The 111,018-nt window shown below is 38.6% G+C and overlaps 3 protein-coding genes across 3 annotated transcripts; 2 read left to right on the top strand and 1 right to left on the bottom strand.

Annotated features, from left to right (window-relative positions):
* Positions 1–5,206: 5,206 nt before the first annotated feature.
* LOC139715914 (T-complex protein 11-like protein 1) lies at positions 5,207–18,002 on the bottom strand. The gene is made up of 10 exons (XM_071627467.1): positions 17,889–18,002; positions 16,176–16,524; positions 15,397–15,529; positions 13,291–13,411; positions 12,262–12,482; positions 11,330–11,466; positions 9,686–9,933; positions 7,107–7,282; positions 6,185–6,351; positions 5,207–5,421 (listed from the first exon to the last, which is right to left on the bottom strand). The coding sequence occupies exons 2-10, from the start codon at positions 16,375–16,377 to the stop codon at positions 5,207–5,209; spliced, it is 1,620 nt and encodes a 539-aa protein (XP_071483568.1). The 5' UTR covers positions 16,378–16,524; positions 17,889–18,002.
* A 7,162-nt stretch (positions 18,003–25,164) lies between these two features.
* On the top strand, positions 25,165–42,579 carry LOC139715913 (tuftelin-interacting protein 11-like). The gene is made up of 16 exons (XM_071627466.1): positions 25,165–25,208; positions 27,582–27,703; positions 28,635–28,774; positions 29,546–29,698; positions 30,857–31,072; positions 31,396–31,700; positions 32,825–32,947; positions 34,250–34,397; positions 35,713–35,935; positions 36,673–36,834; positions 38,098–38,316; positions 39,465–39,671; positions 40,135–40,292; positions 41,335–41,400; positions 41,861–42,022; positions 42,499–42,579. Exons 2-16 carry the CDS (start codon positions 27,592–27,594, stop codon positions 42,577–42,579), a joined length of 2,475 nt encoding a protein of 824 aa, XP_071483567.1. The 5' UTR covers positions 25,165–25,208; positions 27,582–27,591.
* Positions 42,580–51,809: 9,230 nt separating this feature from the next.
* LOC139715912 (protein kinase C-binding protein NELL2-like) lies at positions 51,810–106,262 on the top strand. The gene is made up of 17 exons (XM_071627465.1): positions 51,810–52,084; positions 70,907–71,041; positions 72,433–72,586; positions 85,350–85,617; positions 86,404–86,559; positions 92,558–92,686; positions 96,764–96,857; positions 98,688–98,788; positions 99,175–99,289; positions 100,137–100,391; positions 100,608–100,730; positions 101,176–101,271; positions 101,776–101,916; positions 102,718–102,905; positions 103,871–104,044; positions 104,421–104,657; positions 106,218–106,262. Exons 1-17 carry the CDS (start codon positions 52,027–52,029, stop codon positions 106,260–106,262), a joined length of 2,469 nt encoding a protein of 822 aa, XP_071483566.1. The 5' UTR covers positions 51,810–52,026.
* The last annotated feature ends 4,756 nt before the right edge of the window (positions 106,263–111,018 follow it).

Raw genomic sequence — 111,018 nt, 5'->3', positions numbered from 1 at the left:
TGTATTTTTTTCGCGTCGGGAAAATCCGCAGTGAGCGCATCCTCTGCGAGCTGTGCATAGATCTAAATTCTCATTGATAAACCACGCGTGTGTATGCTACTTAATAATCTGCGTGTTTTTTCTATGCATTTCCACTCGCATTGTTCTGCTTGGGTACTCTCCAGCGGGAGCCGCTTTCATTTTGTCCCTCAAAGTGGGTCAAGCTTTCGTTCATCGGTCAAGTCTTTCATCCTTTTGTCTTGATGAACTTCACTAATCATCCCCATGCTAGGATATACGAAGGAAGAACACACTTTTGTTCTTGTCTATGCACATGTATAGTGGACGGAAAGTAGACCTGTAAACAAAGGCCTGCCGATTTCAATAGAGTGCACCCGCCCGCAGTCCGCATAGACAAAAGAAGGATTAGTCGGTGCTTCCTTCTCAAGTGGACAAAAGACACTATTCCAGGACCCGGGATTTACTTTAGTTTCAAATACAAGATCTGGGACTAAAGGACTCAGATTGGGGAATGAATTACCGAGGCAAAAAAAGAAATTGAAAAGACAAATTGAACTGCCAATATCTTTGTAATCATACAACTCTAGAAGACAATTTTGTTATCATTCAAAAGAGGAGATGTAGCTCTAAAACTTTCTCACAGAGTCAAGGGAGCGTTCTATTGAAGGAAAACCATGAATGACTCTTTCTTTCCATACTACACAAAACTTTCTAACAATTTTTTGATGATATCAATTATTTCTGCAATATTTCAGGTTGAGATAGATATTACACCAAACTGACCGCATGGCACGAAAGACCAATTGTTTCTTGATATATGTTGTGTAGACCTCAATTCAAAACAGTCATTAGTTTCAAAGATATGGCAGTTTGAAATTACATTGCCACTAAAGTTTGCGAACTTTCTGGCGTTGGGTAAAAACGTCTGGCACGTTAGGGGTTTTGGGTCTGGCACATTAAGAGTTAAAGATAAAGGTCATTCAGGCATGCTGCGCAGAGGTATTGATGAAATTGTTTTATTTTACAGTGACAGCTTTGCCTGTCAAAAAAAAAAACAAACAAACAAACAAATATGGTCCAGGAAAACTGCTAGTATCTCAATTTTGGTCTTGTTTTAAGCCATCAAATTTTGAAAGTAGATGAAGAAAATATTACTCTGCCAGGTAGGACAAACTCAAAAAATTTGAGTCAGTCAACCCAAATAAAATTTTTCGATTCATTACAGAGAATCCTAAACTGTAACTTGTTGTGGGTTTTGAGCTGGGTGGTCACATATTAATTATGATATCCTACAAAGTGTATTGGTGGGCTGAGGGGATGAAAGATGCCATCAACTTCCTCTTTTGAGACAACAACATGCAATCCTTTGGCAACGTAAACAAATATTGTGTAAAGAAACCCAAAGCAATATTATACATGTACTGCAACGCTGGACTCAAATATGACACCAAGGCAATCTCTCAAATTTACAAACAAAACAAAGTAACTCTAGTGGCATCAAATGATGTTCCATAAGACTGCTGGACTTGGCTTGTTTGTTTTGGTTTTTTTTTCTGTGTGCAATTCAAAATATATATATAGTTTCTATGCTTCTATTACAATGAACTTTTTTGATATTCTTATTTGACAAATACCAATGACACAGAGAAAAAGCCTTTCTTCATAAAGACAGTAATTCATATGATAGTGCATATAATTCACAATAATTCAACATACTGTCAGCTACAAACCAAAAGGGTGTCTGTAACACACAAAGCCCTTTCAGTTTTGATGCACAAACTGCAAAAAGGGATTATTTGGGTGACGGAGTCAATGCCCCCTTTGCACACACTGCTGACCAGGAACACACACATGAATGAGTCTGAATCTTTGTCTTGTATATTTTAACGAATAAAAAAGAAAAAGAAAAAGACAGAAACATCTATAAACTAAACAGACAGTCTTAGCAGATGGCTGAGATATACATTACTTAACCCACTTGAACCTGAAATAGCCAAATCCAAGATATGGGGGGAAATTGTCCTTCCTTACTACGCTCCTTGTTGCAGACAATGCATCAATCGCATCGTATCACATTCATATGAAGTTTGTCTTTTTGTCGTCAAATGTATCACATTCCACGACCTCCCTCACCCTAAAATAACCAGTGCAAGGGTACATACAGCAGTTATCAGCAAGCACATCCATCTCAAGTGCCAGGAATACTACCAGTATGTCTCATCGCTTTTATATCTTCATAAAACAAAATCTGACTTGCCAGAAGAGCCTACCAGCCACAGCATATAATCCGGCAACATTGATGATCAAAAGCCTTACAGTCTTACCATGGACCCTACAATTAGGGTCCATGGTCTTACCTAATTATACAATATCAGAGATGAAGGCCAACAACATGTTTCCATGCTCGAATTTCAAAGTTTGTATGTTACCCTGATTTTAGATTCCTGAATTTCAGCAGATTTGCCACGGCAAAGATAGTCTCGAACTCTCCATTAATTTTCACACAGATTTCTCACAAATATCTATTGATTTCACATCACTGCTTTCATATGAAATACAGTGTCATACATGTATGAGATATTCCCAATTTGATAGCAATAAGTGCTGTCAGATGTATGTGATATCTTACATCGTACCTATTTCTGTGATGGCCCTCTGCTTTTCAACATGTTTATAAATTTCCATATGATAAAACCAAAATAAATACTAAAATGTACATGCTAAAAAATTAATGCACTCACTCTCTTCAAATTAAAATTCATCACAGTTCGTCGCTTGCCCGGAAGAAGGGAACGAGCGCGCGAATACGCGTAAAAATAGATTTCGAGAAAAGACCTGCATGAGGTAAGATCATAAGCAATATCATAAAATTTGTAGATTATTCATTATAGCCACTTTAGCTAGTACCAAATTGGAATATTATCTGTTCACTTGTGAATTTTCAGCAGTATTGATATTCAAATATCAAAGATATAGTCAATTGAAACTTTAAATTGCGATTTTCTCGAAATCTATTTTTACGCGTATTCGCGCGCTCGTTCCCTTCTTCCGGGCAAGCGACGAGTTATATTTTCTTTTATTGTCTCAACTTGAAGTCCAGTATACAATAATCAAACCTGAGCAAATGTTGCATTATATCCTAAAATCAGACAAAAACAATTTCAAAGTTTAGTAATAGGCTTAAGAAACATGCATTCTTTGAGTAATAGTTCAAGGGAACAGAGACTAAACCAAACATATTAACCATCATGCAAATACATTACGATATTCAATTCAGTCAAATGGTGAATTGTTTAGAGAGGTCAACTGAACTTGCCTCAAAGAATGGTATCATCAAATCTGCAAACAAAATTTTATTCACATTGGACATATCTGCTGGTAATGCTGATTCAAAACATAAAAGAATATTTGCTACAACTCTTGATGCATTTCAACTGCCTTTAGTTAATCAAAATAAATAAATTGCTCAGAATTAATCATTCTATTAGCCCTGCAGTAGAGCATTACAGTTTGCGAATTCATTACATCTAAGTTTTCTGTTCTAGATTTAAAACTCAAAACAAGCAGCCTGGAACTATTTTCAGTTACCAGCATCAAGCCTATGAGAAGGAAAGGGTACACTCAAAAGTTCATGCAAATATTTGTATATCACAACTAACCACAAACACACACACACTTACACACAACATATACATTGATGGCAATGACTTCACACTAATAATATTTATATCTTCTCATTTATACACAGATATCACAAGACAATATCGTACACCAAAGCAATACACAACAGGCAGGAAGCAGCAAATTGCTTTGGTTTAGCAGGATTAGTGTAAAAATATTTGTTTTTTTCTCTCTTTGAAGTTTGTCACACTAATTAAGCATCTTCCACATCTGATAAAACAATTTTCACAGACAACACAGATTAGCACTTTGAAAGAAATTTCATCGATGATCATCTAATAAATACACTATGAAGTTGATATGAGGTATGAGGTATGGGGGTGCTCTGGACAGTCATGAAGCGATGGGCTGCTGTCAAGAGCAGTAACTTATCAAATAGACTGATGGGGCCTGTTTTAAATATCTGCCATGTTAAATAACAATGTCAAATATACCTTCATCTGCCTGATAAGCACCATGGCAAAGCTTCTGTGGTCACATTTCAACAGAACTTAAAATATTGCATAATCTTAAATGCTTTAAAAATAAAATGGTCAGGAATGTGAAGAGATTGTCCATAGAAAAGCACTAAAATAGATCACACATTGCAATCATACATCAAATTACATACACTTACAGTGTAGCCTTTTTCAGCTTCTATGGCAACTTCATTTCAAAGATGTGTATATTTCATTTCTAATAAGCATAGAACTTACTCTATCCAATGGGATGCTGCTTGGTGATCACTTGCCAGAAAACAATTCTGTCTAACAAATAATCTCTTCAACAGTTCATCACAGGATAATCAAAACTAGGTAAAAAGAGTATCTGGCAAATTCATCACATAAACATGCAACACATCTTACTATAATACATAAAGACAACATATGAATAATAATGATGGTAAGATTTACTGCACTGAAATTATACTATGTTATTCTGGTTTCAAAATTACAGCCAGCCATTTGACCTAAAATTTGCAATAATTGAATGTAACGCTTTTCAAGCAAAATTAACATTTAATTTTCTGCATTCTACTGAATACATAAAATGACTTCACATCAAATGTATTCACAGATTAAGTCATTCATTCATCCCTCTGAAATTTTCAAACTCAATATGGTTGACTTCTATATCAAAATCTTATTACAGGTCTACATTCAAACAAGAGCTCCTGATTTTCTTTCTTTTCTGCTACAAAATACTATCATATAAGAGGACAATATAATCTATAAATCTTCTGCCCATTTAGTATTGTGAAACACCAGTAAATCTATGACATATCCACTCACATAAACTGAGGCGATACACATCAACACAAGGTGAATACTGTCCAAAATGCAACCTTGCATAAAACTAAGTATCATCTAGATCCACAGCATACGGAGTACATACGCACAATTTGGAAACCACAACGACACGTTTTGAAAAAGCATTTATGTAAATACAAAATATAAAACACACACACACACTCTCTCTCTCTCTCTAACTATCCTTCTCTCTATCTCTCTCTCTCTCTTTCTTTCTCTGTCATTCCCCTCTCAAACTATGAAGAGAGCTGTGGTTGCACCATCTTTGACAATATTTCAGCGTAGAACGGTCCAAAGACTGACCGATTGTGGACGACCAGGCGGATGAAAGCCTTGGCAATGTCCACCAGCTGGCTCTGCATAGTGGTCAGCCCCGGTGGAATGTTGGCTGCTGGGTCGAAGCGTGAGGGAGCAGTGATGGCCGATACCAGATACCCTTGAAGTCTGGAGTCTGGAGGATTAGGGAAAAATGAAGTAATGTAAGGTTGCTCGTGTTCTTTTCTGAATTGACCCATTTAAAGGTAGCCCTCTTTTCAGCTTCCCTTCTCACTTCTATTTCAACTATATCTGCAAGTGACAAGTGGTAACGGAGAGGCACTGTTTCAATTCTTTGGCAAAACTCCATTTTGCGAAAGGCTGTGAGAGATGAAGGCATTGCTATACTGTAAAAGTGGAAATTTTTGCGGTGTTGAAATTTTTGCGCATTTCGCGCAACCAGAAACTAGCGCGAAAATAAAAGCACGCGAATATTTTTGCTTGCCATATGTTCCCGTACTTACTGTCTTGATCCGCGGGAATAAAAACACACGAAACTCTTCTTACCGGACCGAGCACGAAAAATTAGTCGCGCGAAAATATCCACTTTTACAGTAATATATCTTTCAATTTTCTTTAAACACTTCTAGCATTTTCTAATCAGATAAGTGGTCACAAATATGCAACCCCCTCCCCCCTCTGTTCAAGTTTCTTCACAACCAAGAATACAAGTTATAATCGTATCTCTGTTGCATTCGGTTTTGAGGTGTCAAACAACACACAATGTAAAGTCAGTCTTTCAAACAATATAACAATTCAGGTTGCTCATTCAGAAGATATTTCAGCATGTTATTTGTAGTATGTTCTCACAACTACTTCCACAGGAGAAGCTCACACACACACAGAGGCAGGCTTCTGGTCGAAGCTTCTCCCGCTTCTCCATGGATCATGACACTCACCTAGAATGCTGTAGATGTGATTTTCTTTGTTGGCAAGAGCGCAGATCTGACTCTTCATCGCTTCCATCCTGAGGGGCTCAAACTCGGCAAAGCCATGCTCCTTGAGGCATTCATTCACTTCCTTGCAAGCCTGCTCAGCGACATTATTGATGGCAGCAGCAAAATCTCTGGAAAAGCATAGATGGGAGTAATGAAAAATTAACAAAAGAAATGTGCAGCAGTCTGCTTAACAAGACTATTAAAAAAACCAAAAAAACTTAAAAATCTGAAAATCTTCACCACATGATGCTTTCGGTGTTGAAGACATATCCCAGTTTACACTTTGTTTACATACGACAGGCGAGTGTTCATATTTGCACAATATGGATTTCATGGCTGTTAATGAACTCTCCTGAGGCACTGCACTAACACACAGCTCACAGCTGCCACTAAAACAAGCCCAGAATAGACTCAAATATCTCAATATGCTGCCTTGAGGCATACTTCTTCTAGTTCAAGCACTGCAATATGCCTACTTTCTAAATATACATTGGCATCTGTACTACACAACATAAGTTGATCTGTTGTTGCTTTTTTTTTGTTACATCCATTCATACTCATTTTTGTTCTTGCCCTCACTAACAGTATCACTAACTCACCTTGCAGTGAGTTTGTTCTACGACATAGCCATCCTGGGGCCCTTTGAACACATTTCACGATAAATGCAACTTGCAATGGCAGAAGCACCCATAGTGATGAGTGACAATAATCAACTGCAAATATTAAGTCGTTCCATGTCAACAGCAGCATGATAAAAGTACTCTCCAGAGTGACAGGCAGGCAGGTGCCAATAACATATATACATGCATTATCATCGCTGCCATGACAACAACATGAGAATTCTGGTCTCAGTTAGAAGGGGACACCATGTCCTGGCACTGACCTGACCCCATCGAGGAGCACAAATAGATTGTGTTTGAGCTGGCTTGGGAAGCCCTGTATGCCGGCCAGCAGACTGCCGGTGTTGGTGTACGTCACCAGGAGCACCGAGCCCACTAGCACCAACTTGCGTGCCTGGGATCCCATCTCATGAAACCTGCCCTGGTCCATCAGCACTGTCTGTGTGGATAGAGATTTGATGGGAAAGGTGGGTAACCAGTCTGCCGAAATACAGTGTACATGACAAGGTCATTCCTGAATAGCTCAATGTTGGTTAGCAAAAGCAAAATGCATGAAATATCACTTCCAGAATGTAAATTTTATGCCATTACATTTTATTTTGTGCATGACAATGAAGTTGAATCTGAATCTCAATACTGTTATGCCTTTGAAATACTTAAAATTGTACGCTAATGATTATAATTACCAAACAGAAAATTGAAATTACTCCTCAACAGCTGTTCAAGGCTTTATAACAGTCAAACCTGTACAGAGAAGCCCCTCAGTGGTCCTTACAAAGATGACCTTTCTGTTAAAGATTCATAACACCAGTATACACCAGTATACTATTATGCAGATGTTATAGACTACACTGTGTATGAACATATGAGTACGAACACAATATGAACATGTGAGCACTAGTATTGTGTGTACACCTGTACATGTGTGAATTCAAGCAAACACATATCTTATTGTCTACGAAATTGCAGTGTTCACTCATTTCTTCCGTACCTATCAATAAAGCCACAATCTGACCCCTTTGCACATTTTGTCGGCCTGTTTATTCATAGTGTATCGGTATCTTCTTGTTTACCTTGTGCCTATAGTTGTGAAAACATACTGGCATTGTGCACAATCAGAAACTGATCAATGAAATACGATCAGATGGCTGCTGGCTACACTACACAGATGACCATTAGGTATGACCACTTTTGCATGGGTTTTTGCAGTGAGGGGAATTTGTATGGCTTTTATATGACAGTGGAAACTCCATACTGTTGGTCACTACGACAGTTTTGACCACTTTTACAGAATAGTTTTCACTCTTTATTGAATTCAAGATGTGATATTTGGCATGAAATACATTGCCCTTCGCAAAATGTCTGCTGTTTGAAGTAGCTTTCTGTGTAACTGGACCATATGGTATTAAAGTCTTGCTCATTCCTGGTGCTAGTTAATCACAGAGTTTCATACAATACCATTTCAGACTACAAAAATTACATCAATTTAAAGATCTGCAAACTTAAATGAATGGGAGGAGTTAAAAAGGCAAGTGCCAAATTGTGTCGCGCCCATTCGCATACAAGGAATTAATATTTTATATAACTCCCAGAAATTAATTGACCTGCTTATGACCTTTGACCTTGTGGTGACCTTCAACACCCCAAGGGACATTTACCATCCAAGTTTGGTCACAAACGGACAAAGGGATCAAAAGTAATGAGCCATAATCGAAATGCACCATAAAAACTTAACATTGGGCCCTAAAATTTTGTTGACCCCTTTCTGTGACCTTTGACCTTGTGATGACCTTTAACTCCCCAAGGGACATCTACCGTCCAAGTTTGATCACAAACGGACATAGGGATCAAAAGTTATGAGCCACAATCAAAACGCGCCCTAAAAACATAACATTGGGCCCTAAAAGTTTGTTGACCCCTGTCTGTGACCTTTGACCTTGTGACGACCTTCACCTCCCCAAGGGACATCTTCCATCCAAGTTTGGGCACAAACGGACAAAGGGATCAAAAGTTATGAGCCATAAACGAATTGTGCCCTAAAAACTTAACATTGGGCCCTAAAAGTTCTTTGATCCCTGTCTGTGACCTTTGACCTTGTGGTAACCTTCAACTTCCCAAGAGACATCTACCATCACCCAAGTTTGATTGCCATTGTAGCAACATGTGCTGAGTTACGTGTGATAAGAGTCTTGCAAGTAAACTTTAACGTATGACCTCAAATGACCTTTGACCTTATCATGTGACCTCTTACGGCACCATAACATGAAGGTACCCTCAGTGCATCCAACAACTAAGTTTGATTGCCATTGTAGCAACATGTGTCGAATTACGTGTGATAAGAGAGTCTTGCAAGTAAACTTTAACGTACGACCTCAAATGACCTTTGACCTTATCCTGTGACCTCCAACGGCATCATAACATGAAGGTACCCCCAGTGCATCTATAACCCAAGTTAGGTTGCAATCCAAGCAACTTATGTGAAGTTATTCGTCAAAAGAGCATCTTGCAGGTAAACTTTAATATAGAAAAGTGAGTCTTGCACATACTCTTTAATATATGACCTCAAATGACCTTTGACATCATCACATGACCTCTGACAACACCATAACATGAAGACACCCCTAGTGCTTCTATCACTCAAGTGTGGCTGCCATTGCTGTAACAGTTGCCAAGTTATGCATCATAAGAGAGTCTTGCAGGTAAACTTTAACATTTGTGACGGACGACGGACATGGACAACGGACGGACGGACGACGGACGCCATTTGGATCCCTTAGTCTTGCCTTCACCTCCAGTGGGTGAGACAAAAATCATGCAAATTGCTTGTGGAAGACCATCCCACCTCTGGATAGGACAATGCATCGTCTGGATTTCTGTAGAGGAGGCTGACATAGGCATGGTTCAGGATGGTTCCAGGAGAGATCATGGGCCCACTGCCTGGACTGCTGCTGGTGGCGCCCTCTGGAGATGAAGTCGAGGCAGTCTGCCACTCCTGATTCTGCCGCCTTCGCAGCTCTTGCTGCTCGTTCACTCTGGCCTGCAAGCTCTCCGCGGTCTGTTCCAGCCACTGGCGGGTGTACAGCAATCCATCTGCCAATGAAGAATTCAAGTAGACGACATACATGTAAAAGGTTGCCTCAACATTAGCCATTGACATGGAGCCATCTATACCTTAAAAGACCGCCCTTGAAAGAGAAATGCGGATGAGATTACAACAGTATTTGACAACACAAACATGTGATGCATCATCAAAAAAGCCATATAATGTCGGAAAAATTATTGTTTGGTTTTTGACTGACATAGATTTGTCAGCTGCTAAGCTTTAAACTGATATATTATTTGCCCTACTTCATTACCAGATAAATAATTTTAAAAAAGAATACAAAGCTAGAAAACTGCAAAGGTTACATTGTCAAAGTCGGCTTTACGTGCATTTTTCGTCCTTTTATGATCTCTGACTTTATATGGGTAACATCATGACGCACCACTTAAACAGGGATGCCAAGTTCAAAAAAAATTTATGAGTGAGATTTTCATGACTTGGCATCTCGGCATGCTAATGTGAGCACACGGTAGGGAGCTTTTTCCATTCTTAGCTCTTAATGGTGTGATCAGGTGCATACTTAAGTGACTATTTTTTACTTATTTTGAAAGACAAAAGAGAAATATACCTTCATTTGCAACTATCACTTTAATCTTTTGAGCTAAGCTCATTATCATAGGCCCAAGTTGCAGATTTCGCCCGATGCGTGAGTAAAATGGGTGCCATGCGTGAGATCGTGAGATGGCCCCTAAATACTTGAGTTTCACGCAAAATGCGTGAGACTTGGTAGCTCTGCTTAAAAGGCATCGTAGTCAATGCACTGATTGAAGATTTAGCATCTACAGGAAAAAACATTATTCTCAATAAAGTGCATAATACACAAACATAGGATATGAAGCAAAATTTCTACTACTAAACGTCACCTGTTTCTGGCTTTACGTTTCTCATGACAAACAAAATGTAATAATATTCATAACACTGCCTTGCTAAGGTTACACTTCAATACACAAGACCTAAATACATGTAATTACAGCTTAGATGATACACATAAACATAAAATGGCTTCAGTGTGATCTAATTTCTCATCAAGCAAGAACATATCCCAACTGCATATGAGATGGAACAAACATAGTACAAACTGGAAAAACCACTACATACTCTTTATAAACTACATGCACTGATATGAGAATGTGGAACGACATTTTGTGCATGAGGTTTGCTTTTGAAAACCTCCAGCTCAGCTGACTTGTTTTTAAACATCTTGGTCTCTCATAATCTTTATAATAAAATCATTACCTTCAAAATATTGATAAAACATTGTCCTCTCTTTACACTTGCGAAAAGAAAGGAAAATTCATTTGGCAATCTACCAGATTTGCAGTAGATTTGTGGTCGGATTAGCTCAGTTTGATTCAGTATTGCTCATCAGAGTCGATATTTAACCTTGCTGAGTTTGCAGAAACTCCTGGAACTTCTTCCTCTCATACTCCACAGACTGCTGCTGGAGGTGTGGCCGAAGACTCTGGAGAGTAAAGTTTGCCATGTCCACCTTCATTAGGTCCAGGACTCGAAAGATCTCTCTGAATGGAGAGAGCGTCAGGATGATAAAAAATCATGATAATAATTCAACTCTAGAACACTTTCTAGCAAAGAGGCCTTACATACAGGTGTGTACAAAATTGTATATGTTTAGTTGTACTCTCCCCATTCCTCCACCCCTTCCCCACACTTCAATACATACAATGTGTAAACCTCTCTTCTGTTACCCATATAAGTGGTATGTCATCATAAATTACCTGCGGAGTTTTCAATCGAGTTTTGTATGACAGATTTTCTTCGACAGATGAAATGAAAGTGCAAGTCAGCCACAACCATAATCTAGGTATGAATGATGCCTACGCAAGTGTTTGAGGGGAAGCTTTGAGTAAATGATAATCTCTGCACTATAATTTTGCGATGAACATTGTTTATGATTGTTAAAACACAGATAACTTACAATGACAGCAGACAACAAAAATGAAACAATGATATTTCATGTGTTGCAGTTGCAAGTGTTTCGTGCAATATAGATGCAGGTGCAGCTAATGAATACAGTCTTAGTGCAGCATTCACAGTGCTACATTCAAATCATTGGTTGCCTAGCTGCATATCTTCATGGTTCCTTGGCACACAAATACTAACATAAACATACACACAAACTGGCAGTTCACATCTTTTTCCTGAACATCGATATTTACAGACTTTAGGAAAAATAGACCTATAATTAATTCTTTTTCTAAGTACAAAAGAGAGAGGAATTATCTGACTTTGAATCCGCAACCCCTCTTCTCACAGCTGGGCATCCACACCCAACACATCACATCATTTCTACACACCTGAAGAGTTCAACAGGCTCAGTCAGCGTTCCCAGCTTTGCAATCTCCTCGTCCCTGACCGGAGCACAGAGCTTGGACATGACGGACACGACAAAGGAGGCCAGCCTGCTGACATCCAAGGCAGAATGCTCCGCCTCCTGTCTGATCAGAGCTAGGTCCATGGCCTCCAGAATCGTTGTCTTCAGCTTGTCGTGGTGGGGGAGTAGTAGTGACAGCAGAATCTATTAAGAGGAAGGAAAGAAATGTTCTACCGGTATATATCTGCGCTAACAGAATACCTTTGTGATTGCAAACAAGCCGACGACACATGATGACACTTTGGGGATGTCAATTTATTAATGAAATAACGAGTGAGAGCGTATCAGGACAATTACCTCAAAGGACAATTGTCCCCCCACCCCCTCCAAATACCAGTTAGTGATAGGGTTACAGTATAGATTAGGGCAAGGGTTAGGGTTAAGGTCAGGATTAGAGTCAGGATTAGGTTCAGGATTAGGATTAGGGTTTGGGTCAGGGGAAGGATGTGGGGTTAATTGACCAGGGGCTAAATGTCCTAGAACCCAGTGAAAGATAACATCACTAGGGGAAAATCAAAAGGATGACTTAATGTGGGATACAGGTTGTTAACTGATGACATGACAGTCTTAAAAGATGGCACCTAGCAGGCACAACATGGCTGCATTATAAATGCTGCTGTGAAAACTTTGACAAAGAGCTTCAAATGGACCGCCCTGACCCTATACCCGATTCTTCATGGTCTATGAGGTTAAGATACATCAATTAATTTGAGTTTGATAATGACAGTGCTATGTGTCATGATGCCAATGCTGATATGCATCAAGACAAATGGACCTGTGCCAGCAGATTAAATATGAACCCTAATTACAGCACAAAGGGAAGGAGAGGGCCACAGAAAGAGAGATAAAAAATTAGAAATAGATCCCTGCAGAAACCGCATATCAGTAAACTTTACATGCGTTACACCCCAAATATGTGGTTTTGACAGGATGCATTAATAGGAAATAATACCTCTCTGATTTCTCCAATTAGTGTCACTGCATGGCCATATGATGGTGGGTCATCAGCCAGTTGAGCACTTAGGCTATCCCAGAATGCTTTGTGCATGACATCATGCACTTGTTTCACAATCCTATATGTAGGAGATGAACAGGCAATAAGCAAAAAAATAATGATAGTAATAATAAATGAAATTAAAAAAAAATAATAATGATAAATAAAATAGAATAAAAAGTCAATGTCACTTTAACCATATTTAACCATAGTATGAGAAAAAAGCTATCAACCCAATAGTCTGCCAGACTTCATCCATTTACACTTTTGATAGAACTGCAGAAAATTGTAGATCTCATAATATAAGGTATTTGAAATCCATCAGCAATGCCACATAAGACATAGTTTGTGACCTGTGGTCGGCTCTCTTGCCTTTTCATTGATTTCTTTGCTATGCTGCCATTAGAAACATTGAACAATGTCCTGTAGTGGAGGCATGAAATTCCAACTGAAGTATCTGTGCAGAAAACAGAATTGTCTTTACATTTACACATAAGATTGATAATTCATTACTGCACTAAAGATGTTCCCCTGTTTCACAAATCAAGTGCCATTCTTAACAATGAAGCAATCCAAACCCAATTTCAAAACACAGTAGGTTGGTGGTACAAGAGCTACTAGCAACTTGTGAATGGTGTTACATAGTTAATGGAGCTTGCTTCATTAATGGAATTATCCTACCAGTATGGCAGTACAACTTCAGTTCTGCTCAAAAGTGTAAATATCCCTTTCAAGAGGTGACCCGAACTAGCATCTCTCTTTCAATGTGGATACATTTCTTCATGACATAAATGCTGGTCACAAATGGCTTAAAATACAGGGATTTTCTATGTGCTCTATCAACCAATACTACTGAATAGTTCACATAAAGGGATACAGGAAAATGAAATAAATCAAATTTATTCCCTGGTATCCAATGTTCATTGGATACCAGGAAACATTCTGGTCATTTATCAAGTCTTTGATCTTGCTAATACTCTCTGCCAGCCAGTATATCATGAATGACACAGTGATTTCCCTATAAGCTTTGTTTACACCATTGTCACCACTGCCTGGGGAACACTCAAAGACTTCCTGTCTTGTCTTGCCCTTGCCTTCTTCGCACTGCAAGAAGCTGCCCATTAATCTGTGGGCTTTGCAGGGTTCATGAAACAGATCTCTATTGTTTGTGTTTGATGGGTGAGTACAGGGTATTTTCTTCTTTGTTATCTGCTTTTCCAGGCTATCCTGTAAATGCCTTGCAGCAACACTGCAGTACACCCGACTATTATTATACCAGAATTAAGACATTAACTTCCGACACATTGTAAATCCTCACAGAATATTAGTGCACTAGATTCTCTTTCCTGCTTCTGATAACAGCTCTTGCAGTTCTTGATTGGCCAGACTTAATTAATCCTACCAACAACAGCAACAAAAACAACAAACCTGAAACTTCCCACAAAAGAAAATGATGGGTGTATCATAACATTTCCATTAAGAGGGAATGAAACCAAAATAAAAATGTGGATTGAGTGAATGCAGCAATATCGGTACAACACATCAGCAGCAAAGGGGTAAATCGAACAATCTGATCAAAAGATATGAATTTTTACAATTTTGGTGCAGCCACCTTTGGATGAGAAGACTGGGATATAAAATGTGATGTCACATAAATTATGGCAAATGACATAAAGAAAATAAAAAGCAAATTCTAAAAAAAACAAAAACAGGTGTCCTCAACTTGTAACTGACACATATTGAGGGCAATATCATCCTCCCTGCTTTCTGAATGATATAAGTCTACTACTCTTTCATTCAGCTAGAAAAGTGAATATATGCTGAATTTTCTTAAGATTTTCTTTATATTGTTGTCCATAAACAACATTACTAAATGTTGTAGTCTTTTCATCCAGCGACTGGCGACATCAAAACTTCAAAAATTCAATAAAATTTGAACAGATAGTCCAATTTTCCTCAAACTTTGCCAATGTGTTCTAATAATATTGCTCTATTCCCTTAATTTGCATATTTGGATTTCATTTTCCTTTAAAGGAGACTGTGGTGTAACTTCTGAATACTTACGTATTTTCAGGAAGTTCTCTCGGAGATAGTTTAAAGTTTCCATCAACAACAATCTCATGTGCAAGGGCCATGTTTTTGACCAAACCAGCAGTTGTTATGAGCTCTTCAAAGGTCTTGTGCCTATGGGGTGATGCTGAAAGATAAATAAGCAATACATTATGATTTGAATATCTTCTCTACATGCTCTTTTAGTCAGAATGAAACGTGAGAATCTCCTTATGATGACACATTAGAATATTCAAGTAGGAAAAAAAAATAGTTTAGAAAGCAGGTTTTGTAATGTCTGATATCAATTTACATGTAAGCACAATTATTTGTAGGAGCCCTCCCTTTTAAAACCACATCAAAAATATTTTCAGAGGCAAAATTCCAGTCACAACCATCTTACGGTTTGGCAATGATAAGTGATAATTGTCTTGGAGTTCTCTAGTACTTTCTTAGATTGAAGGCTCAAACGCACATTGCGATGCAGTACTCTGACTGAACAAAGAAAAGAGCATAGCACTAAAATAAAATAGTGAATGTTGTAAAACTTTTAACCTATATGGTGACATTTATGCTGAAATACATGTAAGGTTAAATCTTCTAGAATATTCTGATTGGTGGAATACAATTGCAAATTACTATAATTCACAATATGCCCATGAAAATAAACCCAAGGATATGCCAAACATCTTTATGTCACCATAATTTTCAATCAATAGTGCTGTGATACCAAAATTAAATAAACATGAACACCCAAAATGTCTAATTTTCTGCATGATTCAGGCTACACTCACCTTGTAAACCCGACAAGCCACCATGGAACACAGGGCTTGGTGAGGGAGAGTGCTGTCTCTGTCTCTTCCTCAGAACTTCCCCCTCCCCGGAAGAGTCCAGTGGGTCATTGCCTGACTGAGATGCCCCCTCTGGGCTTCCGTCATCATTAGCTGCCTGCTCTGACGGTGGCTGGCTCTCCTTTGGATCATCCTCCAGGGGCATTGTAGATTACAGTGTCTCCTGGGGTCGATACCACCAAATTATTCTTCCTACGATGAGCTGTTTGTAGTTGTGTTGTTCCTGACTCCCGTGAACACAGTTCTTTCCAGTTTTCTGCCTTTTCTGCCTGATCACAGATCACAGCTCAACCTGTAGATTAGAGTATAGAGGGCGATTGAAAACATTTGTGTTGCTTGATCTCCAAAATTTTGGTGACATTTGCATCATTGTTAGCATTGTTGCTGCTGCCCTCTCAATTGCGTTGTGGTGTATACCACAAACAAGGTGAAGCTTTACTAGAACCAGTCAGTCTAGATTTATCATACGACATATTTTTAATGCAGGCATGCCGGTCCATCTCTTAAAGTATTTAGGCTCCATAGTCTAGTGCAGTTCGGGAAACCCACTCACAAGGGGGGCCCCTCCTTATAAGTAACCTGTCCCCCTTATAAGTAACCCCGTCCCCCTTATAAGTAACCCCCGGGGCACCCCTTATAAGGAGTCTCTACGCTTTTTTGCAATGCAACGCGAAAATGAAAGGACTGCGGCAATTCGCTTGATTATGTCCATAAAGCTTCACAAGTTTCCTAGTTACTCACGAAATTTGAGCAAAATCGGTTTGAGGCATCATATCTAAAATCATGGATTTAAATGCGATGTCAAACGACCCATGCGAATGCTGAAATGCGAGCGATTACTGGCGTGAGTGTCGCCAGGCGCGGCGGCGCGGCAATGCTTGAGTGCAGACGAGCCACCTGAATGAACGAAAGTCTCCGTACTCAGTCGCCACGTCTGCACTCAAGCATTGCCGCGCCGCTGCGCCTGGCGACACTCATGCCAGTAATCGCTCGCATTTCAGCATTCGCATGGGTCGTTTGACATCGCATTTAAATCCATGATTTTAGATATGATGCCTCAAACCGATTTTGCTCAAATTTCGTGAGTAACTAGGAAACTTGTGAAGCTTTATGGACATAATCAAGCGAATTGCTGCAGTCCTTTCATTTTCGCGTTGCATTGCAAAAAAGCGTGGAGACTCCTTATAAGGGGTGCCCCGGGGGTTACTTATAAGGGGGACGGGGTTACTTATAAGGGGGACGGGTTACTTATAAGGAGGGGCCCCCCTTGTCATGCTTGTGAGTGGGTTTCCCGAACTGAGTGTAGAGGCAGTCAATGAACACATGGAAGCATAAACAGACATATCCAGTTTCCTTGTAGAGTTGGTCTACCATCTATGCCTCTAATTTCTAGTGAAATCTGTGATGTATTTGGGCACCTTCACCAACTGACTTTGGTCATCATCATGTGACCCAGGAGGGCAGTGTGTGAGGGTGTGTGCACTAACCGCATCAATTCAATCACTCTACATGAATTCAAAGCTATGGGACTACACACTTGTGGCGAAGAGACAATACGCCACTACAAAAACACAACAATAAGTCGAATTCTACGGTTCTGATCAAATTAAGAAACAGTAATCTACTCTCAGATAATAAGTGGGTAAGGCAACTTACCATCTAGTGTGAAATAACTTCATAAAACACGAGGTGATGTCATTATTTTTACGGTACAAAATAGCGTAAAAAGTATGCCGTTAGTCTGCTTCGGTATGTCTTTTGTTGTTCTAGAAGCTACGCTTTTATTCTTTATGGTTTATCCATCGCGATCGTGTATAATGTTTGTGAATCACCGGCGCCTGTGATGTGTGGCACAAAGACAGATACAGTAGTGGAACCGATACCGGTAACTCCACCCGATGATATGCTCCGTGTATGATGTTCTACTCATTTCCGGCCTACCTGCGTCATTGAACATTCGCCGGCCAACCAGCTGTTCTTGTCTTCCCAATCGGCTTTGTTTACCGTTTTAACCTGTAATGACCACGTACATATACTATAGGACCTACTTCACTTAGAATTTGTATGTCTGCGTTAGTGGGTCGGAGATCAAAAAAGTCTGAAAGTTCGAAAGTTTTATTACACGTATACTCAACAACCCATTACGTGATTCGGAGTTCAATATAGATTTTTTTAGGCAATCCAATAATACACATGGAGTTCGAATTGCTGTACACAGTGTACAGAATAAGCATATAAAACATAAGAAAACATACCATGAGTGAAATATGATTGACAAACAGAGGACAAAATCGCAAAATGGACTAAGTTCATTATTCCGAAACGCACAAATTTCCCATACTTGTACAGGTTTGTTAATCCGAAAATGAAATGAGGTTCGTTAATCCGAAGTGAATAAGAATCAAAAGTGTCTTTTTCTTTTCCTTTTGAGTCACCTCTTATGGTTATTTCTACCGTCAAGCAACGGCGTAGCCAGGATTTCATCTTAGGGGGGGCGGTTAGTCTGCGAGGGAGCGAAGCGACCGAGCCCGAGCGAGCGGAGCGAGCGAGGGGGGGGGGAGGGTGTGGGAGGGGGGTGTCCCCCCTCCCACGGTAAGAACTTTTTGCATTTTGATGTTGTAAATGGTGCAATTTGATGCATGTTTTTGCGCGTTTTATCGACGTGAAACAGTCCCACTTGTTTATGGTAGCAGTTTATTTTGATGTAGATTATTATTGAACAATTTGCCTATAAAATGGTATAATTTAGATACACTTCTTGTATCGATTCTTTTCACTGAATATCATGAACGCGACTGAACCCGAGCGAGCGGAGCGAGCGAGAGGGTAGGAGAGGGTGTGGGAGGGGGGTGTCCCCCCTCCCACAGTAAGAACTTTTTGCATTTTGATGTTGTAAATGGTGCAATTTGATGCATGTTTTTGCGCGTTTTATCGACGTGAAACAGTCCCACTTGTTTATGGTAGCTGTTTATTTTGATGTAGATTATTATTGAACAATTTGCCTATAAAATGGTATAATTTAGATACACTTCTTGTATTGATTCTTTTCACTGAATATCATGAACGCGACTGAACCCGAGCGAGCGGAGCGAGCGAGGGGGTAGGGGAGGGTGTGGGAGGGGGGTCCCCCCTCCCACAGTAAGAACTTTTTGCATTTTGATGTTGTAAATGGTGCAATTTGATGCATGTTTTTGCGCGTTTTATCGACGTGAAACAGTCCCACTTGTTTATGGTAGCTGTTTATTTTGATGTAGATTATTATTGAACAATTGCCTATAAAATGGTATGATTTAGGTACACTTCTTGTATTAATTCTTTTCACTGAATATCATGAACGCGACTGCACCCTAGCGAGCGGAGCGAGCGAGGGGGTAGGGGAGGGTGTGGGAAGGGGGTGTCCCCCCTCCCACAGTAAGAACTTTTTGCATTTTGATGTTGCAAATGGTGCAATTTGATGCATGTTTTTGCGCGTTTTATCGACGTGAAACAGTCCCACTTGTTTAAGGTAGCAGTATATTTCAGTGTAGATTATTATTGAACAATTTGCCTATAAAATGGTATAATTTAGATACACTTGTTGTATTAATTCTCTTCACTGAATATCATGAACGCGACTGAACCCGAGCGAGCGGAGCGAGCGAGGGGGGAGGGGAGGGTGTGGGAGGGGGGTGTCCCCTCTCCCACGGTAAGAACTTTTTGCATTTTGATGTTGCAAATGGTGCAATTTGATGCATGTTTTTGGCGCGTTTTATCGACGTGAAATATTCCCACTTGTTTAAGGTAGCAGTATATTTTAGTGTAGATTATTATTGAAGAATTTGCCTATAAAATGGTATAATTTAGATACACTTCTTGTATTAATTCTTTTCACTGAATATCATGAACGCGACTGAACCCGAGCGAGCGGAGCGAGCGAGGGGGGAAGGGAGGGTGTGGGAGGGGGGTGTCCCCCCTCCCACAGTAAGAACTTTTTGCATTTTGATGTTGCAAATGGTGCAATTTGATGCATGTTTTTGCGCGTTTTATCGACGTGAAACAGTCCCACTTGTTTAAGGTAGCAGTATATTTTAGTGTAGATTATTATTGAACAATTTGCCTATAAAATGGTATAATTTAGATACACTTGTTGTATTAATTCTTTTCACTGAATATCATGAACGCGACTGAACCCGAGCGAGCGGAGCGAGCGAGGGGGGAGGGGAGGGTGTGGGAGGGGGGTGTTCCCCCTCCCACAGTAAGAACTTTTTGCATTTTGATGTTGTAAATGGTGCAATTTGATGCATGTTTTTGCGCGTTTTATCGACGTGAAACAGTCCCACTTGTTTAAGGTAGCAGTATATTTTAGTGTAGATTATCATTGAACAATTTGCCTATAAAATGGTATAATTCAAATACACTTCTTGTATTAATTCTTTTCACTGAATATTATGAACGCGACTGAACCCGAGCGAGCGGAGCGAGCGAGGGGGGTGTCCCCCCTCCCACGGCGAGAACTTTTTGCATTTTGATGTTGCAAATGGTGCAATTTGATGCATGTTTTTGCGTGTTTCATCGACGTGAAACAGTCCCACTTGTTTAAGGTAGCAGTATATTTTAGTGTAGATTATTATTGAACAATTTGCCTATAAAATGGTATAATTTAAATACACTAGTCTTCTTGTATTAATTCTTACACTGAATATCATGAACGCTGTCTGTTCAGCAATCAAACAGAAAAAGCATGCACACGAGGGTGTAGATATAGGGGCATATCCCCTCCCACACGAAGGTGATTTTGCGTTTTCAGACCTGAAATTCAGCGATCTGGTGCAAATTTTTGGTGAAATACTTTTTCATCGAAGTGTTAAAATCACGGAATTTAGCTCTTATTCCGAATGTGCACCATCTGTGCGTATGTATAAAGTCTAGTGAGGTATAGAGCTTAGGGGAAGGGGGATTCCCCTTCCCGCTCGCGGAGCTTTTGCGTTTTTAGAATTGAAATAAAGCGATCTGGGTATAGCCACAGTCTACTTCTTTGCATGGCGGGGGGGGGGGGGGGGGGGGGGCGAGCAGGGAGAAGGCGTGGGCGAGTGTTATCTCCACCCTTCCCTTCCGATGGAGCTTTTATCTTTTTAAGGTTGAGATTGAGATATCTTTTATACGCATAATTATTTGATGGAATCAACATTTGATAAATCACCAAAAAAAAAAAAAAAAACCTGATTTTTTTTTTTTTTTTTTTTGGGGGGGGGGGGGGCTGAGGGAGGAAAGGGTCGATTAAAAGGGGAAATTCCCCTTAAGATACATGAGGGAACCTTCAGTTTTCGGAATATAAGTGATAAGTCTTGTGCACTCAGAATTATTCAGAATTTTTTAAAAATCTAAAAAGTGTACTTGGCTAGGGAAAGAGGCACAGAGGGGAAGGGTTTGGGAGGGGGATACCCCCTCCCAAGCACGAGAGATTTTGCATATTTTGAATTGAAATTCAACGATCTGGTGCACACTTTGAGTGAAATATTTAAAAAAAATATCTTATTTGATGAAAGGTTGCAAAGGAGACCCGCTTCATGTGCATGCATACAGTATACACGCATTTTTTTTTTCCGCCTCCCAAATCCCCGGTCCAAATCTTAGGGGGGGGGGCGACCGCCCCCATCGCCCCCCCCCCCCCCTGGCTACGCCAGTGCCGTCAAGCATGGCTCATCCTAATGATGATGACGAGGAGGGGTGCCATACGATGGAGAGAGGGGGGAAATGCTTATATTTCATCAAAAACAATCACGGACTACGACGGTACGGTATTCCAAGTCGTCGGTACACTATGTGCATCATGTGTGTTTCTTGTGAGTTTTATACATGTCAGTGTGTGTGTGTGTGTGTGTGTGTGTGTGTGTGTGTGTGTGTGTGTGTGTGTGTGTGTGTGTGTGTGAGAAAAGATGCAAAAGATTATTGTTGAATTAATAAATGAGGAAAAAAATCCTTGCGACCAAGGCTGGGAAGCTACATGTACATTTACAAAAATGGGAATATTTTGAGACTTCGTTGAATAAACCAGTCTGAAGCTACGTGCAACGTCTGTGACTTTTATGAAAATAGTAATGTTTCCATAGTATTCCACTCTTTCTTTTCTTCATTTTTTTCCTTTCCTTCATTCCTCCTCCTCTTCTTCTTCTTCTTCTTCTTTTTTTTCTCTTGTGTTGTTTTGTATTTTCTCCCCCTCCTTTCCCATGCGTTCCTGTCAGCCTGTTGGCGGGCTGATTATATAACTATATTTACTATATTGTGATGTGTAGGCATGAGCAGTTAACCAAATTAGGTGCATGTGTATGTGTGTGTGTGTATGGGTGTGTTTGTGTGTGTTTGTGTGTTGCATGTGTACAGATAGGGGTGGGGAGGAAACAGGAAGGGAGGGAACTGGTGGGGGTGGTCATAGGGACTCAGGAAGGGATATGAGTTAGTAGATGGGCGGGTGTTGGTTGATAAATAATATGGTTCCATTATTTATTACTGTATAATTTTGCTGCATAATTCATTTGGATGATTATTAAGATTAATGCTAGAAGAATTGAATTATCACTGCTAAATTTAAGAAATTTTTGTTTTTGAGAGCATAGGGGAAGTGACTGTATGTAAATTGATAATTGTTCATGAAAATGTAATTTTTGTTATGTCATTATGTACAGCAATAGCAAATTTGCTATTATGATCACAAATGTATATTTTCGTCATTTCAATTGTAGCAAATGAAAATTGTTATTTTTTTTATTACTTTGAATGGAACAGAATGAACATCGTTGAAAAACAAAAAAAAAGTGTGTGTGTGTGTGTGTGTGTGTGTCTGTATGTGTGTGTCTGTGTGTGTGTGTGTCTGTGTGTGTCTGTGTGTGTGTGTATGGGTGTGTGTCATGCTTGTCTTCACTGCCGTAATATGCTCCCATTTTTTTGTAACAAAAACACCGTGTTTTGTCACCAAATGAGGTTTATTTCCGTTTCGGATTAACTATCGAACCTTATTTTCATTTCAGATTAATGAACCTTCGGAATAATGAATCTTATTTCATTTTCCTTCGGAATAACGAACCTTATTTTATTCTCGGATTAACGAATCTTTGGAATAACGAACTTTCGGAATAACAAACTGTATAGGCGAGATTCATAACCTCAAGATGAATGCACAGAATGATGTTAATGGAAAGGCTGGAGTCTGCGGCCGCTGTCACCATGGTTACGGACCTAACTGAAGTATTGCAAAGTCGCAATAGGACATATTATTTTCACTGTAGGCCGGCATGTGTATTATTTCATGAAAATGATAATTCCCATTGAAATGATATACTGATCATCATTCCCAATGCTCTGCCCCCCCCCCCCCGCCCTAAGTATATCTGAAAATAATGTTTTTATTATGTGTAGCTCCCGCGGGGGCTTCATTCAACATGATTCTGGTGCACGGTGTAATGTTGTTTTTCATTTCATGTCATGTCATATCATATCATTCAATTTCTTGAATAAAGTTTTCCATGAATAACATTTGGTACAGATCAAACAAGAGCCATGATACTATTTGGAATATCCCTTGCGTACAGAATGAACATTACACAATAACTGAGGTTACAGAATGCACTATAATCAGTCTAGATATATCTGAATTAAAAAAAAAAAAAAGTGTGAGGGAAAACCCACAGAGAGAATGCTTGAGGGGATAGGTCCCTGGTTTATAGAAAAGTAACTATTTAAGCTATAGAGAAGACACTTTCATCAATTTCTCTTGAAGTAAGCTTACTAAGATTTATCTATCACATTTTAATCATTATTGACATAAATGTCAATTTCTTTAGTCTTTCGCTTTTGATATTTCATATAATGTGATTGTACTAGCCATAACAAAATATCACATCCAAGTGTCAGTATTTTGTAAGTGATAACCAACCACAAATTACTAAAACAGGGAAAGCGCAGTGTAATGGTAAATGCAAATTTTACATTATTAATTCAATTCAATATTATTCATACACCTGGTAATCCATTCCGTATTGTCTGCAAAATTCGTGAAGAGGGCTTTGAGTTGGGCATTTATAAAGAGAGGCATTTGGCATAGATGTGTATAAGTGTAGTAATGTAACCTCAGGCATTTTGCACCGAATTCTTTTATTGCTATGAGAATGCAAACCCGTTTTACTTCAATATTCTCTAAGAGAGATGCGCATTGTGTTTTTTTCTTGTTAGAAGTATTTCTTATTACATTTGTGTTTATTTGTATTACTATCTATTCCCCCCCCCCCCCCCCACCCCCGATGGTTACAAAGCTTCAACTCAGGCTACCGGTAAAGTAGTTGCTTATCAGCTGCGTACAGAAAAAAATAAAATGATAAAAGAAACAAAAAGAAGCAAAGAAAAAAGAAACAAAGAAAAATAAGAAAGAAAAGAAAGAAAAGAAAAGAAAAGAAAAGAAAAGAAAAGGAAAGGAAAGGAAAGGAAAGGAAAGGAAAGGAAAGGAAAGGAAAGGAAAGGAAAGGAAAGGAAAGGAAAGGAAAGGAAAGGAAAGGAAAAGAAAAGAAAAGAAAAGAAAAGAAAAGAAAAGAAAAGAAAAGAAAAGAAAAGAAAAGAAAAGAAAAGAAAAGAAAAGAAAAGAAAAGAAAAGAAAAGAAAAGAAAAGAAAAGAAAAGAAAAGAAAAGAAAAGAAAAGAAAAGAAAAGAAAAGAAAAGAAAAGAAAAGAAAAGAAAAGAAAAGAAAAGAAAAGAAAAGAAAAGAAAAAAAGAAAAGAAAAGAAAAGAAAAGAAAAAAAAAGAAAAGAAAAGAAAAGAAAAGAAAAGGAAAACCGCCACCAGCGGTGTCTGTCAGTAAAGTCGACTTGCTGCGCTCGCGCTATCTTCGCAAGCTGACTGCGCTGCATGGATATGTGCATGCATGCCTGCCTCTGGCGGCGCGGCGCTAGTGCTGCAAGCAAATCGTGTCCCCGACGTGCACTCTAGACTCTAACGTTTACTACGCAAATGGTAAGTCCCTTAATTGGTTTCCAGTTACCAGACCAGATGCGAAGTGCTTTTGGAAAAAGCTGATCGGTACTCCTTGTATTTCTATGTGTCTGAATTGTGCTTTTTAACTAGAATATCTGATGGACAGCGGTTGTTCTGCCGAGGTTGCGTAGCGAATATTTTTCTTGCTCATTCACTCAGTCCTACACAATCTTTTCTCTGTGTGTGCTTGTACGAATGCTTTACCAGACTCACTCTTCTTGCTTGGATCTTGCTGCAACCCCACTATCTCCCTCTCTGACTGGAGAAACCCCTCTCTGTTTCATAACCTATCTCTGAGCTTTCTTTTTGACATACATACCAAACGTACAGCTGTATAAGTATCATTGTTATCCTGTGACCTTGTCTACTATTCATTCATAAACCTCATCATGAGTCATGTTTTACAACTCTGCAACTATGACACTGACTGACATGACAGTTCTCCTGACTGACTGGAGGAATTCAAGCAAAGCAGAAGAAGATAAAGGCTGCCCAACCAGCCCATTCCATGATTGGCATTGCACATTGTATTGACTATAGACAGATAAATCTGTGTGTGCGGTGGACTTTTAAAAAAAATTCAAAGGCCAAAGGAGGAGATTCCATGAACATGGTGAAGCCAGACGTAGTCTCCACGGAACATATCCCCGACGACTAGTGGTAGACCAATCTTTGATGTTTTGGTCAAGCGCTGGCATTGTTGTTGATTCAAAGATTGGCAGGCATTGCACCCAGCTCCACTCCGTGATCTGCTAATCATCATGTTTTTGTGACTTGTGCAGTGCAATAATGGAATTATTTAAGTCAAAATAGACTTTGAGCATGTTGAGGAATAGATCTTTCGGCATTGTAAATTCAAGTTCTCTCTTCCACCAGGGTCTGAGACTGGTATAAAAGCCCAAACGGGGTCTAAAACCCTAAAAGTAAATTCAATGAGGTCAATCCATTTAACTTTACAAAGGCCTTTCTTTACCACATCACTAACTACAAATTTGGGCGCAATCGCACTTATCGTACATTTACTTTCAGACCCACATAATTTTACCTATGTGTACTGATATAAATTAATCAATGTAATTATGTTAGATATCTTGAATTCTACAGAACCAAAGTGATCAAAGTGCACCAAATTACAGAATAGGGTCTAGTATAATAGCTTATTTCCAATCATTCACTAAAAATCTTAATTTAGACCAAATAATCAGCCATTGCGAAGCATCGATATCAACTTGCATGCCATCACTCTTTGCGAGCGATCATGGCGAATACTGCACTGGCTGCACAATCTGAAACTGAAGTTCGCTGTCTACTACTATTATGCGACGACTCTTTCTTGCAACCAGGACTCCAGGAGGGGAAAAAAATCAATATCCAAAATGATTTATGGCAACTTGAATGAAGTCAGACAAGAAATACAATATAGATCGCACAAGATCACAGACTGACAGACAGACATACACACACAATAAGCAACTTCCTTCAAATTGCCACAATAATTGCGCCTTGATTTTTAGCTCCTACGTTGAGTCTGTACACATGATATTAGATGGCTAACTTCAGTTCTAGCTTGTGCAGGCAGCATTACACCCCAGTTTCTTGCAAAGAATGAGTTTGTTTTGAGTGCTGACTTGAATGTCAACATCAATATTGATGCTTTCTGACAGTAAATCGAATTCATATATGAGTGGTTGGAAATTGAGTAGTATATCCTGTGATTTTGGTGCAGTTTGGTTCAATAGAATTCGAGATATCTACATGGATATGAAAGTACAGTGGACTCGCGTCAATGAAGTCCCCGGGACCAACAGTTTCCTTTCGTTATATCAAAATTTCATTATAACCGAACAAATAAACAACTAAAAAAACCATAGAACTGATAATTTTGCAAAATGGATTTTTATTTTGTTGTAAATGGAATTTCGTTATAATTGTGTTCGTTATAACGGGAGTGCACTGTGTATTAGTGTCCAAATGGGCTTATATATGTTAACACTATGATGACTAGACCGGCCTACAACTAAAATTTTGAATTTAGGAGATACTCTAATTTGGTTATCATATCTACGATAATTTGAAGAGCAGTTTTAGTAGTAGTACTAGAGGTAGTAGTCATAGCACCACTACAATTACCACCAGTTTATAAAATAGGATGACAACTCTCAAATTTATTCTTATAAAGTACATGTAATGTGCTGATGAATAATAATGGCAACTTCATGATGATTTTTAATGAAAAACATACAGGACATTGAACATAACGACAGTCTTATGCCCACTAGTCCAGCTCCTTTCGTAACACAGTGATATACTTCCTAACTCTGTAATATCTGATATCTGTTCGTATTTTGTCAGGTAATTCAAAATGGACAGTGATGATGAAAAAGAAGCCTTTGAGGTCACAGACTATGAGCTTGATAATGAATTCAATCCTAATCGGCCCCAAAGAAGACAGACCAAGAACCAGAGCATCTATGGTAAGTATGACCCCAGAATTTGGAAATACTTTCCCTTATTTCCCCGCTCTGAATCATCATATCTGTCTGCATTACATACATTTGATCCTTGATCAGTAACTCTCACTGGAACAAGTTAGAATGCAATCGTAACAAATAAGATTTACAAGTACAATGTAGGTGTACCATAGTCAAGTGATTTCATGTATTTTGGACGTGTTGCATCCACTTTCGAGTGTATAATCTGCAGACGTTGAGTATCTCTTCTGAAAATACCTAATGTAGCTAAATAGGTATGTGTGCAATACTGTCAAACATGATATATTCGCGGCATGAAATTTTCGCGAACTGCAACTGGCATTCAATGCATATAATGTAGACAAGAACTTTTGTGTGCATTTTAATTTCGCGAATCTTGACGCTCGCAAAATTAAAATGCACGCGAACGTTCCTCATTTTACAGTAGATGATCATTCAGTGATGGATAATGCTGAATATTGGAGAATATGAAAGTCAAGTCGGGCCTCTTGGTTGAGTGCTGCACATGCTGACATGCTTTGATGCATATAAACTCAGACTCGGACTGATCATATCAATGAAGAAGGTAGTGAGTAAAACAGGAATTCAATCACAAGTACTGGGTATATCACTGATTGCTCTATGGAAACTCCCTTATTTTGATATTTGAATGTTGGCAGTCCTGTGCTTTTCAAAGGATTATGCCATCTACCAATGTTAGTTTTCAGCTTATTTGATGTGAAAAAAAAAAAAAGGAGAGAGATTATTTACCAGTTATCTATATCATGACATATTCAGTTGACATTCAATAAAATTACGAAAAAATATGATGTTAACTGATGGGAGCTCACACCTTCTTGCTGACTTGTTAAGTGTCTCTTAAGTTGATGAATGGTAATAATCAGGACCATTTCTTATGCCACTTTGTCTCTAGGTGTGTGGGCCCGTGACAGCGATGATGAGGAGGAACAAAGGATGGGGCTAGGCGGAGGGTCCAGGAGGGGTGGATTTGACCCTCTTGGAGACATGGGCTTCATAAGTCATGGGTTCAAGGGAGATAAGGATGATGAAGAGGTAAGTGGAACAGAAGATTCTTAGAGGTGTTCAAAACGTCAAAAGGTGACAAATTTATTTAAAAGCCCCTTGCTAACATTTGCAGGTGGAGAAAACAAAAAGTAAAAAACCCTCTGACATTAGTGCTTCAAAACAGTTCTTAAATGTGAGTTAGGGATAAAAATAACCAACATTAAAATATCAATCAGTATAATCATTGTTAGTATTGTTAAATGTACAAAATGTAAACAATAGGTTTATTAAAAACTGTTCCTCGAATAAACCATCACTGACGGTTTATTGAGAAATTTAGTGATATCTCCATATAATTGCGGCTTTATTGCATTTTTTTTTCAAGACTTTACAGGAAGTGGACATTTATAGGATGCATGTAATGTCTTGAGTTGTGAAAGTTTCTAATGTGCTAACATAGTTTCTTTTTTTTTCCCATAAATACAAAAAGATCAGTATGGAAGGTTGTCTTAGCGATGATAACATCCTTCATCTAACTTGACTGCATCCCAAGCATCTTGAGAGAAACTGTTTTTTGTTTTTCAAGAGCAGTTTCCTTTTAAAGGAGTAATTTCACCTTTTATATCCTTAGTTGGGAGGGAAGAATTGATCATATGCAGAGGAGACCTCTACAGATTCACTTCAAACTTGATGGAAAGATGTATTCTGGAGTGCAGGAGTGGTAAGAGATCTTATCCAAAATCTGTAGTTATCCTGTCCATTGTGATGCATACAGTTATGCTTCATAAATATCATGGGTCTGTATTTATCCTTCTCCAGGGAAATGACACTGCCAATGATCCAGGCCCGTCGACCAGTAAGAGTGCCATGACGACCGCCGAGAAGCGTCATGCGAAGCTAATGAAAGCCGACAAAAATTTTGCATCATGGCAAAAACACACCAAGGGATTCGGAGAGAAGCTTCTACTTCAGGTATAGCCTCATATCAGACTTTACGACTTTAAAGTTTTTCTAGCGTCTTTTGGTAATCCACATGCATATAGTAAGAGTACAATTACGATGTTATGAATTCATATGAACATCATTCCCCTATCGATGAAAGGCAGCTGAATGAAAAACTCTATACAATGATATGTATGTATATTTAACATTTATCTCTCAAAATATTCTGCACTTTCATGTGATACAGGTAATATCAAAATATTATTGTGAATGTTTTGTGACTTGTATGTCATCATTGCTTGTTGACATAACCATGTCCCTGTGCAGATTATCTTTCCAATGAATTTCAAAAGAGATTATCCAAATATAAAAGCTTTTGTTCTTGAAATCACATATTCATTGTCATACCATGAAATGACATATTCATACTTCAAAACACATATGTCAGTAGGCATTTGGTCAGACATACAATGTTGCCAAGCCACATCAACATTTATACAGTGCACTCCCGTTATAACGAAATGCTCGGGACCGGCAGTTTTCTTTCGTTATAACGAAATTTCGTTATAACCGAACAAATACAATATATAAAGAAAACAAGGAAACCACATATATACACTGTATATATCATATTCTGTTTGCTGAATACTCATCATACACTGGAAAGCTATGTGAAATGTGATGGGATAACTGTATCACAATAAGAAACGCAAGTTCCCCTCAGAAACTGTGGAACGAACACACAGTGGTGTGAAGCGTTCACCCATGTAGAGACGCTATGCTTGTTCCGCTACGTATTTTCGAAAGCAATTCGCATTTCGTTATAATGGAGCATATTTCTTTTGTTTTTCTTTGTCTGTGGCGCTCGGAAAAGACTTCGTTATAACGGAAATTTCGCTATAACCGTGTTTGTTATAAGCGAATTTTTTACCATAGACTTTAATGGTGATAATTTTGGGACCAGAAGATTTACTTCGTTATAACGAAATTTCGTTATAACCGTGTTCGTTATAACGGGAGTGCACTGTACTATATTTTTGTGTCTATTCATATTTCAATTTCAAAGGAGCTATTTTACAGAAATTTGCAGAGTATTCTACACATTTATGTTATGTTCTTATGTTACATTGACTTACATGTATTACCTGCAAGCATACCAATGAACTTGGTTCATTCTACTTCTTTCAGATGGGGTACATTCCAGGCAAAGGGTTGGGCAAGGCCAACCAGGGTATCGTGAGACCGGTGGAGGCAACCAAGCACAAGGGCAAAGGGGCCATCGGGCACGGCACGCCCCTCAGTCGAGTGATTGTCTCAGATGATGAGGCTGACGAAGAGGAGATTGCCAAGAAGCTGGGACAACCTGTCCAAAAGAAGTCTGGGTCAAAGTGGAAGAAGAACGACGTAAGTCCAGCAAGGGGAAATTTGGCACCTTCTTTCAGATATATCTGTACACTACATTGAGCAAATTATTATGATTTTCACACTAATTCTGCCTAGGTTATGTAACACTGACTCTCAAATAGTTCCCTGGATTTTAGTAGTATAAATCAAAACATGCAAAAATAATATATGCCTAGTCTATATTGTCAAAGTTAAAGAACTTTTGCTTGTGCATTAGATCTGATATAACAATAACTGAATATATTTTATGCATTACAGTGCGTGAATCCATGGTCATATGATACAACCCTGATGATCTTTTTCTTCTTCACCCCTATCTGCAGAATAAAAACCAGAAAAAGTATGTCTACAAGACAGTGGATGAGGTCAAGAAGGGTACGGTGGTGTCCAAGAAGCCCAAGACGCTTCCAAACAAGCACATATCCAACGTGAAGGTCATTGACATGACGGGGCCGGAGCAGCGAGTCCTGTCGGGGTACGAGGAGATTGCCAGGGGTCACGACAAGCCCGAGGACACATTTGAGTCGATCGAGGCTGGCAAGAAGGCCTTCGAGATGCCGGAGCTGATGCACAATCTGGATCTCCTAGTTGAGATGGCTGAGCAGAGGATCATCAAGCACGATAGACAGTAAGTGTTTTGAGCCCACGTAACATCAAATGGTAGAAGTCTTAATATGTGCAACACCAGTGAGTGTTGTCCAGGATGCCCTTCTTCTCAGCTTCAAGCTAAAAATTGTGACATCCAAACATATTACATGATCTGATTCTCAGGTCATACTGTAACAGTTATAAGATAAGTCTTTTGGTAGGCCATTCAGGATGCCTTGCTCACCTATGGAAAATATGAAAAAATGTGCACTTTTTTGTTATTTCTTATCATTTAAAATGTCACAGTGATATGATTCACAAGTTTTTTTTTACTCCTTCTTGTACTGATACTGTCTTCTTGTACAATTTATCGGAAATATGGAAATCTTGCCAAAGATAGTTAATAAACTTGAGCAAAGGGAATTACTCTTGTGACACTGCATTCTGTTACTCTTTGATAAGTTCATGAAGAAAGCAAAAATCACCTGCCAATGTTAGTAGTAACCAGTTGATACTACATCTATAAATCCTGAAATTGTAACATTATTTGAATCACACCTTTTCTGTGCTGTACTGGATTTGTAGATCGTGAGAGCTGTAGGATTGCTTTCAGCCACATGCTATGCAATATCTTTGTATATTTTTTGGCACATTGCAAAAATGTAATGGCTTCTGTTAAAAAAAAAAAAACTTTGATGGAGGAGATTCTTGTATTAACAAAGGTTCTGAAGTTCTGGATACACCCAACATATGCACACACATAAACCATGCAATTGCATGGTAGCACTTTTTTTTAGTCACTGTCAGAGGGATAACATGTCTATGACGCAACAAGAACAACATGAACACAAAATAAGCATAGGCAAAATAGCCAAGAAAATATGATGCCTTGCTTCTCAGATGGCCCACTCATACTCATTGCACACACAATTCTACCGCTTTTCTGGTGCAATTGCTGCTGCGACACTTTGGGCATTGTTGCCGGTCTGACTGGATACGTCGGTGCTTGTTTCACTCTTATAAAAATGTTATAGCTTGGGTTGAAACCAGGTGCAAGCCTGGTTAGCAACGACAAAGGTGAGGTTATTCAGAACCGGTTTCCATGGCGATGAATAGTAGTGGCATCACATTTTGGAACTTGATCCCTCTCTCTCATTCCTCTAGACTTCACCATGAGGACGACATGATTGTCAACCTGCAGCATGAGCGGGAGAAGACGGGGAAGGTGTTGGAGCAAGAGGAGGCCGTCATCAAGAGATTATCCACTGTGCTAGAGGTGGTGGAGAGGTGAGAGGGTTGTTTCAGGGATTAGATAATCCAGGAGACCTAGTGAGGGATAGGTTGGATTAAAGACCCGGTAGCGTTTGGATACCATGCAATGAGAATGCTGGCCCGATTCAGATATGGTCATGAATTGGTAATCCCCATAAAATACTGTATACGCAGTATATTTAGCGAGTCTAATTTTTGGCGACTTCTGGGCAATTTCGCAAGTGATTAAATTTGCGATCGTGCAGTACAGCAATGGATAGAGAAATTGATATCAGTCACATGGCACTCGTATGGGATCGAAGTTGATATCTTTGCTTGTTGCTAAATTCACAAATAGCACCCGACTTGCAAAATTTGCAAAAATGAAATGCCCATGAAATATATGGCATATAAACAGTAAGAAATCATGTACAGCTTTATCGCTAATCTCTATGTAAGTACACACACTGCCAAAGAATCTTGACTGGAGTTGAACGTTACAGATTAGCATACGCCTAGATGCATATTCGCTGAAGGGGCAATTCTATTTTAGCAGGCTTGAGCTGGTCGTGGTTTACAAATGTACCCCAGTGAAGCTGTGAATGAAGATCAATTCAGTCAGACCATGCTGGTCTCCCCATGCTGCCGGGTCTTTAAATACTCATTGCTCCTGGTTGTAGATTCATCCAGAATGTACGTCTTGTGTACACAGTCCAGTATTGTATGTGTCAACGCACGGTGATGTGCACACTTGTTCAGAATCTGTAGAAATCATGCTCCCACATATTGTAGAACCATTAGGTTTTTGTTTATTTAATTTTTATAAAGAGAAAATCAATGTACCATAGGTTGTTAAAGGCATATGGAATAATGATGATAATGATGATGAAAATACGCAAGATTTATATAGCACCAATATCCATTTTGATCAAGTTCTCAAGGTGCTTCATCGTATAACCTGAGAAAAAAAGGTGGAAACAAAAATAACAACGGAATTGTAATTGCAGTTTTCTTAGGGGGAAAAAAAAAACAGTTAATGTGCAGAAATGAAACTGACCAATATATCATTGAAAGCGAAGAAAGCTAATGTTCGTTTGGGTTTACTTTCAGCGTAGGAGTTAAAACTGAACATGTATTCCCATTTGACGTTTTCTGCATATTATTGATTACTAGGACCTTTTCTGTTTCCTTGTGTAGCTGGGCAGAGCAAGACGGAGTGTACACGATATTAGGAGCTAAGACTGAACATGTCTTTCTCTCTGGTGCTTTGCTACATGTCGTAGATTACTGGTAGTACATGATTTGACAACGTAGGAACTTTGCTCTTTCCTTGCGTAGCTTGGCGGAGCGTTCGCAACCGGGTCACGAGAATCCAGCAACCCTGAACGACTTTGAGGAAACTCTGCGACAGCTTCGAGAAGAGATGACAGAGGAGTGGAAGGCGTTCCAGTTGGTGGATCTGACAGTGGCACTGGTCTTTCCCCTTGTATGTTGTATTCAGATTATCATCAAATACAACCTTTGCCTGCATATTGTATGTCAATGTCTTAAGCAAACGCCAGATCAGAGACTATGGTAAAAGTGCATAGAACTGCTGTATCAATTCTGGACATCATCTCCCCCTCCCCAAGCACAGATAAATGTGGAGTATATAGCAGTGTTGAATTTTGTTGAACTGAACCAGCAAAAGAGTTAAAGAACACACAAAATGTTTTGGGAGAATATAGAAATACCGGTATGTGAAGAAATGCCCTCACCCACCAAATTCACTGAAATTGCTTTCATAGTGTGCAAAATAACGATGGCTTTAAAGTTTCCACATAGACAATAGGATACCCTTGTCTAAGTGATGCTATTTGCAAATGGATGCTAGTCATTCAGGGTGAACCACAAGGGAGTGGTAGCACACACAACAATTATAGCATGTATGTTTGGCTTACAAGTTCACCTCAGTTTATCCCATATGCCATCTGTAAAAAGTAAATTTTGATCTCTCCAGTGCATGGATTAGACCCCTCATATGGATACCCATTTCAGTCTCCTATTTAAAGCTAAAACATATGACTCAGCAGGACCTTAACAATCATCTTTCACCATTTAGAATTTGCTTGCTGTATATCAGAAAGGTCTGTCAAGAAACTTGTCTGACTGGTGCAACTTGCCAGGATATTGAGTTGTTTTGTAGTATTTTGATATCACAGAGTGTGAAATAATACAAGTCGGCATACCAGCTTTTATTCCAGAAGAGCCATCCCCTGTTCAGTAGTGGGTGTGTAGAACACTACTAGTATGTTGTGATCAAGGTGTATCCTAGCAGTGGTATTGCATCGCGCTCAGATCAAACTGCATGCAATTCACTCTCGCCAGCAATGGATATTGCTATGGCCAGATATATTGTAATCGATGTTGTTGAATGTAAGCATTCCATAGCAACCATGATCAAGTAAGCTCTGAAACTGTAGTACTTCTGGTGAGCCTTTTTGGTTAATATTTCACATTGTCGTCATTACCCAATGGTAATCGTGTTATCATTGCGTTCTTTCACACATTTCTTAGGCGTAAGTGTACAGATTAGAGCAAAAATCGATAGTTCTGCTGCACACACTACAACTCTGTTTGGGCTTTAAAGGACAGTATTTTTCTTTTTTTCAATGTGAAATACAATGTGAAAAGAAGGTTTGTAGAAGTCATTACAGCAATTTTTTAGGATTGATGTACAAATATGATGAACTTGTAATAGGGTTACTCAGCCTGATGTTTTCCTCTGCAATGTATATGTATAATATCTGTTTGACCCAAAGATACGAAGAGAGATCCAGAACTGGGATCCAATCAGTGACAGCAAGAAGCATGTGGAGCTCTTCCAGACGTGGAAGGACATCATCGATGCCCCGGACTGTCTGATGACCACGGCGGACTGCCCGTCCATCACGGCGTACGAGAGGCTCGTATGGGAGGAGTTGATGCCTTTTGTCAGACGGAGTATGGCAGCGTGGAACGTACACGACTGTGACCCACCCATAGGTATCATTGTGGTGAACTAGTTATGATTGTGGTGAACTAGTATACCTTATGTAAATGTCACTGTTTCATTTTTTTAAAACCTTTTGAATGGTCTGTGCAGAGCTTAGATTATAACATTATGAACACTAGAAGGCCGACTACAAGAAATTTCCATTTTGTGATGTAAGGCTTGGATGCTATTACAAAACAAGTCTAACTCGCGAGCAGATGACAAGGTATCTGCGTGCTAAACATATGGGAGCTCCAGTGAGTAAAAAAAAAAAATGCATGCATGGGACTACGTATCACCTGAAGAATTGTATGTTCCATGAAGAATACTGCAATTAACTTTAAAACTTAAATAGTAGTTCTCTTTCATTCAATATCATCATACTTAAACTCGAAAGAAATTATCTTTCCCATGCTGTCATAAGTGCTAGGTCTGAGTGAAAACTATCCTTCATTTTGTACAAAAATTCTCTACCAAATGCAGGAGCTCCCATAGGTTTAGCACACAAATTTTTTTTTTTTTTTTATTTGATGGCCCCAAGCCCCCCATGCCTGCATAGAGCAACAACATGCACATCCATTGTACGTCATCAGTCTAGTTGTTACAATACACGTCTATGGTACAGAGAATTTCATAGGACTCATGCTACACTACACATAATTGTATAGTCTTTACCATTATTCTTTGAACCGTTATGTTCCTGTATTGCAGTTGAATATTGCATTTGTGATATGTCGTTGTCACTCAGAGTTTTTGGAGAACTGGTTACCACTAGTTCCACGTTGGATACTGAACAATATCCTGGACCAGCTGATCCTTCCCAAACTCCAGAGGGCGGTAGAGCAGTGGAATCCACTAACTGACATTGTTCCCATACACTCTTGGCTCCATCCATGGCTGCCGTTACTGGGTAAATATTGTGATGACAACAACTCATCAAACTTCATTATCTGTGTCAGAGTTTATGTGTGTATGCAGGGATGCCAGTTGTCCGGCAATAGCCGGAATTCCGGCTTTTTCATATTTTGGTGTCCAATTTCCGGCTTCGTGATAGCATTTCCATCTGTGTGGGAAAGCCGGAAAACACGAGAAAGAAACAAAGAAAGAAAGAAAGAAAAACGAAAAAATATGATCATCTAAACTTACGGGACATTCACTTTCACAATTTCCGTAGTATGTTTCGCATATATATACTTGGGCATGAGAATATCACAAAACGACTGTCATGCAAAACTAGCGCGATGTTGCTGCTGCTAGCTGGGACATGCAACACGTGCGATGATAGCGATGATAGCGATCGAACAGTGTGGTGTTTCTATGCGATGTACATGTACTATGTGCGGTCGCGGTGCATGAATCATACTGCGCTCTCGCTATAGCTACAGCGCTGAGACGGTGTGGTGAGTCGATTGAGTCAGCTGAACGAAGCAAAACTACGGATTTTACGGCACTAGGACTTCTTTATTTTTGCTACAAATTCCTTTTTTTTTTCTAGAATACGACCACATTATTGTCTGGAAAGCGTTATACCAGCACGTGCGATCGCGATCGAACAACGTGTGGTGTTTCTAGGCGATGTACTATATGTGCGGTGGATGGATCATGCTGCGCTCTCGCTATAGCTACAGCGCTGAGAGAGTATGGTGAGTCGATCGAGTCAGCTGAACGAAGCAAAACTACGGAGTTTACGGCACTAGGACTTCTTTATTTTTGCTACAAATTCATTTCTCTGGATTAGATTTGAGGGAAGAAGAGCCCTCAGAAATGCTCAGATTGCACCAGAGAGCATCTAAGAACCCCAGAGCTTCCAGGGCCCTTGAGTGGGCCCTGGACCCCGGCCGAAGGGACTTCGCACATCAATTTCGTTCACAAAAAAAATTTGCGGCCCAAGAGCAATTTGCCACTGGCATCCCTGGTGTAGGTATCAGAGTGTAGTATGGGATATTGTATGTCTAATCTTTTGTGTGTATGTATCAGAGTGTAGTACGGGGTATTGTATGTCTATTCTTATGTGTGAATCCTATGTAAGTCAATTTGTGTAAACTTTTGTTTGATGATACAATACACATACCCGCTGATCATGAATAAGAGAATGTGCAAAGTTGTAGAAATTATACCTTTTTGGAGTTGTAAAAATTTTGGTATGTCTTCATCCTTGTAATCTCTCTGTAAGGTGAGAAATTGGCTCCGCTCTACATTCCCATCCGCCAAAAGTTTGGCTCTGCCCTCAGGGACTGGCACCCAAGCGACAGCTCGGCCAAGACGATCCTGTTGCCGTGGAAACAGGTGTTTTCCAAGGGTACCATGGATGTCTTCGTCATGCGGCACATCTCTCCGAAGCTCGCCATGTGCCTCCAACAGTTCGTCATCAACCCATACCAGCAGCATTTAGGTAATTGACATGGATTGGCAGAATTATGTGGTGGTGGGGGGATTCCCCCTCTTTGCAACTTCACTTCAACTTACTTTGAATGTGTAAATGTTTGTTTTGCTCCCTTTCCTGTGGTACACACAACGTACACACAGTACTTTATGTGACCCAGTATCACCAAGTCACCAGACAGGGAATTTTAGTTTAGAGCAGAATCTGAAAGAGCAGACTTCAAGCTTTAAAATGATGTATAACTCAATTGAAATGGACTCTCCTAACCTATCTAAATATTGGGAAGGAAGCACCACACTGTGGAAAAATGTGTACTGAGAAGAGAGGCTCCGAAGTGCAGGGTCTGTTCAAGCATTTAATCCTACCAAGCCAGGCAAGCTGTGTGATGAATGGGACAATAAACAGGATGTAAAACACCATAATGACAACAATGAAGGGGTTATCAGATTAAGCTGAAACTGAACATGATCTATTAACACATTCTATCCATTGCTAATACTAACTTTCAAAGAAGTAACATCACCTTTTTTAAAGTTACTAGAGTTAAAAGTGAAGATTGTGTAAAGAATTTTTCAGAGAGGAAAAGGCAAACCTAATTGCAGTATTCTACAAAATAGTGTTCCAGAAAGACTTCTACAAATGCAATTTCCCATTTGTTTTCATGATCCCAAATTTAAAGAGTATTGTAGAAGAAGACCTGCTCTTTCAGAAAATATGAAAAAGTTAAGATTGACACAATCGACCCATTTCACCTATTTTGAGTCCTCACATAAAATAAGGGCGTGTGACTTTTTTAATGTTGTTTTTATGCACGGTCACATAATTATGTATACAGTTACTAAGTGGAAAAATGAGCAAAGAAAATGGGATTCCTTCAAGATTCGAACCCAAAACCTCTGGATTGCTAGCCCAGTGCTCTACCGACTGAGCTATAGAAAGCCCTAGTTCAGTGTTCGTCCCAGAAATCCTAAATTCTCAATGCTCGGATGGTCAGAAACTATTGCAGTGTGTTTGTGTGTATGACACACACGCACACACTTAAACCTGGCATAAACCCGAAGAATAATTCAACTTGGAGATAAATGCAAGGGATCACCGAAGTGATGCAGCTTTTAGCTTTTTTTAAGTAGTAAGTGCCGTGTTGTTTCTGATTTCAGAGCCCTTTGAGTGGGTGATGGCCTGGGAGGACTTCATGCCCCGCCCGACGTTTGTCAAACTCTTCGAGACCAACTTCTTCCCCAAGTGGCTGCAGGTCCTCTGCTCCTGGCTGAACAACAACCCAAACTACCAGGAGGTGGGGCGCTGGTACACCGGCTGGAAGAAGATGTTCCCCGACTACATGCACTCGGAGCCTGCCGTCAAATGTACGTATGCTCCATGTTTAGAGCCTGTGTATGGAGTTTGGAAACATTCAAGGAAAAAGAGAATGTTTGAAGCAGGCAGTTTGAACATTGACACAAATGCAAAAACCAAACAAAAACAAATACAAGTAAATAGACAGAGGCTGTTTGTTGGGTTTGTTAAGTTAATTATGGCAGTCACGTATGACATTGCATGGAACAAGCAAGCATGCAAAAATCTGGCAGTAGCATCAATATAGAATCTAAATTTTTATTGTAACCACTTGAGTGATTTCATTGGTCTATAGTACATGTCATTACTGTACAGTCTCAAGTATCCATATTCAATTTGATGGATACTTTTTTTTTCTTTTCTTCTTTTGCTGCTTTTGTCATAGATACATGTATTAGTCTAGCTTTGAATGTTGTGAATGCTGGTATGCTGAATCTGTTTCTCCATGTGTGTTCTTCTGGGTCAAATTTTCAGCCTACTTCAACCAGGCGCTTGAAGTGATGAACCGAGCAGTGAGTGGATCAGGTCCAATCCAGACACCCCTCATCACACCTAGTACCGCACCACCTCCTCCACCACCCATGGGAGCCCCACCCTTACCCACGCAGTCCTCTTCAGCATGGGCCAGCGAGGTATTTAATTAAAGAGATCAGGAGCATGATTAACTACCACATAGTCTTTCATAATCTGCTCTTTTTTGCTTTATATAGAAGCCATAATACTTCCAGCCAGTTTGCTTTATTTGTGTGATGAGTATGATGTTGGGGTGTGAATTTTCTTCAATATTGTCTCTCTCTACAAATTAAATTTGTCTCTCTCTACAAATTAAATTAGTAAGATCGCAACTGGTGATCTGTAATTTCACAGAAATGTCTGAAAAAAGGAACCATGATATGTTTTTTCAATTACAGATCAGCAGTTGCTATCTTTCAAATTTCATTCGCAGAGGGAGACAAAATTGAAGAAAATTCATACCTCCACCTACAGCCCCTCTGATTAATATTCTCTTTCTTTGAGTATGATATTTATAAAAATGAGGTTGTTTTATATCTGGTTTAAAATGCCTAGCACGAATGATATAATTGGCATGAAATGATTCATGCATTTATGTATTTTGCTGTGCATATTCTTTTCTAATGAATAGTCAAACATTCATCACAATGTAGTCAGATGCAATGCCATGTGTGTCTCTGGCAAACTTTGCTTCATTGTGGTGAAAGATTCATGCATTTTGTAGTAGAATGATATACAGTCTACAAATATTGAAATAGTAGAGTATTTTCTCTTATATTTTTTTTTTGCTTGCAATTTCTCTGTTTCTTCAGCACACTACATTACAAGAGAAGCATCTCCACAAAATACTTCATACTTTTTGACTTTGTACTCTTTGATAATTATGATAAATAGTGATGGTGAGACTTGTGTTGCTTTTCCACCATATAGTGATACTCGAAGCATTTTACAAGGCATAATTTGGCATTGTTGTCCATTCAAACACAATAGATGAATACACTCTGCATATCCAGATTTGCTTGATATTATGTACCATGGTATTTTTTTGTTTTTTCCAGTCAAAGTAAGGGAGGATGCAGCTCTTCTGTTCTCTGTTTCTGTCACTTTATGCATGACTGAAGGTACCTTTTTTTTTTGCAAATGTTCCTTTTGTCCTTACAGGTGCAAATGGCAAGAAGTGCTACTACCAGTATTCCAACCACATTTAAGGACCTTGTTGAAAGAAAGGTAAAGTGTGAATACAGGCACCATGAAATTTGCATTATTATCTCATACTTTCCCTGCTGTGTGTTGTTGTTGTTGTTTTTTCAGCTTTACCTTGTACAGTCACACCTGTCTATAGCGACCACCTGTTTATAGTGGCCACCTGCCGTATATGACAATTCCCTCTGCGAAAAGTGAAAAAAAATGAAAAAATTTTGTGCTGTCTTGAAAATTAATGATTTTGAGATGTGAGGTCTTGTCACCCCAGGGATGATATGACTCTAGCAAAAATTGATAATTCATCATGAAATTTGTTACAAAAATCTGCTCACATTAGAAACTAGTTTCTGGTGTGGGATAAATTTTTGTATAACGTAAGATATTCCTGCACAAAATGCCAAAACAGAATCCCACATGTATTATTGTAGTTGATAGGTTGAATCTGTGGTGGTCTCACATCTCCTGCCTCAATTTTCTCCACCAGGCTGCTGAGAATGGTATCCTGTTTGTGCCAACGCAGCGGAGACACGAGGGCAAAACCATCTACTCATTCGGCCATCTCGCCATGTTCATCGACAGAGGGGTGCCGTTCGTGCAGCAGGGTGCTAAGTGGACGCCCATGTCGATATACGAGATGATCAAGCAGGTGCAAGGGCTTTGATACAGAGGAGAGAAAGAGAAAGCGGGCATTAGATGGAGAACAAACTCGAAAAGATGATATCGGTCGCATCGATTCACATGTCTGCTGTGTAAGCTTGCGTTAGAATACAAACATGTGTGGTGGTCTTCCAAAGTGAAGCGCTTTACTCAGTATCTACGCAGTGCGGTTTTCGTGGAGGACGTAGGTTCAAACCTGAAGTGACACCTCACAAAGTTGGAACGACATTATTTATGTGCAGAGTATTGTTGATGATGAAGAGCAATGTGGACTGTATTACATCTGAAAAGAGTGGAGTTCTGCTTCCCAACGAAGCAATTTTCAGTGGTTGACCCTGATGCACTGACTGAAAATATTCAGTCTGAAATATCTCTCTCTGAAGAATGGCCTTTTGAAACACTGATGAAATATTGATTAAAAATCAACTAAGATCCATCCTCCTCGTGTTTCACTTGTTCTATCAGGAGCTGGAGGGTGTGGTTCATCAGGGAGAGTCCCCTCTGAAAAGCAAGGTTGACTGTACCTCTTACTCCAGTGAAGACTAGTCCCGATCACTCATGGGCATGTGTCTTAGGGATATATTTGTAACAGTAAAATCAGCCCATGGTCACCGGGTTAAACCGGTTCTATCCAACTTCATCTCCTTTTGGTTTGAAAGTCAGAGGGAGACATCCTTGAGTGATTGTGAGCAGAATTCTTTCAGGTGAAAAGCCAAGTACTCCAAGAAGTACTCAGTAGGGAGTTTCAGTATGAAAGGGGTATTAGTCTCATGATATCAGCTGGAAGAAAAGTGAGATATATGAAATGTGTCGAGTGACTCTACATATACCTCCTATTTACTTTGATCGTGATTTTTATAGAAGAAGCATTTTTTCCAGTTCATATGACTTCTCTGTTAATGTTCATTTGTGGGATCAATGACCAAAGCAGTATGAATATGTGATCATGGCAATGTAGTGTAATGAAGGTTCCACATGTTTCATAACTAAAAGTTAAGAAGCAGTATTGGCCATCTTGTACAGGTTCTTATACTGCGAGTGAATTTTTCTGACAATGAATTCTGGTGTCTGCCTTGATAAGATCTGCGATCAATGTAAGTTACAACAAATACCATTACCATAGCAACAAAGTTATTGGTTTCGTGTTGTAGAGCTCAATCTCTCCTTCATTATGATATCAATTTTAAATTATTTTCATCTGCATAAAGTGTTCAAAGTTAAAACCACAAAGATGCTGTTTTACCCTATATTTGGAACAATAAATGTGCCCTCTTTTGATGAAATAAACTTTTTATTTCATTTGAATTGATTGTTTCATTTTTATCTGCACTCAAATCTTAGAACACAATAGCGCCCTTCTGGTTCTCAGCTGATGATGTCATGATAATTTAACCACATAGCTGATCCTCTTAAACTGCAGTAAGCCGATTACTTTTTCAAGACTACCCTATGGTGATATGCAAATAAGGAAAACTTCCTGTCACAGGCAGAATGCATGTTAGGATTTTATCGTTGTCTCCCTTATCATCAGCCACTTGATAAAAGTCCTGTATATCCCATCGACAAAGCTTACACTTCCTGTGCATTTTAGCTCCTGTTCATGGGTGCATTTAGCAGACTTGATATAGCCCAGCAGACTTCAGAGCGCAATATGTAGGTGTTCTGCAATTTATCATACAAGCCTCCCTAATATGGGCATTGTTGCTACCTTGAGATGCAAGTACCATACCACATAAGTATTCCCTAACACCTCTCTTAACCCTTTCTATGCCAGGGAATTTAGACAGTGTGTACAATGATATGGAGTTTTCTGTGTCAGTCAGCACTCAAATCACGCAAAGGGTTAATCTCCCTTGTTTGAATATGTGAATGTAGGCAACCTTCAGTCATGACGACAGTGCATTATTGGAAAGATGAAAGAAGATAGCATTGTCTTATCTGGCAAGAAATGATCATAAAGAATATGCAGCAAGAAAGAGTCTTACTTTTAAAATTAACTTATCCCTGAAGAAATCGTGTGACAATAAGGATTGTGTTTCTTTTCTTCTTCTTTTTTTTTTTTTTGTAAAGGAGAGAAGGGTTGCAAGCAAAATCATCAAGTGCTTTTCATATCTTCCGTCCTTGGTAAACCCAGACTGAGAGCGAGAGAATTACCTGACCTCATGCTGAGGAAAACAAGTTTGTTTGTGATAACACTCTATGGCATGTATGAAGATCAACCTCTGGCTTGTTGATGAGCAGCAAAGATAAAACACAAATGTCACATTTTGCTGTACATGTTTGTCATGCCTTTGATGGTTATATTTTCATAACCTTGCATTGATGAAAACATCACTCTGCAAACCATCCTCAAGAGATTGAGCAAACTCAAATAGTAAGCACTTGTTGTGTGTTTCGACTTCTATCTGTCGATTCAGTTCACAAGGGATGAATACTTTGATAGAGGCGGCTGGTGGCACTGTTTGTTTGGAGACCATTGTTCGTGTATGTTTTTGTAAAGAGATGAACAGTTTTATCTCAAATGAAAATAAACCAAGAAATAAAATTGTTTTTTTAAAAAAACTGTTTTGAAAATGAATCTTTCATTTTATCTAGAATGTTGTGCAGTGGAAAAAAAGAATGGTATTGAGTTTGTGTATAGCATGATGGTTGTATGATTGAATGTTTGAAGGAAACTTATTTCTGTTCTAGATGATGAAGGGTATGGCACAGATGTTGTTAGAGAACAGGAACAGATTTTACCAATATCCACACTGAGGAGTTGCTCTTCCCACAGCTACATGTGTATCTCAGATCTCAGTTTTTCCTTTTCCCCTTCTTTACTTCTTCCTTATCATTTCTATTTCCATTATAATTCTATCATGTTAATGTATTAATGATGATGATATTGATAATAATGATAATAATAATAGTAATGATAATAACAATAATAATAGTAGTAATAATAATAATGATAATTATTATTATTATTATTATTATTGTTATTATTTTTATCATTGTTATTATTATCATTGTTATTATTACTACTACTACTGCTGCTGCTGCTACATAAACTACAGAGATGTGAGAGTTGAGAATTAATCTGAATTCAGATTTCTTTATTGTGCCAAAAACCCACTTTTCAGACTTTTTTTCTGAAAGTACTCTCACACTCTTTACATTTTTATTATTACCATTATTATTATCATCATCATCACCGTCGCCCCCATTATCATCCACAGCTATTTCGTAGCAGGTTATTATTGGATTAGTCTTATTTGTTCGGAGATTCGTGTCAAGGCAAGGTTCTTTGGGAAATTTGTGGCAATCTGTAAATCTCCTTACCACCCACATAATCAATCCCATATCCATATTTCTGCCTCGGGATGCATTTTGCCTAATCCACCTATGCAGACACTACCCACCAGCTTACCTACGCTCAACAGGATATCTCATAAGCCTTGTAAAGCTCTAGTATTGTCGTTCGTGAAAAATGTCTTGATTTTGAGAGCTCTGATATGACTTTCACAGAATAAGTGGTCTAAAACCTGCAGCTGATGTAAGCGCGTTCGTTCCAAGTGTATTAGTTGTCATTTGCCTTTAAAGGACACTTAAACCCAAATATGAAATGTACACTGCGTGAAAGCAGCAATATTAGTAGAACAAAGCGAAATTGGAGGAGAATCGGACGAGCCATTCAAAAGTTATTGATTTTTTAAAATTCAGTGCCGTCGTCTGTAGGTAAGAAGACTACTACAGTTCATGACGTCATGTAAGGACAAAAATATAGAGGAATTATAAAGAAAATTTAACATACATAAAAACATTTCTGTCACCACCCGCCACTCCACCATCCCCCTCCCCCCCCCCCCCAAAAAAAAAAAACAATCAGTGCTTTGTTTTATACCTTTCTCCCTCTCTAAGACGGAGAAAAGCACGATGTAACGTTGCGTTATTAACCACCTTTAAAGCACGAAGCAACTTATTTATCATTGGTTAACCTTGTATGTGTTGAATTAAATTCTCACTACAAGATCTGGCCAAGCATTATGTAAAAGCGAGTAATAACAATTTGCGAATTTCATGGATGATGTCCTATTAAATCATCTGAAAATGTGTCTAATCGTAATGATATCTAAATCATGAGCACAAAGCTCATAAATTCTTAATGCTTCCGGTAAGTTGCATGCTTTAGGTTGATTAGTCGGAAGTTAGTTGCCCACTATTGCCACAAAGCGCTTGGAGTCGCCGTGGGTTTTTTCTAAGAAAAAGATGTCGATCTGTAATGGGAATACCAAAACTTGTTTGGTGATAACGTGCAGAGAAGAGCGGTTGTCATGGTAGCAAGATACATGTATCTGCGCTTTGCATTAGAATTATAACATTGATATTTTAGCCAGTCATGCTTGACCTTATAGTTCTTCGTCAAAATGATATCACCTTTGTATCCTTAAGAAAAAGAAAATAAAATGTGCTCCTGGTAAGCCAGCAGGAACGCATAAAATTGTTTGAGAATAGGATCCACCGAAATAACAGCGGAAATTCCTGTGTGGTGCAAAGTAGAGGCGAACTTCGCACGCTATTATTATGCGAACTCGCACGAATTCTACAAATCACAGAAGTTATGATGTAATAGAGCAAACACTTTTGGAGGGAAATACCATCGTGAATTCATCAAATTGACGAGGAAGAAAGAAAGAAAGATAGGAAGGGAAGTAAGTGAAAAGGAAGAGAAAATTGTGTGCAGTATATAAGGTTCTTCTTGCACATAAATGTTATGTTGGAGCAAAGCGCACGCGAAGAAAGAAAAATATAATAATTATGTATGTGTATAGGGCTCGACAGTATAGCGGTGGATGGCCCGGCGGCCCGGGGCCACGAAAGATAGATGTCGGGTCACCAAATTTCCATAAAGGCTACCTTTTTGGTGGCCCGATCGGGTAGATGAAATAAAAAGAAATGGAATTTTCCCTTTCTCTCCCCTTTTCTCCCATCTCTCTCTTTCTACAAATCTCTCCTTCTCTCTTCCTCTTCTTCATATTATTGTTCTTTATTTTCTACCGGCATTCATTTTCCTCTTTTGTTTATACTGACCTAGTATTCAGTGAGTGATCGTGTAGGGTCGTGGTTAAGATAACATTGACTGTTCCCACACTAAAGTGATGGTAGATCCTGTATTTATGCAGCACATGTTGGACTTTCACTTTTACAATATACAAAACTATAGTATATAGGAGCATTCGTCGTTTTGAAATAACTTCTATAATGAAGTTTTGTCTCTATCACAATTGAACACCCGTAGACTAGTAGTCACTATGCCATGTATGCATGATAATTTTATTTGCATAATATACAGTAAAATTTCACAATTATTATCACAAGGTTTCATTGTATGTCAATCTAGTATACCACGAGAACGGGGAAAGGTCATTTACAAGAAGTCACGTCTCCGCCTACTGTCAGATTATCAAACTGATAATAATTGAGGTCAGAGAGGTGGACAGGAGAAGAATCAGTCGAGAGAAAGATCAAGGATAAGAGAGAGGATAAAGGCGAAGAATTAAATAGAAGAAGAAGAAGAAGAAGAAGATGATGATGATGATGATGATGAAGACTTTTTTTGACTTTTCAAAATGGTACTTTATTTACATCACTCTTGCACACTATTCACACAGTGAATATAATGTTTACATACGATGATGATGATGATGATGAAGAAGAAGAAGAAGAAGAAGAAGAAGAAGAAGAAGAAGAAGAAAAAGATGAAGAAAAATATATGGAAAACAAAGTTTCAGTTGTCAAAGGTTGTGTATATATGTGTTTGTTTGTACTTTCAATGTGTTCACGTATACCTATGTTTTCCCGGTAAACTCTTGCACAGTTTGTTAGTAATGGCATGCAGATAGAGTACACTATCTTTGTAGTAATTGTTTTTGTTGTTGGGATGGAGGAAGTCACGTCCAATTCTATTTATCCAATTCTATTTATGTACACAGCGTATGTATATGATACGATTTTATTTTCTTCAGAATGAGCGATATATGCGTAAAATAGATTGCTTGAAAGAATGGAAACAGAGGTGATCCATAGGCCTAAATAAATTATTCACAACGCTAAGACAGAGCTCCCACGACTGTCAACCTATACAGAAGTGGGATGACAAACAAACTTGTAAGTGTAATAATGGAGAGATTACTGTCAAGCAGTTTGTCTTTTTTATTTCATTTTATCTGTCTTCTTGAACCATGCACTCTTGAAATCAACGATAGTGTTTAATATGATGAATAATACTTGATCTGCACGTTTATTATAGGCGTATATACGCAAACCTTCAATCATTGTGAAATAATTAGAAACAGATAGCTTATATACTATCGCGAAATTATTGTCTTCCCAGTGAAGTGCATTGACCCTATCCTGGATTTTTACTATTGTGAGCGCATGATTGCATGCATTATACAAAACCATAGGAAGAAACAAAAGATAAGACAAAATTAAAGTGGCGAAGACGGCGACTGTAATGTTGTTTGGGGTAATGGGCGTGATTTTATGTGGGAAATTTATATTCCATGGCAGAAGAAGGAAATCAGTAATAGAATACTTGCTTTGCGATCTGCTTTGGCGACTTGGGCGAAGAAACAATTACCGCTGAAAAGGAAGTGGAGTTGGTTATATATGATTTGTTCATTTTTTTCATGGATGAAAATGTGTGTTTCTGGACATTTTATCAAGTCTGATGGTGACAGCATGACTGATTGTTAGTATGTTTTTAGGCCTACGTTGCACTGTGCATACACAACTCCCACGCAGTTACCATTCACAATGACCACGATTATAGACAGGCACCAACATAGGCTATTTCATGTTTAGTAATGATAGTTTAATGAGCATATCTTAACGTTCCGGGTCTGCCTGTTACCGTGGTCGAGCAACCACAATAACCAATGTATAGCATCAATCATAAAACCAAAGAACCAAAGAAATTTAATCCTCGCGGTGGTTTTAACCGCAGACAATTTTGTATACCATGATCCTGCTGCTTGAATATTTCGGCTAAAGAGAAGTACATTGTATAATAGAACTTTATAATGTTTTCTTGCATTTAGTGGTCATCTGTTGGTACTGATGAGACTGGCTATTTGAGGAAAATGAAGGAATATTCACATGCATAGTGAACAATTGGGAAGCCAGTGTAATTAATTGGTTGTGCCGGGTACAGGCGGATCTCATTACCAACGGAAAGACGTGCATGTTAATAGATAACAGAGTCGTTGTCAAAGCAATGTGTGCATGGATAGTACCCCGTTCAGTTGGTTGAGACAATTACTGTCACCACCCTATATATCTAGGGATTTTCCACAATGAACATTCAAAGAAAATTATTTCTATTCAATATGTATAACTTTGTCTAATCTCAAATATACGGTAATCGGTCCTGGTCCCCTTGATAAGCCTGTGTATTTTAAGTTGTATAAGTATTACGCAAATATTACGTACTGTAGTATCAGAGCCTTGAAAAAAATATTTTGTCACAATATTTTAGGAGATAATATCATTCTGATACGTCTCAATAGATAAAGCTCAAGCATTTATGCAATTCTTTCGGAAGATAAATCGTGAAGCCTGCCTGACAAAGAACAACAAAATATCTATGTAATTCAAGCGTTCCTTTGCAGCGAGGTTGAATAATCCCGAGTTCAATATTGTTGATACGTAAACAAACGGTCACAATAGCTCTTATCGAATCGCGCACAGTGCCGAATTTGGCGGAAACGCAAATTAGTAGTGTGTGCAATTTTGATACGATTGGTAGCTACTTCCGGCGACTTCAATGTATAATAATACGTCATTGATTGCGATTACTCAAACGCAGGAAATTACTTCCGGTTGTCCCCCCCCCCCCCCCCCCCCCCTTTACTGTCCTAACCATTATGTAGTTATCTGTCTGGATATCTGAATACACCGACGCAGGCACACACACTGTTTTATTTTTACTTCATAACCCCTTTGTCTCCATTTTGCACAAAATAATATTGGGAAATAGATTTTCTGTCACTGTTCTTCTATATACCCTATGAGGGGAGGACACAATATCATTATATAATTTTTATGTGATAATGTCCTACCTCAGAGTTGAACCAGGGAGGTGGGAAGAGCTCCCGGGTTGAATTTTAACTTACTGTATCGCTTTGAGTAGGGTCCATTGTGGTAAAGGTCCATGCTCTGAGCAATGTGTCAGAATTAGATACCCTATATTATGCGTACATCTATCTCCAAACCATGATGGAAAATGAATAGGATAAGGGAGTACAGTGGAGGATGATGGATGAAGAGGGCGACCCCTTTCGTTGAGTTTCATTCCATGTTGATGATACCAGTAGAGTCTTTGACCAGCAGGGAGGTGGGTGAGAGACATCGCTTCACAAAAACAAGGAATTTCGTCCGGATTTAGTTTTCAATTACGCAAGGAAAATTGACACATTGATACAAAACTATCATAGGAGGAGAAGAAAGACTTAAGGAGAAGAAGAAAAAGAAGGAGGAGAAAGGAGAAGGAGAAGAAGAAGAAGAAGAAGAAGAAGAAGAAGAAGAAGAAGAAGAAGAAGAAGAGGAAGAAGTAGAAGTAGAAGAGGAGGAAAAAGAAGAAGATGATATAGATGATGAAGAAAACGCACATTGAGATCACAATTTTTGACCTAGGCCTATAGGCCTACTGTACGTAGGCCCTAATGGCTAAAGTAAACTTTGACTAACAACTTCGATGAGATATTTGACAACTATTCAGTAATTTTCAGAAACAATCATGCTTCCTCATAATACACCCAAAATAAAAAAAAAATAAAAAAAAAAAGAAACGAGAGAAACCAAAACGTTGCATGTCTTCATAAGTGTTCTCTATCAAAATATGCCGTTCATGTCAGATTTAACAATCTATTCAGAGCCGGCGCCACGTTTTTTTATAATGGTGGGGAGGGCAGTTTACATTTCTGGTGCCACTTCCGGGTTTCATCAGCTCACAATTAAGAATGATAATGATAATAAAAAAAAAATGATAATGATAATCTCTTCTTTTCAAAGATGTTCATAATATCAAATGAGCAATGATTTACCATAATCTCTCATATAACATGTAATTATGACATAAACCGAAAACAAAATACAGTCAAACCTGTCTACAGCGACTACCGTATAGCGGCCAACTGTCGTATCATGCCACCACTAAACACAATTCCTCCAAGAAAAAAGCCATGATAACATCCCTGCCTGTAGCGGCCACTTTTTCGCTTCCTTTGGTGGGTGGCCGCTATAGACAGGTAGTATTTGTTCTAAATAGAAACAACACCAACGACAGAAGCTCTTTTCACTGGTTTCCTTGTGGTGAGCGTGTACGTGTCGCCCGCACAAATCCCCTACGGACCGTCGATCGATCGAAGCTGCCATCGCCACCGCCGACACAGCATAACTGTACAGCAGATCGTTTGCGGGTACAGTAGTACGGGTACATAAAGGAGAGATGCACGCTTGCAGTTAGTTGCGTGCGCTAGCCCCCTGTTGCTGGATAGAAAATAAATGAGAGAAGGACAAACGTAATGTACAGTTGCTCAACTAGCTAAGGAGCGGAGACGTACTGGTGGAGCTGCATCGTTACGAATAAAGTTGTTTCTTCTCTATGTGAACTCGAACATGAATTTTGATCCCCATAATTAACTTGTTTCAAAAAGTGGATCTTCCGCTACTCTGAATTTTGTTTTATTCATCTACAACTCCATCTTGAAGAAATTGCACCATACCGGAGCGGCAGCGAAGCAGCAGGTCTAATTCATCGCCGGTACGCTTACCTCTCCCGGCCCGGGCCGCTGCCTACGACGAGGCGCTAGGCTGTGACTGTCTGTTGGTCCTCCAGCCAGCTAGCAGCTGAGTGTTCCGTTCGCGATTTGTTGTGGATTAGTTTCGTGAAGTTGAAGGAATCATATTTACCACTTCTACGTTCTAGCTTGGATTTGCAGGTAAACGATGGCCAGCAGAGGAACGTTCGGAATTTTAGTCGGACTTTTTTGCTTCGCAATGAAAGGTAGGAGTGATTTGCCCCTTTTTTATTGTTTCATCTTTGCCTTGACTTCAATTAAACTATTGCTATAAAGGTGTGATGTGGAATGTCAGTGGTGTTTGAACAGTTGATCTATTGACTAATGTGTTCGCTCTTGTGCGTACCACGGCCTTTCTTCCTGGAAAGAAAGAAAAAAGAAATGGTTTGATCTCACCATCAATGAGCCTGCTTACTGTGGATGATCATCATTAGGCCCCTACATCAGATTTGTGTTTTGTTGTGTTCCTTTAAACCTCCATTCAAAGTTGCTGGACTATTAATATCCTGGTAAGCTGATACAGTGGTGCAGTTACAGAAATTCATTGTTGATATTTGATGGGCTAGTTTCTCCAGCTTCTTCTTTTTCTTTTATTGACTTCCTCCAGTCCTGGAGAACTGTGTTTGATTAGCAGAAAGAAATTTAAGCGATACACTAATCGTCATGTATTAGTGGTCAGGAGTTAAGCCAGAGCAACAGAGCTAATTAAAACATACAAAAATCAGCACAGTAAACAAAAGCAAAGAGCAGAACAGATGAGGAAAACGTGAGTTTGACAAATTGTGTCCACTTTTAAGGCATTTCTGATATCAGTGTGAGGATGTTGATACTGTCCTATTAGTTTTCCTGTGTGATGGATTTGTACAGTATAAAAATTTAATTTATGTAACTCCATTGTAAGCTCAGGCTTTGAGTCTGAAGTTAAGAGCAAAGAAGTTCTGTGTTCAACAAAACAAACAGGATCAGTAGAAGTTTTGTGCCCTAAATTGTTATCTGGATGTTGACTGTATTACCATCAAACTAACATAGATGTAAAAATATATGCTTTTGTAGTCCTGAGCATCACACAAGCAATGTCACAATGAGCTTCAAGATTGTCCTCAAGACACTATACTGGACTAACTGGCTTTGAGAATGGTTGTACTGTTTAATTTAGTCGTGCAACCTTTTGGTAAGCTGCTGATGGTACCAGTTGTTCTCTGTCAAAATTACTTTAATAATGATAATATTCAAATTAGGCTAAATTTTCTCTAAGTGTGAGTGACTTTATTGGGCAATGGAGAAATTCTATAGGCCTACACTGTACTTCGTACTTGTTGGCATGTCAATCATCTTTTTTTTTTCTCTTGAAAAATGTTGTACTTACAGGATGTTCAAAGGTAGTTGACTCCCCTCAACATATTTGTGGTTTGGTATTTTGAATTGGGATGTTTGCTATTGGGCATGAATGAAAAGCATACAAGGATAAAGCCCTACGCTCATCTTGATGTTTGTCGTAGGTATGCAAGATCAGTGCTTCAGTCATTGATCAGTCTACCTGCACAGAGACTCATTGCTCTGATGCTTGACAATTTAAAGTATGTTAAACATTGAATCAGCTGAAAGATCATTTTTGGAAGATATGGCGAAAACAAAACAAAGCTAGTGAATATTCCTCAACATAATTTCTAATGATAAGATGATATTGAATAGGCATCATTTGGACAATGTGGCCTCTCCAATCCAGACTGACCAGTGCCTGGGTGCATTAATACATGCAGGTCACAAATTAATTACCCGCATCCACTTGCTAGGTTGTATTGATTAGTAGCTGGAAATGCATGAAAACCTGACAGTGCCGGCAATACGTAACTCCCTGGCATTCAGTGTTGACTATTGAAATAAGAGCTCTGTGTCAGTGGAGTCATATAGACTGGTAACTGATCTCATTAGGGATCACAGTTCTTGTGTAGTATCTCATACAGTAGCTACAGTTGTACATAGGGCAGGAGGAGGAGGAGATGGAGGAGGAGCTGGGAGGAGTGAGTGCAGGTCTACCAGACTCATATCACAGCAGTGTACACATTCTACACAAGTCAATCACGATAGGAGGCAATATTATTTCATCTCGGCATCTGATCTCCTGGCATTTGTTCCATTTGATCAAGTACCCGGGCACCCTTCTGCACTCTACCCACGATCTCTGCCTCTGACAGGCATAAAAAAAATTCATAGTTGTACTTCACTGTATATGCTATCAAATTTGTGCTGGCAGACATGCTAACATAATTTGCGAAGGAGGCCGGAACTTGAGGATGTAGACTTGCGTCAGCTGTGTCAAAAAAAAGGGGAACAAAATCACTGAATGGATGAAATAAAGTACATTGTGCCTTTTAGGCTCCAGCACAGATGTGGGATAGGAAGTAAATTGACATGTATGCATTGTTATTCAAGACAGCAATAATTAATTTGTTGCTGACATTTTATCAATGGAGACTGTTGCCATTGATTAATCTTGAAATAAAAGAAAAGAAATTAATCTTGTCCTTTCCTAATTATCTTCCACTATACATCCCTTCTTTTCATAAGTTTTCAGTATTATTCTTTTATGAATCTATATTGTTTTGATACAAATTTCAGTAATATAAAATTCTTTTTCTCCTGTCCACTTTTAATTTTTGTGCACAATGAATTTTGTACAACGAAGTGCTGTGTATTTTTTTTTTTTTTTTTTTTGGGGGGGGGGTTATTCAGTACTGCACAAATTCATTTGAAAGTCATTACTTTGTAGCCATAGGTGGGATCTAGGCCTACTATGGGGAAATATATTTTATAAACAAAACTCTAATTAATCCAGACTGTCTTTTTAATGCGATGGTGTGTACTCGAAGTACTATGACTGTTTGATTCATGCTCCTTTGATTTATAGTTCATGACATCCCCCGTCAGTTTGCTCCTTCCTCAAGGCCCCTTCGCCTCCCGGCAGTGATCCATCCAGTAACGTCTGATTACTCACCTTTCTCTGAAATTACAGCGGGCCACTCCATGATGGCAAGAGCCACAATTATCTCTGCTGGCTGAGGTGATTGCCGCCATTGCATGTGTGTGGGTCTCCAAGATTCCCCCCTCCCCGCAGTTTTACGCAAAGAAATTGCGCCTCGTCAGTGATGTGTTTGTTTGATGATGCAACCATTGACAACGCATCACTATGAAGTTTGAAGTGATTTTGTTTTGTTTTTGTTTGTTTTTTTGCGGGATGGGGGTGGGGGATGTGTTGGGGTGATATTCCTCAAGTAAAGAGTGCATGATACACAGTGATGAATGTTTTGTCACGTTGATGGATGTTGCCATTACATCATCATGTTACATTATACTGAGAGAGAGAGCTAGGGTAAACTTTCCCTTACAAAGACTCATACAAGTGAGTCAGGTACGTGAGTCACACTCTCTGTTGGAAGAGCGCTTTCCTTCAAGTGTAATCGTCAACCTCAATGTTATCCTGTAGGTACAAGCATTGTTTGCATTTTAAAGCTCACAGATAGCCTTACTGATGAATGAATCTTAAATTATCAAATGTATGGGGAGGGGGCAGGGTTAAAAGGAGAAGAGCTAGGGTGTCCAAATTGAAGGGATGGGTATTTTCTGCTATTGTTGAAAATTGAGGGAACTTACAAGAATGAGAATCTTATGACGTAAAAAGAATTTACTTAAATGTTCATACAAAGTTTATCGCAAAACAGAATTCCAGATTTTATGAAATGTACAATGTAGTTTGTTAAAATTGAAATTCACCTTCCTGTCGCTTTTGCCCAGGCATGGAAACTCAGGTCTGAAGCGAAAATGTTTAAAATTGTGTCACAAACTGTTCAGGTGCCGAATAAGTCTCCCCACCAACAGCAAATTGTAAATGACGTCCTATACAGCAGCTGTGTCTGAGACGCCATGACCTGTCAATCAAATATGTATTCCCTATACTGTAGCTTTCCAGTACACTTACAGTGTCCTTGATAGTGTACCCTTCATGCATACACTATACACTGTACGAATTGTATATCATGGTCACAAAAGCAAATGTCCAGGAAGTTAAACAAAGCTTTGCCCCATACTTTGTAGTAGGTCTAACCTCTTGAACTACAAAAATACACAACCAGATTTAGGTAGTGGTCTGGAATTGACAAAAAAAAAAATCCATAGTTGTAGTTTGCTGTCAGACACATAGTGTACTAAACTCCATTAGCTTAGAACATGCTTCTTTAATAACATGCTTATCAACAAGTGTGAGAATACTGAGCTGTAGATGTACCATGAAAAACATGAATACATTGTGTGGGCAAGTGGGAAAGGTAGAATTATTATATACCAAATGGAAAGATCAGGAGTGATCTATCAGACTTGAAATATTTGTGCTTCCATGAGACGTGAATTTTGTTCTGTTTTCATTTCTTTCAGTTTGGGTAATACAGGAAGGAATAAGAGATATCTATGACTTCCTGTTCATAGTCTCAGCTTACTTCTTGGGTCAATTGTCTTGTTTTGCTGCTCAGTCTGAGGCAGAACTGCAAAATCATCTATTCTGGGGGTCTCACAGCTCACTTTTGTTTTCTTTATAGTTAGGTACACGTGAATGTGTGGTTGCCTTTTTGAACTGGAGTTAAATATTGACTTGCCAAATGAATGATGAACTGTGGACTCTTTCTCATCTGTACATTAGCAAGAGATATTATGAAGTAGATTACTTGTGTTGTGTCTTTCACTTAAAAGAGATGATTAAAAAAAATGATTTGGATGAAATGATACCTCACTTTGTGATTTACATTTCAGTAACAAGTAACAAATGCGTTTTTTTATACTGAATGGTTGGAAGATTAGCAATGTGATAGTGAAATACCAAATAAGGTTGGAGATGTTAGAAGAAGTGTGTGCATGATAAAGATATCCTGTTCCTCGGTGCGGCTTAAAAGCTGGGTGCAGCCGTGCTCTTGAATTGACAGGTTCAATAACTAGCCGACTGATAATCAAAATGGAGGCTGTGTGAGATGGAGGGAGGGGTGACCCCATCAATGTCGCTCCGCAAAGTTAATACTGATTCTTGAGCTCCCGCTCTGTGGCACACGTACAGCGAGCATTCTCAGCATTGTTTCCTTGTCTCACTTGAGAGTCTTGGGGCATCCGTGAAGTTCTGCAGGGATGAGATATTTCCAGTTCTGATAGGATTCAGGAAATCTGATCCTGGATGAGAGGAGTTTCACACTTTCTGGGAATCTTGTTTGTAAACCATTTTGTAAACATACTTTATTGTATTGTAAACATGTTTAGAAGCATATTTCATCGTATTTGAAGATGAGAGGAGTTTCACACTTACTGGGGATCTTGTTTGTAAACAAATTTTTAGAAACATTTATTGTGTTGTAAACATGTTTAGAAGCGCATTTCATCCATAATTGAGTACAGGGGAACTTTGTACTAACAAGCCACTTGGAAGCACTGAAATTTCCTCATTATATCAGGGATCTTGTTGTATCAAGGATAAAAAGTAAAGAATATAAAAAAGAGTGGGACATGCCAAATCATCTTGTTATATCAGGTACGTGTATCTGGCTTTTCGTGCGACCTCATCATAACAAGGTTTCACTGTAATTACTGTAAGTCTGAAGGCAAAGCTTCAATCACATTTCTCCCAAACAAGTGTTTTTTCAAATCAAATTTTGCCAGTTGTGGTTAAAAGGGTCTGTGATGTTTTGTTGTGAGTCTGGGTGCATGTTTATAATCTTTACAAAGTCACTTGCAGCAATGCATGCATGTTTAAAATCTTCACAAAGTCACCTGCAGTGAATGGTAACCAAGGAGACTCTTTTCTATATCTAAACACTTTGCAAGTCCAAAAATGCTTTCTAAATAACAAAGGTTTTAGAAACGTGATTGGACGGACAAATTCATCCGCCAGTCAGAAACCCTTCTGAGTCTAATCCACACGGAGGGAGAGATTTTATCGTCTTGGAAATGTCACTCAGGGCAGGTTTATATCACTGGCTTTGATTTGGAGCCAGCTCTCCACAAACCCTCCAGAGAATCAAAGGGGTGGGACTAGGGAAGTTCTATCAGGAATTTTGTCTGGCATTATCATCTTGAAGGATGAATGACCCGTTTTTAGATCTTTATGTACTTGCTCTAAAGATTTTGATTTACACTGTATTTGTAGCTTTGCATGATAGGTACAAAGGATGCGATAACTGAGGTGCAGGTACCCAAAATAGTTATTCAGGGGAAAACTGCAGGGGATGAGACTGGTTCAGAAAAGTGTCAACTTCCATCAGCTAACGAGAGATGGAAATATGTGGCAGTGAAAAAAGAAAGAAAGAAAGAATAATCTTTTTTTTTTAAAATTAAATCCTGGCCAGTCACTTCGTTCAAAAAGTTCCATTCGATTTGAGAAATGACAGTGGCAGCAGCTGAATGGTGAAATCAACATGTAAAGATGTGTCCCTGTTGTCTAGATGTTTTGATTAATTTTTTAGAGTTGTGCCAAATAATATCTTTATGTGTCTGACTTTGAAGGATAAGGGCAAATTTAAAGCCAACATTCACCAGTGTTGAAGTGAATCCAATTGCAAATTTCCACTCTGTAATCATGTGAAATATGAGGCGATGACACTGCTATCACATGTCATAAAATGTGTATAATGCCATTGCGCTGTTACCAAAATCATGGTATTGTTAAAGTGTGAGACTTTAAAGTTCAGCAACTTTCTTCTTTCTTGCCAGGTTTTAATGAAACTTTAATTCCCCTTTTTTGGAGAAATACTCCTTAGAATTGTACTTCTAAACAAGTGTTGGCATTTCACCATAAATGCAGGTGCCATCACCTTTACAATTTGAAAATGATGTTCGGGGCTGTACTGTGCAAAACCTCCCCTGCATGGTATCTTGAGAAACTGTATCTGAAACTCTCTTTGCTTTTTTCATCATATTAATCTATTGCATAATTCACGATCCGCCCTCTTACATTATGGGAGTTTTGACATTTGGCTCGTATGGCTGGGGCCCTCCCAATCTCATCTCAAATCCTCTGGAGAATTATCTTTCTAATGCCCATAAGTCTTCTGTCTATTAAAGACAAATCTGTCTGCCTTCCCACTAATTCCCTTCAGCCAATTACATCTGAGACTGAATACCAGTGATGCGGCTCCCCATCAATTTGGGGGTAGCGAGAGTGTCTGAAGTGCATTCGTTGGTCTGGTTTATCGGTGCCCTTCCGTGCGAATCCTCTCTGCCCCTCAAAGTTTTGAAAGAGAATGTACGTGTGCCTTGAGAAAGTGGAGGCTCATGAACAATGAATTGATTAATATGAATAAAGTATCAGACATACATATAATATGCAGGATGATGATGGTATTTAATTGTTTGATTATCAGCAATGCATTACCGGATTAATACATTTTATAAATTTCATGATTGCTCAGTTTACATGTATGTGACATACATGCAGAATGTAAGGCAAGACTATAAATTTGTACATCAGTTCTTTTTCCATTGATCATGTAAATTTGACAACCATGGTCTGAAAGAATATTCAGATTTCCTTGGAATGTGATATCATTTGTGGAGTTTGGTCCTTTGGCCCATTCAACACAATTGAATTTCTCCACCATTAGAATTAAAATAGAACTTGACTTGCTATTTTCATTATACTGTTCTAGCTGTGTTACAGCTGCTAGAGTGTATAGGAATTACTTCATCAAGACTCAAGACTTCAGGAAACAGGGGGAGTAATAATTGGCCTTATGTTAGTACTTAGCAAGTTGTAGGAATGTGCACTTTTCATACAAAGATTATCTTTTTTAAAAATCTCTTTCATTTTCATTAATATTCATTAATAAGCTGTTTTCATTGAATCCACAGGGGAAATGCTTACCAATTGGTATAGATGCTGCACTGTAAACATTTGTATATATTGCTGATATGATTCAGGTTACATCCATATTTGTGCCTCGGACCTTAGAACCTAAAGTAGATGATTACATAATATACACTATATCACAACACATTAGGGCTCATCCACAGATAGGTTGAGAGCTCTACAGCAGCACGATAGCTTGCAAAAGGAATACCACATGATGTGTATAACATTTACACTGTCAGTACAGGAGGATATTCATTGCAAATCTAATAAATACTTTAACATATGAACAGGCCGTTGTTCACACTGTATTCATGGCTATAAATGTTTCTTTCTTGATTGAAATTGTAATGGAAATTTAGGTTTGCTGGCTATTTATCACATAACATACATATCTTTACAAATATTGCATCACATTGTGTGCAGGTTTGATAAATGGAAATTGGAGGAAATTTAAATTCAATTTCAAACAACCCAAGCATATGATGTGTGCATACTATGATAATGTGCATACATGTATAGACCTTTCATAAGGATTTACAATGTACTTCTTATCTAATCAGAGAGGGTCATATAGTACACAGTATGCAAAGTTAGTAGGTAATCGGTATAACTTTCTGCTTTCTTATGACAGTCATTTGTATTCAGGCTTTGCATTCTTTATCATTGTGGATAATGTTTTCACTGGTGTCCATTATGAAGGACATTTACAACTGTATATCCTGTCTTTTAAAACTTGACACACAGAATACTGACAGGATTATTTGGTTGTTGTTGTTGTTGCATTTGCCCCGCATGCAATTGTCAGGCATCTTTAATAACAGTGCCAGATGCCAGACCTGTTTACGATTGAGAATATTGTGCAAAGTCTATAACGTGCATGTCTATGTATTGTGGTATGGGTATAGCATACATTTGTACTTAAAGGCACTCCTGCGAGCAGAGTTTATGGCATGTAAAATCAAACATGTGGGTGTGTGTTTGTATGGGCCCTACCTGTTCATTTCAATATCCTTTTGTCCAGCGCAATACAATGTGGAGGAAGATAGAATAGGAAAGAGAGACAGAGACAGGCAGACATGAAAAACCGAGAGAGAGAGAGAGAGAGAGGGAGAAGGAAGGAAGAAAAAGAGGAGGAGAGATGGGAGAGAGGAAGAAAGAGTACAGTATTGATTTGAAGTAGTCTTAAAAAATATCAGCTGCTATTCAGAACCCTTAGTGGTGTCATGGTGAATAAAAAAATGCAGTGTGTTATTTTCCACAGCACTTTCAAAGGATTATTTCTTCCAAGTATGAGCTCAGAGGAGATCGCAATTTACAGTAATTTTTTTTTTTTTTGTGGGAGATTTTGTTTTTTGTGAATGAAAAGGAGATCAGGTTGACCTGAAGACGATGAATCGCGGCCAGACGAAAGACAGACTTGCGGTATATTATGCCCCAGGTGTGTGGCGTGCCTCCTGCCGAGATATTCCTTTACTTGTGGTTTCAATAAAAAATTGTTCTCCAGCCACAAGTATTTTTCTGACCTCATATTATATGCATCTTCACGGAATATCTCCAAACAGACAGACGTGAATGGAACTGTGCTCTGTGTGTCATCAGATTCATTTATTTTCTAGTTTCACTCATGAAATGGTTTAGAGCAACAGTACAAATAACATGTAATAAGTGCAGTGTAGTATAACTGCATTTAGATAAGGTTTGCTGAAAACTAGAATATGTGCCATAAACACATTCCTCATGTAGCCTTTTCAAAAATAAGTTTTGATATCATCAAGTCTGTTTGAAGGCAGGATGAAGGTTAAAAGTGATACATTTCATTGCTTTGATCAATTTGGTTAACTTAAAAATGTTATAAACGAACTGCTAGCTAGTGTAAACAATGCAAGAAAGGCATTATGCCTGCTCCAAAGTGGAGCAGTATACATCTGTACCTTTTAAAGGCAGAAGCTCCTTTTGATATACATGTATACTGAGTGTGGCGTGGGAGGATCAAACAAGCATTGGGCTGATTGTGTTCCACAACTCTTGTCGATGACCTACATCGAGCTCATGGTCACAGTGAGGTCTATATTTATTTGAAAAATCAAGGCCCACTTTTCTTCTTGTGACTAAAGCATTTCTTTATTAGCATTGACCCTTTATGTGCTCACTCTGCAGACACTTAGCTTTTAAAGGGATGATGTAGTTGGCGTAAGTTCTGGTTGAGATGGAGATTCAGGTTTTCACTTTTTGTGAGATTATTAGAAATCACTTTATGAAATATTAAAGGGCACAAAATTCAAAGAGCAGTTAAAAGATTATTTGATGAAAATCAGGTTTGAAATGGCTGAGATACATCCAGAAACAAAGTGTTTTTTTTTTCATTTTCTTTTTAAAGAAAGCAAAATGTTTCTAAAAAGGTGGGATCCACCTTTTATTAGGACCACTTCAGTATTGGACATCTCAGTCATTTCTAAGTCAATTTTCATCAAATAAATTTTCAATTGCTCTTTGAATGATATGTTCTTTAACATATAAGTGGTTTCTAATTATCTCACAAAAAGTGAAAACCTGAACCCCCATCTCAACCAATACTATGCCATCCTTTTAACCTGCCAAGCTTTTTCATCAGCATTCAGTGATCCATCCTAACTTAAAGGTCCAGTTTACCTTTGGGAACAGTGATTAAAAATTTTTTTAAGATAGGACATTTAATGCATATGTGTAGGTCTGTTGTGCCACAAAATATAAAGTTTTTGCGATAAAGCCTAAAATATAAGGAGATATCTGTATTTTTCTCAAACCATAACTGTAGACGGTTTAGTCTGGAAACATTTTTATTATAACTATTGTTCACGTTTTGTATATTTAACAATACTTAACATCAACTTTACAGATTCAAATTTTTACAGTGGTTGTTTCTATCCCTAACCCAAATTTTAGAACTACAGTTGAACCTCTCTTATCCGGCCTCCCTTTATCCGGATCTCTCTGTTATACGGACGCAATCTCGCTGTGATTTAAAAAAAAATAATAATTACAGGAGGAAAGGGGGATTCCCAACTCCTTGAGAACTCCTACACAAACACACATGAATTACATATTACTTCCAACATGATTAACATACACCTCTATTTTGGGGTCTGTTACTGAGTGCAACAATGAAAAGGTTGCAGTATACACATTACTACATACATGTGGTACTACAATGGGCTACATCAGTACATGTGTACATGTATGTACTGTATACGCTATAATTTTCACGTACATAAATTTTCGCGAATTGTCGCTGTCACACATTTTCGCAAGTAGTTAGATTCGCGATTGGGGGACCAAAGAAAATATGAAGTGGTAAAGAAAGTGTGAATTTTCAACTTACTAGCAAATAAGAATGATACTAGTTATACACTGCATGAAAAAGACTTGCCAAACTCTGCGAACTAGTAAGTTAGAATTCAACATTTTTGAAGTGGTTAAGTCCATCGCACTAGATTTCTGACGAGTGGTCCCCTTGCGATAATGGATTGGCTCTCTACAGTATTTGTAAGTAGACGTGGACGTGCGTAAACAAGCTTAGCCAGTATGGTCTGTTCGGTAAGCCGTGACATGGTGTACATGTATACTAGTACTAGTACTGAAATGTTCGTATCATCAAGGCAAGGGATTCATTTTGGAAGGTAATATTTTCGCGTGTTGTTAATTTCGCGAATAGCTCCCGACTCGCGAAATTCGTGAAAATAAACCCCCCGCGAAATATATAGCGTATACAGTATATGTACATGTATAAAGCATTGAGTCTCCCGTATCCGGCCAAATCCCTTATCCGGATGAGCCCCGGTCCCGACTTGTCCGGATACGGGAGGTTCAACTGTATTTTAAAGCACTAATGCTGGGTTTTTGTTTCACCTGCAAATGGTAAATTATTCCTTTAACCTACTTGTGGATAAGCAAGCCCACTCACAGGAGTGGCGGAGTGCCTCTGTCAAAACATTCTTATTCAGGGCATGGTGGCACAATAAGGATAAGGGGGATTATACATGTCCCAATAGGTAATATCTATTCACTGACAATTCATTTTCAGACATCTGTGACAATCTGTGAAGAAAACACTTCAGCATGCATGCCAATTGGTGAACATACATTACATTTAAGACAGCAATGGTTTACCAAGAATTAAAGGATGATAGGATTAGTGTGTACCGTAAAGTTCCGTGTATAAGACGCACCCGTGTATAAGACGCACCCCTAATTTCGGACCTAGAATTAAAAAAAAAAAAAAAACCACGAAAATGTCCACGCAAATATTGCGTGTGTCATACATACTATTTCAGCTCAAAATTTCCCTAGAATGTAGCATGTATTTGCTCTATTTTTCGTTTCCTTTTATATTTTCTTTTAACGGTATTCATCGGACATCAACAAAATATGGAAGACGCAAAATGCGAGACTTGTCTCGGTACTCACTTGCTATTGTTTCGCCTTTCAATCGTGGTACATGTGTCATGCATATCGTACTCATGAGTGTACAGTACGATCTTTGCTGTCATACATAGCAGAGGGTGTCTCGCATATTGACACATGTCAGACTGGAAGGTTCATAACGAAAAATAAGAAAAACATCAACAAGTGTAGCAGAGGGATCATACGGCAAGACGTACGGTAATTACACTCATGCACTGTTACCAGTAACATGTGTGTCTCTTCAAGGAGCTTCAAACACACTCCTTGGTCTCTTGTACCATGCTTGTATGCACAGTGCTAGCCTTTTGCAAAAGGCAGCTCGCTATAATTTCAGCACACGCACACAGAGAGCAATGGACTTGCACACACAGCGCGCAACGGGCAAGCGCGCTTCGATCCGATCGCTGTGTGCACGCGAGTCCATTGCAAAAAAGCCTCTCTGCAGCTGCTGCCTTTGCCAAAGGCTTGCTAGCTAACTAGCTAGCTAGCTACAGTGTAGCTATGCTATCCTAGCTGGCCTCGCACTCGTGAAATGAAGAGCAAACGAACGACATGGATATGCATCCATGCTTCACACATCGTTCATATTTACGGTGACAGAGTGTCGATCCTACTCCGTATTTTACAGCTTTTGTCTATGGCCATATTGATACTAGTACATTGATAAGTTTTACGGTATCGGTAATTTAGTAATGATACCTGTACATCGCGTATTCCAGCTACTAGGTTGGCTGTTGGTAGCTTGGTAGACTGACATCGGTAGCATACAGCAGTGCTGTTACAGCTGTTGTCTATGGCCAGATTGATATATCGTTACTGCACAAGGCCAATGTAAGTTTATCTCGTATTTGCAGCTTTTGTGTGTGTCCAGATTGAAAGATCGCTCTTTTATCCGTAAGTTTTAGTGATTGCTTACCTTCCAAACGTCGATGGGCATACATGGCCCCAAGTTAGCCTTATAAAATTGAGTGTACATGACGGATTTTTTTTCCGTGATTCGACTGTACCCGTGTATATGACGCACCCCCGATTTTCAACGTTTTTCGACGAATAAATAGTGCGTCTTATACACGGAACTTTACGGTAAGTCATTTCCTGACAGTAAAGGAATTTATGAGATACATGATACATATACATCAAAAAGGAAAAAAAAAAACACGAATCAAGCTGGAGTGATTTTCTCATGGCAATGTGTATTGCAAGAGTTAACAATATTTTCTGTGTTTCTACGCAAGAATTAATGGCTTTCGGCATCATATTACATAAGTCAAGTTTCAAAAACCCGTAATTTACTCATGAATGTGTGTGAAGGGGACTTCTGCCTCTAATGAGTCTGTGACATCCCTAAGTAGCTTTTAAGAGGGCCTTTGGCTGATTTACAGATTAAGAATTTTGAAAAGAGAAAAGTAATTCTGAATCACATTCCTCCACAACATACATGTATTTCTCAGATTGTGTTTAGAGAAATCGACATCTGCGGATGGTTTCTGATTAATGCTTTTTGAAAAATCTAGGTGTGCAAATTATAGTGTGAACAGATTGACCTATAGAACAGAACCACGGGTTGAACTTGGAGTCACTTTTGCTATAAAGGGCATACATATTCTCTGTGTACAATTGCATGTAAACTACATGTAAAAAATATGTTTTTGAATGGTAGGCCATGATGTTAATGACAGAATTTGTGATTGGAATGTCATATGGATTGCGTAACTCCTAAATTGATTTCAAATTATGTTTCAGAAATGTGATTGCGACAAGTTTCCCTTTAAGTCAGAAACTCCTTGTTGCCGCATTACCAAGATAACTTTACATTTTCAACAAACGTTCAGCAGGGTGTTAAATTTTGTGCTGATATTTTTCAGTTGGTCATAACTATGTTTTGTTTGAATTTGCCCAGATATTTACCAATCTGTTGCTTTTAACAAGACACCTGCCATTCCAAATGCACATACACTAACGAGTCTCCGTGGTGGTAGTCTCCTTTAATCCTCCCATCTTCAGCAAGAAGTAATAGACTGATTAAATTCTTTCCCAGTTGGCAGTGAGAATTGCGGCCCGGAGCAATGCACAGCGAAATCTTGCCCTGAAAAATAATCTCGAATCTGCCCACACGTGATAGAACTGTGTTGTAGTTATTCAACAGATAAAGCCAGAGGTAATTTGACAGAGACCGATGCTTGCATCTTGCCAATTTGGAAAATTGGTGTGCTCGATTAGATAGTACAGTTTGTACAGTGCTCACTATCAGCCAATAGCAATTGCTCAATTCTGACAGGTCTCCTCTCTCTCTCTCACTTTCTAAAAAAAAAAAGAAGAAGAATACTGTTAATTCAGGTCTCGATATCATTTTTTGGAGAAAAGGCTTGGAAATATTGTAGTGGGCGTAGTACACATAAAGAACATGCAGATATGCATTGTTACTGTAGCAGCAAGTGTGTCAATTTCACTGAGGGGAAGAGCTACCAAAGGTCATAAATTTCGGAGCAACGACTACAGGGGCAGAGCAATTACAAGTAGCTACGGTCCTGACAGAATGATGTGTATCCCATCAAGCACGGTCTACTTCCTGAATCCCGACGGCTCCCGCGGGAATATTCGGCTGGCTGGTAGTGGTATGCAATTTCTGACGAGATTGGGGAGGCGCAAAGTTCAGAATCGGTCAGGATCAATGCCGGGTGCACAGGTATGCCGATATCTTTTTTTTTGGGGGGGGGGGGAACACTTCTGCAATTCATGGACGGACTGCTCAATTGAAACTCCCTGCGTGTCTATGGCAACCAACTTCTGGAATTCCACCTGCACCCATTTCAAAGTCAAAGACAAAAGAGAGAAAAAATGAAATGAAATATGGCCTTACCCTTGATAGTGAATACATGAGGTCATGTATCTTGGTACTCGAATTCCAGCCGTATTGTGTACACATTGTGCAATGCCTTCCACTGGAGCGTGACTGAAGCACACACAACTTCTCCAGACTTGTGACTCATGCTGAAACACTAACTCTGTGAAAGTATGGAATTCATGTTGAGCTACTGTTTATGGTTTAAGTTTCCTACGAAGCATATCCAGATGTATTGTATGCAGTAGCAATATTGTGGATGCATGGTTTTCTACTTCAGAAATGAATTTAAAAAAAAGATAATCCAGATCACTGAGAATTACTGAAATTATTTGCAGTCTGCCAAATGTATCAACTACCGAACTAGCCAATATCTAGTCTTTCTGTGTCGGTCAAAAAAAGTTGTGGTCATTGTGTGTTACCTCCCACATTTAGAAAGACAATTAATAACATTGTGTATTTTGTGTGTTGCACGTTTGACTGCTTTTTGAAAGCCCAGTTCAGTTTTCAAGGATAATCAAAAGGCAAGAGAAACATCACATGAGACATATAGGCCTATGCAAAGAAATGGATAATGGGAAAATCAAAAAGGGAGCAGTATCTAGTGACAGATTGCTTTTCCATAAAATATAGCAGATTGCAAATATTCAAAGGGTGTGTTTATGCTCAATTTGCGAAGGCAGAATCAGCGTTTTGAAACGCTGATTCAAAATGCTGATTCAAAACGCCGTTCACGGGAGCACTGTTTATGCTCACTTTCTTCGAGCCTTGGAAAGAGCGTTTGCGATTGCTTCACTGACGTCAGCAGAGACAGGTCAAATTGGGGCGCATGTTTTTTTGAAAGTTCTGGCCTATTTTTGAGACATGATTCCTTGCAGTGATGGAAATTCACCTTCATTACAACAGTCAGTATCTGTGAATCAAAATTTTCACTTTAGTTTGATACTTCATAGTCTTGCATGCTGGGGATATGCCTTTGTAATTGTGTAGAAAAAACAATTCTGGGAAAAGAAGCAGAGTAGGGTAAAAGTAAAGACAAAAGTTCACTTACATATTTGGTAAACATTGAGCTGCGTGGATTGTGTTTGTATGTCAAAATATTTAAATTGAATATGTCATTGCCCTAAAGACAAGAAGAACCTTCACTTAGCACACCATAAAAGTTAACAGGGCTCTTGTAATGTATGCATGGAATTGACTGATATTCTACACGTTGGAATTCACAGACACACCACCCGCCAAGTGAGGTTTGTGTACATATTTGTTCTTTACTGGGACACTGTTGTCATATTTACTTCTGTAGTGTTAGATTCCATGTCAATTCAGAGATCATCTACCAGATCGTCTGTCAGATAACATGGATTTTAGAATTAGCCAAGCAAAAATAAACCAGCTTTTAGTGCTTATTGATTGATACTCTTGCTTCTGATCTGCAGACTTCATGCCTTATAACTAGGCAGGCTCTGTAAAAGTTCAGTCAATCTTCGCCAATCTAGAGGAAAAATTTTTTTCTCCCCTTTACAGTGTGACTTTTTTTCGGGGGAGGGGTGCAGTGGTACATGTAGGTGGCATGACCTGCTAAATGTATATGTTTTAATAGTCACCTTCTAGACTACTGTAAAAGTGGAAATTTTTGCGGTGTTGAAATTTTCGCACATTTCGCGCAACCAGAAACTAACGCGAAAATAACAGCATGAAAAATATTTTTGCTTGCCATATGTTCCTCTATGTTGTGTCTTGAATTCGCGGAATTAAAAACACGCAAAACTCTTCTTACCCGTCCAAGCGCGAAAAACTAGTCGCGCGAAAATATCCACTTTTACAGTACTCATAAATGTATGTGATTGAATAGTCTCCTTCCAGACTGACAGTTTTTCTCCTGGAATAATGTCCAAGTGGAGATGAAAAGAAATTAATATCAGCATGGTAGCCAGACTATTATGTGAGCTGATGAAATTATCACACTTGTTCTGTGGGTATACCATCCGCAAAATTTTATCATCACTCTTTTACAGCAGTTTGACAGGTTCTGATAATAGCAACACACTTCTACAATGATTGCTGATGATTAGCCTGATTACATGCATTGAATGAGAAGTCATGGGATAGACATTGATGTCACAACATGCCGGGTGGCATGCAGTTGTGCATTCTGTGGCTGGAGTAATACGAAACTCATGATAAGTGGAAAAGTGTTATGTGTCTATGCCAGCATCACAGTTGTCATGGCAACCGACTCCATAATGGAACCCATTTCTTGATTGTCTTGATCACAGTATGAATTACATGACGAGACCAGAGCATTTTGATCCAATGATAGAAAGTGCCAATCAGTCAGTTATCTTTGTTTCCTTTATGAACAAGCTGCTTCGAAACTAAAAGTCTTGGTGTTTAATTACTGAGTGGACAAAAGCTGTGAATATGATCTCAGCCCCCATCCACTAACACTTCCTCAGATAAACCCTTTCAGTACTAGGGGCCACTTGTCTGCATACAATCCCAATGGTTATGTGTTGAGGTGATGGTGGGGTGGGGGACCATGTACAAAACAAGAGCATGAAAGCTTGAATTGACTGACATGATGCCATTTTTAAATTATGTAAAGTGTAGTCATCATCAAGTTGAGAAAAAAAAATCATGGATGCTTCACTTGTTACAACAAGAAATATATTTGAAGATGTTAGAATTGTAAAATTATCACATACATTTTGATTTCATTCTTTATTTTTCTGCAAATTTATCAAATCACAATGTTCTTGATGTGATAAACATCAATGTAATAGTTGGTTTTGCATTTGAACTATTCACATCATCATCATCAATTCTTGTGCTTCGACCACCCAACTGGTCCCATTCAAGTATGAATTAGTGAAATGTGTCAAATCTTTTTCTGTTATTGTGTAAAAACCATTTTCTTCCAATTTTAGAAGTGGAAGTATAGATACTAAGCTGTTGAGATTTGTCAGTATACTTTCCTGTCTGAACGATCTGTGTCTCGTTTGACTCCGCTGAGAGTGAAAACTGAGCCGGCGTCGGGTGTGATTGACTCGTGACTCATTCCACAAGGGATTGTTGAATGGATAATTGCTTACAGAGCCAATCTTCCTAGGAGACCAATTTCAAAGAAGTCTGATTTGTATATTTCTGTCCCAAAAAAAGGGGGGAAATGAGACAAAAGCAGGGAAGAAAGTTGTGGAGTGATGAAATTTACTGGTATTATTTTTGTGTGTGGGGAAATGATTGAGGAGGTTTAAGCCTCCTCTGTACAAACCAGACAGGAGCTTTTCATCCCGTGTTTGAGCGTACAATAACCCTTTGCCAGGTTTTTGACATCAGAAGGGTATATGAAATTCCACCTCAGTTGAAAGAATTCAGATTAAACATAAACTGCAAGCAGTGGTTGCTGGCAATGGAAAAAGGAAGAAAAAAAATGATTATGAGCCTGTCAAAGCTCCTCAATGAAAATCAATCTAGTAGTTTGCTTTCCTGTCACAAAATGTTTCAGCTATGCATGCAGATTTCCTTTAAATATGACATTAGTGAAACTTTTATAGGTGAGGTTCCACCATTGAGTGGGGACCTCAATTTATCATCTTTTTTTTTTTTTTTTTTGCACAACAACACTCACAAATGATTTTCTCAGACTTTAAATTGTGCCTTTTGGCTAATTTCTCACATTCCTTTTTGACATATAATAGGATGTTTATGCAGAAAATACCTCCCTGCCTGTCTACTTTTTTTGATAACATAATGCATAACCACTCATATTTTATCTACACGTGTAACTTGACAGCATGATTGCTCAGTATTCCGTATTTTGCGTAGAAATATTTTAGCATTAAATTCCAATTTTTCTCTTTTGCACAGTTCATGCAATTGGCATTGACCCATCACTTGAGGTGGACTTGATTGAGGGAGTCTACATGACTGCGATGAATTCGCCTGAAGCTACACAGGTCTCCGGTCACCCCCACGGCTCTGGGCCGGCCTTTTATTTCGAAGGTGAGTGAAAGCAAGACTAGCTTCTTTTCACACACAGTGCGAATTTTGCAAGTACCGAACTTGTATCCCTGACAGCAGCCAGATTCTACATAGAATAATTATGTACAATAAAAGTCATCAAATCCTGTGTTGTTTTCACATTTTTGACATTCTCAAGACTAGTTACCAGACCTCAAAGAATGGGTACCCCTCTATTAAAAAGCCCACCCACTCTGCGCCTAAGTTTGTCTGAAGTAACACTTCCCTCAGAATACTGTGGAAGTACATCGACCCATTTGTTAACGAGAAATATGTTCTGAAGATTTTCTCTTAGATAAATTTTCTATTACCTGCTTAAAACATTCACAAACCCCTCTGGTCACTTGGGATATTTTCCCATGAATATGAAGTGGAGAATGGTATTTTGTGAACCCTGACTTTAAAGGGATGGTATGGTATTGGGTGACATAAGGGTTCAGCTTTTAACTGTTTGCAAGATGCTTAGAAACCACTGTGTGAAATGTTAAAGAGCATACAATTCTAAGAGGAATTCAAAGTTTATTTGATGCAAATAAGTTTTGAAATGGCCAAAATATCCATTAACAAAGTAAAACAAAGCAATCCTAATAAAAAGGTGGGTTGCATTTTATATTAGGATTGCTTTGTTTTGGATATCTCAGCCATTTCAAAACCAATTTCATCAAATAAACTTTGAAATTCCTCTTAGAATTACATGCTCTTTAATATTCCATGAGAGGTTTCTCACTATCTTAAAAAATCATCAGATCAAAAAACGTTGAAAACCTGAAGCCCCATCTCAACCGAAACTGTACCATCCCTTTAATCCATGATGAAACTACCAGCACTGCGTCTACCTGCCATAGTTCTCAAAGGGATATCTGGAGTGTATGAAATGCAGTGTGTCTTCTTTGACAGCATTGCGTGACTAGTTTAGCTAATGTCTTGATTTCTGCTGGTATGTCTAGAAGATAATAAAACAGAGAATCTTCATGCCTTTGGTCTTGGCACAGGTATTTTGTGGACTATCTCCACATGGAAATGTTAAGTCCCTTACACACAAGCAATGTATATACTGAACATAATGAATGACAGAAAAATGATGTTGAAAATTCATTAATGCTGCAAAAGATGCATAAAAGTCTTGTATTTGACTATCAATGGTTTTAAGAGTGTTTTAAACATTAGTTTTTTCCATTTAAACTCTTCAGATTAAAGAATTTAAAAACTGTGATGGAGTTTTCTGTTGTCCATTCTCTTTTGGTCCAGATTCCAAGTTTTACTTTTGACAAACATAACAACAACAACAACAACAACAACAACAACAACAAACAAACCAAGAATGTGTGTGATGAACTAACAAGATGTATTTGTCCTTTGCGTGCTCTGAATAGGAGAAACAAGAATGATAGAGGTCAATGAGCAGACGTACCAGAAGTTAAAAAACCTGCTGTCAAGTCCAATGCCGGAGTTCACTTTCATCGCCACGGTCAAGCAAGGAAGGAGAAATAGTGGGAGCATCCTGTCCATCACTGTGGGTAGATCACGGTAAGTGTTATGTGCTTGTGTTTGGTTTTAGTGTAGGCCCTACAAATTAAACAACAGAGCAGTGGTGAAATCAGGGCTTGATCCTAACTTTATTATCTAGTAAACCCGTTTGGGACACTTAAGGACGTTCCTCAGTTGAGTTTGTGCGCATCCTAGCTGCGCAGGTGTCAGTGACGTAACAAAGAGCGTAGAAGCGCACGCACGAGTGATGAGCTGAGCTAGATTAGCTGAGCAGCTGCTAGTAGATCGAGCTAGAGTGTGGTATGTGTACGTACGGATACCCGACAGGTCCCCACCGCGGCCGCGCCGGGCAGCCGCGCTGGGCGGCCTCGCTCGGCTCGCGTGCCGACTGTACGTGTTACAATCTGTACATACCACATAAAGTTCAGCGGTCCGAGCCGCATATACATGGTCATTGTAGCACAACACTGATTGACGGAATCGCGAAGCTTGGAAGTGGAACAGAGCTGTTTCCATTTTCAATCCATAGATCTGTTTTGTGACATGAAGTTCATTATCCGGTCATCAACATGGTAAAGTCGAGTGCTAAGGTACCAAGGGCCTATAGGCCCTAGTCGGGGTCTAAGGCTCACTAGTCTATTGGACTAGGTGTTAAAACAACAACAACAACAACAAAAACAACAACATCAAAACAAGCATATGACACACATTTCATCTTTAGGTCTAGCAGCTAAAACAATCTGAGTGTCTCTGTTAGATCTAACTTAGATCTAAACTTGTCATTACTAGTAATACAAAATATTGGGGTTTTTTTTATTTTTGGTTACAAAATACCAGGTCACGAAAGTATTATCAAACAAGACTATTCATCACTTTCACCATTCATATATATTATTTTTTTATTACCAAATCTGGTGTAACAAAAGGAGAATCAATTTTTTTTTCGGGGGGGGGGGGGGTACTTCTCCATAGCTTACAACACGCACTTTACCAACCACTGTAACAACCAACACATGCAATCTATACATACAATCAACGTCATTGTATTAAGATTTGTTTTTCATTTGGAGGACCGTCAGACTAGGAAATACCAAAACTCCCATTTCCTTATATTTATTCTTCTTCCTCCATTATCACTTTTTGTACATGGTTACAGCAAGTGGGTAAAACAAACAAACAAGCGTGCATATCAATGATATGGAGTTTTCCACGCTTGCATCCACATAATATCATTATGGCTGTGGAAGGGAAATGATAACAAAAACGCACATGGACCTTTCTTTCTGAATATTTTTCACCATATCACTGCAAGTGTGACATGTTTTTTTGTTTGTTTGTGTGCGTGTTTTTTTTTAAAGAAAATGGGGTTTCGAGTGAACCGCATGAGATTCATGCATCCTAGCAGGGTATATCCCTGCATTGGTTCCTGACCAGATTTGGGGGTCTTACGATGATTTCCGTCGCAAGGAGGCTCTGCTAGCACTAAAACGAGCACATGAACCCCCCATTTTTACAATTCTTCTGCATTAAGTAACCCTTCTTCTACAATTTGATAAAGTTTTGTAAAATTGACATGGGTTTTGAATGTACAGCATGACATTCACGAACCCCACCTATAATCAGGACACCCACGAGAGGTTTATAGCCAGATTTTGGGGTCCGGCGAGGTGATTTCTATCATCTGGGGATGCTGCCAGCACAAAAATTAGGACATGAACCCCCACTTTTTATTGTTTTTGTGGAATTAGTAAGCCTTCTTCTATAATTTGGCAAAGTTTCGTGAAAATGACATGGGTTTTGAATGAACAGCTAGCATAAGTTTTATGAACCCACTTGTCAGGGTATCCCTGCATAGGTTCTTGACCAGATTTTGGGGACTTACGATGATATATGTCGCATGGGGGCGCTGCTAGCACAAAAACGAGCACATGAACCCCAACTTTCAATTATTTTTCTGGAATTAGTAAGCCTTCGTCTACAATTTGGTCAAATTTGGTGAAATTGACATGGGTTTTGAATGAACAGCATAAGCCTAATGAACTCATCTTGTCAGGGCATCCCTGCATAGGTTCCTGACCAGATTTTGGGGACTTACGATGATATATGTCGCATGAGGGCGCTGCTAGCACAAAAACAAGCACATGAACCCCCACTTTTAATTATTTTTCTGGAATAAGTAAGCCTTCTTCTATGATTTGGCCAAGTTTCGTGAAAATGACATGGGTTTTGAATGTACAGCATGAGATTTATGAACCCACCCTGTTAGGGCGACTTTGGATAGATTCCTAACCAGATTTTGGGGTCGTACTATAGTATATGTCGCATGAGGGCGCTGCTAGCACAAAAACGAGCACATGAACCCCCACTTTTAATTATTTTTTTCTGGAATAAGTAAGTCTTCTTCTACAATTTGGTGAAGTTTCGTGAAATTGACATGGGTTTTGAATGTACAGCATGAGATTTATGAACCCACCCTGTCAGGGCGACCCTTATGTTCCTGACCAGATTTGGGGGTCTTACGTTGGTATATGTCGCATGGGGGCGCTGCTAGCACAAAAACGAGCACATGAACCCCCACTTTTCATGGTTTTTCTGGAATAATTAAGCCTTTTTCTACAATTTGGTGCAGTTTCGTGAAAATGACATGGGTTTTGAATGTACAGCATGAGATTTATGAACCCACCCTGCCAGGGCGTCCATGCGTAGGTTCCTGACCAGATTTTGGGGTCGTACTATAGTATATGTCGCATGGGGGCGCTGCTAGCACAAAAACGAGCACATGAACCCCCACTTTTAATTGTTTTTCTGGTATTAGTGAGCCTTTTTCTACGATTTGGTCAATTTTCATGAATTTGACATGGGTTTTGAATGTACAGCATAAGTTTTATGAACCCACCCTGTCAGGGCATCCCTGCATAGGTTCCTGACCAGATTTTGGGGACTTACGATGATATATGTCGCATAGGGGCGCTGCTAGCACAAAAACGAGCACATGAACCCCCACTTTTGATTGTTTTTCTGGAATAAGTAAGCCTCTGTCTACAATTTGGTAAAGTTTCGTGAAATTGACATGGGTTTTGAATGTACAGCATAAGTTTTATGAACGTTGTCCTTTTGCTCACCCCTAACAGAAAACGTCGATGAGAAGGATTTGAGAGATTTCGGTGTTTTCTGCCGCGTGAGGGCGCTGCTTGCTGAAGAATGAGAGTGTAAACCCTAACTTTAAAACCTTTTCCTCGTTTTGGGTGCCCTTTTCTGCAATCCTTGCAAATTTGGAGAAAATAACGTGGATTTTGAAAGAATTATGGGGATTTACATTTGTCATTGCAGATTTTGTTGCCAATCATGGTCTTGATCATGTAACGCTATCATTTTGGTACAGGACGGCAGATTAGTCATATTCTTCAAAGTCCCGTAGAAGAAAAACGAGCACATGAACCTATGGTTTTATTTACATATTTGGGCTTCGGATGGGTCAAAGTTACGGTATGGAAAGTTTCAGGAAAATGACATGGATTTCACTTTAACTGAGGAACGTCCTTAAATCTTTCAGTTTGAAAATTTGGTGGCCTGAAAAGGAAATTTAATGGCCCAATGTAAAAAGAAATACACAAATTAATTTAGAATTTTAGCTGCCTCATCGGGCCAACAAAAGATAGCCTTTTTGGAAATTTAGTTGCCCAATATCAGTGTTTAGTGGCCCAGGACCACCAACAATGTCAGACCCTGGTGATGCACTGAATTAAATGTGTATTGTATAACCAGAAATATTTGCAGCTTGAAATTTTTGTGAATTGGAGCTGACGACCTTTTTCGCAACATGACATTTTTGCAAATTGCCACTGACATTCAAGTAGACAAGAACTTTGGCTTGCGTTTTAATTTAATGTTGATTATAACCTGCTAGTCTATAGTGTTAGTGTATGGTGTGATATAAGTAGTAGTGCCCAGCACTGCCTGCAGTGTGTGTTGTCAGTGTGTGTACATACCAGTGTTATTGAAATTCAGGTATCAAATTGCATTTAATTACAAGTCTGTACCTGTAGTAAGTATTATGTAATACGTGTACTTGATATAACATACTATTATCCGTGGTCAATGCCCTAGTAATACTACTACTAGATCAGGGGGGCATTTCATGAAGCATTTTGTCAGATATTTCGTCTGACGAAATGTTAAAAGCTACTGAAATCCTTGCTTCTGATTGGCTCAGAGCAAATTTGTCCGACAAGTTGTCGGACAAAATGCTTCATGAAATGCCCCCCTGCAAATCATGAGTGTTGCAAACCATGCAATAATTGAATACTGAAGAGAGAAATGGCATACCAAAAGTTGGGTCCTGGGGGGCATTTCATCAAGCAAGTTGGTCAGATATTTTTCTGACAAACTGTTACAAGCTGCTGAAATCTTTGCATCTGATTGGCTGAGAGCGAATTTGTCAGACAACTTTGTCGGACAAAATGCTTCATGAAATGCCCCCCTGGGCCTTTGACACAACTGGTGGGTACAATGTACAAAAAGAGCATTACACTTCTCAACACTTGCAAAGCCATGTCAAGGGTTTGAATTTTTCCCCTGTGTCAAATGGATGCAGGTACATATCAAAATTGAGTTAGGTAGTTCTGGATATAGATTGAGTGTAAAAGATGGTTTCCTTTGTGATTTTCAGAAACAGGCAGATGAAGTTGTGACATTTATGCTTTGTGTGTGTGTGTGTGTGTGTGTGTGTGTGTGTGTTTGTGTTTGTGTGTGTGCGCCCCCTTCCTTTCTTTGTCATTTTGTTTTCGTATGGCAAATAGAGTAAATCACACAAGAAGGCTAGGTCACACCGGGAGAAAGAGAGAGAGAGAGAGATTAATTCTGTATGATACAAACATAAACTATGTTCTTTTTGTCTCATTCTTTTGATAACTTTTTTGTAGGCTTTGTTTGTGTGTGTGGATTTTTTTAATGAATTGAATCCTCCTTTAAAATTTGTGTGACTTTTAGCACTTTTGACCATAGTAAAGATTATTTTCTTTGATGAGAGCAAAAGGCGGCTGTGTGAATAAAGAGGATTGGTTGTTTCATAGGATAACCTTAAAGGGATGCCATCATGGTATCTTGTCTGTTGAGATGGGGCTTCAGGTTTCCAACTTTTTGTGAGATGATGAAAAACCTCCTATAATATTCAAGAGCATACAGTTTGAAGAGGAATTCAAAGTTTATTTGATGAAAATTGGTTTTGAAATGACTGAGATATTCATAAACAAAGAGAACTTTCCTAATAAATGGTGGGACCTACCTTTTGTTCGGACCACTTCGTATTACTTTGTCTTTGGACGTCTCTCTCTCATTTCAAAACTGATTTTCAGCACATAAACTTTGAATTCCTCATATAATTGCATGCTAAAGCGGTTTCTAATAATCGTGCAAAAAGCTAAAGTAAAATTTGAATCTTCCATCTAGACCAAAACTAAACCATCCCTTTAAAGATCAAGTTCTAGTTGCTATTTTCATCCACGTTTATCTATCCAGCATGTTTTGTTATGGAATTTACAGCAGGACAGGATTCACATCATAAAAGTGCTTGTGGACAAGAAGCATGTGTATAATTGATACCCGTGAGAATTTGCCGAGACCTAATTGGTGATCACATGACTTTATGAAGTCTACTCAGTACTCACACAGCTGCAAGATAAGGAGCCCTTTCAAATTGGCAAAGAACTAGTTTGTGGACATGTTTACAAGCATGTTTGATGCCAATCAAGTAAGCCTTATTTTGTTAAAGTTAGTAAATGTAATGGAATCATCTTTCTCCCAAGCATGTTTCTCATATCATGTATGGTCAATCATGATCAAGAGGGCTATACCAATCACATTTTACTCTTCGATTATTTGGGTGTGTGTTCGATAATATGAACTGTGTGACCTGCAGAACACAATAGATTGGGTGGAGCTTAGCTTGACCTTGTATTCACAGTTTCACATTGACCCATGCATATGCATATGATTATGTACCATAGTATCAGCGCATATATGTTACACAGACGTTGTATGGAATGCCATTTATTGTAGATAGTGTGGATGGCAAAGAGACCAATCAAATGGGTAAACACTCTGTAATTTTAAACCTGATTAGAAATGGATTTCTGATACATTATTACAAACAAGTTTTTGTATTACTGTGAAAGCCCATCAAAGTTTTTCATTCTCCAGTCATTTGCAAATATGATTGTCAGTGACAGACCATTACTAGTACCAAGGTGTAGACTAATGAGGTCAGGTTTGTAACTCTTTGTCGCATTATTCAACTCCTGGCGTTATAAAAAGGCTAACAGTCTTGACTTTTGAGTTCTTGCTTCTTCTTTTTCATGTCAAGTAATCTTTTTTTTTTTTTTTTTTTTGGGGGGGGGGGGTTTCAGTGACTTGATCCTAATTTTGTTGCTTTGCAGAAAAGTCAATACATCTAGTGAGTGGTAGGCACAGGGTGTAGACTATTATACGCACATGCGAGGATCACATTACGATATACGCTACGTTGCTCAATTTCTTGAATTTGTATGGTTATGTTCTTCAAGACATTCTACAGATCAGAGCCTGGGATGACTCATCTCACCAATGAATAGAATGATATTTACTGATTTACTGAAAAGAATATGCACTTCATCATGGCAACAGGCCCTAATAAATAGCAGACGATGAATACGTATAACACATCATTTTCAGGCGTTTGAAAATTATAAATTTCTGAATTTGAAAAATAAACATGGACTCTTAAAGTACAGTGATGTACACAGAGTTGATTGTGATTGTGACACCAGAGAGAAAGAGAGATAAAATGAAGAATGTGATGAAGAGAAGGAGAAAGGAAGAGCAAGGCAGTAATGGGAAGAGCATAATATGGTAAAGATGAAAGGATGGAAGAACACTGAGACAAAAATGGCGATGGGCACATGATACGATACTGACCACTGAAATATGGCCGTGCATGACATCAGAATTTAATGGAGTTAATTGATTAGCTCCCTTTCCTAACAAAAAAAAAAGCAAGTGGAAAATTTGCAAGAATATGAATAAATATTGGGGTCAATCCACGTCAAATCATCCAATTTTCAGAAAAGTTGTCACCCGACCCCCTCCGATTTTCTTTAAAATCGCACCAAATGTTCCCCAAGGTGTCTGACGGAAAATCCCAAAATATTTTGCCCCAAGGTCAATTGGTTGCTAAGATACAGCCTTACATAGCAACCAATGCGCATTCCAAAATATTAGTTAAAAGAAAATTATGCATTTTTGATTGATTGTGGTAGCATGGATATTTATGCAAAAGTGTTCATCATCTGGAAATTGAGAGAACTTTATAGTCTTTGCAAGAAAAACTGACTGTGACGCGAAATTGACTTTTCATTAACGTGCACGAGGTCACCGAAAGTGGTGTTAAATGTTAATTTCGAAAATTTTAATGCATATTTAGAGGCTAATATCTTCCACATTTCATCACCTTAGGTTCTAAAATATTATGCTGTTGAAGGCTTTGACTTGCTCAGTAATTCTGAAAAAAATCAGCGGATTTGTGCCCACAGTTTTTACGGAGAGCGCCCTCAAAGTTGACAAAAATGAAAAATGTGCCAAAGTCAAGGTCACGGATCACCCTTCGTCCCACCTAGGAATGGCATCAATATTTGTGTATTGATAGACATTTACCTATGTTATCTTGGGTTACCAAAGAAATTTTGCTACCGAAATGTTCAATGGTAAATTTACCCCACTGAAAATGGTCGTAAACGGCCAAATTCCCATGAAATATCACATATTGGGTTTAGAGGACATTTCAAATGTCCATGCTTTCAAGATGAAAAGCCCTAGCCCTGTGATATTTCCTGTAGGGGTAGTCTGTTATACATATTTTAGTAATATATACCACAAAACACTTTTATTACATAATAATGACCTTGAAATTTAACCCAAAATTTGATAAAAACAATTAGTCGCTCCATTTTCCTCATTGCACTGCATGTATGTGTTTTGAAAGACTTTTCACAGAGCAATATTTCAAGAATTATGAAAGCTGACAGCCTACCATATTAAGGTTCTAAACTATTTATGCTCTTCTTTCAGATTTAGTATCAATTTGATCATGAATGTTATACCCTTGACCTTGAAGTGCTTCTAAAAATAGCTGTAAATTTGTTAACTACAAATTACACACACGAGAGGTGCTTTATGGCATAACATACCAGTGATTCTTTCACAAACACAAAAGTTTTTATGGTGTAAATGTTATATACCGGAATAAATCTATAGGTTCTTGCAAGATATGTTACAATTAATTACTTTGTTCTGACAATGACCCTGAATTTATGACCTTCAAAATCAGGAGAAATGCCTATTCTTGCCCATAAAGACCTGTATTTAAGTACATAATAATAGTTGATATTATGGACATTGCGCCCAACACATAAGATTCTTATTCTAGCCTGTGAAACGCACATTAAAAGCACTGAGAGTCTTCTTTTCGGGGGGATTTGTTCTGTAACTAATTATGACAACTTCCAAAATCATTTCCATTCTTATGTATTTTCTTGTTTTTGGAAAATTTGTTATGTATTTCCTTGTTTTTTATTTTCTACAGCATTTGTGTTTTTTTTTATTGGAAATTGTCGTAGCCCACTTTATCTACCATAATTTGAATAGAATTAATCAATCAAAGTGATAGGTAGTAAAAATGGTCAAGTTTTTATGAGTTTCACCACAAAGCACTGTTTTCCATAGGAAATGCACACAAAATCACAAAATATTACTGTCCCCTTTTGTGATTGAAATTGAGGGTCATTGTCAGAACAAAGTAGTTTATTGTAACATATTTGCAAGCACATTTAGATTAATTCCAGTATATAACATTTACACTATAAAAAGCTTTTGTGTTTGTGAAAGAATCACAAGTATATCATGCCATAAAAATACCTGTCATGGTGTGTAATTTGTAGTTAACAAATTTACAGCTATTTTTAGAAGCACTTCAAGGTCAAGGGTATAACATTCATGATCAAATTGATACTAAATCTGAAAGAAGAGCATAAATAGTTTAGAACCTTAATATGGTAGGCTGTCAGCTTTCATAATTCTTGAAATATTGCTCTGTGAAAAGTCTTTCAAAACACATATTACATGCAGTGCAATGAGGAAAATGGAGCGACTAATTGTTTTTATCAAATTTGGGTTAAATTTCAAGGTCATTATTATGTAATAAAAGTGTTTTGTGGTATATATTACTAAAATATGTGTAACAGACTACCCCTACAGCAAATATCACAGGGGTAGGGCTTTTCATCTTGAAAGCATGGACATTTGAAATGTCCTCTAAACCCAATATGGGATATTTCATGGGAATTTGGCCGTTTACGACCATTTTCAGTGGGGTAAATATACCATTGAACATTTCGGTAGCAAAATTTCTTTGGTAACCCAAGATAATATAGGTAAATGTCTATCAATACACAAAAATTGATGCCATTCCTAGGTGGGACGAAGGGTGATCCGTGACCTTGAATTTGGCACATTTTTCATTTTTGTCAACTTTGAGGGCGCTCTCCGTAAAAACTGTGGGCACAAATCCGCTGATTTTTTTCAGAATTACTGAGCAAGTCAAAGCCTTCAACAGCATAATATTTTAGAACCTAAGGTGATGAAATGTGGAAGATATTAGCCTCTAAATATGCATTAAAATTTTCGAAATTAACATTTAACACCACTTTCGGTGACCTCGTGCACGTTAATGAAAAGTCAATTTCGCGTCACAGTCAGTTTTTCTTGCAAAGACTATAAAGTTCTCTCAATTTCCAGATGATGAACACTTTTGCATAAATATCCATGCTACCACAATCAATCAAAAATGCATAATTTTCTTTTAACTAATATTTTGGAATGCGCATTGGTTGCTATGTGAGGCTGTATCTTAGCAACCAATTGACCTTGGGGCAAAATATTTTGGGATTTTCCGTCAGACACTTCGGGGAACATTTGGTGGGATTTTAAAGAAAATCGGAGGGGGTCGGGTGACAAGCACTGGATGATTTGACATGGATTGACCCATTGTTGTATACTGTTAAACCAGAAATATTTGCAGCATTAAATTTTTGCGAATTGGAGCTGACGGCCTTTTTTGTGGCATGAAATTTTCGTGAAATGCTACTGGCATTCAGTGCATATAGTGTAGAGTATAAAGGACTTCCACATGCTTTTTTTTTTGTTGCAAATCTTGACTCCTCACAAAATTCACGAAAATTTCATGCACGCAAAAATTTCTGGATTTATAGTATATGGTCAATCAGTGCTTCTTCTTGTTACTGTGTGCATTTTTGCCTTGATGGTCATCACACGTGGCCTGGTTTCAGTTTTCTGTGACGAGCCATTTTAGCACGACCTTATCGTGTTGCCTTCATTAGCCTTTCGTATTTTTCCTGTCTCTCTTCCTGGTCTGCTCAGAGATTTTTCTTTTTTTAATAAAAAAAAAAGAACAGGAAGAGAAAGGGGATAAAAACCAACAACACTGGTACTAAAATCTGTGATGTGGGTGGACCCGCCTCCAGTGTGAATCCCAATTATCTAATTGGTGATGTATATCAGGAGTTTCTGTCTGATGATCTGTAAGAGCGATAAAACAAAACCAAACTGGATCTTGAAAGGGGAGCAATTTGAATAGGGCATTGGTGTGTGAAAGTGCAATTTTTGCAAATGGCTATCATAAATCTCTTGCAAAATGATTGCACTAATAATTCAATCCACTTAAAGGCAGTGGGATCCCAGAGCTGCTCAGGTTGGGAGTAAAAAAGCTTTCCGTTGATCTGTGTGTGCGTGTGTGAAGGAGGTGCGTGCTGTTTGTTGACTTGTCATATATTTTTATGTATGTCATCGACACTAAGCACAAAAGCAAGATTGCACATTTGTATCATATTTGTTGGATATTAGGCGGTATTTTTTTTTATTCGCTGAATACCCGCAGATAACCTTTTTAATGGGCTGTTTAACCTGCATGATCAAATATTAGTGATCGGCGAATACTTTGATCTGTACCGACACTACACACAGAAGTGGGACAACATTGATAATGTACAATCACAGTTCATACAACACAGGTAAAGTGCCCATCTGTAATGCCCCTATAGATGCAGAAAGGAAGTCTAAAATTACTGAGCTGATCTCTCTCCCCCAACCCCCATATCCACTCTCTCTCCCTTTTCTATTCTTTCAAACTATTTCTTTCCTCTTCTTTTTCTCTCCTTCTCCATCCCTCCTACAGTATCTTTTATTTTGTCCCATTCTTATCTTCCTACAGTACCTCTCTGTTTACCAGTGTCTGTTCATCTTTATATCTCTCCAAATATTGATCTATCTCTCTGTGGTTTTTTACTTTATTCTCTCGTGAATTCCCTGCCACCTGTGGCTGTAGCAGTAATCCTTTGTCAAAAGAGCGTTGATACTCTTGTTGCATCGATCAACACCTTGAATGAATCATCAAGTGCTCTTTGCTCCATGTTTTCAGAATGTACGGGCACTTCAGGCAGCTCCAAGAGAAGACTTGTGACCTGTCTGTTGAGAAAAAAAAAGTCAAAGTCCAAAAATTAAACAAGAGCAAAATAAAAAAAAAAACACAAAAAAACCAAATGTCCTTTAATACGGAATAAGTGCTTTAATACTAGTGTCTTCTCTCAATCAAACCTTCTGATATATTTTGGTTGTTTTTTGTTCAAAGTTAGGTCTAGTTAGATGAACAAAATGATTTGATTTACGAATTTGCTAAATTTACAACTGAGAACTGCAAGGGTGTTGCCTACTAAAAATCATGCATCTCTTAGACAGTACCTGTACATACATGTATTGCTTACATGAATTGGTTAACATTGATTTTGCAAATGTCAATCATTTTGTGGAGTACTTGAAATTGAGATTACAGCAAAAATGTGGTGCATTATTTGTTTTTTAGACATACAATATACAGTGTGCACTGGTGGATGTGTAGGTGTGAGAGCTAATGTCCAGGCAAGAATTGTTGTCGAATTTGTACCCACTCGATAGTTTTTTTTTTTTTTTTTTTTTTTTTTTCAAAAAGCGGAAGGGACAGAAATAGTCATCTTTGATATGCTCTGACTGGTTGCAGACCAGACTCTGTGACAAAGTATTGCATCAAAAAATGCATAAAATTCGCAGGTTTATGGTTTTATGTTAGGCAAGGAATCACTACCGAAGAGAGCAGCTCCATGGATGTGTGGTTTCAATTAAAAATGCAATGCCACTTGGATTTGATCTCCCATGAGAACAAACAGCTGTTTGCTACCGTCATAGAGGATTAGAATGTCAGCGAGATTAATTGATTGGTAGGATTTGCATTTTGCTTTTAGTACTTAATCCCATTAGCGGTTCTCTGAATTTCAGTCCATTTATGAGGAAATATCTGTAAACAGTTCGTGTCCTAATAGGGGCGGGAAACTTCAGAAAGATGATACATTGTATGTGGGCCTATACTTGTTGTTGTTGTTGTTATTGTTTGTGTGTTTGTTTGTTTGTTTGGTTTTTTTGTTTTTGTTTTTGCTGACATGATGCGCATAATATCAAATCATTTACTACTCCCGAGCAAGTTTTTGAAAGAAAAACTTGGATTGAATTGTGACTGTGGATTTTGTGTACATATGAAATGTGAGTATGCTGTAGTGAATGATTGTAGGTATGGGGGAAAAAAACCAAAAAAAACATTCTGCACATATGAATTGCAAAGTTGATGGCAGTAATGGGCAAATTGAATGTCAATTCTGTGCTTTGACAGGTACCTGGAGGTGTTCACCAGTACAAGGAATGGAGAGTTCCGCTTCTACTACACCCACGACGGTCACATCCAGATGGAATCGATACCATACCCATTCGTGGCTGACCAGTGGTTCAAGATAGCCGTGTCGGTCAGTGGGCCGCAGCTGAAACTGTCCGTCGACTGCCAGGAGAACACCACCAGGCAGATCAGGATCCCAGATCTGGACTTCAGCAAGCCTGGACTGACCTTCTATGTTGGTCAGCGTGCAGACCGCACTTATTTCAAAGTAAGCATGAAAGATGTAACTGTGTGCCTCAATGGAGAATTCCACCTTGAACGTCAGCTTATTGAAAGCGAAGAGAAGGGGTGAAATGAGAGGAACAAGTCATTGAAACTTTTTGCAGTTCTGATGTAAAGTGAAAAAATTATGATTTTTTGAAGTTGTGATCAATCGACCACAAATTGGCAACTCCATATATTTTCCCTGTGTATGAAATTCAGTGAAATCTCTCTTTCTATCAGTTTTTGATGCAAAAGATAGATAGAAAAATATTTACCATGATTATATCGAAAGTCAATGCATGATTGGAAATTTACCTGAGTAGAAGTTTACTTGATTAGAAAATAAACATTTCTTGCAAAGGTTTTCTTTTTTTGCTGTTACTCTCTGTAAATAAAGATTGTATGCTCTATCTGTATTGTTAATATCACATGAAAAAAAACAAAAACGAACTAGCCTGGGATTTGAACTTCATCACCTGCATGTCCTACGTACTTACTAGGCAGTGACATTACCACTGATTTGAACCAATTCATGGCAGTGACACGATAATACTTGAACAAATACCCAATGCCTCTGTTCCATTTACTGTCTGTCCTACTGGAGGCTAAACTGAATTATGAATAAGATCAAGAGAACTCTGGTGTCATGAAAGTACTGTATAGATGAATACGTAGCACAGATATATCACTTTGAGCATAATTGTGTTACGCAACTGCATTCTCGTGAATGCTAATTGCACCCATCCTTGAGAGTTGATTACTCTGTCCCCCCTCCACCCCGTTGCCGCAGGGCACCCTCCAAGATGTGAAGCTGATCGCCACCGCCCAAGGCTACATCGCCCAGTGTCCGATGATGGGGCGGTCGTGTCCCACGTGCGCCCAGTACCACACCATGGTCGACACCATCACCAGGCTAGAGAACCGGCTGCACCAGATGGAGATGAAGGTATGCCGTTGTCTGTTTAGTCTGTTTTCCTGTCTGTCTCCCATGTGTGTAGTTATATTGTCTTTATGTCTGTCTTTTTGTTGTTTTCAGTGATTGTGTGTGTGTTCGTGTGTGTGTATGTGTGTGCGCGTCCCCATTTGTCTGTCTCCCATCTGCATTTCTTTGTCTGTCTGTTTGTCTCTGTAATTGTTTGTATGTGTGTGTGTGCGTGTGCCTGTCTGTCTACCTGTCTGTATTTCTGTGTCTGTCTGTCAATCTGCATCTTTTCTCTTTTTCTACTTTTGTTGAATATCTTTCGTGATCTTACGACAGCTTCCTGCTAGCCATGAATGGAAGGTGCTTGCTTTGTATGGTACTTGAGACAGTACTTGAGATGTCTTTGCGTGGTCAATGATGTGATTTTTGTCTGTCACGTCAAGTGCTATTTTAACCTTCAGCAAGAAGCTCTCAAGTGAGATTCTGCCTCCCCCAGCTCGTAATGTCCCAGAAGATAATGGCAACTAATTTTTGCAAATGAGGTGAAACAACATTGTAAAAAAATCGCAACAAATGGTTACCAGGTGAACGGACAGTAGATTCAGTAATGGAACCTCCAAAAGTGCAATAAAATGGAAAGAGGAAGACAGCACAATTGACCATTTGGCTGTTGAGGCTTAATAACGAGGAAGCATAATATTGGTCTGAGGCCAAAGAAGCCAAAAATGGAGCGCTGTTGACACTATGTAATATAATCACTAGCTCAGACAACTCACAGGAGACACTGTACAATGCACAGCCAGATGACAAGTAACTGACAACTTGCTGCTGTGATTAAAGTTGTGCTGCATGTGAAGATGGAGATTATGTATGACTCAAAGTGTTGGCCGTAATATTTGATCATTCCTGGAAAAGAGAGAAAAGAGAAGACCCAAAGGATAGGGACAATATGAGTAAAGAAGATGAGATTACATACACCCCTTCAAAATCTTCATACTGTCTTCACCCCAGTGGAGATGTATCAGTTAGAATGGGCAAAAAAGGAGGAAGTCTTCTCCGTGCGTCAATCGCTGGAGAGTAACTTTTATCTTTCTGTTCCCCAGCACCCATTCCTTAGCTCATGTATTGGTAGACCAAAGCAGGCTGAACGAAGGCAAACAATTATTCCCCCTTTAAGACAAGAGTATTAAAATTTCAAGTAAATGTAAAGTTGGCTATTGTCATATGAACCTAGGTGACTACCAAGTAGCTCTGAGTTTTTCATCTCGTGTTGCTATGGCAACAACAGATTTATTTTTTGCCCAGTGATTGCAGAAATGTAAAGATAAACTCTTCATTCAAAATCTGTCAATGGTCATGAGAGAGCGAGATTTTCCATCTCTACGCTCGTGGGTCAACGATAAAATCATGTACATGTATGTGACGCTTCATTGACACAAATGTGTCTCACACAACCTTAATGGTTGGGAGCTGTAGACAATGTGATGTCACAACCGCTTCATCACTATATTTCTTATATTTTCAAACAAATCACAACCACAAGACTAGCATTTGCTCAAAATGTTGTTTTTGTTGTTGTTGTTCATATAGCTGACATTATTGTGGATGGAACCCCTCTGATAAATTTACTTTGTAAAGTGCCATTGCAATTTAGAAAGAGGAAAAAACGTTGTTCAGCCGACACAGTGAAAATCATCTTCGCAGTCCTGCACCCACCTAGTTTCCTCTTTGCAGTTTGTCCAGAGTACGTTCATTTAAACATATGACACGCTTTTGTTCTTGGCACAGAAAGTACAAGGTTAACTGTTTTTCATGCAGCTATCATGCTAGCCTACTTCCCAGACCCTGGTATCTTATCTCCCCCCCCCCCCCCCATCTCCATCCTCCTCCTTCCGGTTGATGAGGGCATCAGCCTTGGAAGAGACTACCGTAGTCCCTATCACATGTCATGTCTACAGGGTAAATCCTCGTATACAAAGAAAGAATTTCAATTAATTGACGGTATTCCCTTTTAGCAAAATACCATGTTCAATGAAAAGCATGACCTACAACCTGTAAACAAGACTATAAATATAATACAGTGGCCATCCCTAATTATATCAGGATGTAGAGTAATTTTGTGCGTGCCTGTGGGCGGTTCTGATGTCACTCTTTGTGAAGGCCATGTAAAGTTTGTTTGTTTGTTTTTTGTTAAAAGTTCTTTTTGACCCCTACTTAAAATTGTTGTAACCTCAAATATGAATTTAAAGGGGGTAGTGAATAACATGTGTGTATCATCACGTTTGTGTGTGTGTGTGTGTGTGTGTGTGTTTGTCTGTCTGTCTGTCTGTCTGTTGGCCATGACCATGACACAAGTATCTTTCATTGTGTCCATAAAATCAAATGAAGGTGAAGTGCATGCATGCTATTGCTACATTACCCTTTTTATTTTCATGACATGTAATGGAAATGTTGAAGGAAGTACTGATGAGTTATTTATCATAGCATTGATGCAAGTTTTATGTTCTTGAGGGATAAATTATGGAAAATGCTGGCATAACAGTATACTGTTTGTGTTGGCAGTATAAAAACAGAAACACTCTAAATACTTTCTGAAAAGTACATGTTGGAGTTCATAAGCATTTGGTTAATCCTTTGTGTCCTTTGAGTGTCTGTTGGTGCAGAAAACTCTATAGCATTATACACTGTCCAAATTTTCTTGCACAGAAAGGGTTAATGTTTCATCATGGGCAGAGAATAATTCTGTCTCAATAGGGAAGTGACAATAGCATCATGGATAGCTGAAAGTAAAAGTGAGATGTGAAACTAAACATCCTTGGTTTGTTGCTGTGGCATGCCATGCAATGCTTCTTCCTTTTGATTTCCAGTTGGCTGTCAGGAAACAGGAATCTTTATTAGTGTTATTTCTGCTGGACATAATTACAATGTAGAGGTCAAACAGTGGACTTTGGAGGACAGTCTTTTCTTTTAAAGTTGATTGATTAGAGCAAGGATATGCTGCATTACACAGATGCCAAATGGCTGGAGAGGGAAGTCTATGGAGAGAACATACAGAATAATCTCAGAGAACGATTTGACATGATCAAACTTTAAAACAAGAAACATTTGCAGCATAAAACTTTCACGTGGTGTAGCCCACTGCATTTTTCATGGCATGAAACTTGTGCTAATTGCCACTGGCATTCAATGCTTTGTGTAAACAAACACTTTGGTGTGCATTTTACTTTTGCAAATCATTTACTATGGCTTCTTGTGAAATTCTTGAAAGTTTTTGGTTTTGCTGTGTTGAGGGAGGTTACAAGTCCCCAAGACTTGATCACAGGACTTCTAATACCTCCCTGACATAGCATTTCAGACCCTGCCATTGCAACATCCGAAATATTCCAGACTACAATAGTGATTGTCTGTTATTGCATTGAATAGTCATAACTACTTTGAGAGTATTACATGTATATGCCTTCAATTGGAATTTTCTGCGGTATCCAGTGCCATTGATAAATATCAGATCACCACCCAGCCCACAGCTACACCATATGCACAATTGTTGAAAATCGGTGTCTTCGTAATGCATGACTGCACAGCACAATTCATTGTCATTAAACTGCTTTCCACAATCACATTTCCGTGTGCTGCAGCGATAATCACGGTGTGCTCAGTTTTCAGCATCATGTGGAATTCCAAAGAAAAAATACAAACAAACAATGTATTATATCAATGGAGCTATAAATATCTTTGTGTGGTATGGTATTGTTTGCCAATTTTAAAGATGTTCTATCCATGAAAAGTGGTCCATCTTCACATTTTCACGTTTGACAGTAAGTCCAATCAATGACCGGTATTTGACTAACTCATAAAATGTGTATTAATTTGTAGATGATATGAAGTACATAATATATGTTCAGATAAAAGCTGATAGACCCTAAGCTGTATCTATAGATCATGGACATTTTTTTTTTCACCCTTGTGGCACATCAACAGCAGTGTATTGTCTGCAGCTAATTGATATGTAAGAGTAGGTGGAAATCCAACTGAGTTGCATAAACAACAGTCACATGTTTCCTGGTTTGACTATAAATAAATACTTGCTTTGAAGTGTAGAAGATGACAATTTATAAGTTTGAGCGAGAGATGGGGTGGGGGGGGGGGAGGTGAGAGATTAAAATTACACTCAAACTTACAGAAAAAACAACAACAGACGGGCAGAGAGAGAGACAAGGGTTTCTTTCCTTGTGGCTCATCAACTGCATTATGTTATTATAATGATTATTATTATTACTATTATTATTGTTGTTATTATTATCATTATTATCAGTAGTAGTAGTGGTAGTAGTAGTATTACTTATTATCATTATTATCATTATTATTATTATTATTATTATTATTATTATTATTATCATTATCATTATCATCATCATCATTATTAGAGACAAGCAGATGAACCAATAGAGTGAGGGGGATGGAATGATAGTGAGGAGACAAACAGCTTAGGTAACAGAAATACTGACAGACCCAACCAACAGACAGACACATTGAGAGTTATAGCAGACAGACAGACATATAACCCAACATACTGAGAAAGTGTACAGACAGACGTGTAATCTAACATACTGACAAAATATACAGACAAAATTAGAGATGTAGCAAACAGACAAGACATTGATCCAATGTACCAACGAAATATACAGAGAGAGAGAAAAAAAAGAGCGACAACAAGGGGGAGGGACAGGATGAGAAAGGGAGAGAGAGGGGGAGAGAAGGGACAGTGATCGAACACCTCAAATTAGTGTGTTCCATCGGTGAATTAGTTAATGGTGATGTGTGGTGGTTGTGTGCTGTGTGGGTGTTGAATTGCTCTGGGCACACTCTTCTAAAAGAAGTTTAAAGGTAATTGTCATGTTCACCAAGATCTTCTATCAAGGTCCCATCCTATCCAACAACTTTAATATCCAGTGCATGGGAAAAAGGAAAGTCAAAGTTGACAATACAATCTTGAAATTACTTCAGATGGACTTAATTGAAAGAAAATTTTCTTTAAATCTCTTCTGTTCCTATCTGCTTTTTATGTAAATTGTTTGTTTCGTTTGTCTGTCTCCTGATATTTGTAGTTTGACGTTATGACTGTAGAACCAATATTACAAAGGGGCCATGGAACACTCTTTGACTGGTTGAAAAGAAAACAAAGGGGGTACCAATGACCTCGACCATTTCCCTGGTCTCACAGTCTCCCATCCTGAAAGAACTTTCCTCGACCCATGATGATTTGCCTTCGGAGGTCCCCTCGATGATCTCCTTGTGTAGGCAATGATTGTCAGAACTGAATCATTGTTGCTTTGAGATTGAAATGAAATTAAATGAAGTGCAGAATGAAGTGAAATGAAAATAAGTTGAAATGTAAAACAAAGTTTGAAATTGACAAAAAAAGTGGAATGAAATGCTGTGAAAATGAAGTGAAAAAAAGCAATTCTATTTGAATTGAAATGCAATGGAATGAATTAGATGAAATGACAAATGAAATGTAATGTAATCAACGTGAAAAGAAACAAAATTACATGAAATTGGAATGGAATGGGTGTGAAAAGTATTTCTGCTATCTCTTGCAGTTCCAAGTAGCTGAGGCAATTAAAAGAAAAGAGAATTTAAAAAGAGTGGAATGAAATGCAATTTTAAAGAAATGAAATGAAACTGGAATGGAATGAGTGTGTCAGGTAACTGTGCTCTCTCTTGCAGTTCCAAGTAGCTGAGGCAATCAAATGAAAAAAAGAATGAGAATTTTAAAAAAGTTGAATAAAATGGAATGTAATGAAATAAAATTAGATTGAAACGGAATGGAATTAGTGTAAAAAGTAACTGTGCTCTCTCTTGCAGTTTTATGTAGCTGAGGCAATCAAATGAAAAAAATTGAGAATTTTAAAAAAGTTGAATAAAATGGAATGAAATGAAAAGAAATGAACTTGAAATGAAATAAAATGAAATTGAACTGGAATGGAATGGGTGTATAAAGTAACTGTGCTCTCTCTTGCAGTTCCAAGTAGCTGAAGCAAGGATCAATGAGCTGGAGACTTGCCACTGTCAGAAGGACTGCTTCGACAATGGACAAACCTACACAGACGGCCAGATGTGGGAAGACAATTGTATGACATGCACCTGCTCTGTAAGTAAACAGCAAAAGTTGTATAAAATCTTTGACTGCCCTTTTGGGGGATTCAAAGTAATTTGGTAGAAAGTCATTCAGTCTTTTCATAACTACATTTGCATTGCAATGTGCTTGTTGACTTGAATGCTTTGTTTTTGTGATTATCATATGAATAGTGTATACAGCGAATATTTCGCGAGGTTTTGATCATTGGCGAATTTTGCGAGTCTGGTGCTGTTCGCGAAATCAAAGACACGCGAAAATATTGACTCAGATCCTGATGTGGATGTGACGTACATGTGTACATTTCTCCGTTCAGTACAGGACTCCACGATCGCGAATTTAACCACTCATGAAATCGTCGGGAATTCCCGATTCGCGAAAATTTAGACTCGCGAAATATACAGTAGATGATTTATTGATTGAAAGGAATTCCAATGCTGGTATGTTATTACAAATTTGCATTCTGTTATTAGGTTGTATGGTGGGTATCTGCCACGTATATCTTTCTGTCAAACAATGCAAACAATGAAATCAGTCTACTGCGTTGTAGCTACTGCAATTGTCAAATCTTCAAATAAGAGCAAAAGAAAGTAAAGATAGTTCTGACAAGTTCTGACTTTGGTAAAAAAAGAAATAGCAACAAGTAAACAAACTAACAGAACTCGTAACTGATAAAAGAGAGCAAGTTAGAAACAAACCGACAAAGAGCGATGAAAGTGTTGTGGGATAGATGAACGCCTGACATGCGTTGGCGTGTTCATCAAGTAAAGTTGGTGCGGAAGACATCGAGAAGAGAGTGAATCTAGAATGCAAATTTTAAAATCAATGCTCTGAAAGTGTGCCGGATTTCCACCCAGTCTCGGGCAAGCCTACAACTCCTTACGGTAGGGAGCGATGATGATGCACACTTACGAGAGGTGTGGTGGAGAAACAAGGTCTGACAAGCCATATTCCTGTTTTGCCAGCGATGCTCTGAACTCCTGGAACATCAGATATATACCAGCCGTACATCTTTTCTTTATCTCCTTTTTTTTGGTTTGTTTTTTAATTTAAGGGAGAATGAGAAGGGAGTGGGTGTTCATTAAGGGAAGGAGAAACGCCCTGGGCACGCTCAAATCAATCTCGGTTTGCATGGTGTCATTAGGCTCCTGAGAACAACAAATAAGCCCCGTGGGATATAATTCACCCCCACAGAGTCAGGAGTGCACCTGCTAAATGGCACCAGGTATGCCGCTCGTCCCAGAGGGAGGAGTAAATTTCAGGAGCTAACGCCCACATTTTTCTCCCTCAAGTTACAGCCAGTCTTCGATTTGCTCTCATGCTTGACAGTGAGAGTGTGTTGTCATCTTTTGTATCTTTTTTTTTCCCCTTTTAATCTGCTCCTGCGTATCATTCAATTACATATGTATACAGGAGTCCTATATTTTTTCGACATCCTTGTATATCTATTTGATGCATGAGGAAGATGCGAGGGTTCGACCTACAAATTACAAACAATGCATGAATGTTGGACTGTAGATCAAGCTTTACCTCAAGTTTTAGATCAGAGATCGGATGGCATGGGAGGGTTTGAAAGTCATACTCAATGTTATCCATTCTTGGCCGTTTGTCAAAAAAAAACAAAGAGCCCCGAAAATTATGCGTTCGCAGAACAGCTGTCACCTCTTGGCCTGCCCACAGTTCATGGAAGCCAAGGCTTTCATGAACTCAACATCTAGGGCAGGAGAGTGAGGGGAGGGGTGGGGAGAAAATAGGGTGAGAGATGGCAAGACTTTTTTTTTTAAGGTGGACTGTGCCCATGTCCTCATGTCTCCATGACAGAGCTCCAAAGTTTGACATTCTGGGCAATGAAGTTTATCATGAACTGTTTCAGTCCACTCTGTGCAGCAAATTTCTTCCTTGATACAAAATATTATGATATGAAAAAAGTGGACAAAAGTCATTGTATAGATCTGAATGAATACAATTAGATTTTAAAAGAATCATCCTCTTGGTTGATTTTTCAGCTTTCTTTCTGCAGAGAATAATTACATGTTCGTGCCAGCTTAGTAGCTCAGCTACCTCTGCCAAGAACATTTGGCCCTAGTTATACAAATTTGAGAGTAATAGTGGAAGTGCACCCAAAGAAATAGGAATAAAGGAAATATTCAATTAGCCTGTCATATGTAGTATTAGGCACAGAACATGATCCTAGAATGTAACTTGATCAATACAAAATGTGAGAATGAGTCAGTTAAAAAACTCAAGTGGTAAAAAGATTGTCATTAAAGCATGCAAAATGAGTATACCCAATCAGCATTATATCGTATATTATGATCCCATGAAACGTTGTCAGGAAAAAAAAAAATATATATATATATATATATATACATACACTCGGTCACCTATGGTAACCCTCTGCTTTCACACACAAGAAAAGTTTCAGTTACAATATCCACTTTCATAAACAGATTAGCAATTAAAACAATTAAGGCTGAAAGTGGCAGATTTTCTCCAAGTCCCTGCACACTCTCTATTCACACAATTCAAATTGTTCTGTGTCTTTCCAGATATCACTTTCATTGAACTTTCACAAAAGGACAAACTAGAACCTTGTGTATATTTTACCCGTAACTCACTGATAACTTGAGCTACTGTGTACTCAGTTTTCAATCATGTGCAACCATGATCACTCCCACAACTTCTCTTACCTTTATATCAATATTGTAGGCCTGTTGTAAGCCCTGTAGATTAACATCTATGTCATTCATGTGACAGAATGCCCTTATTAACCAAAACAATCAAATTTCTTGCATACTGTTATAAACATCAGAAAACTTGCCTGATGCTAGTCAAAGGTGTGCCTCGTATAGCAACAAGGTAATATATATATGCAATCTGGATTCCAAAGTAGGCCTATTACAAAGCATAAAGTTTATGCAGGACTCTATATTGACTTTTCTATCTGGTGGCCAGTTTTGGGTCACTGAAATTTTTAAATCTGAAATTTTTGTGGCCTTCGTAGGTATAAATATCTAGTGGTCTGAAATAAGAGCAAACATAGCAATCCATTGTGAATCTTAGTTGCCCAATCGGGCCACCAAAAGATAACCATTTCAACAAATTTGATAGACTGACATGAAAAAATATAAGTGGCCTTGGGCCATCAGGCCACCACTAACGTCAAGCTGGGTGGTAAAACTTCTTACTAAATCTACAGTGGAAAATATCTATGAATTTAACTTAATCCATTAGCAAACTGGTCTTAGACATAAATCAAATTACTACTTGAAGCTGCCAAATGGCTTTTGAGATGGTCATCCTTACTTTTATGAAACATTTTTTTTTTCATCCATTTTCTTTTTTCACTGGCATACCAGGAAAGAATGTGCTTGAAAGGAATAGCTGATTCGAATGCATGCAGTTGAATGAATTATTAAATTGTATCTAAGTAGTAATAAACGATAAAAATCAAGTCATTTAGGACGGACTGATTTTGCTACAACATGCATTTCCTATAGACACCTGCTCGGGTATACTTGGGACTTGTCCTCAACGGGTTAAGCAAGATGAGAACACCATTTAGACATAGATTTGATTGACAAAGAGTCATTAAAACAGCCACTGCATGCTTAAATGTATTTGTCTGCTTCAGGTCAGATTTTCCGAGAGCTGTAGCCTTTATTTTCTCATCTTCATCAAAGTAATCGTCATCTTCTGGTAGATTGTTCTTCTAGGTCATTGTAAATTGGCTCAAGTTTTTAAAATTCACACGCAGACTGACCAGAATTTCATCACCGTATTATGAATTTATGATGAGTCAATAATCTGACCTCGGGTGTGCTTAAACTATAACTTCCTCCCATTCTCTGCCCATAGAGAACTGGGCAACAATAAATATTTGTCAAGTCATCAGATTCAATTCTTTCCTCTTTGTCTCCTTGAGGTTCCTCTGCTCAATTAAAGCCAGCCAGGACCTGATGTGACCTACTTTTGTATTATTTTGTCCTCGCTGTGAAAAGTTAGATATTTAAAGGCTTAATTTGTGACATGCTTCTCTTTTTTCACTGCACCCCACTCCCTCCTACCCCCCCCCCCCCTATACACATACAGGAGGGTCATGTCAACTGCGAACAAATTTCCTGCGCTCCAGTGTACTGCAAAAACCCTATCTACGAAGATGGAGATTGCTGCCCTGTGTGCCGACGTAAGTTGATGACCTGATGGAATAGAGAAGAAAACAAACAAGTAAAACATCATCAATACCCACATGCATTTACTGAAACAGTCTCAATGCCCTGGAGAGAATAACACAAACGGAGTATGACAGTGTTTGAAGTCACAGATACAAATGAAGTACTTGCAAGTGTGTGCTGTCTACTTGCAAAAACGTGGGCAAAAGTTGAGGATCTGTACGGAGTAAGTACCGCCTCAGTACGGATTTTTGAGCACGCAGACACACCGTAGCACTTTTAGGACACGAAGAACTTTTGCTGCGTGCAGGCTATGGATTCATACTTCAAAGTATGGGTTGACGTACTCCCTCCCTGCTCTTGCCACTCCCTCCCCATGTTTTCAGAAAAATGTGAATGCCGTGGTTTCTGCCAAAAACGTATGGACTTTAAACGCGGGTTGTGACCAAGACTTTACTTATGATACTGGTGCAATTGAAGAGTTTGTTTGCAAAAACCGATAAGTCCATTTTTGAAGATTTTGAAGTACGGTCTCTGTCATAAAGCACAAAATAATCCCTTTTAAATGATATATTAGACACTACATATAAAGGTACATTTTTGAAGTTATGGTCAAAAGAATCAAAACATTTCTCATTATTCTCTTTGTTTTTCTTGACCTTTAACGGCAAATATCTCCATTTGGCAAATATGGACTTATCGGTTTTTGCAAACAAACTCTTCAATTTTTCAGCAGTGATGCACATGAAAGAAATGCAGCACAAGTATGGAAGATGAATAAATTTGATGGTATCCAGTGAAGTGGAATTCTGGCTTTAATCATGCAGTTTTGATTGCCGCACAAGCCACAACAAAGATTATAACATAAAATATCAGCGGATCCGTATATGAGCGAGAATTAGACTCAGCTGTACATTGTGTCAATTAGGTCTGTTTTCATCTACATTAGAGAAAATAAAAGTCTGCTGTCATGTTTATGGAAAAGAAAATCTGGGCCCGTGGCGTAAAACTGTAGTGACTTTACAATAATGGTAACTCTGCAATCAGTGGTAACCTTTTCGTGAATTTGTGGCATTGATTAGCCTGGTGATTTCATATGAAGTAATTTTGCTCTGCATACACTAAACTGCTTAAAAAAGAAAGAAAAAATAGCTCCTAGTTTCCTGGGAAAGAGAAATCATAAGTTAACTTGATAAAATGTTAAGGACTAAGATGAGATTGTATGTTGATCAGTTAAAGTGTACCAATACCCTGGAAATCACATTTGTATACAACCAGAATGCAAAAAAAAAAAAAAACCAACAACAACAAAACAAAAAAACAGCCATAATTCACCTGTGATAGTCCCTGAAGTACGGTAGTCATATTTCGATAAATCACATCATATCTCTTAATAACAATTTGTAACTTGTGCTCTGCAAGTTCATGTTCTGCTCCGTAAGTGCCGGCACTGATGTGTGCACATTCTAGCTACATGGTTCGTTTTTACGAATGATATTGAGATTCCATGTCGATCAGTAGCTGATAGCGTGCATGCATTGCATATCACTATTGTTCATGACGTATTTTGGAAAAAATATTGATAGCGTGGTTATTTGATTGAAAGAATTGATGATCCACTAGTCTATTTCGAGTCATGTTTATTTTTGTATACTCCTTAAAATTTACATTTTAACCCCAATGAATAAAAATTGGAGTGACAGAAAATTCTAACATTTTTGCAGAGGGCATGTCTCAAGTATATTCTACAAAATAATATAGCAAACATAATACTCAGGGTATTCTGTTGGTACGCTTAAATCTTTCCCCTTCTGATGCTTAACCCCCTCTCCCACATCCAACAGGTAACTGCACTGTATCTGGAGTGACATATCACCATGGGGAGGAATACCAGGAGAAGCTGACCCGTGGGGCTTATGTCATCTGTATCGTCAAGCAGTGCAATGTGAGTTGATCGGGCAGAATCACAAGAATTTGCCTGAAATCAGATTGCCATCTGTTGTTTTTAGCATCCAATTGTTTGCTCACTGTCTTGATAACTTGATGTAAGCAGCACTTTTGTATAATGCAACCAATGATCAATCTGAAAGTGGCAGTTTGTCTTGACCTGTTGTTGCTTCACTAAAATTGCAATAAACTGTAAAGATTGTCAGAGATGATATACAAATGTCCTGTACAAACCTTACCTTTCTTTTCATTCATGAGCCATGGCACATACCATAACATTCAGTAATTAGTATAGCAATTTCTTTGGAAATGCAGTGACATCACCAAAACTTTGCATGACTGAAGTTTGACATAATATGTATTCTCCTCTTTGTTGGGACACAGAATGGGGGCGCTATCACACTTCAGCAGGAACTGGCCAGTAATCTCTGTCCTGTCCCAGACTGTCCTGTGTCAGAGAGATTCACTGTCCCTGGAAGCTGCTGTGAATTCTGCACAGGTAAACCCCATAGTGGCACTATTCTTCATGCGGTGGAGTTTTGATACAGTGGGTATAAACTGCCTTGGCAAAGAAGACAAGTGTGGGGGAAAAAAACCCACAAGCTTTAATACTTCATTACTTATACAAACTAAATACCAGTACCCATGTATGGACCATCTGCATCATGATCCCACGAGCTTTCCTTTGCTGTGACAGCTGCAATAAACAATATTTTGTTTTTACTAGTTTATTTCTGCTAGTGTGTTGATAGGACACACAGAGATACATACAGCAGGACAGGTCATGTGACTGAAATCACCAAAGTAGCAAATCTTGCAACCAGTCAGTGATGAGCGGCCAAAAAAAAAAAAAAAAAAATAGAAAAAGAGTATTATTCTCTTCTGTGACATTGCTGTACACTGCATAGTATTTGTTTTTGTAAAGTGATACATGCTTTAATATTTGCACGCTTTACCTGATTTCTGGAACTTATTTCTCCGCAGACAGTACTGAATGAATTGACAAAAGAATGAACGAATGAACAAAGGAAGGAAGGAAGGAAGGAAGGGAAGGAAAAAAAGGAAATCAGTACTGAGACACGTTTTTTTTCAAAGTCAAAAAATAGTACCGTCACACAGAAGAAGTAATCTAAGTGTGGTAGAATGTACATAAAACATGAATAGTGGAGATGTTGCTTGATTAGATGTCATTGTAATCTAGGATTAATATATCAGAAGCAATGAAAGGGAACGCCATTCTTCTAGCAGGATAAGAATGTGTGAAGGTGAAAACAAGAGCATTGTTATACAAACAGGAGAAAAGGTTGCCGAAATTCGAGCATGTCTTCAAATTTCTGTTTCTGCAGGCACCAACTACTGCGACGCTCACGACTGCGTCCCGCCCAAGGTGTGTGTGAGTTCGCAGACCTCCTACCAGTGCTTCTGCCCGACTGGCTTCGTCGAGGAGAACGGAAACTGCACAGACATCAACGAGTGCGCCGTGACGGAGGCCCAGCCGGAGCACCACTGCTACGGTGGCACGGTCTGCGTCAACATGCCGGGAGATTACCGCTGCGACTGTCTCGACGGTTACGAGAGGATCACTGACACGTCCTGCAGACGTAAGTCAAAATGTTGTTGTTTGACATAAATTTGGGTCTGGAAAGTTACTTCAGCAGAGTCAGACATTAGACATCAAAATATTGTGAAACGTGTAACTTTTCTTGTCATAATTTTCCCGGTGTTCAACATTTTTTTTTTTCAATAACCTTTGTTGTTGCACATTTATGTGATAGTTTATGATGATGAAATTATTCATATGTATTGTTTCTTTATAGAAATTGACGAGTGTGCAACTGGCACCCACAACTGCCACGAAGACGCAGACTGCACAGACACAGACGGCAGCTTTACATGCACATGTCGCAACAGGTACCATGGCGACGGCACATACTGCTTCCGTGAGTATACTCTCAGCATGGACTATCATAAAGATGCTGGGCTAAAATTCAGACAGGTCATGTACCTGTGATCATTTTGTCATTTGGCAGATTTTATAACCCATAGGACTCACTTACAGTTTATGTACTCTTGCCATTTATTTTGCAACTCCATATTTAGTTGTATACAGTATCATCACTGCAGTAGCTCATTTGTGCAGTTGTCATATTTTTTGTTGTCACATCTTTGTAATAATTATGATATTAATTATGAATGAATATAAGTAATCATTATTCCTGCAATTACTGCAATTTCTATGATAGTAGTCACTACTGTGTTTAATTTGACAGTCCACCTAACTTGCTGTTCTTGCTTCGTGTAATTTCCATGTACCATTGTCATTATATTAGGTTTGCATTGTTGTTATTAGTTACTGAATAAGCTCATTCTCTTTCTGTCTTGCAGCCATCTGCAACAAGGTGTGTCAAAATGGAGGCGTGTGTATCAGCCCCTCAGTGTGTGAATGTCCTCCAGGCTATGAAGGCGATGCCTGTGAGCTAGGTGAGTGGTAAAGTCACAAGTGAGGAGCTGAGAGGTGCTAGGCATGTGTGTCATCACAGATGATGTCTTTGTGGAATTGTTCTCCCCTCTTCTCGCTGCTCTGTGGTAGTGTCAACTCCTATTGTTCAGAGTAGGCCATGTTGCGATGCTGGGTCTAAACAGATCATCTTTTCTATTCAGAATCACAAGCAGCTGATACTAAACCATGAAAGTTTCTCTGACAAAAAGATCAAGATTAAGATGGTTATTTTACATGTGCATATATGTGAATTTCTCGAATTTTTGGATATGCAAAAGAATTAAGAATAAAGCTGTTTTTGGTAGAACACCTGGCTACAAGAATTAATTTGTTGTGTTGCCAAGAAAAAAAAAAATCAGTGACATCCTAGAGAAATAGGATTATTGCTATGAAAGATTCAGGGCTGGTTTGGAGAAAAGAAAAGAGTGGCCATGATGTTAGTAGCATGTAGTTTATCATAGTTTTCCTCTCTTTGTTTCCTGCAGACAAGGACGAATGCGCCACAGGAACACACGAATGTGTGGGTATGTCACGCTGTGTGAACCTCCCCGGTAGCTACCACTGTGAGTGTCTGCCTGGGTACGCCAGCCCGACGGTACACCTTGACTATGGCATCACCTGCGAAGGTAATTAGATGAAGAGTTTTATTGCAAAACGAGTTAACTCCATCTTTGCTAATGTCAGATATTTGTAATTTTAAAAAAAATGACAGGAAAATGTGGGATATGTACATGCATATCTTTTGTGTTAAATCATTTAAAAGTGATTGTGAAAATTTCATTTGGAATCAGAAAAAGAGATCACTGAAAAATATAGTGTGTGTGTTGGTGCACTCACTTTAGTTGTATGATTTGTTGAATAGTACAAGCAACTCATCTGTCTGATGATCAATGTATTCTACTTTCAGTGAACAATAATATGCTGACAGCGAGGATGCCTTTTATGCTGCTACTAATTTTTCTGCTGCTGCTGCTGCTGCTTGTGATGATGATAACAAATTACGTTAATAATGAATATAGGCGTGACGATGATGCTATTCATAGTGGTGATGGTGGTTCTGATGAAGATGATGGTGATGATGATAGTTATTGTAGTAATGATGATGGTGAGGATGCAGATGATGGTGATGATGATTTTCATGGCAGTATTTATTATGTTATTGAAGATGGTAAATTATGGTGATAATGATTGACATGGTAAAGATGATGATAGAATTGACGATAGAGCTGATGGTAATGAAGATGATGATGATAATGATGATGATGAACGATGATCTGGACAGAGACCTTTGGTGACAAAGGTTACTCTGCATGAGATGTTGATAATGATAGTAAAGATACTGATAATGATAGTGACTCCACCCAATGAAAATTTATATCAGGCCACACTGTCTCAAAGAATACATCTCTTGTCCTGTTTTCATGCAGATATTGATGAATGCAAGACAGCAAACACCTGCCATCGAACCATGCTCTGTGTCAACACGGAGGGATCCTACGAGTGTCGGTGTTCAGCCGCCAACAGCTGCTCCCATGCCTGCAACACCAAGGAGTGGGGCAAGAAGAGCAACGGGGTCACGTGGGACACCGGCACGTGTCAAACCTGCACTTGTCAGGTACAGTGTAGCCTTCCCCCATTGGATCTGACTGGTCTTGGTGTACAACAATGATTCTCTGGTGTACTGTGTGACAGTGATTCTTTGGTGTAGTGTTTGACACTAAGTCTATGGTGCAACATGTGCAACAATTATCTTCTTTGTGTGTGTGTTGGTGTAATGTTTTGACTTTAGTGTGCTTGATGTGATATGACCATATATGCCAAGAGATAAATATCCCTTTAAAAAAATCCATAAAAATTCCCTGAGCACTACCAAAATTTAATCATCTTTTCTTGCCACTTTCATTCAAATCGATTCACAACTTTTTAAGTTATTTTGCAAAGAGGCAGACTAATGCCGATGATCCCTTATCCTCCGTCCCTCGAAGAGGTAACTGGTAGAGTGGCTGATTAAAGCTTGTAAAGCCATTAGTAGAAACTTCATTTCTTTTATGGACTTCACAAAATTTCATATGCTACACCTCATCAGATTGTATGCACATATCGTTGGCTGAGGACCAGAAGGCATGGTTTCAATTTAGGGGGGTATTGAGTTATATGGTATCACATTGTAGAGCTTGATCTCCTCTGCATTATGTTGTCAATTTTAAATTATTTTAATTTTGGTAAAATGTTAAAAATCAAAACCACAAAGGCATTTTTTCCCCCGATATGTGAAACAATGCTTTTAATTCTATACACTTTTGACTATGTAAACTTTCTATATCATGAAGATTGATTGTTTTGTTTTTACGTATACTCAAATCGTAGAATGCAGTAGCGTCCTTCTGGTTGTCAGCTGACGATATCTGTGCTTGTGTGTGTTCAATATTGGCAGTTGATCACTCATGTGTGGCTGTGACAAGTACCATCGTCGTCCCTCTCCTCCCGTTCAAATTATGTAATACCCATGAATGATTTTACACCAGTCCTTAACATTTGCCCTTTGCTCTCTGCCCTCTGACCTTTGCCCTCTGCCTGCAGTCGGGTGTGGTGTCCTGCCAGCCCAGGGAGTGTGATTGCAGTAACCCCGAGCTGGACCCAGTCTGTTGTCCGTCTTGCCTGCTGGAGATCCAGCGCTGCCTGCACCAGACTTCAGCCGTCGCCTATGAGAACAGGGAGTGGTGGAGGCACGAATGCCAGGACTGCCAATGTCAGGTGAGCTGCAGCCAATCCTTTCAGCACAGGTGGCCCCCATTCCAGGCCTAGAGAAGGGCCCTTGAAGACCCTACATTGTAAATTAAAAGATCTTCTCCTTCAGATCCAGAAGAATTACAGTCATACTGTCTCCATTGTATTAACAAATCCCTTTATCCAGTTTTGGAAATTTTGGACCTGAACCCCACTGTACAGTTTTCATGGGGTTGAATTTTTTTCTAAACGTGATGAACACTCACTTTGATGCATGTTGTGGCCATACATCCTCAACACTTTTGTAATAAGCATGTAAAAAGGAGAAGACTCAATATGAGGCCATTCCAATTTTTCTGTCCATCTATTAAACCTCTATTTTTGTCGCTGTTTTCATACATAGGAGGGAAGCATCAGATGTAAAGCCGTGCAGTGCATTCCACCAAACTGTCTCAATACCTACACACCAATCGGAGAATGCTGCCCCCGATGTCAGCCGCACAGTGAATGCGACCTCGCGAACCCCGACCCGCGACTCAAGACGACTCCAGCAGACTGCGTAACCAGCTCGGGTAAAGTCTATGCACACAAACAGCGCTGGGTTTTGGCCGACGACCACTGTTCAGAGTGCGTTTGCAAGGTGAGTCGCGTATTGCATAGTTAAAGGGATAGTATAGTATTGGCTGAGGTGAGGATTCAGCCTTTAACTTTTTGCGAGATACTTAGAAACCACTTTACAAAATGTTAAGAGCGTACAATTCTCAGGGGAATTAAAAGTTTATTTGATGGAATTCAGTTTTGAAATGGCCGAGATATCCAAACACAAAGTAAAACAAAGAGATCTTAATAAAAGGTGGGTCCCACCTTTTCTTAGGATCGCTTTGTTTTGGATATCTCAGCCATTTCATAACCAATGTTCATCAAATAAACTTTGAATTCCTCTTAGAATTATATGCTCTTTCGTATTTCATGAGAGGTTCCTCATTATATCAAGAAATCATCATAAAAAAACTGTTGGAAACCTAAAGCCCCAGCTAAACCAAAACTGTACCATTCCTTTAATTCCTCCATTTTAGGGCTGGCCAAGAGTCCACTCTTCAACTAATGTTGTGATAGGAGTTTTCAAAGTCTGTATCACGGGTTTGCTGATCATGACGTTATGCTGAAAGAAGTATCACGTGATTGAGGGTCGTCAATAATCAGTTTATAGTGAAAGGATTAAGCCAGTTTTTGACAGCATTTGGGTGATGGTTGAGAATGGAAATCGAAACAACAGGAAAAGGAAGGCTACCCAAGGGGTAGAAATTGATTTTAGAAAAGAAATGCTATGAAACAACTGATGTAATAGATCCAAATAAAATGAACCAAAGTTGATAAGAAGCAGAGAGCATTAAAAAATAAAAGGTTTTGGTAGGTCATCAATTCATAATTCAGTTTGGGGATTGTCCAATGGTCCTACTTGCTTGCATGATAATGATGTTTTTTCAGGGCTGTTTGTCACATTACCTACACTAAAGGACAAAATTATACATGTTTATGATATGATAGATTTGTGTGAAGGAATAAACCTTCCTTTGCATGGAATTGTATAGGATTATGAAGTTTCTGATGCAGTTATTTGTCTGTGTACCTGAAGAGGAAAGTTTGTATTTCTGAAATTTGATTGTGATGACATTAAGTATTAGGAAAATTCTGACTAAAGTTACCATTATTAAAAGAAAAAAGCATAGATTAGTGCATATCATCACAGTGATTAACAAGCAAGCAAAATAAACCCTCATACTTGAAATATGCATATATGCATCAATTTCCTATATAACATGGATGGAAGGCTGTATGGAAGTTATTATGAACCGTACTTCAGGAAAATGTTCATGCAGTTGTGCTGTTGAAAGTAATGATGGAGTGGTACTGTATATTTACTAACTGTGCATTTTGTTGGGTGACTACATTATGCTTTCTTGGCCTTGTTGCATAAAAGTCAAGATCAATTGTAAGTCAGAAAATCAATTATAACTCTGTGAATACTCAATTCTGATTGGCTGTTGACTAACTTATGCTTGATTTTCTGACATATGTTTGATTGCATCTTTTCATGCAACAGGGCCCAGAGGTGGGATGTATTGTACTTGGTTATGATTTGTATCTCTCTGCATTACGTATGCTCAACCACATCTTTTTCTCTCTTCTTTGTCCACAGAATGGCAATATCTGCTGTGCATATAACAGTGCGTGTGCTCCTTGAGCGTCGGACATCGGGCCAGGAGTGCTCGATTTGTAAATAGTGCAGAGAGAGCTTATATTAACGTGATCCAACAGTCTGTATGCATACCATGCGGAGGTAACTTCCCAACGTTTAACACAAGCTGGGTTGGGATGTTGCCAACAAGTTGACCGAGATTCTTGGAGTTATATATCTGGTGTATGAAATCAGTATGGTGATAAATGCAATTTATGGTAAATGTAATTGCTGTAGCAGAATGGCGTCAAAGCGCACATGGAAAATGAAAAAAATTATGTAACGTATTTTGCAGGGGGTGATGATAATCATTAGACAGTGGTCATCAATCTCAGTATAGATAAAGTGCTTTAGTGTGCCATAAAGTTTGAATACCCACTAGATATATTTTCACACTTCTGCTGAAAGTCACTTTTCTTTACTATGGTTCCCTTTAACAAAGTTGTACTTGCTCAAGTTTAGATGATCTTGCCACAAATATACCTCATTTGAGTGTTTGTAATTTCTTCATATTTTGCTTCTTGCTTAATGCCCTTGTTGAAATAACATTCTTGTGTGTTTTATCGATACCACAGTAAATCACATGTGGAACTTAGCAGTCCACAGAATATTGCTGCATTAAGAATATGTAGGTTAAGACATTGATTTGTTTTTTCCAAAATCTCATTCTTCATCAAAATGCCATTAACTTGTCAAGGCATTGCAAATAGGGGACATCTCATGTATCTGGATTATACTGTGAAATTATGAATATGAGACTCACAGCGCCAGCTTGTGTTGACTCACTTTTCATTGCACAGCAACAGTTTTCACCATACGTCTCGGGGTAAAGAAGTAATCTATGGACCAGTAGATGATATCTGCTGTAGTTGAAGGCTAAAGGAACTAACTTCAAATTTTGCACATTTGCAAGATGGGGGCTACAATTATTGTAGGACCTTCGAAAAGATTGTAGCTTGACTAAGTTTTGAAACGATTGTGAAACCATGGCAACTACACTTGGCTGACAATCATTTGTGGCCACTTTTTGCCCTTCCTAAACATTCTTATTTATCTGTCAGTTTTTGTGCAGTAATGTCAAGGTCCTTTTTTTTTTTACACCCTACATGAGATAGAGCTGGAATACACCTTCAATGTGTGTGGAGGTCTAATGTAAAGTCAAAACCATATCCATTTTTAGCAGTCAAAATTATGTGTAACTCAGTGGGCAAACATGAATTAGTAGAAACAAGTCTAGGTATTTTTTTTTAACACCATAGACCTTCCTGTACTCATAGCAAATTTTGGATGGCCTTGTCATTTTGTCACTTCATAAAATATGGTCTTTTTTAATGGTAATATGTTTTATATAATTTTTATATGATTCATATATAATTCAGGGAGAAGTATGATGTTATGTTTCCACTCAGTCATCCTGACAAAAGTACTCTGTATTTCTACAGTGATCTTTTGGTGCCAATGATATCGAAGTGAGTTAGAAGTAGGAGATTATTAAAAGAAGTTTATACTGTAGGACATTCCAAAACAGTGAATTTGACACAAGTCTCAAAAGTAAAAAAGAACACCTCAATTTATACATCAAACTACATCTATGCATATATGTTGTCTATGTTGGGCTATACAAACTTCGGTCACATGTTGAATTTACTTTGTGACCAAGACACTATAATCATATAATTTAGTCTAGATACGACCAGTGTCTTTTGATTGCATTGTTTATGCTGTATATAATTTGTCAATGTGCCATTTCTTTTGCTGTCTAGTGCCATTGTGTTCCTGCTGTAAATGTACAATATATTATTTATATCAAAATTGAATAAGGTATTTAAAACATATGTACATGTCTCTATATATATTTGGTTACGAATATATCCATGTATATGCCACTATATGACTTAGTATGCCAACGCAAGGAGTCATTATGGTACTCCTTGCATAGTATGCGAGAGTACTGTAGTACATTTCAGAACAGAAACTTCTGTTGTGAAGGCAACATATGATAGTAGCAAAAAGACATCAGTATTGTCTGTGTTACAGGAACATTTGTAACTGCATCAACAGATCATGGCACATCAGTTCTCAAACTGGTATTTTTCAAATCACTTCAGTTGTGTCTGAGCTGTAATTGTGTCTTTTTATCTTACTGTAAGTTGTCAAGGGTGTGAATGAAATTCTAGAGGGGATTGAACTTATGATTTTCATTTGGAGAATTAAAAGGGTATCTGACAGAATGTGAGATGACTTGCCAATACAAATTAAGGGATACATGTTTTTTCATTTGTCATATCCACTGTTTGCATCATAGACAATGAAGGATATAACGACCAGTTTACTTTTGTATGACTTCATCATGAATTGTAATCCCATTTAAAAAAAGAAAAAAAAATGTTACCTATGGCACAAACTTGAATGGATCTTCTTCTTTTTTCTTTCTTTTTTTACAACTATGAGTAATTGGAGTGGGAATAAACTCACTTGTAAAGAATTTCACATGTGTCACTGTATGATTCATTGGACATGGTATGGATAAGATCCAGCTTTGGTGGAATATGTGTTTGTGTGTTCATACATGGTGTAGAGATGAAGGCAGTATTTATAGTCTTTGTGTATGTGTACAAACACGTGGTGCAAATGAATGGCAGTTTTGTGGTCTGTGTGTACTCATGTTGACACATGGTGTACATGAAGGTAGCATTAGTGGAGTGTGTGTAGAAAGGAGGGATATTTTGGCATTTTAGACACAATATTTAATGGTGCAAGTTCGCTTATGGCTGTGTTGATCCCACAATCCCTCTGTCGTTTAAACCCACTCTTTTTTTTCCTTCAAATTGGTGCTTACAGTTGAGGGTGCAGCTTTCATGCAGATGTGGCCTATAGTATGACAGTAGGTATAGTTTTTGTGTTTACACATGGTGTAGATAAACAGCAGCATTGTTGGTACCTCTTTATATGTGTCTATTAATTCTTTAAAAAAAAATAATAGAAAAGAAAAGAAAAGAAAAAACTATTCCATGACTACAAACCAGCTTAGACTGTATGCAACTCTGGATGTCCTTGGATGCTGAATAGGTGCAATGAGCCAAAGATTGAAAGAGAACACGATAAAAACAGGCTTCCCCCATGAAGAGGTATTGGATAGTTCAGGGTATAAATGCACAAAGTGGGTGTGAATTTATGAAGTGCATGATCTTTTGTGCAATGTTTGCCCTTTGGATCCCTGGTTTACACAGGATAGACATACCTCTGTATAGACATGCATTGTGGTGCGAAAAACCTATGTCATGGACAAGTGAATGTTTAAAGGCCCCTATTATGTCTTGGTAGTATAATGTATGTGTGAGTGTGTACTTATGTGCGTGTGTGCATGTTTGTTTATGGAGTTGGAGGCACACTGAACTACAGAATATCTGGGGCCCGTTGCATAAAAGTTACAATTATGGTAACTTTGCCATCCAATGGTAACTTCCATGGAATTCTTGATTTTGATTGGCTGTTGAGTATTGTTACCATGGTAGTTACCATCAGATGACAAAGTTACCATAATTGTAACTTTTATGCAACGGGCCCCAGATCTAAAAATCTACATAAAATGGTGGAAGATTGTGAATGCAAAGGTGGCAGTACAAGTAATAGAGTCAAGAGGATGGAAAAAAATAATGTACTTGTACAATGTACACGTGAAATTCTTGTCTTTATTAGAAAGTACAATGTGCATTATTGCCTGGGATCAACTAGTACTGGTTTGTGTACAATACGTGTGGCAGTATATCAACACAGAATTCTGTAATATTGCACAAGGGAATAATGATAAATACAACCACATTTAACCATGCTGAAAGAGTGGGGCTTGTAAACATTACAAAACTGTACCTTGTTTTTCACATTTGTCCAGACAAGGCATCACAGTGTCCCATTGTCCAAAATCTGGGCCCAGAACTTTGTTGCATAGTAAATCCAAGGTCTACAGCCATGTAGAGCTGCACATGAATTATGCAGATAATTCACAATGGTTTATTCATGTAACACAGTCTAATAAAAAAAAAGTGGGTGGAAAGCCACCTGTAAACTGCTTTCTTGGATTAGGATGCCTCTTATGGCTTTAGGGTGTGAATATAGTGATCAGAATATGGTTCATGGCAGGAAAATCAAAATATGTTTTGCACAGTCAGAGCAGACATTTCTTCTCTACTTTTGACTTGTCAAGATTTTGTTCAACTTAAGGTCCATCTAAGAGATATCTTTGCAAATACAATATACAAACTATTTACCATTCATCGAAAAACAAAATTAACATCAGTGTACACAAAACAGAAATGTCTGCGCACTATTGGCACAGGCGGCCCTAAAATAATGCTTGCCTAACCTATCAACAGCCAACATACTGTACAGGAACAAACTGGCGACAGAAGAAATCTAATTGAATGCAGCAAGCTGCAAGGTAGTAAATCATGTGGGCTGCCAGTACAACAACTTTGCGGAGCTGAAACTTATCTACCAGGTATGTGTCAGGACACACATTTTTAAAGCACCCAGTGATCTCCTTGTCTTATCTATTGGACCTTCAAAATGTATCCTAATCTATTTCTACTTCTATTGCACCTACAAACTGCATCTTTAAATGCACTTCTACTTCTAGTGCACATTTCTAATGGCCATAAGTGTCAACAGGCAGCATCTCTACAGTACAGACGGATATGCATCAGATATAAACATACAGGTTTCCTCATAACCCATTACCCCTGGCGATCATAACCTGCATTTT

Source organism: Diadema antillarum, unplaced genomic scaffold (assembly GCF_040938485.1).
Source record: "Diadema antillarum isolate AM-2024a unplaced genomic scaffold, OU_Dant_1.0 scf00000057, whole genome shotgun sequence".
In the NCBI taxonomy this organism is placed as follows: Eukaryota; Metazoa; Echinodermata; class Echinoidea; order Diadematoida; family Diadematidae; genus Diadema; species Diadema antillarum.
The sequence above is the reverse complement of the archived record's forward strand: the minus strand, read 5'-3'. Positions and strand labels throughout refer to the sequence as shown.

What these genes read in the sequence shown, in the direction of transcription:
- LOC139715913 (XM_071627466.1), top strand. Translation starts at nt 27,592, where the DNA reads ATGGACAGTGATGATGAAAAAGAAGCCTTTGAGGTCACAGACTATGAG. An exon ending in TCCATGGCTGCCGTTACTGG is followed by an intron (nt 36,835 to 38,097) that starts GTAAATATTGTG and finishes TCTCTCTGTAAG; the next exon opens with GTGAGAAATTGGCTCCGCTC. An exon ending in AGGACCTTGTTGAAAGAAAG is followed by an intron (nt 41,401 to 41,860) that starts GTAAAGTGTGAA and finishes TTTCTCCACCAG; the next exon opens with GCTGCTGAGAATGGTATCCT.
- LOC139715914 (XM_071627467.1), bottom strand. Translation starts at nt 16,377, where the DNA reads ATGCCCCTGGAGGATGATCCAAAGGAGAGCCAGCCACCGTCAGAGCAG. An exon ending in AGAGAACTTCCTGAAAATAC is followed by an intron (nt 13,412 to 15,396) that starts GTAAGTATTCAG and finishes TCCTACATATAG; the next exon opens with GATTGTGAAACAAGTGCATG. An exon ending in TCACATCTACAGCATTCTAG is followed by an intron (nt 5,422 to 6,184) that starts GTGAGTGTCATG and finishes CTAATCCTCCAG; the next exon opens with ACTCCAGACTTCAAGGGTAT.
- LOC139715912 (XM_071627465.1), top strand. Translation starts at nt 52,027, where the DNA reads ATGGCCAGCAGAGGAACGTTCGGAATTTTAGTCGGACTTTTTTGCTTC. An exon ending in ATCACTGTGGGTAGATCACG is followed by an intron (nt 72,587 to 85,349) that starts GTAAGTGTTATG and finishes GTGCTTTGACAG; the next exon opens with GTACCTGGAGGTGTTCACCA. An exon ending in GTATCGTCAAGCAGTGCAAT is followed by an intron (nt 98,789 to 99,174) that starts GTGAGTTGATCG and finishes GTTGGGACACAG; the next exon opens with AATGGGGGCGCTATCACACT.